Raw genomic sequence first — 144,179 nt, 5'->3', positions numbered from 1 at the left:
CTGGTTCCCATCGACAGCCTTCCTGACTTCCCCTGAAAACTCTTTCACGATGGCACCCGCGTTCTTCCCCCGGAGATTCCGGGCGGTCTTACATCTGAACGCGGAGGTTCAGGTGGCTATCACAGGGCATGTGATAGTTACCATCACTTCTGCGAGCACCCCATAGAAATGGGTAGCGTGCTTACGCCTTTAGAAGTGGAACCTAGTCGTTGAGTGCGTCTTCTCTCCAGAGGAGATCCTGAAAGCTTTCGATCACTTCAGTGCTCTCTTTCCTGCAAAATGGGTTGCAGTAGGCTGTTTTCCTTCACCCTCAAAATGATGTTGCCTCGGTGTTTAAACGACGCTCATCGTGTTGCGGAAGTGTGCAGAAGCACGTTCTGATCGTCAGGTTCCTGAGGAGAAAGGTCTTGTAAATCCTTGCGTCCCTCTTTATCCTCTTGGGCCTTGTCCCTGGTGCGACTGCACTGCAGAGACCGCCCCTGAGCCACTGCAGGCAGTGAGTTAAAAATTCTGTTATATCAGTTCTCCTGCTCGCGTGGTCTCTACTAGAGGGTAGGGACTTGCTCGCTTTTGGTCAACGTATTGTGCCTGGAGTCTGGGCTGGCTAACTCTCACAAGCTGAGACCCCGGCTCGGATTGTGCCCAAGGTTCCTACCTCTCCCGTAATAGGAGCAGGTGGTGAGCCTGCAAGCGCTGCCCTGGAGGAGGCAGATCCAGCCCTGGCTTCTCTGTCCGTTCGCTTGGACGTGTACAGAACGCAAGCCATAGACCTCAGACCAGCTCTACAAATATCTGTTGGAATTCAGCAGAGAGGGAAGGCTGTTTCCATGCAAAGTTGCACTTAGTGCTTGCCTTCATTTCGGTAAAAATCCGAGATGCAACATGTCCACTTAGGTGTTGAGCTCCTCTATGATGAGTGTAAAGTGCTCCGCCTGGGCGTTGACGATATGCTTTGCTAAACAGATTCTAGAGTTGGGGGCTGGACGACACCTAGTTGAACCGCTGCTTCCCGTGGGCTCCCTTCTCATGAAGCCAGTTTCACCGTGAGCCCGGTTCAAGTGTCGGCTTGCTGCGCCATTCCCCTCCTATGGACTGGATACGTGCGCCTTTCTACTCCAGTTGAGTTCCCTTAAAATTGAACCCTGTTGAGTTCCTCCACACCCCTCCGACGTCGGACGTGCGGAACGTCTGGTGTTAGGCCTACCACTCGTAAGCAGTGTGGAACCTGTGTTAGGCTGGGTCCATATGTTGCGGTCCCTACGGCGACCCCATATGTGTATTCTTCCACGATACGGCTCCCTGCGGCGAGCCCGTGTCTTCCCTCGGCAGAGTCTCTCTGCCGTCACTGTCAGGTGTGTCTCCCCCGTCTTAGGCTGGAGCCACCGCAGTGACATTCCATATGTTAGACTGCCCGGTTTCCGCCCAGTTCATATGTGTATTCTTTTGGATGTGGCTTCCGCAGCGTCCCTTCCTTCCAATGTACGGGGAACGCTTTCCCAGTGGTCCTGTAGGAACAGCAGTGACTTCCCTGGCCTAAGCCCTTTCCTTCCCCGCCTTAAATTTGCGGGGGCATCAGGAGGCTTTGGTTTAGGCACTGGAAGGTGGCAGTGTTAGTGGCGTGTTCAAAGGGTGATCCCATTTCAGTCGACGTCGACTACGTCTGACGTTATCGACTGAAAGGGAACGTCCTAGTTGCGTATGCAACCCACCGTTCCCTGAAGGAGGGAACGGAGGACGTAGCCCCCTTGCCACTACCGCTGGACCACCGCTGACCCCGGGTTACTCTCGGCTCCTCAGCGAAAAGCAACTAGTGCGTGCATCCACTTCCGTATTTATACCCGCGCCGCGGGGGCGGAGTGTGTGATGCAAATCACGCACGCCAAATTCCATTGGCTCGTTCAATAGTAATCGAAGATGATAGGCTCCCTAGCGTGATCCCATTTCAGTCGACGTCGACTACGTCCTCCGTTCCCTCCTTCAGGGAACGGTGGGTTGCATACGCAACCAGGACGTTCCTCCAGTGCAAGCTGGGCCTTCTGCTTCTTCTGCAGTTCCTCCAGTGCAAGCTGGGCCTTCTGTTTCTACTACAGTTCATCCAGTGCAAGCTGAGTTCTCACCTGAGACAGTTAGACGTCACCCCAGAAGATAACAAAATCAAATGTTAGGAAAAAATTCAAATCGGCCATCTTGACAGACACCAAGACAGACACCAAGACACCAAAAGGAGGCTTTGGAGAGGGAGAAAGCAAAAGTTAAGAGAAAGCCAACAAAAATTAAGAGAAAACTGACAAAAAAACACACTTGAAACAAGCCAACAAACCAAAAACGTGAAGAAAAAGCATACAGAGAAGGACAGTGACTCTGAGAAAGAAGAAGATTTCTGCATTGTATGTTTGGAGAGCTACCAATGTTGGCAGTGCAGGGCATGGACTCATGAAGCCTGCACTTATGGTGGTTCCATTTACATTTGCCACAATTGTGAGTCAGATGGGGAATTGTGAACACTTGATGCTATGAAATAATCAGTTTGTTAGTTTTATGAAATAATCAGTTTGGTGGTGTTAATCAAATTGTTACTGCAGTTGTAAACTTTAATATTTTTTGTAGCCTACTTGTGTTTTACTTTAATAAGTTAACTCGATGAACTCTGGTCTCATTTGAAAAATTATGCAGAAGTATGAGTTTTATTACATCTAAATGACTGTTGCAACTGTCCCCATATATGGGCACAGTTGCGACATTTTTCAGGGTCCATTTAAGTACAAATGACTTTCATATTATCATATGTACACATGTTGCAACAGTATGGGCAGGTAGGTTACATATATGGGTTTAGTATTCATATATTTTTTCTTTCTAATACAAACAGTCACTGAGAAACTGAAGGAAATGTAAAAAGTGTTGCAACCAACCCCCACTCTCCCCTACAGGTTTAACTGGAAGGAGGCGCTGTCGGGACGGTTGAAAAAGTTCATAATAACAGGCTATTCAACTAGCAAACACCCAATATGACTCAAGGAAGAAATGTAAGAAAATGAACTGTAAACTGATTTGTCTGTCTTCCTCAAAATAGTCTATGAGATTACGCAAAATGCGCATGGACTATAGGCTTATTGTCGCCTATTGTCTATTGGGCGACAGAACAAAAATAATTAATATGAACCTTTAACTTTAAATAAATTGCAAAATATGTTTGTAACAATATGTACATAAGTAACTTGTCAGGCATTGTTCATAAAAACAAACATTAGATGAATAGTTGCCGTTTAAACTGTTATGTTTCATCCGTCACACCCCTGTGTTTCAATCGGTCATGCGGGACGATTGAAACAAAGCACAACTACCGTACAAAGTCAATTTTTACCGAATAACACATGATACTTAGAGCACAGGTATGTGAGTTGTTGATCACAAAAAGAAAAAATCTATCCGTAACTTTAGGCTATCTTAGAAAACGACGTTTATCTGAAAAGTGTTTAAAGTGTTTTATTAATGTTAAGATGAAGAACAGCGATGTTTGATGGTGGAAACACCATCATGTGAAACATTGTGAACACCCAAATTATGTTCTGCACTTTGACGACGAAACTCCGACAAATACAGACTCCTATGAAATAAAAGGATTAGGCTTTGCCTTTTCTACCAAGCTCTATCAATAAGAATACAAAAACGCCAGGTCATGCAAGACCTTGTTGCTTTGAATTTACACATAGGCCTACTAGAATGATTTACATTGGCCCATGAAAACCTCTAGGCCTATGTGAACACAGTTGCCCAAAAAATGTGCGGGGGACCATTTTACGTTTTATTAAAAGGATTTTACGTGTGTGTGTGTGTGTGTGTGTGTGTGTGTGTGTGTGTGTGTGTGTGTGTGTGTGTGTGTGTGTGTGTGTGTGTTTATTTTATTTTTATAAGTTTTATTTATAAAGACCACACCCACGATCTTTAGAGAAAGAATTCCACATTTCTCCACGTAAATATAGCCTAACGATTGTTAGACTGATAGTTTAATAAATACCAGCAAAATATAAAAATATAGGCCTAACTATTTGATAAATAAAATGTCAACCAAACCAAAACAAATTAATTTTTAACAATTTATTTTTTGTTTTATTAAAATGCTTAAAATAACATGAGGATGGAGAAAGTAATTAGGCTAATGAATGCAATAAATTCGAGCGAAAAACATGTTATATTGGCTATAGCCTAGCTATGTGGTGTCTTTTAACAACAGCCCTCTTTATAGGCTACGTATTTAGTTTAGAAATAAACCGTAAACTTGAAGCTCAGACAAATTATGATTATTAGCCTATAGGCTATATGAAAGAGACACAGCGCAAAAAAACAAACAAAAAAAAACAGACTACAATGCAAGTATTTCTCTCCCGCTCTCTCTAGTGCGCAGGTGGGGAGGGTGAATTCTCAGTTTGAAGTCTCAGTCTTCCTCATTTCAGCGGACTATAGGCTACAGCAGCAGCGTCTGTCAGACCATCACAGCTCAGTCCCATCATTTGGTGCAATTTTAAGAAATCGTTTCACCTGCGTGGCTTTATTGCACTCCAAGTTATGCACGTGACCAAAACAATGACCTGTTGTTATTTTTGGCACTGTTCTCTGCGCTGAACGACTAAAGACCCATGAGCATCTTCTCAGGGAACGGATTGACCAGCGGAGCGCAGGACGGGATGGCATATCGCAACAGCGCGTTTAGTTGAGGGAAATGGGAAGTTTAAACGTTCGTAGACTGCGGCTACCGAATAATAAACACGCGAAGAGATGCTTTAATGGAAGTTGTAAAAGTAACATTCTGCAATTATACAATAATAGCCTCTGAATGAACTGCTCTGTTTGTGGCGGACTGTTAATTCTATACATTAAGCAGCGCTGGTTCTTCTGGCACAATGAAATCCATCTTCTACTCTCGCTTTTTCATCCTTCTTCCGTGGATCTTGATAGTGATCATCGTGATCGACATCGATACGAAGAGATTGTCTGTTCGGAACACGGCCAGCTTCTATTTGTCTCGGCTGGGAAATGTGCAGCAGCGGCAGGTTGTCAGGACGACTCGGACCAGCAGCAGCAGCACCAGCGGGAGTAACACCACATCTCCCCCGGTCATTTATGCCATCACTCCCACTTACAGCCGAGCGGTGCAGAAAGCAGAGCTCACCCGCTTGGCAAATACGTTCCGCCAGGTTCCGCAGTTCCATTGGGTCGTGGTGGAGGACTCGAACTCCCACACGGAGCTGGTTTCGCGGTTTCTTGCCCGGTCTGGGCTGCGATACACTCACCTGAACGTGTTCACCCCGCGCAGATTCAAGCGGACTGGGATGCCGCGAGCGACCGAGCAAAGGAACTTAGCGCTCGGCTGGCTCAGAGGACATTGCGCGTCCAAAGAGAAAGGAGTCGTTTTCTTCGCGGATGATGATAACACTTACAGCCTTGAGTTATTTGAAGAGGTAAATGCGACTTCTTTCTGGTCAATTTAGAGCTGCAGGAGGCTTGAAATGAAATCTGGAAAATAAGAACTAGTCTATTTGATGAGATAAGCGGTCACAATGTTAAATTGCAAACCGTGCCACATCATAGACAGATGTCTGGGGCTCTAAAGAAACCTCCGCTGGCCCACACTGGTCAAAGCCATGCATACATGACATTCTGTGTCGAGATATGGCTGGAACTAGGGGTTTGCAAGGCAGTTGCTACCACCCTGAGTAAGATTCTCGTCCTGATGTGAGGAACCATTGTAAAGAGTCATGTCTGTACAATAACTCAAATGGTGCAGGATGAGTTAGGGTTTTTTTTTCATGAAGAAGCAAATTCATATATACCCATCTTATTTCTCCCATCAAATGAGAACGATAGCATCTATAAGACCACTGGCGTTAGATGCTACAGGTATACTGTATGCACAACTCAGAGGTCTACAGTATTTGCCTTGAGAACTTGCACTGTAAAAATTAAATAAAGTTTAAACCTAAAAATTTTAAAAGCAGCAATTAACCTTAAAGCTGCAGTTAAAACAAATTGGTGCCACGGTCGAGTCAATTTAAGCTCTTTATTGTCACTGTACAAGATGATGTTTTTGCACTGTTGTTGTTGGATTGCACTTAAATGAATAGTTTAGAGAGAAATAGACTTATATTTAAAAAGTTGGCCGTTAATAAATAATGTCTCTGGAGATCTCGCATCTGTCCGCATGGAGATTCATGCGGTGTGTTTTATCATGCCATTGTTATCTATTTCTTATGAGTCTTTAAATGTGCAGTGGTTGACTCACATAAATGAAGGCGACCCAGTATACTGTGAAGCCAAGCAGAGTGCATTAACCCAGTTTGAGTGGAAGTCACAGAGAAATGACAAAGCGTTCTGAAAGCTGAGAAATAAGGATTTGTCTGTTTAGCCGGTTGTCTGTGGACGATAAACGAAGCAGATAACATGGCGACGTGATGAGAGGAGATACACTTCATTTGAGGCTCTGTCTTACACAGGTTGAGTTTTTCTAGATCTCTCACACACAATAATCTTTTTTTTTTTATGTGCACATTCTCTAAGTTTTTAATGAAGTCAGTTTAATAAAGACAATTCATATCAGGGTGTAAAGACACACCCTTTAATCGATGTCTCATGATTATCCATTTCATTTATTTGTCTGGGATATATAAAAAGGGCAAAGAGGGAAGAGGTTTCCTCCACCGCATTACACTCAGTTCTATCTACGGTAACACAAAATATTCTTCTCTCTCTTGGCTGTTGTTCAAACCCGGCACTTATAGCTCATCGTCTCATTTATCATCAATTATTCTACCAGTCTTTTACCTCTGCTTTTTCCTCCTCTTTTTGCCGTTCTCTTTTCCTCTGCCACAGGCCTTGCTGCCCTCCTTATTTCTTCAATGCTTGCTTTGTGCATCCCTCCCTCCCTCTGCCTCTTTCTCTCTCTCTCTCCATTTCTCCAGAACACAGCTGGACATGTGGATGAACACATGGAACGGCCCCTAAGGGGTAGAGCGCAGTGTCAGTATGCGGATGACCCCTGCTCTGCTCAACACAAACACATTACACAGCACAACAATGAGAGTCATTTGGCCATTTTCAACAGCTAGTGCTTCATAATGACAAATATTAACGACACCAAGGAAATGTATTCATTTAGCACATTCTGTTTCCCCCAATGAGAAATGCTACAGCTCGAGTGATTCATCCTAAGGCGACAGAAATATAAAAGAGCTGCAATACAAAGTCTCAAAATTGGCTAAAAGTACAAGCTAGTACCGAGATGTGACTGAGAAACAGTGAAACAATTGAGTTTTTTAAAATAAAGGTTTAGTTGGGACAATAGTACAGTGCGCTGATGGTCACTGATCAAGTGCTTGTAGAAAAAATTGTGTTCAGCTGCTTGAGTGGAGTGTGGAAGATCATTTTGTGTTAAAATAGCTTTATCAAACATGCAAATTCATTTTTTTTTCATTATTACATTATTATTATTTTTGGTTAGAATAATAATGCGATAAGATGAAAAGTAATTTGTCCAAAACAAAAAATGTAGCGTGATATAATCGATCACGAACCAGCCAATCAAAACAGTTCTCTCTGTTTGTGTGGCTCTCACACTCACAACGAGCTGGAACTGAAGAGCATTAAAAATAAGATCAAATAGCTTATTTTTATGTGTAATCTAATGCTTAACCAGACCAGACTGCATGCTTTTCCTTTTGAAATGTGAGGGTCATGATATCCACAACCAGTCTCTCCTCATTCATAGTTAATATACATGAAGACTGGTACTTAGAAGGATAGTCCACCCAACAATGAAAATGATGTCATCATTTACTCACCCTCATGTTGTTTCGAACCTCTATGACTGTCTTTCTTCTGTGCACACAAAAGAATATATTTCAAAGAATGTGTGTAGAAGAATGTAACCAAACTGTTTTTAATACCATTGACCTCCATTATATTTTTTGAGGAAGTCAATGGGAACCAAAACTGTTTGGTTACAAACATTCTTAAAAATACCTTATTTTAAAGGGATAGTTTACCCAAAAATGTAAATTCTGTCATCATTTACGCACCCTAATATTGTTTTAACCCTGTATGAGTTTCTGTGTTCTGTTGAACACAAAAAATAGGCTATATTTTGAAAAATTTTGGTTTCTGGTCCCCATTGATTTCGATAGTATTTTTTTTCCCTACTATGGACGTCAGAGGGGACCAGCAACTGTTTGGTTAACCATATTCTTTAAAAATATCTTATTTTGTGTTCAACAGAACAAATAAACTCATACAGGTTTGAAACAATTTGAGGGTGAGTAAATGATGACAGAATTTTCATTTTTGAATGAACTATCCATTTAATGTTCCACAGAAAAAAGAAAGTCATACAGGTTTGGAACAACATTAGAGTGTGTAAATGATGATAGAATTTCAATTTTTGCGTGGACTATCATTTTAAATCCAATGAGATTTCAATGTGTGTGCAGTGTGTTCTTTTTTTTTTAAAGTGTAACTAAACCCTAAACCAACTTTTTTTAGTTAATGATCTGTAAGAATGGAGCTTCATAAATGCTGTTCATTGATTCGAGTAACTTTTTTGACATTTGTGTATAAAGTGTTTTAATTCTACAATATATGGTGTAAAAGTCTGAGTGCTGCCCTCTTCAGGTTGAACGGTGGCTACTGCAGTTGAATTTTCCCATTGGATGTTTGGGGTGGTTCGTGACGTAAGGGTGGTTGGTGACGTAGGCAGGTTCCATAAGAGATGCGTCTCAGGTGCACGCCCCCCTGCTCCGCTGGGCTCTGCCCACTTTTCCAGCATTTTTCAAATATTGCCAGTGGGTGGAGTCAGGCTTTGACCACGGGGTTTAGGTACCCTTTAAGTTTACAAATTAGATATGTCAAAACTAGGTGCATTTGACCAAAAAGCAACACTTCTTTTTACTGCACTGGCAGTTTTTCACTAGCCTGGCTCCGCCCTCCTACGTACTTCCGCTCAATTTTCATTTTCCTTCAGTGCTAGTCTTGTAGTTCAGTAATGGCAGTGGAGAAAGATGCGTGCGAAGCCATTCGGTCCGTTGTGCCAACGCTGCCAAATATCAAGAAGTTAAAGCCGGAGTAAGAACCTCCCGACGGGGTTCGGGAAAAGTTTGATTTTCCAGCTCGCTCCGTTAGTGGTGAATGAGTTGGCTAAGGCGAACGCTAAGCATACGTCACAACCAAACGTTAGGGATTGGTTATGGCAGATCCAGAGTGACTCTGGGCAGATCCAATAGTTTTAGACTTCAATAGAGTACCCGCCTACAAGGACGTTAACGCTTGTCAATAGAGCGGTGCCAGAATCTCTGTACAAATGAAATGAAATCTACTGTGATAATCTGGTGGGACCAGGCTAGTTTTTCACTTGTTTGGAGTTTAAAGTCAGTGTAGTAAAACAAAAATGAATACAAAATGCACTTTTACATAGAATAGGCAAGAATTTCTTATTCCCTGTCCCTTCAGGAAAACACATGGGTCACAAAAACTGCCAAATACAGATGTCTTTCCATATAGCCGCCAGTAGCTTGAGAGCTCAACTCAAAGAACAGTGTATGTGACATTGCATTTGATGGCTGTGCCTGTTGCCCTTGTTGTCATCTTCAACGTGAAAGGATGCTTGGCACCTGGAGATGACATCCTCTTTGCTATTGCTATTTGCTTTGATTTTGCCTTTGAGTTGTCTTACACTTCAAGAGCAACCATTATGGAGACGAAGCCTTTGAAAAGAGGGAGGAAGACAGGCATTAGAAACACAGCTAAAGGGGCAGCAGTTTGGGCTACAAAGCTTGTCCATTGCTTAGGGCCGCCAGCCAAAGACGTGTCACCCGACTGCGTACAGCACTCACATAAATAGCACAACCATTAAATATTCAAAGACTACTCTGACCATTTGTTTGAGAAATTGCAGCAACGCTCATTCCCCCAGTGGCAAATAGTATTTTTTTTATTATTATATATGAAGGAATGAAGAAAAAAGGAGATTCTTTCAACTGTAAGATGTTTAAAATTTCACAAGGAAGATGGTATCTTGTTGGAAATGACAGTTTTAGTGTTGCCGGGTGGTTCAATCAGATGTGATCGTGTTTATGAAACTGAAGAGCAGTGTGTGCTGTCTCCAGCAAACTGCAGGTGGACGGACTTATTTATGCTGAAAATGAGCCAGGATTTTATAATAAGCCATGCTGTTCGTGGCAGTACTTTACTTGCTCCTTTAAAAATAATAATTGTCTAAGTACTCGTATGGTTATAAAGCAGGGCTGTAACCACCATAGACATTGAGCCATAGACACCCCATGGAAAATTGTACATTTTAAAAGTAAACATTTTAGGCTGAAGGCGGGCTTTACTAGTCACTGAAGATGAGTGCGAATTTCACTGTAACGCTTTAGGAAGGGTGCCTTGTAGGATGTAAGTAGCTAAACATTTATTATTTGACAAGACATTTTTTGACAGAAATGCAGGGTTCTCAAGTTGTATCAAAAGCTTGGAGTGAGATCACATTGGATTAGGGGAGGAGCCCTAATGGCGCCCCGCCCCCATCCATCCCCACCCCCCAATTTTACCCATTGTTCATAATTAACCAGCACAAATTGAAATTATAACAATTGGTAAATCTGATAAATGACAGAGCAATTCATCACATCAAATATACTCTTTAATGCTATATTTCAAAATTACAAAACATACAAAAATTACAAAAATATAACAAATTGCTCCAAACAGTTTGGAAAAACAAATCTTTTTGCTTTTTCCCTGACATCTTTGAAAATTACAAATGCAATGATTAAAGGTATTGTAGGTAGAAATCCACAAAAATACTTTTTGTCCAAAGTTGTTTAAACTGTCTTTATATATCAATGCATAATTAAAATGTAAGTACTCTGGAAAAGAAATGATAAAAATCGAGTGTCTGTAGTCCTCTCAGGACTGCAATAAACACAGCTCATTATCCCATTAACTCCCACCCCCTCTCTTCTCGGCTCCTTCCAAAGCCACGCCCCCAATACAAATGAACGCGCGATCCCGGCCGTTCGCTCAGCTGGAAGAGTCGGACGCGTTTTAGTCGAGTCATTTTAAGCCAAAATGGGGGTCAACCTTGAACAAATTGTGGTATTTATGCAAATTAGCACATATATGATTAAATTATGCACCGTTTGTCCATGTTAACAAACAATTTCAAAAAACTTGTAATACATTTTTTGTTTGTCTTGATGTAAGTAATCAACTCATGGTGATATTTAAAGGTTACAATTTTTACCCTATTCACGTGAGAAAGAGAATGAATAGGCGAATGAATAGGCTATATTTGGGTCTTTTTCGAAACTTTCCCCTAATGGGATTCTTCGGGGCTTTTTTTTTCCTTACTCAGGACATATTGAGGATACAAAATCAGTTGAGTTTGCATCTGTTGCAATTTGTTCAACCTTTTTTCATAAAATGAGTGGACTATTTACCAGCTTTACCAGATGTAGTGACATAATGTCAGAATCACAAGTAATAAAATAACTAACTTTATCAGTATGAATATAAACAATTAACATGGCTGTTAGTACTCACTATCAAGCTCGCATATCGGTACTGGTAAAGTTTAAAATATTTTACTAGCTCGTAACGGAATCAAACTCAATATAAGGCAAAGCTATAAATACCTTCATTGATACACGTTTGCCGTTACTATCAGTTACACTATGATGTAGGTGAATTTATAAGATTCATAACTTAAGATTGTTTACAGATAAACTGAGTAACATACACTCAAACACCTTCTCACAACTGCATAGCAGACCCAAGATAATATAAGACACACACACAACATATATTTTATAGCACATAAAGATACAACATAAAGACATAGGTAAACATATGTACAGCATATAACAACAAACCAAACGTGCAAAAACGGAGCAGGTAGAGTTCACGTTGAAAATAGGAACAAAGTTTAGGCAGAGGGTAAAGCTAGGTATAAAAATAGATCCCTTAAACTTTTTAACCTAAAGTTAGATTTGGCGAAATTAAACAAAACAGCTTTCAACTGCAGATAGGCCTATTGCTTATTTATCGTCTCAACCCTGGCTCACTAACAGTAACGTTATACCAAAGTTAACTGTCATAGCTAAGCCAGTACCGTTTGTTATGCTACGTAGCGTTAGGTAGCTATATTATGTAGCTACGTGTGCTAGTGATACATGCTTCATGAAAAAATAAATGCCATCAAAATGGAAACAGCAAGATTACCTTTCCAGCAGAAATAAAGCCATCATGGAGTCACTTTTCAGCCCCTTGAGATCACTCAGTTGTCGCCACCGCTGGAAAGCCACGCCGATATTGACTCTTGTATGATTTCTTTATTTATTCAAAGACTTTTTGTTCATAGCCTTTTCAAATACTTTCTTCCTTTTTTTAACTTGTTTGACTTCGCTGCCTCTATATGCAGGTAACGTTACTGAGAATTTTGACTGTTCTTTCTCTGCCATAATTGTTATTACTAGCTTCTGTGCCGCTTCAAACGGGTGCGCGCATTGCTCATGTATCAGCAGAGGTGGTATCCATGGTAGCGAGGGAGAGTGACAGTCGCCTCAGCCAATCATTTCTTTCGTCCCGAATGGAATAATGAGCTGTGTTTATTACAGTCCTGAGAGAACTACGGAAACTCGATTTTTATAATTTCTTTTCCAGAGTACTTACATTTTAATTATGCATTGATATATAAAGACAGTTTAAACAAATTTGGAAAAAGTATTTTTGGGGATTTCTACCTACAATACCTTTAATGTATGTTTTGACAGGATATAAAATATTACCCAGAGCACTCTGCTTTAATACATGTAGCCTTAATGTAACTAGAAAGACTATTAATACAGTATAATACATTAATAAAAATAAAATGAAGAAATACATCTTCATTCCTTCCCATACCCACTAACATTTCCCATAGTTTCAGATAACGTAAGCTAGCCAAGCTGAGCCAAAGCTTCTGGCCTGGTTGCAAAGTAGTTGTAGAGTTTTTAAATGCATCAATAATATTGTAAACGATGGGCTATATATTGAATGTTCAAGCCTTCCAACTTACATTCTTCATCACGACGTGTGTTTGCGCGATGTTGTTGGTTACCTAGTAACGAACGTACAGTGGCCGAGAATGTTCCGTCAACTTCCGTTTGTTCGCGCATCTACAGTCATGGTCCGAATTAATGGCACCCCTGGTAAATATGATCAAAACTGGCTGTAAAAAATAAATCTGCATCGTTTATCCTTTTGATCTTTCATTCAAAAAATTTGCAAAAATCTAACCTTTCATTGAAGTAAATGAATTGAAAGTGGGGGGGAAATCACATTATGAAATAAATGTTTTTCTCCAAAACACGTTGGCCACAAATATTGGCACTCTTTTATTAAATACTTTTTGCAATCTCCTTTAGACAAGATAAACTGCTCTGGGTCTTCTCCTGTAATGCCTGATGAGTTTAGAGAACACCTGACCAGAGATCAGAGATCATTCCTTCATACTGAATCTCTCCAGATCCTTCAGATTCCCAGATCCATGTTGGTGCTTCTTCTCTTTAGTTCACTCCACTCATCAGGTCAGGGACTGGGACGGTCTGGCAGAAGCTTAATTTTGTGCTCCGTAACAAATTTTTGTGTGGGTTTGATGTTTGTTTTGGATCGTTGTCTTGATGGAAGATCCAACCACGGCCCATTATAAGATTTCTAGCAGAAGGCATCAGGTTTTGATTTTTTATCTGTTGATATTTGATAGAATCCAAAATGCCATGTATCTGAACAAGAAGTCCAGGACCTCCAGCAGAAAAATATGTCCACAACATTAAAGATCCAGCGGTATATTAAATTGTACACATGGGGTACTCTTTATCCTTGTGTGCACCAAACCCATCTAGCGTGTTCGCTGCCAAAAAGCTCTTTTTTTAGTTTCATCTGACCACAGAAGCCTGTGCCGTTTGAAGTTCCAGTCGTGTCTGACAACTGAATTTGCTTTTTGTTTTTGGATGAGCGAGGAAGATTTTTCCTTGAAACCCTACCAAAAAACATGAGGTGATGTTTTTTGGCTTTCTGACCCCCGAGACTCAACTAATCTCTGCAATTCTCCATCTGTGATCCTTGAAGAGTTGTTGGCCACTCAAACTCTCCTCCTCACTGTGCATTAAGGCAATATAGACACACGTCCTCTTCCTGGGAGATTCATAACATCTTTAGTTGATTGGAACTTCTTAATTATTGCCCTGATGGTCAAAATGGGGATTTTCAATTCTTTAGCTATTTTCTTACAGCCACGTTCTATTTTGTAATGGTCAACAATCTTTTAATGCACATCCGAACTATATTCTTTGGTTTTACTCATTGTGATGAATGATTAAGGGGATTTGGCATTTGTTTCCCCTCATATTTAAACTCCTGTGAAACAAGAAGTCATGGCTGGACAATGGCATGTTCCTAGTCACCCTGGTGTGCTAAAAAATGTAAGTATTAATGGGAATATACTTCAGACATATCTTACTTGTAAAAAAATTATAGGGGTGCCAATAATTGTAGCCAACGTGTTTTGGAAAAAAACATTTATTTAATAACGTTATTTAATAATCCCCCCCCCCCCCCCCCCCACTTTCAATTCTTTTACCTCAATGAAAGGTTAGAATTTTGCAAATTTTTTGAATGAAAGATCAAAAGGATAAACAATGCAGATTTATTTTTTACAGCCAGTTTTGATCATATTTACCAGGGGTGCCATTAATTCTGACCATGACTGTATTTTGCCTAGTAACGAACGCAATCTGCCCGAGATACGTGCTGGCGTCAGGAACTTCACTTTGTGTGCCTGCGCCTCGTATACAACGTTATATATAAAGCTTGCATGACAACTTGGTTGGCATTGCCTTTTCAGCGTGAGAAATACACGGTGTGGCGTGTGAGCGTGCGTGAACTGGCTGAATTGCGTGTGTCTCACGGCCAATGCGTGAGACTTGAGAACCCTGGAAATGTTTAACGACCGGCAGTAACATATTAGACATGCAAATAGTTAATGCGTGCATTTTTTTAAAATAAAATATTATTTGAAAAGTTTAAATTGATTACTTCCCAAATTACAATTAGACCTAGAACTTCTTTTTTATGTATTTTCTTAAAAGGGTACAACTATGCTCTTTTACGAAGTCTTGATTTTGTTTTTGGGGTGCACTACAATATGCTTTTATGCTTGATTGTTCAAAAAAACATTAATTTTGCACATTTCTTTCATTATTACAGCCCCTCTTTCACCAGTCAGGCCCGAACGCGCCATTTATTTCGATGAAGCCTCTCCTTCCGAAATTCGAAATGTGCTATGATTGGTTAGCTTGCCCAGTGTGTTGAATTTCGAACCAATTCAAGCTTGATTCAGACTTAAGAATGTTAACAAACAAGAGTATTGTGCAGAACCGATTTCATGCACAGATTTTGCAAGCACAGATTTCAATGGACATTTCAGAGTGGTATGGGTTTTTTTTGTAATAGTAATTGTACATTTTGTAATTTTGTGATTTTAGATATCAAGTTATACACTATTTAATCATGATACTTGTCGGAATATTATGGTAATACAAACAGTGATCGATCACAAAGCCAAGGTAATTTTCCTAAGGGGTGGTGAACAGTCTTACAAAAGCGAGAGCTTACAAACACTATACAGTAAACACTAACACTTAACGTTGGATAGCAGGCTAGTGGAGTCAAACATTTTTGCCCTTTGTTTACAACATAGCAACAACATAAAACTTAAAACATAAAAATTGGAACTGGTAATAGAAAACACAACTAGAAATAATAAGACATACTTAGAAGCAGTGGCGGCGTTTCACAAAAATCTAGAGTATGGCATTCTCCTCTGTGCATGTAGAACAACTACATTCCCGAACGATAACGTTACAAGTTGTGATCCACAAACAACAGATTGTCCCGACAAAGTGGGAACCGCTCCATCATTTCAGGAGAAGCTTTTGTGCGTATAGCCTGCATTGTGGTTCTGGAAGCTGTTGTCCATAAATTGTGTAGCACACAGATAATCGTTGGGGTTTTAATGTTCAGGAACAGTGTTGAAAATATTTTTTGACATAGCGACAACATTGTCTTCTCTAATGGAGCTCAACCAGTCCTTGACCCATTTTTCTCGTATTCCTTGGGCAGGGATTATTTAAATGAGTAACATTATGACTTCACAAGATCCGAAAAAAATCCCGTTGTATTACAAAGGAGTTGTTTGTTGTAGTTCTTGAAAAGTGGATTCTGTTAAATAAAATATCTCCCTTTGGAGTGGACTTTAAGCTTTGTAACCTGATCTTGTTTATGCTCTAACAGTAACATTACAAACTAACTGAAGTTGAAAAAGCATAATAGGACCCCTTCAAATCATTTAATTATTTATTTCCTTTTAATTAAAAAGCTTTTAATTAAAAAGTGTGTTTGCAATATTATCATGTTTCCCTTCTACAGATGCGGTCAACCCGGAGAGTGTCAGTGTGGCCAGTGGGACTCGTTGGAGGCCGGAGGTACGAGCGTCCCCTGGTGAAAAAAGGGAAAGTGGTCGGCTGGTACACAGGCTGGAAAGCTGACAGGCCGTTTGCAATTGACATGGCTGGTAAGACGTCACTAAGATCGACCTACACAGGAGTAATTTTCCCCCCATAGTAAGTTATCAAAACACCGCTAGCGATTTTTTACTGATTATTATTACGACAAAACTGAATGATAACTGCAACAGTGTTATCAAACCAGGAAAAAAATGTCACATATATTTGAAAAGACCATTATGCCTGTTTTACACCACGTGCAGAAGCAGCGTATTCACAAGGCTGAATCATAAATGCAGGAGTAAGCATTCAAGATGAAACTGTTTCTGCTGTGTAACAGAACAAAAAAACAGAAAATTGATTTCTGTTTTACTGCATTTTGTATTTCCCTTTAATAATGGCAGAACATTCTAGAATGGTTATTCTAGAATGTGCAACTGAAAACAATTAAAATATTCTCCTCTCACTTTTATAGATGGTTCAGTATTATAGAATAAGCAGCCATTTTAAATTTTTTTTTTTAAACCATTTGACCAGTTCTCAGAAATGCCTCTATTGCATCAATTTCTGGATTTCAAATATTTATAGGCCCTTAACATTATCTGGCTCTTGTGACAGAGACAGATTTTTGACAATAGATTCCTCTGGTTAATTAACAGGTTTCTGGTGACTGGCACATTCTGTCATCCAGCTGGTTTTGAATTTCAGAACTAATTTGTGCAAATCACGTAAACAATTACCAGATTTCGGTTTTCCATCCTGCACATCTGAAAGCTTCCATTTAAGTTACATTTATTCATTAGACAGATGCTTTTATCCAAAGTGATTTACAGAGCATTCAGAGTATACATTTTTATCAGTATGTCGGTTATGAAACCCGTGACTCGTGGCATTGCAAGGTGAGCTACTGTGACCAATTAACCATCCATCAACCGACTTGATAAAAGTCATTTTTAAAGTTCAGAACCATTATTGTAAATGTCTTAAAAGTATTGGAGAAGCAGAACCACATTACCTAGAGCATTATGTCTTCAAGTTTCACCACAAGGTCTCTCAATTTTATTTAATGTTATTAAGATATTGAACTTCCATATCTCTGTCTATCTTCTATGAGTTCTAAAGGATATTCTGTTCACGTAATACCATGTGCTGCTGCTGATCATAACATCAGCTGTATGAGGAGCAGCTTGCCTGCTCAGATAAACAGATGGGACTTCTTTGCAGTTTGGTCGTGTTGATACTATCCAGACTGCCCCTCAGTGAAGTCGTTTCAAACAGGCATATAAAATTGCCCCAAAGCAGGCAGCAAAACGACTTCTATATAGAGAGACCATGCAAAAAGAATGTTCTAAGCTGAGGAAAAAAGCCGTGAAACACCAGAGAGTTTTCTGAAGAGGCTTTTCTCCTATATAAGACTGGAAAAACTGGAAGAGAGGGCAACTCTTTGAGAAAACAAAGGAAATTAACATTAAACTCTCTTGTGAAGTTAGCATCACCATTTGAGACGCAAGTCTCACCTCAGAATCATCCTAATTAATATCTCTTTCCCTCTTCCCCCATTCCTTCTCTCTTTCATGCTGAGATCACCAAAATTCTCCCAAAAATCTATATGGTTTAATGTGAATAATTATCATACAGTATTATACATGTTTGGTAACATTTGAAATGTCTCAGTGCGACTGGTACAAATGTCTCATTCCCAAAGAAGTAAACCATAAGGTAAACAAGTTCTTAAGAGTTTAGAGATAACTTGCACACAGAGGAGGTGTGTCTTCCATGCAAATGGCATCCTGCCCAAAAGGTGTAAACTCAGAAATCAAATTCCATTGTTAGCAAATGTTTCCACGTGCAAGACGTTTCCAAAGAAATGCAACGATTTGTAGCTCAAATTAGCCTGTGATGCGGAGTGCGGGCAAGACACTCAGGATCATGTATTTTTTAATGTCAAGTTTGCATCTTTTCTCTTTATTCCAGGGCATTTGATGTTTTTTATTTATTATCTTTGAACTGATTATGAAATTGGCATTATATATTTACCTGACATAATAAATTGTTACATTTGATTTTATTCTGACTGACTGATATTGTTTTCCCAAGTAGATTAAACAGAAACTAATATTTGGCACTAATTCAAGTGTACTTGGTTCGCAAAGACAAGAAATGAATTTCCGTTTAGGACAGCAAAAATGCACCTTGACCAACCTAAATTTGGGTGTGTCTTATCTCTGTTTTAATTTAATGTTAATTTAGATAAGTGTACCTGGGAAACAACAGCATGGCCAATCCAAAGCTATCATGAGAGAAGTAATATTGGTCGACTTATATCTGTAGAAGTGGCCATACCTGAAGTAAACGTTATTTTAAATTAAAGTGTATGCTTAACCATGGGGGCTATACCAAATTATCTTTGATTGTGTAAGTGTGAATGTGACCATCTCAAGTATATAGCCAATTACCCCTGTTTAGTGACCGAAGCTGGCGAGTTTGTGATCATGAGACCCGCGTTAAACAGAAGGCTTCAGGACCTCAAAGCGACATAGCTTCCTAATTTTAATGGGTAAAATGTAGGTAAACAGTTAAATAGAACAATCAAATGTATTGCTTAACTGTTATATAATTGACCAATAACCAATTGGCAATCTAATCTAATCTACTCTAATCTAATAATTCAAGGTCTAAAAATAGGGCTGTGCAACGATTAATCACATATAAAATAAAAGTTTGTGTTTACATAATATATGTGTTTTACTGTGTATAATTATTTTGTATATATATAAATACACACACATGCATGTATACATTTAAGAAAAATGTTATTTATAAATAAAATATTTATATATAATATAGATTATATATAAATATATATATACAGTATACACATGCAAATATTTCTTAAATATAAATATATGCATGTGTGTGTATTTATATATACAAAATAATTATAAGCAGTACACACATATATTATGTAAACACAAACTTTTATTTTGGATGCGATTAATCATTGCACAGTCCTAAAAAAAATATTTTCATGAAAAAAATAATACATGAAAATTAGAACTGTTGTCTTGGCAACTGACAGAGATAAAATTAGTAAGATAAAGTATGTATACATATTTCAAATAATATAATAGTATATACTGTAGATAATACAAAAAAAATACTGAACTGTACTTGCAGAGAAATTAGGCTCAAAGTTCATAGTATTAGATTAAGGGGTTGCCAAAAAAAATAAAAATTAATTAACAGAAAATGTTTACAGCAATAATAATAAATAAACATGATTATGAACACCAACATCCGCCCCGTCTGCTGAGACCATCAGAACCTTCAAGAAAGAGCTGAAGATACACTTTTTCCACAAGCACTTAACTAAAACAACCATAAACAAAGGCACTTGGCATAGTGTACTGCAAATATTGTTGGCTCTTCTGATAAACTGCTCATGATGTTCTTTATGTGTAAATAGCTTTGGAAAAAAACGTCTGCTAAGTGACAACATGTAAATTGGAAGTTGTGATGTCAAGCTGGTCAGGATACCCAAACAGAACAATGTTAAAAGCATCCGTGTTTACACTTTGTGGGGAAATCAGCTTTCAAATGGTATGCTAAAGAACATATTGCAACAGTAAAACAAATAAAATTACACACTATTACAAAGCATTACTGACAGGCAAATATAACACATATCCTATATTTTTAGGCAGACGAAGAAACCATTCGCTCCCTATAGTTGGCAAAAAGCCCATTTACTGTGGCTAACTTCAGCAATTTCTCTGCATTTTTAGCAAACGTGAGCTTTCAGGCAGTGCATTAAAGAGGGTGAGGTGAGAAGATGCTGACAGGTTGGAAACATCCTAATGGAGAGAGGCAGGGCTCATATGGCGCTCGAAGGAATGAATACAACGTCAGAGATAGCAGTGCGTATAGTTGAAGCAATCCCTAATTCCCCAAACTCCAGCGCTGCCGCTGGATATTATGCTGTTCATGAAACTCTAATAACAAGAGATGGTATCATCTCTTTCTCATGTGATCTCTGTTACTACCACTATTGCTCTTCTTCCAAAGCTCATATTTTTCTCCATGTTCACTCACCCATAATATCATCATCGTTGTCATCAGAGGTAATGTATTCATTGTCAGGCCCTACCTGACCGTGAGCACATCTCCCTTAACAAACACTTCACACAATGCATAAGCTTCCTCACATCGCTGGCATAGACTAAACGCATGTTGAAAATGAGCTGTTAAAGGTTTATAAATCTGCCGGCTCTACTACACGCTCCTTCCTGAACAAAAGCTGAGAACAATAAGGTTATTTAGTATTCCTGCTGTACAGCTTCTTCTGAGAGCAAACACAATAGCAGAGAAAAGGTCCTGAACCGCCTCTCTCATTGCTTTCAAGCACTGCTCTCACCTAAAGAGGAGCTCAAGTGCTTGTCTTAACATGGAAACCTTTTTAACACACAATAGCACATTTTGCACATTAGGCGGAGAAGGGCTGAAATGATTATGCATGACAAAAAGCTGCATCTGTAGTGTACACAGTGATTAAACCACAGCCTTTACACAATCTCTGTCACGGGTATAATTTGCAGAATTTTATTTTATAAATGTTTTAGAATAATTGTAATAAATATCATAAACTGATTAAGACAGCTTAATTGTGGTGGACACAATACAATTTACACACTACTAATATTTAAGAATTACACCATTAGCTTCAGTTGACGCATCTACAATACACAACCATTCATTATTTTGGGGTCAGTGAGATATTTTTTTAAAAAATGTTTTTGAAAGAAGTCTCTTATGCTCACCAAGGCTGCATTTATTTGATCAAAAATGTGATGTATATTACCACAATTTAAAATAACCATTTTATATTTGATTATATTTTAAAATGTAATTCATTTCGGTGATGGCAAAGCTGAATTTTCAGCATCATTACTCCAGACTTTAGTGTCACATGATCTTTCAGAAATTCTAATATTCTGATTTTGTACTCAAAAAACATTTATTATTATTATCATAATCCTGAAAAGTCATGGTTTCCACCAAAATATTTTTAATGGAAAGTTCAAAAGAATAGAATTTATTTGAAATACAACTCTTTTGTAACATTTTACATTCTTTTATCACTTTTGAGCACTTTAATGTCATTTCTGAATATTTTTTCCCCCAAAAAATAACAATCTCACAGACCCTAAACATGATTGAATTACATCAGTGAGTTCATGTTGTACCTTTACAGAATTTGATCCTTTTGAAAAATATGATAATGTTATGTAAATAACAGAGTTGTTAGTAACAACATAAAACTCATCTAAAAGGTGCTCTTTCCAATGTGCATTTTACAGATTGCTCTATTAGTATTTACTTATTGTCCCTTATTAATTTTAGACTGTTTCTGAATATGATTTCCATATTTAAGTACTAATGATTTCATGATTTATGCATCACATTTCCCTGGAAATTAAATTACTTGGCAGTTCTGTAAGGCAAAATAAGTTTTAAACATCAATCACTTTTCAGCTTTTCAACACTGCAGATTTGAAGGCCACCCTAATTAAAGACCTTATAAATGGCTGGTCATTAGGTCTTGGAGTTGGTTCAAAAATCAGGTTGTGAATGTTTAGGATGGGCTTTCGGTTTATGCATCACATGTAGATGGACCCCGAAGTGCTGTTGGTGCAACAGCAGAAACGTGTCCGGCTCTTCAGCTCTATCAAAGCCGCGTCCCTAGATCTCTGAGCGTAGGTTCTTACATCATTCCCCCAATACTTGTATAGGGACATCAAAAGGCAATGTAGTCATTAAAAAAAAAAGAAAAGAAAAGAAAGATCAAAAGAAAGGAGTTGGCTGGCCTTCAACTATTAATAAACCTTGACATTATGCATGTCGATCTGAGGGAGAGAAACCTTGTAACTACACAAGGACACAGCTAGCCAAGGCTTAGATGAGCATTGCAATGCTGTCGTGAGCCTGCCTCTGCGGATTTGAGGGAAACCCAGGTGGTTTTAGCTGGAATGCAGGCGTCCTAGAAAACAGCCTGTGTCCATGCAGGATAAAAAGCCCACAACAGAGGGTGATATTCCCTACAGTAAAATTTGAAAATTCCTTCTCCTGTTTTGGGGCTGAGACGGTGTCATAGAGAGAAATGGAAACAAGCGGGTGAAAAACTTATCCTGACCCACATGCGACAATGCTTCATGTTCAACCTGCTCCCATGAGAAATGCATAAGGTCGAGAGAGAGCTGAAGAGCTGTGCATTTGTGTATATAGTTTATACACAGTGAATGAGAGAGTGTGTTTGAATATATAGCGAGATTATTTGGACAATTTATTTGACATAAATTTGAAATGAACAATTTCAGGCCTTTTCCACTAAGCTTTTTGATGAGCTTCAATGAGCATCAAACCTAGACTTTCTCACTTGCAAACGAGGTATATAATACCTGGAGAAAGTTATCCGATAGTATTCCTATTCATCTCAATGGCAGTTGCACCCAAGCCGTATGTGACTAATCACTCTGAAGGCACAAGGAAATGACATCATGACCATGCTGACCACACCACACCACACCACAAGACGACACAGGAGTTCTAAACCTTTCTCAGTAATGACTATCACAAGCTGTTATGTCAAAAGCAGCAGAGAGGATACAAAAAATAATATACATTTTAATTTAAAGGTTTGATTCATAATTTGCTTGCAATTTTTACTTTGTTTATGGCAGGCTTTGCAGTGAACCTGCAGGTGATCCTGTCAAACCCACGTGCCCTGTTCAAGAGGAGAGGAGCCAAACCAGGGATGCAAGAATCAGATTTCCTCAAACAGATCACCAAGGTGGAGGACTTAGAGCCAAAGGCCCAGAACTGTACCCAAGTCAGTAGAACAACTTGCATTTGCATCCTTCACCTTTGATTATCATGCATACTAAAAAAAGTTACAGTTACAGTTTTCGATGTTCCTTTCCTTTTTTAGCTCCAGGTATCTCTTAAATTATTTTGGACAATATGACTCATCCCTACCTTCTGTATTACTTTGAAAACATAACTTTGTACGCCGGTCTATTCTTCTACCAGTGACAATAGTGAATAGCTATGTCAAGTAGCGCTTGAAGAAAAAAAAAGAAAAGAAAAAAGAAAAAAAAAACATTCCTATGTAGTTGAGTATGGTTCTAAAAGCTCCTTCATTAGTTCGTGGCCCATTATCTCAGGAGCTGAAATCCCAAGCTCAAACGTCTTTAGTTGACTCACCTTACATGTCAAAATGCTCTCTTCCTCCCTGTACCGCTCGTCACTGCTACTGCCATCATCATTATCACCCAATTACCCTAATGGTAGCCGGCCTGGGTTATTAATAGTGACTATTAGCAGGGCTGACAATTCCACTAATCACCAACACCAGCAAGAGCAGGACACATTTCCAACATCAGCCAATCAGTAATGCATCATTTTTCCAGGCGTAGCATAATGTCTGCATTGTAAACACTCCGGAGAACGCAGGTTTATTCCTGTGGTACAATGCTGTGGCGGGTGTGAGTGTGTAGATATCGTGCACGTAAACGGGACAGAAAGGCCACTGACAGTTACAAAGAAGTCCGAGGTGCTACTTGGACAAAGTGGGAGTTTAATATACTTAAATTTGTGGCTGTATTCCAATTATATGAGAATGGAATTATGGAAGTAAACAAATGAAAGTGCGTGCGCCAACAGCTATGGGTTTCTCGTGATGGGCGTGAGCGGGCGTCTTTCCAAGTGGAGCACTGCCAGCGATGTCTTTTGGAAAGGTCACATTTGTAGAAGTGTTCTTGTGGGTCCCCGACGGATGACTGTGACTGTGAAGCCGCGGGCAGGGCAATACGGCTAACTCCCAGCATGCACTTCAAAATTACAGGCAGGGAGGCTGGGAAGGATTGGGGGTGGGGTCATCTTATGTGAGTAATCGGACTGAACTGATGTGACGAGGAGGAAAGGGACAGAGGGATAAGGGAAACTGTTGAGACGGCATCATGCTATATAGAGGTAAAGAGTGTGTGAGAGATTCACAGGCTTATTTACAGAAGTCCGTGCATAGACTCGGATGAGTAGGCTACCTGAAGCCTTGAGAGAGAATAATCATTTGAGAGATTATGTTGTGGGCAGATTCAAAAGAAACACTTCTTCAACAAAAGTATTGTTTAAGAAAATGGTTTCATACAAGACCGTTCCCACAATGGACTTAAGAATAATACACCTTCATCGGCTGAACAAATGAGCTAGAATTCTTTAATTGTGCAACAGTAAGTTCCGATGTTGTGCAAGATTCTATCCCTTTTGTACAATTATAGCCAATCACTTTGGTGTATAGTAGTTATTAGTAAAGACTAAGGTTCTATACATTGTTAATGTCATGCAATAGATAACATGAACTAACAATGAACTATGCATTCAGAGCATTCATTAACCTTTGTTAATGTTAATTTTTTTCCATATACAAACACATTTTTAACATTGCAAATTGTAATTTTATAGAATAGTATAAAATTAACTGTTTTATTGTTTGTTCTTGCAAATCTGTTCTAAAGTTTGGGGTCTGTAGGATTTTTTGAATGAAGCCTCTTCTTACGAAGGCTTTATTCATTTGATCAAAAATACAGTAAAACAGCAATATTGTGTAAAATTATTAAAAATTAAAATGTTTATTTATTTATAATGTATAAAATATTTTATAATTTAAAATGTTATTTATTCCTGTGATGGCAAAGCTGTTTTTTTCAGCAGTCGTTATTCCAGTCTTCAGTGCCACATGATGCATCAAAAGTGCTGAATAAATAGATTTTTAAATAAACAAATCTGAACAAAATAACTTTTGAACAGGAGTGTACGGAGCCCCTGAAGCAGGGGGGGAGGGGGGGGGGGGGGTTAAACTCAGTTCCTGGAGGGCTACAGCCCTGCAGAGTTTAGCTTCAACCCTAACTAAACACTCCTGATCCAGCTAATCAAGTCCTTCAGGCTTATTTTAAAACTGCAGGTGTGTGTGTTGAAGCAGTTTTGGTTCACTGTGTTGTTTTAGATTTTCTAGAGCCCATGGGGACTGCTGGCTTCACACCTCCGCACTGCTGTTATATCACTGCTTTCAACCTTTGCGAACCGAGTTATAGCTATTAAATTATCAACATTAAAAATTTAAGGATTTATTACATATGAAAGCAGAAGCGCACAAGTTTAATTCTTCATGCATTACATTACTCTTATAAAAATTAGACATCTCTGTGGGCTGCAAATGTCTTCGACAGCTGCACACAAACAGAACTAATGAAGTTTAACCACCCACAAAACCAATTAGGATCCACTCCAGAAAGTTCCAAATTTAAACTAAAAACTTTTATCTATATATATATATAAAGCTCTGTCCTACAACTATACTTTGCCCGGACAATATTTATTAAGGGATCATCGGGATTAGTAGATGGCAAAGTAGAGCGTCAGACACCAACATAAGGATCACTTTTACAGAATCTACCAGAGGGATGCAACTTGATATCGGGCCAACTACTACAGCATGCTTACTTAAAATATTGTGCACTTTGGAGCAGCAACCCATATCTTGTGCCTTTGCTAAATTAGCCTTGTTATGGAAAAGAAGCCAATTTGCAGTGCCATGTGTTCTGGAACTGACGAGTCACACCTGGGTGCGGACATTCAACAACACTCATTCCCTGCACCGCATCAAACTGATAAAATCAAGACATTTAACTAATCCGAGAGATCCTGTTCCAACACCCTTCAGGCACCAATAGTTTAAAACACGCTGAGAGATCACATACACTGTGTGGGGAATGGGGAAATATGCTAGACACTCACATTTAAATGACATATTTCAAATCAGTAATGAAATCTGACATGAACTCACATTAATGTTGTTTCTTAGGCCCACCATATTGCGCATTGCACTTTCTCCCGTTCCTAATACGAGTAAAATGTCTTTAATATATATGCAATCTTTGTTTCAACACGCGTTTGATTAGTAAATTCTGAAATAACTGATTCCAACTGGTTTCTTTCAGGTCCTGGTCTGGCATACCCGGACAGAGAAGGTCAACCTGGGAAATGAAACAAAGCGGCAGCAGGATTCGGTTTTTATAGAGGTCTAGTGACACTGCACTAGGACTGTCATGACACTGGATGGAGGCTCGCCATCGCTGGCACTTTTCCGCCTTTGAACTTTAGGATACCTGCTCTGGCAGAAAAGAAATGCCAAGCTATCTCGGGTTTCTGGATTCTCAACTGACACTGTATCTATCTGCTGGAGCTTCTCACTGTGGCGTCACACTGGATTACCTGTAACGTGGTGGAGGAGAAACCATGGATAAGGGGTTTTCAAATGGCAAAAACCTGATCTTATTCCCAGTGCGGTAGTCAACAAACCACTTTCCCTTTTCCTCGGACTCTGAACGCTCTGAGAATCAGATCAACGTCTGTGAATGCAGAGGACAAGGACCGGCTGCTTGAATAATGTACAGAGAGTTTGGGTGGTGCTGAAAATAAACTGCCCATGAAAATAAAAGGAATAGTTGATAAAAAAAACTCCTTGCAAATACAGTCTAAAGCGTGAGACACCAGGGACAGAACTCTTGGATTACAACTGTCTTTATTCCAAACGACCTTCTTTAAAAGCAAAAAAAAAAAAAAAGCAAAAAAAATTTACAATAAATGCGTCTTTAGACAAAATGATCACACAATAGTTCATGGCTATTCACTGTTTAATGCACGGAAATAACAATATTTTGTCTCTGTACTAGGCACCAGAAAATGTAAACACATTATAGAAATAAACCTGGATGACATGGTGGGGATGTTTAAATTATTGCACAGCAGAGAGACCCTGTCTGAGAGGATAGAAGCTCTGCTACAGCGGCGGGACTGACGTGTTCGACTGCACGCTTTTGATCGGTCAAAACGAGATGGCTAAAACTACAATTCCTTCCACGAGCCCTTTTCTATTGACCCCCAACCCCCTTTTCCCATTAGCCATCGCAGCTGTACAGTCGTCCAGGTTTATTTATCTTTCACTCACTGTGCTTCTCTGTAACGCACACATTAAAACATCACAGTAAAGATGGAGTTTGTCATGGAGCTACACAGATGCGGTGGGGTGAGAAGCCAGAGAGAGGGGGGCGAGGGGTTTGTCTATCTCATGATTACATTACATAACATGGGTCTATACAATATCTGCTACAGGGTTCTGGGACATGGGGCTACGGAAGATAGGAAAAGGAGGGGGATGTCACAAATATGATAGCCATACCTCTGTCTTTTAAATACTATGACTCTATTTGGTAAAGATATATTAGAAGCCTGTATAATTGGTCCAGCAGCTTTCATGTAGCTGATATGTGATTTGAACCCACCCCCCCCCCACCCCCCCAAAAAAAATTCATATATATATATATATATATATATATATATATATAGAAGAAAAAAAATTTGCAAATAAGACGGTCAAAGCTGCCAGTCCCTTACACGTGATACTCTCGCTCACTTGATCAAAACACAGAGGGCAGGTTGAATCAATGCTCTCCAGAGTAGTACTAGTTGGAAAGAGAAAGGGTGGGAATGACAGTACATGAATAAAACTCAGGAAACAGGATAGATGGAGGGATGCGGTGCCCCTTGTCCTCCATCGTCCCTCATTAATTTACTTCCAGAGCTGGGTGCTGAGGGTCTGACCAGATGGGGGTGCCACCCAGCCGCCCATGGGGGCTCCAGGTGGCCCAAATGCCATTGGAGCACCGGAACCATTCAGGTTCATTCCAGACATCTGTTGGTTAATCTGAAAAGCAGAGAGAGAGAAGTGTGAAACATTTATAGATACTAAACTTGTTAGAATAATTTGCGCTGGTCCAAAACCTACAGAGGAAGCATTTTAAGGGATCATGGCTGACAGAAAACGAATAGAAAAAGGGTTTCTCCTAAAAATACATAATTTCGGCTAAATTCTTTGCCAGAATTACATGTGCCCTTTGCGGAAAAGGCAAGAATGCACTGAAATGAGTTCAAACAAAACTCCAAATTGGCCAACATAGAGAGAGAAATCATAAGCATTTAATTCACAATATTTTATTTAATATTTAATTTAAAATGTATTTAAACATTTTAATAAAAAATATTTTCTACATACACTACCATTCAAAAGTTTATTGTCAGTTTTTAAAAATGTCTTTTATGCTCACCAAGGCTGCATTTATTTGATAAAAAAAATACAGTAAAACAGTAATATTGTGAAATATTCAGTGTCACATGATCCTTCAGAAATCATTCTAATATCTGGGGCTCAAGAAACATTTCTTATTATCATCAATGTTGAAAACAGTTAAGCTGCTTAATATTTTTATGAAAAAAAGGAATATTTTTACTTTAAGTAAAAGTTAAAAGAAAAGAATTTCATATAAGTAAAAAGAATAGCATTTATTTTAAATACAAATTTGTAACAATATAAATGTCTTTACTGTCACTTTGATGCGTCCTTACTGAATAAAAGTATTTCAATTTCAAATTGGTCATTTACAAGATTACATGACTGTTAAGATGCGTCTATGAAGGTCACAAGGTTTTGAAACAGAGTTTTGTTATTAAAAGATAAAGAATTGCTTTTGGTGAAGTGACTGCAGTTCCATGAAAAGTAAAATATATATATTTTTGTAAACAATCAGATCAGATATAAGATGAGTAATTTCACCTGAGGATGGCCTTTCACTCCAAAGTTCCATTTTCCTCTTTTCAGGTTACTAAGCTGTCCTCTGATTTTTAAACTCACTCACCCCTCTAATTACTCTTCGTCTACTTCTCTCTCTTTCATTTTCTATACCTCTACCCTTTTCCCTTGACTTCCACCAGTATTCTTCCTGACTGGTCCTGTGGGGCAGCCCATCAGACACGTCTGTCTGATTTATACTCCTGTCTCTACAGCTTATAGCCAGCAGAGAGAAAAACTAATGGTTTCAAATAAGCAGTCTCCTATTTTTCATTATTAACTTGAATTCTGGGAACTAAAGTTTGTGCAATCTTTTAGTAGTCTATCAGTAGTCAAAATGGATATATAATGACATTATATTTTTCCATACTGACAGTCTAACACCACACTTAACCACTGTTAGCTGTTAGCACGCTAAAAACCTCTCGAAGACGCTGCGTTCAGTCTCTTAAATTATAGCACAGCTTTCAAAAAATATAACACTTAAAATAGTCAACCTTATTAACTGACTGGACGGTTGGTGTTTACATACAATGTTATGTTAATGTTTACCAAACTGCTTAGCCACTATTCAGCTCAGCCTGATCTGTGGAGCGAAACAGTGAAATGAGCCAATCAAAACAGAGTTCATTTGCATATAAAATACTTAAGAACTACACAGCTTGCATAAATATTGCATAAAATAGTAATGAAAAAAGAAATTACGACCGTAATTACATCATGTTTTTAGACTACACAAACGCTCCAAATATTTCTTTTTAAGAAAAAAATAAAAATCTTATTTCAAACAAATGCTGTTCTTTTGGCATGTTTTCAAATATAAGAAACTTTTCTTGGTCGCCAAATCATTATATTAGAATGATTTCTGAAAGATCACGTGACTCTGAAGACTGGAGTAATGATGCATGAAATAATTAGCATTGCCATCACAGGAAAAAAAAATACACTTTAAAATATATATAAAAAAATATGTGGCCTTGATGATCATAAGAGACTTTATAATAACATTAAAAAATCTCACCGAAGCTAAATGTTTGAATGGTAGCAGATTGAAGGGAATACATATTGATATGGTACAAAAAGGCAAAAAAAAAAGAGCCACTTTAAATACACAGAAACAGTAGCATTTGCCTTTTCCCATACAATCTTGAAATACAGACTATAACGCACATAATTCACCGGCCTCCTATTCGTGTTTAATTCCAAAGCACTAAACCCCTTCCTGAGGCGGTGAGGGAGGTTATCTATCACCGTGAACTCCTGGAGTGCTCTGATATCTCACAAGGTGACTAAACCTCTTTAGGCCATGAAGTGAATGACTAGAGTCAGATAGAGGGAAAAATATTTTAAAAAACCTTTCCAAAATACTCAGGAGGACCCACTGTGGACCTAGACTTCATTTAGCGGGACAAATTTGGCCAATCTCATAATTACACCTGCTTCCTCTGCAACACAATACCGCATACACACAGAGAAATAAGGGTCCTCTTAGAGTGAGTGTTTGTAAATACTCCAAGAGCCGTATTAAAGGGAGTGAATATCAAACGCTAATGATTCTTCTCCTCCCTGTGCACTGGCTCTCCTCAGAAAAGAGGGAGATGCTCTGTGTGCTGGGTAACAAAGAAAAACATTTCAAGTCAGATCCATCTCAGAAAAAAAACACTCCTCCCAGGAACCATGCGGCAAAATTACCCTCACTCCAAAAAACCATTAAGCACACTCATTTCTTTCCTCAGCCGGTCTCTCAAAATACAAATGTGCTGCTGAAGGCCTATAACTCAGGACACATACACTTGCATTGTGGGGAGGGATTTTAATTAAGGCTGTGTGAGTGTAAGGCACACTATATTGATTTATGATATGCAATTAACCTCTAGGAGGCCGAAATCTCGGACTCCCTCCGCTCACAGCCTCATACACAGGGGGTCATGGGCCACGGGAGGCAGGGAGATGATAGAAGATGAAAGGTCGGAGTCACTGAGCACCTCGTTTTTAATGAGCCACATGCAGATGGGAGGTGACAGCAGATTAGATGAGGATTTTAAAAACCCTTATTATGAATCTCTGATTATACGGTGAGAGTGGCCGAGAGACTGAATGTGACAACTCGCTTTTCACCTAAAATGGTTTTGAAAATCTGAAAGATCTGCTCTGAATAAAAAGGAAAGCTTTGTGATTACTGGGAGATGCATGGTGGGAATCGAATATGATGAATGGTAATAGCTTCAGATATAGATGTTCTCTCTATAAAAAGCAGACACTGATCCACTGCAGCCATTGCATCATATCAATGACTCATGGCAGATTCCCAAAAGGTTGGTAAAAAATACACCCACAGAAGAACATTATGTACCTCACCTGAGGCTCTTGAACTCCGGCATGTGACTTTAAAGTATTTAAGACATTTCTCAGGTCCCCTTTTTTCACCAACAACTTATTTTTTTGGTTCTGTTTATCTCATGATATGATTGCATTTGTCATTCTTTTGCCAGCTTTTTGAATACTCTGACAGGCTGACAGGCAAAATTGACAGGCTCTTTCCTTTTTGCAATGGAGCTAACTAGCTGTTATCTGCTTTCAACAAGATTACCACTCGACAGATCTACTGTACCAATCCAAACAAAAAGTACAACTAGTTTCATAAGGACTTCGTTTAATATTACAGCACAGTATATTCTTATAATTACTTATAATTATTTCTCGTATAATTTACAATATAAAAATAGTTTTAAATGTTTTAGATGTAAATATCTTCCTGAGTGGGCCTTCCTAAATATACTTGCCCACCACGGCTGCATTTATTTGATCAAATATACAGTACTATTGTGAATACTATTAGAATCTAAAACAACTGTTTTCTGTTTTAATGTTTTTTCAGTCACATGATCCTTCAGAAATCATTTTAATATACTGATTTACTGCTCGAGAAAAAAAATCTTATTATCAATGTTGAAAACATTATTGTTGCTTATTATTTTTTGAGGAAATCATGATACATCTTTTCTGAAGTGCAGGCCACTCCCTGAACATTTTTATTCCCCCAGAGCTGTCACAGAGACAGGTGTGATTTCATAAGACACTCAATTTCACTGTAGGGTAGGGCTTGCACAGACTAGTCGACTAGTCGAGAGATCGACTACTTCAACCACTAGTCGGTGCTTTTGGAAACAATCGACTACTCGAGCGCCCATTAACCTCTATGCCATTAACCAAAAATTAATTCAAAATGGCAAACGTCACCCATAGACACCACACATCAGATGTGTTGAAGTATTTCATCAAGGATGACAAAAATATCGTAATTTGCCAACTCTGCAAGGGGCCGTTCACATATTGCGCCTAAAAACGCTCTCCTTCATTCCACAAGCGCTCGCGCTCCCATGGCGTCAGTCGTTGTTATGCAACCATGAACTGCGCTCTCCATGATGACGAGGAAGTATCACCAAAGGATTAATGATTTCTAGCCCGCAGTGAACAGCTATGATCAGCTGTTTGGCCGAGCTTTCGATGTTGTTACGGAAATGCAAGCTTATCGGTTGGTTTTTGTCTCATGACCCGCACCACATGCTTGTCTCTTCCATTATGAGCCTCATTTGAAATAAAAAACTTGAGTGCGCAAAAGAAGCGATATGTGAACGGCCCCTAAAAGCGGAGGTTGCATCTGTAATGATAGGGAAGAACGGCTATTTATTTGGCTTTAGCTACTCTTTAACATGGAAATTAAAATATGTAATGGCATAATTATAATGTTTTGAGAGTACTTATGTAATTGTTGCATTATGAATTAATAAACATTTATTGATAAGAACTATTTCATGTCTTCTCGTTTACAGTAGCATGAACCACGAGTAGTGGAGTAACTCGAGTATTGTTTTGATAAGAAATCGACTAGCAAAAATCAGTAGTCGTGCAACCCCTACTGTAGGGACATTTTATTTGTAGTAAATTGCTTACAGCACCATAACATACCTGTGCCATATTCCACTGTCCTTGCTGACCTGGCTGCATGGCATACATGTTTTGAGGGGCCACCATGCCCTGAGGTCCCATCATGCCTGGAGCCAAGCCCATCACCCCTGGCTGTGCGTTGCCCATGAAACCGTTAGGCATTGTCATGCCAACCATCATGCCTGTATTCTGGCCCATCATCGCGCCACCCTGACCCATGACAGCTCCCATCATGGTACTGGGCGGCATGGCTCCTCCCATCCCGGGGAAAGCCTGGAAGTTCCCCTGTGGCTGCGCAGGGAACTGGATCTGAGACGGGCCCATGAACATCGCAGTCGCTGTGGGAGCAGAATTGCACAAAGGTACACAAATAAGATTTACACACAGCGCCATTTTCAATATGTTCAAAGAGACAAAAACAGAAGCAGACCAGAGGACGCGGACACACAAAGCATCACAGGCAGAGGAGAGCAATCAATATCTGTGCTAATGTGTGCAGTTTCTTGCCCTTAGCACAGAGAAAATAGATCTTTGAGACAGGAGAGTTGTGCAGGATGAAAGGGGAAATATAAAGCGTTCTGATGGTGGAGTCTTCATTTTGAGCATCTGAGGTTTGGGAAATGTCCTCTTTGAAGAGCAGGGCAGGAGAAGCAGGCAGCTTTAAACCTCGTTCAGCAGTATCAGAGTGCTGAGGCACGCAGTGCTTGAATAATTGATACTCCCATTAAAGCAGGGATCTCAAGAACCTTGCTTGCTTTCTCTTTCTCTCAAACACACACACTCCCACTGCAACATTAGAAATGGACTCTGGACGCAAAGCGCCATTTATAGATCAGCTTTTTCTCACTCAGATCGCTCATTCTCTGAGGAATAAGAAAGTGGGACTCTGGGGGGATGGATATACCTTGTGCAGGCTGTTGTGGGACGGTGCTGGAGCCATACAGGGAGAGAATGGAGTCCTTGGAGAGAGGTTTCTTGGCCGATTCCTCTGCTTTGCTGCTCCCGCTGGTTTCGCTGAACAGGTCCAGATCTCCCTGTGCTGGAGCAGAACTTCCAGTGGCCGTAGCACCTGCCACAGCCCCTCCGGCAGAGCTGGCTTGAACAACCCCAGCTGCCTTACTGGATCCGACCTGCAGAGCACAGGAGACGGTTGACTAAAAGCAATACAGACTCTCAACACCTGCTAATGCACTCTCAAAACAAAATTTCCTGATAAATCGACAAACACATTAGCTATCACACACACACGTGGATATATATGTGGGCCTTAAAATCATGAGCCAAATGAGGTATCTCTACAGACTTTCCAGTCTAAATGATCAGAAACCTGTGCCAAATCAATTGGATACAGCTCCAAACATCCACAGACGAAATACCACTAACAGAAAAGTACCAAAAAATTATCATATTCATGCTCATGTTAAGGATTGGCCATCTGCTTATTAAGTAGCTTAGGCTGGGATCAAAACTGGACTATGCTGCTGCCACAGTACCAGAAAAGGTGCGATCACATTATCAAAAATTTGTAGTCAAAAAGGTTCATTCTAAATGGTGTAGCAATGTATAAAACACAGCTCACACAGAAGTCACTTTCAAACCAAGCACATTTCTGTAGAAATCTTTCTTTCTAACGTGAAATTCTCAATCATGTGGATTCCTATTGAAATGCCAGCATTTTGCCTGCAAAAAGTTGCTGAGCAATGGTTCTTAAGGAACCAAAAGAGAGAGTTAAAAGATGGCAAATCAAATCGAAGTTGGTTAAAAATATCCATCCTGTATAAACACAGAGGAGAGAAGACACAAATACACATACACACAAAGATGAAAGAAAGGCTTCATCATCTTCAAGCAGAGAAATGACATTAATTAGACTGCAGCTGTGATGAATGAATAGCTCAGGAAGAGGAGACACAATTCACCGTTTACGTAAAGTTACAGCACACACAAATAGCAAAAGATGGAGGAGACAATCAGTAAGAGGCAGTTTGTGTTCAGTCAAAGCACCTGCATCCTTTTACTCAATTACAGTCGTGCGATGCTAGACTAGCAGCCACAAAGCTGCAGATGGTACGGCTGATGCCATAGTTACCCTCCAAAAAGCAAGTCTGTCAATATGAAACTGAGGGAAAATTCTAGGCCCAAATCATAGTTCATATGTTCAGGAAAGTCAGCATGCTGACAAGTAACTGACTGACTCTGGTGGCACATGGCTGCAGAAACTCAACAGTGGCCCAAGGTCATGTTCAGTGATGTGCAAGACCTGGGTGAGCCTTGCTGAGATTTGGCACAAGCTCCATTCCATTCCTGATTAAGAACCAGGAGGGCATCACACTATTTAAGCAGGACTGAGGTGCGCTATGCTAGCAACACACCATGCTACTGTATATATTAGCCATGCCAGATGGACTTCATGAATCCTAGTGTCTTTGTCTTTTGGCTGCAAGGGTATTTATATGCTGTTGATAAATTTAACATTACATCGAAAACAATTTTTTTTAATACAAATATACACAGTTTTGTTGCAAATACACTACCTTTTAAAAGTTTGGGTACAGAATTTTTTTAATTTTAGAAAGAAATGTATACTTTTACTCAGAAAGAAGGCATTAAACTGACAGTAAAGACATTTATAATGTTACAAAACATTTCTAATTCAAATAAATCCTATTCTTTTGAATTTTCTATTGATCAAAGAGTCCTTGGAGAGAGGTTTGTCTTGGTCAGAGAGAGAAAAAATAATATTTCAACAAAAAAATTAAGCAGCACAACTGTTTTCGAAACGTATAATAATAAGAAATGCTTCTTGAGCACAAAATCGCCATATTAGAATGATTTCTTGAGGATCATGTGACAATGAAGACTTGTAATGATTCTGAAAATTCAGCTTTGCCATCACAGGAATAAATTACATTTTAAAATCTATTAAAATAGAATATATATAACAGAACTAATAATATTTCATAATGTTACTGTTTTTATTTTGATCAAATAAATGCAGCCTTGGTGATCACAATAGACTATCTATTAACAAAAATAAGTTAAAGGAAAGAAACTGATCTGCCAAACAATTTCACAGGGTCTTTTAAGCACTAGAGCTAATTATAACATTTCACCCTCCATAGAGAGTGAAAGAGAAAAGCAGAGTGAGGGAGTGAAAAAACAGAGGGAAGAATGTGCCACATCATTTGAATTCAAATTGAGCGAAAACAAGTAGATATGTGTTTCAATCGATTTTCCCCACAAAAATCACCCCAGTCTAGTATCATTAAGTGGCAAACATGCTTACTCAGATGGCAGATATCGAACAGGCCATTCTCTGAAGTTCACTGCTGAAGAACGTGCCTGACATGAGCTCATAAATAAAACTAAACGAAAAGAGCGCTATTCAGAGACAGTCTCCCCTCTCCTGCTGTCTATCCATCAATGTCCCGGAGCTCCGGGCACGGATATGTTCCACAGTAATCAGAGACAAAAAGGCTGGGTTGGGAGGATGGGGTGGAGGTTGGCAGGGACACATGCGGACGCTCTCTTCCCATTTAGATGGGCCGACAATACACAACTCTGCGCTTAGGTATGTGGGAGGAACACTTCCAGCTGCTGCTGCGTCAGTCGCCACATCTGATAAGAACCGAGCAGAGCTGAACACGGGTGAACAGCACTGCGGCACGATAAGCCAAACACCGCCTCGCACATCTGATACGCAAACCCCTCGGCTGATTAACCTGTGAAGGCTGATGCTAACAAATGCTTGCTACAGTCTATAATGGGTTCATGATTTGATATGCATGAGAGAAAAGAGATGAGCAACAAAGAAATCACACAAACTCTTGACAGCTAGTCTCAAGACCTCAGCAACAAGCAAGAACATACATACTTGGCAGGAGTGAGCTTTTTTTCAGGCCACATTATGAAAAAGAGATGACATAAGCCCTTTTCTCTATTTGTAATACGAGTGACATTTGAAGGGATCCATCGGGGGTCCGCAGAGGGACACAGGAAATGCTATTAGAATTAAAAATAGAATGAGGAGGAGGAGGACAGGAGACCAACACTCCAGAATTCAGAGAGAGGAGCAGATATATTCTCTATGCTGTATGGATGAGCGGGAGGGACAAAACTTTTTTTTGTTCTCACATGCACACGTCTTTAGTTTGTTGTGATAGGATGCTCACATGAATGTGCATCTCAAAAGCATGCTACAAAGATTGCAATGCTTTCTCTTCTATATATCCACACAACACATTTACACTAGGGCTGTGTCACTATAATATTGTATTGATAGAATGAGCAACAGATTAATAGAACAAATGATAGATGGACAGAACAATAGAATGATAGATATAACTATACAGTATATACTATATATAGAACAATATATGGATAGAAGGATCAACAGAACGATGGATAGAACAAACGGCAGAACGTTAGATAGGTAGAGCAAACGACAGAATAATAGATATAACAAAGTACAAAACATTAGAACTAACGGCAGCACGTTAGATAGGTAGAGCAATCAACAGAACGATAAATAGATAGAACAACAGAACGATAGATAGAACAACAGATAGATAGAACATAGTTAGAACAACAGATAAATAGATAGAACAACAGAATGATAGATAGAACAACAGATAGATAGATAGAATGAACGGCAGAACATTAGATGGGTAGAAAGTATGACAGAACGATAGTTAGAATGAACGACAGAACATTAGATGGGTAAAATGACCGACAGAACATTAGAACGAACGACAGAGCGTTATATAGGTAGAGCAAACGACAGAACGATAGATAGATAGAACAACAGAATGATAGGTAGAATGAACGACAGAAGGAACTGTAGGGCTGAGCAAATATGGGCAGAACTCTTTACTGTCCTAGTACTTCAAAAAGCAATTTAAAGGTATACATGTGAATTAGTGTGATGATACATCATCCCAGTATGTTATTGCATATCTAGTGTCAGGGATTTCATCAATATGCGGATAGAGCACTCTTGGGACACTCAAGGCTCAGGATGGTTCTGTCGAGAGAGTCATTTGCACCTCAATGACACGTTTGTACCATTTGCTTCACAGGACATATGCTTTCAACTACATACTGTTTATTTACTAGTGTGTTCTAATATGTAATTATGTCATGTTTGGTCTCATCTGACTGCTTATACACTGACATGAATGGTGGTGAACTTAATAGACATATTAAAGTATCTTAATGTACAATCTAGGTACTATTGGTTAAACATGCATTGAGGAGAATATGTTAATGTTCTTCTCCCCCTCTTGATCACCACCCATTTGCCTCATCTTTTGTTTTTCAGTCGGTCAGTTTCTGTGTTGGTATTCCACTCATGTTTAACAATGCTTTGCTCAGGGTACAAGAAGGAAAGGTAACTGTTGATCTTGGAGAAAAGGCTTTAACCCTGCCACTCCCGCACACTAGTGCGTAACCTCATACTCCCAAAAGGCTTTTACAGCCTCGTTTGCACAACCGTACATTATTTGTTACAACTAAGTTTTCTATACAGTATGTTGTTCCATTCTGCTGTCTGTATGTTTAAACATGTAACTTAATAAATAACTTTGCCTGTTTTAAAGGCTTTGAGAATCTTTCCTTTTATCACTGATGATGTTGAAAGCTAAAGTGATTATAACTTTTGTTATCTTATTGTTTAGGTTAAATCCTACGTTTTCCTATCAGTTCTAAGAAAGACCTTTACCTTTAAAGAATAAGAGGTTAAAGAATAACAACAACTTTAATGGAGTCAGAAAGAATGTTAGAAGGAACGACAGAGTGTTAGATAGGTAGAACGAACGAAAAACCGTTACATGAGTAGAACGGAGGATAAAACGATAGATAGGTTGAACGAACGACAAAACGTTTGATATATAGAACAAACGACAGAACGTTAAGAGAAATAGAATGAAAGACAGAACGTTAGCACAAACGATAGAACGTCAGAACGATAAAATGGAAGATAGCAAGATAACGATAGATAAAATGATAGAACAGATCTATTGAATGGACAAAAAAAAGATAAAAATATATTTTTTTCTAATGGTCGTGAAGTAGCTTTTTCATCAATCTACTCTCCAAATCTTGTGTTTGCCGCCCTTTTGATAGCAGTCCAATTACATCACTGTATTGCATTACAACTTCTCATCCATCAACAATCAGTGTGGCACCAAAACCATGAATATTTGATCTTTCGCTCCCTCACATTAGCACAGAAACACACACGTGGTGTACAAACACAGTGAAGCCTGTATTTCACTGTGAGATTCACAGAGCACCGTGCATATTCCAGCTCTATCCACCCCCAAACACAATTCACTCGCTCACTCACTCATACCCGAGAGAGAGAGAGAGAGAGAGAGAGAGAGAGAGAGAGAGAGAGAGAGAGAGAGAGAGAGAGAGAGAGAGAGAGAGAGAGAGAGAGAGAGATTTTATGTGCAACAGAGTAGGCTTTGTCTGATTAGCAGCCCCACACAGATAATTAGCACTCTGGTGGTGCTGTGGGCTGGGCTAATCCACTTTTCCCCACAGCATCCTTCTGCCTGGGAAACCAGAAAAACCTGAGCACAAAAAAAAGAAAAGAAGAAACAAAAGAACAGAAGTGCCCCAAAATCAAAAATGTGTTAGGTTGGATTTGGTGAAGACGAAGATGTGCCAGCTCAGAGTTTGGCAGTGCCACCCTGCCAAGGTCCCACTGCAGCTCAGAGTCTGAGGATCAGTCAGCAGGAAAGAGCGGATGAGACAAGAGGCCATCTGGGGAACACAGACACACAATCAACAACATAAAGGGGAAAAAATAAACGAAGAGTTAGGGCACTTATTTCACAGCAAATATGCCGTTACCAAACATGAACAGAAAAACTATTTGCACCAAAAAATCAGAAAAACTACTCAAGCCAACTCATTTGATGCCAGATTTTCACAATTTTCTGTTGTGATTTCAGACCTTGAGATTTAAAAGTAAGCATTTAGACGAATTCTTCAAGGACAAGAATATTCCTTTAGAAAGGTTTGAGAGCATTTATGAAGTTCCCTGCCAATGTCCTTACAAAGAACAATCCCATAGCCACTGAGATGTTCTGGTTGTATTGCGTTCATGACCTCCACTGGTACAACAGACATTGTGAAGAACATTGTCCCTGCGGTACTGCTCTGGGATCAGTTAACTGTGTTAGCAGTGGTTACAGATAGAAGATGGAGAAATCTGAGCCTGCATTCGCACTCTGACCTATATGTTTCCAGTCAGCCCTCTAGTAATATATCCACTGCCTCACATTGTCGTGATCGATACTCAGCTGGTCTAGACTTCAATCACAGTGTCATTAAGTACAGGTAATATTCCCACATAAAAGCAGCATGATTTCACCTTCTGCTTCATACATTACCAAAAATACCATAAGTATTAAAGGCCACTATAACACTAACTTAACATTTCAATAGGTAAGGTCTGTGATTCTGTTGAAAATGGACATTATTTTATGGCTAGTACCTGCTAAAAAATGGCTGTATATAAGTATATATGGACCACAAAGAGATAATATTTCAGCTATATTTTCCACTGACAAATACGGCTGAGAATAAAGCCTGATGCCACTCTGCCATAACATTTAACAACTGCTTAGACACCCAAGGAAGTTCTGACTCAAGAATGCCTTTAAGAAAATGAACTGCCCTGGAAAAGCAAGAACATGCATACATGCACACACTGTATATGTGCAAAAAGCAAGACCAATTAAGGCTAGCTTACCACATCTGGTATAGAAAAAAAATTATACACTTGACGCTTTACTGTCCCTGAATCCTAAAATATGCATAAGTGTTCTTTAAATATCCTAACAATTTGCATTTGGTCACAAGCGACAGCCTCACCTTTTCCTGAGACTTGTGAGCAGATTGGTTATGTTTTAAAGCTCTCTGGCTTTAATGTAGAGCTGGTAACATGCATACATTTCCATTGTGCAGGACTGGAGCATGAAATAACTTAATCCTCCATCGTTACGGTTCCTCGAGCAGTCCTAGCAAGCTTCTTTGAGAACCAACCATTCATGCACACGTCTGTAATGTTTTCTATGACCTTGGGATAGTGACATATAGTGATGGATTCTAAAGGTTTCATGAGTAGGACAGACAAGGGACCAAGAGATGCTGGTTAGCATGGCCCCATTAGTACCTGCTAGTAGATGACCTGACATAACCATCTGGCAAAAAGCATTTTTCCCATGCTAATGGACAGCTTTCTTCAGGCACATTGGACCTCCTTTTACCCTTTGACTTGCAGAAGTGGGTGTGTTGCTCTAATCAGATGCAGTGGACGAAGGCATATAGAAGTACATGTTGATTAGATTAACAACAGGAATAAACAGGACCAAAGTGGGACCATGTACAGCACAGATTCTGCCATCGGTGGCAGTAATAGCTCTCAACCAAGATGATACGTCTGCCAGCGAGTCACTTCACAGACAGCAGACTTTAAAATACAAGAACAGATATGTTAAAGTATACTGCAAAAAAAAAGAAAAGAAAAAAATTGTATACCCAGCCACCCAGCAGCACACCGGCCACCTCGGAGCCTTTTCTCTTTGTAGAGGCGTACAAACTAGTCCTACTGAGAGACCATCTGTGCTTAAAACATGCACACGAAACACTGAGACTGCCTACGCTGGAGCTCACTAGTGTGAGTAGATAGAGTATACATACATTCATGTGCTCCGAGGTACTCAATGTGGTTTTCCACCTTGCTGTATGCATGCAGCGCTGAATGCACGGCAGGCCCATATGTTGAACGTGAGGGCACACGGAGCTCAAAAGAACATGAGCGGATCAATATGTGCACTCTTAAAGGGACGGCGGCGGCTTTATCTGAAGAGTTGTGCCTCTTAAAACAGCTGAATGATTCATTAGTGAGTCAGCACGCTATACATCCTGTGCACCAGATTCTGGGGTGAGAAAACAGTGCAAGAAAACAGCTGATAGAAGGTACTAAGCAAAATGACTAAAGTAAAGCAAAACTTTCTGCAATAACATGACTTAGTCTAGTAGACTGCATCAATGAAAGAGGTTTAGAGAATTCAAATAACCCTGTAATGCATAAAAATCCAAATTATAAGAGCATAATAAGCAGCTAAATACTAAGAGGGTCATTTGCAAGATGTGGAAGTGGAAGTGTGATTTTTGGGTCAAATCATGTCACGGTAGAGACATATGGTACCCTATTAGTTAACAGCATATACAGTACACTGTAAAAATGATAAAAATCTATTTTTATAATAATTTATAATTATTGCAGTAAGTTTAACAAGAAAACACTATTAGTCTTTCTACTTATGTGTTACTTGCCATTTCTTTGTAGATGTTATTGAATTTTACTAACAATTTCTGAGTGAAAACTCTTTCGAAGTAAATCCTACAACTTTTTCAGTTTTCTTTATCAGTATCTGTCAAAATTGGATATTAAATTGAACATGGTCATTTGCACCATTTTTAGATGGCCATTTCCATCATCTAACACTCAATTAAAGTTAATCTTAAACCAAATCTCAAAAAGACTATAATTTTTTTATACTGTACATTATAAAGTAGTGAAGCCTTAAAAAAAAAAATAGTATGTAATCTTAAAACGGGCCATTTTATTATCAGTTATTGGGCATAACTACCATAATTACCGGTATTTGCTAGTAGTTTTATATCTCTAGCTCATGGTACACAAATGACATAGCAATCCCGCATCAAAAGTCACATGTAAACACCTCAGTTTGACAAACTCCAAACAACAGTGACAAACATCATGTGTTTAATATGCAAACAGTGAATAATCATGATGCAAACAAGCAGGGATGTTTAGCCTCCACGACACTCACAAAATGTTGATGTTGATATCCTCACAGCTCTTGTGTGCGCAGACAGCTTGATTAGGGAGCTGCAGAGAAACAGGCTGGTCAGATGTCAATAACGGGGAGGGATTTCTTGCTAACGGAGCATCATGGGATACCAAAACTGGCTAGCAGTTGTGTAACGCAATCACACAGAAGCTGAAGGGGGGGTTGGGGGTCCTGCGGAGGACACTGCGTGTGTATGTCTCTGGGGGTGATATAAAAGCTGGCAGTAGATGAGATGTGAAAAGAGGAAGTGTGAGGACAGATTAACATGCACCGGCTGGAGTCACACTGAAGGAATGGAGAATACAGAAGCCTGGTGGTTTCTCATCAAAGGCTCCAACAGTCTCTCAAGCTCTCATCTTCCTCTCCCCTTAGGCTTAAGAAGAACTGGGAGTGCCTTGATTCAGGCCCTAATGCCAATCAATCAGAAATCTCCTGCCTGTCGGCTGCTTGTTTCCACGTGCTGTCGCTTGGTATCGGGGCAAGGAAAAAGAAAATTCAACATGCATTCCCTCATCGTCTCTCAATCATTTCCCACTCTCCACTTTTCTTCTTTTCCAAACAGTGACGTCTGCAGTGTACCAATTGCCTGCTTATCGGTCTCATTATTGTCGTGTTATTCTGGGTGTTAAACTAATTTCCATTTTTGTGCACACTCCACAAAAGGAATGAAAGAAAAAAAGAGGTGCGTGAGGGTCAAAACATAATACCCTGTCAGTGTTGGAGATGTGTGATGCACAAAACCAAATTGCTCATAATAATAAACATTGTAGGAAGAGCCAATAGGGTTGCAGTATTGATGAATGCCGGTTTCTATTTCTGATGTGCTACAGCAGGGCTATTCAATTAGCTTCATTCGAGGGCCGGATTATTAAATCAAAAAGTTGAGGTGGGCCGATGGGTTTAGCTTATTTATTGAAACATAACAGTATCAATAATTAAGCTAAAGTAAACATAAAAGTATTGTAGGCTATTTACTTGGAAATGTGGTAGCCAACAGTATGCAGATTTATCCGACCATAATAAATAACTTATTTACAGCTATGTACAAATATATGAATTATACAAGATCATATATTCTATTGGTTAGAATTATTTTATTAATAATTATTATAGGCTTAAATTAAAATATTCTGACAGTGAGACTTCGTAACCATAGGTAAAACCATGCATGGCTACTCACTCACTACCACTGTATAAAAAATGCCTAAACAGGTAAAAACTATACACACAATTAATTATATATTTCTCTAGCCCCCTAATAAATCTAATGCAATATAAATGACTATAACATAGTATTCAATATAAATATTCCACATTTCTCCCCAAACCATGGTAAATTACTACAGTACATTCATGGTAAATGTGTGTAAGGGTGGTGATTAGGGATTTAGTCTTCTAACTTCATTCATGGTACAATGTTTCTGCTATTTACCTCATCAGTCGTGTTGGGAATGTTGAGGCTGTTTCATCATATTTAAAACTAGATAAATCATTGAGCGATTTGTGGTTTGTAACAGAGAGATGTGTCAGATTGAAACGCTTCTCACTGGATGTCGCAGCAATCTTTAATAATAGTGTCCGGGACCGGGAGTAAACGCAACTCCTTTGAGCTTGCGTTCCGTTATCCACTGGGCCGTGCTGCGTAGTTCAAAGTAAACTAGTGAAACAACTGAAAACAGCGCTATTTGTTCTTACTGACCGAGAAACAGCTTCAGATGATTCAGTGACAGAACGGTCCGAACGAATCCGAATCGTTTCAGACCGTTATGCAAGCGCGTTTGGCCAATTCATGGAAAGGAAATAATCGAACCAAATGATTAAACCAGGAATGATTGATATCGCTGGTTCAGTCGACAGAAATACGGGACACACACATAATAACTGCTGAAATATTCGGACTGAAAAAAGTTTTTCTCAGGTCAATCGAAACGCTCATGGTACACACACAGTGCGTATAGCTACAGCTGCAGGCGCCACTGCGGTCTCGCGCATATCTAACCAAATTTAGCCGCACCGCCAGGAAAAGAAGAGGAGGGAGGTTGGGGTGGCCTCTGGCCATATGGAGATGATTGGCGGGCCGGACCTGGCCCGCGGGCTGCCAATTGAATAGCCCGGTGCTACAGAGTTACTTAAGTAACTATTTTATACATCTTTTATTATTTACAAACATCATACGAATGAATGTGAATGTGTGAATGGTGGTTTGTGTTGGGGTAATAGAGCAGTGTTTATTTATATACTATTGTAGTATGTTAAAACAGTATTTTGAATTATTATTATTTTTTTTACAATTCATCTTAATTTTGGTATAAGTTTTTACAATTTTGCTTTTGTCATTTGTATTAGTGTTTTTAATATTTCTATTTAGCTTTAACTTATTTATAGTTTTAGTAACTTTAGTTGCAACATTTCTAATTAAAATTTTTTATCTGATGTTTATACTTTATATCATTTACCATGCATATAAATTAATGAATTTTTTTAAATTAATGAAAAGTTCAGTTTTAGGTCAACGTGACATCAAATTTGACTTTTTTTTTTGAATAATGCAGTATTCATCATAAATTATTCATCCATAAACACCATTATTATTATTTTACATCTATGTCCCCTAGTAATCTTTAATGCTGACTTTAACAATAAAAACACTGATATGGAGATGAGGTCAGGCTTCTCTTTGCACTTCCTGCAGGAGTTCTTGTTTCCAAAAATTACTGTTTGGGGAGAAACAAATCCTCATTCATACACAAGCAATCCAATTTCTATAAGTGACATCTTCAGATATGCGAAATGCCTCCAAATCCTTTAAAGAGCTAGTGTGCGGCTCTTTCAGACACATCTTCCACACAAAGACTCTAAAAGACACAACAAACAGAAATCAAGGCATAATGCTGCCATCCTCCCTCATCAGACACCCGCCGCCGCTCGATTCATCTGGAGAATAAGAGCAGAAATTGACAGCATGCTGTTGAGACCGAAGGCTTTGTGAAAGTCTGAGCATTCGCTTACTATTCTCAAATGATCTATCTTTAGCTCCTTTTTATCCTTTATTAGTATCCCATGAGAATGCATGTATGAATGTGCATTGTGTAGGAAGGGCTGATTTCTGCTTGGCCAAAGAAGAGCAGGAGGCCAAGGAGTCCCAAGTCAGTCCAGCGGCTCTACACACAGAGGGGAAATAGCTTTTTGTCAAGCCACCTTTCTGACTTAAGCACAGCTTCAGGCTTCCGAGATCAAAAACAAGAAAAACGTTCTCAAGCCGTTCCGAAAATGACGGCCAAAACCAGTGTGAAAGGAGAAAGGGAATAGACCTTAGTCAGGGTAGACACCATATTGAATTTAACAGATGAAAACGAGGCTAGCATATGCTCTATAAAGCTCATAGATCCTATGTATTTTTCAGCTGAACAATCGGTATGTTGTTAAACCACAGTACAATCCATTGAACACAGTGTACTTTTATCACTAAAAGCCTCGCTTTTTATTCCTGTCCAAAATTAAATATGGCGCAACCCTGACTAAGGGAGAAAAAGAGAAAGGACAACGTGGGATAGGTGAGAGTGGATCTCAGGGGTGAAGATGACCTTCCACAAAGACAAACTGCTATTCATGCTGGGATCCTCCAGCGTCCTGATTGGCTATAAGTGTGTTAATCAGTGGTTCTCAGTGTTTTTCAGGATCCTTATCGCCCTCCATCAAACAAAAAATTAACTACTTGTTCTGTGTTTTATTATTAAAGGGGTCATATAATGCCATTTTCATACAAGTTAATTTGATTCTTTAGGGTCTAAATGAAAAGTTTGTAATATACTTTAATTAAAAATTTTCGTTAGTATTGTAAGAAAACACTAATTTTACCTGGTCAAAAACAGCTCTGTTTTCAGCACGCCATTTCAGTGCATATGCCTTGTAATGATAATGAGCTTCGCTCACTCCGCCCCTCTGTTCTGCGGGCGTTCATAACAGTGTTATGACCACACCGCACGTGGAGTGTTTCCTTGACAACAGTTGAGGGTATAGGAAAAAAATGGCAGCGGGAGTCTCTGAGAAGGACACATCTGTGCAACCGTATCAGTTTGAACCGGAGTCGGAACAAGATGACGGCCCGAAGATGTTCGACAATTAAGGCTCGAACATGACGTTCCTGAATGGTTGGTTATTATATTGTTACTTTGATCTATCTTTGTGTACTGGCAGGGTAGAGTAACTTAGTGAGATGAACGAACGCTATGTGTTTACTGATGTAAGATATACGTACTCAGTTTGTAATAACACAATAATCATAACGCGTTTTTCATTATAAACGTGGGATTATGAATTATATTGAGAACGTCGTACATAGAAAACATGCCGGTATGTACCCTGAGTGTAAACCTTAGCTGCATTCATCATGAAACGATTTGCAAAGAGTAATATAAAGGTTAATAAAATTTTACACTTTTACTTTTTCTGGAGGTTCAGCAGGGAGACATGAATAGTTGGTAACGATTCTTTTTTCAGGAGCAGCTTCTTATCAAAATCAGCTTTATAAGTTACTTCCTTCGTTAATAAAGCAGTCTGGTGAGAAAAGATTTGCGAATCGTGCAAACATGAAAGCATTGACGTTGCTCGTGGGGAATATTCCCTTCGAAAACAAAACTCAGCCACTGCGTCTTCAGCGGTTCGGATTTAGAAACATCAAAATTACTGCTGTGTTCGTTATTACACCCAAGAACAGAACACCACAATCGCTTGGACGCCATTCTGCTCCAGCGTATCAACAATGACGGACTATGATGACTGACAGCTCACTCAGGGCAGGGATCTGTTGAAACGCTGCTGTCAATCAAAAATCGTGGGATGGGCGTCCGATTTAGTGACGTCACAAAATCGAACGGCTCAATTTGGGGCAGGGGAAAACATATAAGGAGATTAAAACAAAAACACTGGATAGATTTTTATCATTATATGATGGTTATGTACAGGCACTGCCAACACACATTTCAGTACAATAAACTTGAAAAAGTGCATGTACCATTATATGACCCCTTTAACATATCATTGAAAAAGCATGGCCCATACTGGACAAATGGCTAGCTGTAAAATTCGACAATTATTTCTAAAAAAAAAATTAAAAAAATTAAACACTGAAAAGTTTTAATTGCAACAAGTGAATTCAGGCACATTAAAATGTATATTCATTCAGTGGTATTTTCTGTGCAAAAGACTACATTTACTTTGAAACAATAAGGAACAGACATATTGTTCATCTCGGACATGCATTTACCAACTTTTTTCTCTCTCTCTCTTCTCAACATGATTTTCTTTTTTTCCCCCACTCTCTTCTCTTGACATTATTAAACATCTCTCCTCTTCACTCTCCTCAGTGAAGGGCTGTAATAAATGCTAATATCCCTCATTATTCATGCTGTATCCTTTGGCCAGGAAGACCTTGCAAATCAATTCTGTCAGCCGCAACTAGACAGGCAAAATGTAATCATGTTGTTTGCAGAGAAAATTAAAACAATTGGGTTTGACCTTTTCTTTGTCTCTCTTAGTCAGTTGATTTTAGACTGAATGAAGGCAGGCAGAAACAGATGCATGTTTATAACCCAGGAAAAGAGCTTCATTTTTTTTTAAATTGTACCTCCTTTCACTTACATGAGGCGTGCTGGTCAATAAAGGTCTGATTGACCAGACCTTCATAGACCAGCAGCTTTAGCCACCTAATGCCATGACAAATTACCAAATACACCGAAAGAGTTGACATAGCACAGACGATTAATTTTGTATTTAATATCATGATTCAAGGTTCAAATTTATATGAATATAACATAAATTAATATTTTAGGTGCTGGTCACAATTTATTTTTTAAAACATTGTAAAGAAACATTTGCATTTAATTTGAGGCTATTTAAATAGTTCCACATTGTGGCAAAATAATTTGTCACAATGTAAAACTAAAAAATGATGTACACTACCATTCAAAAGTTTGAGGTTGGTAAACCTTTTTTTTTATTGTTTTTTGAAATAAGTCTCTTGTACTGACCAAGGCTGCAATCATTTGATAAAAAATACATTAAAAACAGACATATTGTAATATTACAATTTAAAAATTACTTTAATTTAAAATGTAATTTATTCCTGTGATGGCAAAGCTGAATTTTCATCAGTCATTATTCCAGTCTTCAGTGTCACATGATCCTTCAGAAATTATTTTAATATGCTGATTTAATGTTAAAGAAACATTTCTTATCATTATCAATGCTGAAAACAGTTGTACTGCTAACTATATTTGTGTTTTTTACAGGATTCTGGGATGAATAAAAAGTTCAAAAGAATAACTTTATTTTAAACATAAATGTGTCACCTTTGATCAAGTTAACGCATCCTTGCTGAATAACAGTATATTTCCTTAAAAAAACTTTTGAATGGTAGTGGAATTTCTCTAATACCGTTGGTATATTATAATTTAAAAAAGGACATATCAGCCAATGCTTGTCAACTAACCAGCACTGAGAAAATAGTGTGACCGACATGACAACCGGAAATAGCAGGTGTCTTGAGTTTCAGTGCACACACGCACGCAATTGCCAATTGATGTTTACATTAGTGGACTCATCTACCTGGTTTGTGTTGGTGTTTGAGGGCAGAGGGTTGGATACCATTGGTCCAAAGATGTCCAAGTCATCACTGATTGGAGCTGCACTGCTTGTTCCTGTCCCACTGCTGACAGAGCTAGCTGTGGGTGCATCTGAATGAGAGAGAAACCAAAATGTCATTACATACAAGGGAAAAGTGTATGCTGCATTACACAGAGTAACAGTCACTGTGGATTTTTAATTGGTTTCACACCAAAGTTGGAGAAATACACATACAGTGGCCACAAAGCCACATAAATATGAACATATGTGATTGTATTAAAAAACTCTGCCAAAGACCACTAAAAAGAACACTTTAAGGACTTTTTTTTTTAAGGCAACCCCATTATTTTTATTCATCCACTGGTCAATTTTAAGATTTTGGGCTATTTTGCTTCCATAACATGTCCTTCTTTCAGACTATTATACTTTATCTGTTCGCGTCTGTAGTTTTCAAGTACGATATGCATCTTTAAAGGCCGTTTCCTCAAAGTCAGTAATCTCCACTTCAGTAACACTTACAAGAACAATGTGCCAATTTTATTCCTATCTATATTCTGAACGTTTTTACAGTGGGGTTTGTTCATATATTATTCACCTGATTCATACATTTTATTCTTAAAACATGGTTATTTTCTTTCAGGCTATTGTCAGTATTTTCTGACTTGGAGAGATAAAAATAGATATACAAATTCCCCTGTGTAAAAATCTGTAACTCTAATGTCACCAAAATGAAACAAGAAAACCTGGCTTTATCCAATTCAGATTTCTGTTCTGGACATTTATGAAAATTAGTGCATATTTAAAACATAAAACAATCATCTTAATGCACTGTGAATAATCAACAAGTATGGTGAGACCTATAAATTAAACTTTTTTTTTTTACCCTATTCACATGTTGTGTCTTGCCTAAAATGATAAAACACTATATTCTGTTCAAAATGAAGCCGAAGTATTTAGACACTCTCTGGTAGTCAAATTTAATGCAGTCCATAGTTTATGTGATTATTCAGCTAAGACACCTGTTTGGCAGGGACCAATACAGTAGATTATCAGAAATTGCAAAAATCTCTAAGAAATTAACTTTCATATGTTTGCGAATTTAAGTGTCCAAAAACTTTTTGGGGACACTGTATTTATCTTCTCTGAGCCACTGGAGTCAGATGTCAGAGACGCGGCAGCTGTAAAGACTCTTTACATAACAATTCAGACGCATGTGTAACGCACTGACTGAGCAGTGATGACCAATGCAAGGCTAAACCTGCTTGCATGAGTCTTTGTCTCTGTAGAGAGAAATAAGTGTTCATCTGGTAGCAGCCCCCACCGCCTGCTCAGCTTGCTTTTCCCATTCCCGCTACCTATCGACTTCATCCAAGAAAGCAGGAAATCTAATCACACTCCGCACACGCCTCCGCCAACGCTGGAGAAAAAGCGCCAGCCTGCCGCTCACACGCACTCTCTCATTCCATTAAAGTCAAAGACTCCATCAGAGCCCAGCCTGTGTTCACATGTTACAGTGCGCAGAGTCAGGAGCTGCTGCCATCGCTTTATGACTGATAAAATCCATGAAAATAAAAGAGCTCAAAGTAATATAACTGGAGGGAATAGCAATGGGTGTGGGGAAGAGGAGAGATGCAATGCTTGATGAGCTGGTGGTGTGACTGGAAGGAGAAAGGAAAGAGGAAATTATAGAACCTACGTATAGAGATGTGCAAAAGAGCGCAGCAGCTGGAAAGCACTGGACTCCATTTCAAAGACCTTTATGTGTGGAGTCTAAATCCATCTGGTTGTGGGTCGCAGGTCTATTCTCGTCATGAACAGCGGGAAATATAATGCTAGATGCAAATAATAAAAAAACAACTAAACATGCAGTGTTAATATAAAGAGTGAACAGGCTGTGCGTCCAAACAACCTACAGTATTTTGGCACAAACTCTTTAACTTGGTAGAATGTAGGCAATCTAGGCAGATGCCAACATGGAAGAGGCTGAACGACATGCCTTTTTCGACTAACAGTTTTGTAATGTCAAAGTTGCAATGTAATGAAAGTAGTTGCATCTTTTTATTCTAACATGCATCTGACTATAACGGATTATCGGAAATATAAAAGTATGGCGGAGACGTGATTCTATCCATCGGTTGTTGATTGGATGAAGGCAGGTCTGAATGTGAACTTGCAATTGGTAAGAAATTGGCAGGATCTATGCAGATGAAATGATTGTCTGACATATGAAACCAGAGAAAAGTCTGTAATTTCAGATCAAGTTATGGCATTTTGAATAAAAATTACACAATTCAAAAACTATTTAAAAAGGCAACATTTGCAAGGATGAATTGATCAAAATAAGATAAATAACATATTATGTAGCCTGCATTTATTTAATCAAAAATACAGAAAAAACTGTAATATTGTGAAATAATATTATAATTTAAATAATGGCTTATATTTGAAAATACATCAAAATGTAATTTATTTCTGTGGTGCACAGCTAAATTTTCATCAGCCATTACTCCAATCTTCAGTGTCACATGATGAATCGTAATATGTATCGTATCGTGAGGCCCTTGCCATTACCCAGTGTTAAATTATATTATAGAGCTGAAATAAAATTTACACTTGGTATTACCACAAATGTTTATTGCAACAACAAGGTTCAACAAATTTTGTGTTCCACATTTGGAGAAAGAAATGCATGTGAACAATTGCAAATGCAAATACTCCGCCAAAACTGCGTTTTAAACTTTAACTTTGAACTAGGCATGGCTTAAAATTTGTGATGAAACAGACAAAGTGAGATCTTTTCTTCCATACTGTGACAAACATTTCAGTGAAATGGATTATCGGAAAAGAAAAAAACGCAGAATGGGACTTCTATCCATCAATTGTTGAATGTGCGTTGGCAGTCAATGGAGAGAAAGGGGCAGGGTATGAGCAAGCTAAATGATTGGAGCAATCAAAACCAAAGAGAAGTCTGTAGTTTAAACGGAAGATCTATTTATAACATTTTGATAAAACATTTTGGTAAAAAAAGTACAAATGAAACATGAATGATGAAATGATCCACAATGTTGTTGAAAAACAATACAGGTGCTCACTTAAAATTACAATAAGCATTCCTTTCAAAATGCATCATACTTTTGTGATGAGAAAAATATATGCAGTCATGAATAATTCCCTTAATAAAATCCAGGCGTTAATACCAGCTGTAAAAAATTTAATTAAGCCTAGATGCAAATATGCATATAATGCAAGTAATTTGATAAATGATTTATCAACAGCCCTAAAGAAAAAACATTGATGGAAAGAGAGATAGATATTTCGCTAGTCTGAACAGTGCTGGAGCCTGTTGCTGGTATGGAAGAGTGTGAAGAGATGCTGAGGCCTTGAGCAAAAACACATCAATAAGATGCATGTCTCAATCTCAACACCATCATCTCCAGCCTCTCTTCATCATCACTGACCCCTACTGCCCCCCAGCTGAAGACGTTCATCTAAACTCTGTAACCTCCTTGCCTCAGACACACACATTTGTGGAAATTTATATATTCTCACCAACTCTCTGTCTCTCTCACTCATCATAACGGACAACTTGGTAGCAGACCGAGATTGAGAGAGTGAGAAATATTGAATGAGAGGGAGAGAAAGTGATAAATACACAAGACCGAGCGACAAAGGAAAGCTCCAGGGCAGCAAAGAGAAACTTTCATTTCCCAGAAAGTAATATAACATCAATTGTGTTTGGTCATCTCAAGGGCTCGAGTTGCCGGCCTGATCAATACCGCCAGGACTAAACTAGCAGTGTGCTTCCCTGAACCTTCATCTAGACAGTAATAGCAGTCAGTGTGTCCATCTATCCGAGCCTTAACACACCATTTAAAAAAAAAAAATATGTCGCTTTAGTGTACAGCAACACATTGTCTTGGAACCATTCTTCCAGTACTCGCTTAACTAGGAAAAACAGGCCAAAAGGCCATTTTAAATGTTACAAGATACTATTTTGTGTAAACAAATGAAAAATTAAACACTTAAAAACTAAGAACAATCATTTGAAATGCTTTAAGAACTCTTTAGGACTGATTTGTGTGTAAAATCCTGCATACTTAGACACACGTTAGGTGCGAAAAGTAGCGCTTCCATTCCGCCACTTCCCTCCCATTGAAATATTTTGCCTTAACATGACCTTGAAGTCTCTTTTTCTTCCAGCCTATCTTAGATGTATCCGATTCTCTGATCTCCAATGAGATGAGTAATCAATTATTCATGTCTTACCAAGGCCTAACAGGTCGATGGCCGGCTCTGCACTCTTCTTAGGACTGAGTCTGGAATCTGTCAGGTTGTCCTCTCTTTTCTGGGATGGAAAAAAAAAGAGATAAGAAAGAGTGTTATTGAGAAGCTTTTCTTGAATTACAATTCCGAACACAAGCATCAGCGTAACAGGCCACCAGTTTTTGTTCTGATTCTAATGTTGTTCTTCACCAAAAAACAGCCTTTAGATGCCATGTATACACAGCTTCCGTGTTTTATCTTTGCTAGTCGGCACTCGACGGCTCTGAACATCCTGCGCAGCAAATTGTGTGAATAGATAATGCAATGCCGTGCCGAAATAGCTTGCTCGCTCTATTTGTTTGTGCCCGGCTGCACCTCACAGGTGCTAACTGACCATACCAATTTTGAGATGCAGTTCAAAGGCCCTCTTGAGGCCTGTGATTTGTGACGGACAGAAAGAAGCATCACGGGCTGAGAAGCCAAGCCTAATCCGGCCAGAACGGCCGATCGATGGGCGCTGGGTTTAAGCCTGGATCAAAGCCAGACAGAGGCCTTTTAAAACATCATTCTACACAAAAACACTCACATATATACAAAAACACACAAGTAAACTCACGAGGACAGCACTGTTGCGCTTTTCTTCAGGGGGAGGCAAAAGACCAGGGACACGAAAGGTAACAAGAGGGCAAAACACAAACTGAACCAGACTGCACTGTCAAATCTGAATAAAACCACCAGTGTCTGGCATCTGCCTTATTAGCACAATAAAAGAAAATGACACATGCAAATTTGTCTAGATGCGTCTCTTAATGTCATCATTGCGCAATTTTTCTTGGCAAAAGATTGGATTTGAGTGATTGAAAAACTGGACAGAACTGGCACAAGCACTCTGATGAGCATCTAAAGGCTCGGGTTTGTGGTGAAGTGTCAAGCCCTGTGCATTATGGGTAGGGGATTAAATGGGAAAAATAATTTTTTTTACTTCTCTACAGTTAGCTTGAGGCTCTGGTCCATTCAAGTGTGAGGTAAAAAAAAGAAAAAAAAAGATAGTTGCCTACTAGAAAAACAAAAAAGGTTTTACTAATTCCAAAGCAGTCAAATGCAGTTTCTGATGAGAAATTACATTGATCATTCATAATTTCACAAGCCCCATAATAAAAAAATTAAAAAAACTATCAGGAGGATGTTTTATACATCAATGGGCCCTAAGCTCTAGAGAAAAGGTTGGAAATTGAATTAAATTGAATTGAATCTTAATCTTTTAGTGATGAAAAGCCTCTCCAGCCTTGCATGTCAGCTTTTGTGTACAGAGCCAAGTCTTTGACTTGTGACCTTATTTATTGTAGTACACAGAAGCAGACACACACATTGGCAGGAAGGTGAGCTACAGCTGCCCTTCGCAAATAAAAAGATGCACAACTTTTATTCGTCCCTATGATTGAAATCCGTAATCTTAAAATGGATGGGTTTGGTTGAATTATGTATGAATTGGGGGGCTTAGGTGCTCTACAATTTGTTGACTTTGACACACGCACACTTTGAAGATGAAATCCTTCAAAAAAGTATTTGTGCTTCAGATGATGCAAACACGACAGCATGAGACAAACAAACAATAAACACATTCACAAGACAAATAAACTGAAATACAAAAGGCATATGGCACACAATCACACCTCGTGCTACAGGGATACTCAGCAAGGCCACACAGTAAGGGTCACACTTAATTTCATTTAACCTATATTATTGAGGTGAGCAGACCAAAAAGAGTGTCTGAATTTAACCCCAAAAAAGATTCAAATTAAGAGTGAAAAAATTGACTACAAGGTTATTATTAACTAAAGCTATTTTGCTCTAAGCCCTAAAACTACTAACTGGAAACATACAAAATAAATTGAACCTAATTAAGTCATATATTAAGCACAAAACAAAATAGCTAAAAATGGAACTACAATTAAAATGAAAAATATATAAATATAAAGATTAAAATAACACTGATGACCAATTTGAAGAGTAGTGTATAATTTTTTGCTTTTTCTCCATGCCATGTTTTCATTTATACACACCTAATCTATACTCCTCGCTTTCTCTTACGGTACTCCTCCACACCTCTTTCAATGCATTTCATCCTCTCTCAGCCCTTCCTGCCTCCATCACTCTCTCGAAAGCCGTTGAGTGAACGGGTGTGAAATTGCTTGAACTGTAGCGTTGTGTCTCTGGGGTCTCTCCAATCAAGGTCATTTCTAATTCATGAATACTTCCCTTTGATGGAAGAATAATTCCATTTGGGTCACATTCCCTCACACTCGATGCGCCCGCGCCCATGCAAACAGGATCAGAGGGAGATGCTCATGTGTGTTCAGGCGGTATGAACAGGGCCACTCATACTACACTTCATTCTGGACTGATGCAAACGCTGAACGCACTCGGGTGGGCGCTCACAACTTCACGCATTCGAGATATGAATATCGGAGAGGGAGATACGAGTATTCGTATTGATTAATGGACCGTTATTTTATTTTTCTAGGTGTTCAAAGACCAAGAAATTATGTAGTATTTGTAAGGAGGCAGACAAGTGTAATCTGTGGGTTAAAAAAAAACAAAAAAACATTTTCCATAACCATAGTTTCTGCCATAATACCAGTTACTACAGTTATTGTTTCTACAATACAACTTTAAAAGGAAACCATTATTAGTTTACAGTAGTTATAAATATAGACTACTAACAGACTTAGCTATTATCAATAACTATTAATAGAAACTATGGTTTAAAAGGTACAAAGGGACGCAACAAAATGGACAAGACACAAAACAACAAAGCACAACATACTATAAACAAACACAAAATACCTAAATAGCGTTTTAGTTTCTGTGAAATAAAAAATAAAAAATATTAAGTGACAAACTTTAGATTACAAATGAATAGACCGTTTGTAATATACAGTTTTAAAATAAAATAAAATGTGAGGAGAAGAAGGGGATCTGGCATCTTGAGGAGAAACAGAAGAGTTTTTCTTAATAAAGAGTTCTGCTCTACTTCTCCAGCCCAGAAATAATGATACTGGAAGCTCTCTGCTGAAAGTACAGTGTGTGCTTGAGCTTATGAGTGGGCACATGCCACTTCCTGTAGCACAGTTCCTTTACACACTCACAGTCTGCGACAAAGGCCTCACTCCACAGAAGCCAGAGCGGAGGTATTAATTATTTGTGAAACAGAAAGACAGGCGAGAAGTGCTTTGAAGGCTTGTTAGACCAGTTCCCATTGGCACTACTAACAAATAAAAAGATTGCCAACTAATACAATGCGAACCTATTTAATATTTTACAATAATTAGTGCCAAACTTCTAATCTGACCGACCAAGCAGTGTTGTGGGCTTTAGTCACCAAACACTAAAGGTGGATGTAATAAATTAAACCCATGTTACAGAACATGATAAGCAGTCAAACTCATTCAGTTTCCAGTAATTAAAGCAGCACAAACTGCAGCCAGTGGTTAATGGAAGCGTGGCAACATCTGCCAGCGGATGCACAGAATGAAGAGACGGAGACCTGTGCCGTAGGGGGAGAGAGCAGGACTCGGTTATCATTTAATATGCTTATCTTTAATTATAGTTCATCATTGTGCTTATCAGGGATCTAAACTGGGGTGGCCTAAGGAGTCTTCAGCTCGTAATCAGCACAGGCACTTACACCACTGATTACTTTATTCCAATTCCACTTTAATCAGCTGTTAATCCACACGCTCTCTCTCTCTCTCTCTCTCTCTCTCTGTCCACACTTCCTGCAGCACAAGGGTAACATTGCAGCAGTAGCTCCAAAAGGACGAATGACAGACTGATCATCAGGCCCAGACTGAACCTGGGGAGATTTTTTGCACTCTGCACAGATTTCTCAGAACAGATGTTTAAAAAAAAAAGAGAGAAGAAAAAAAGAGAGAAAAAAAGAGAGATGTTTTAAACAGCTGAGTGCAGTACACTCTTATTAGGAGCACAAAGGACTGCACAATTTTTACACTAAAAATCAACAAATAGTAAAATAAGTTTTTTTGCTGTTTGTATTTGATCAAAATATATATAATATATATGAATTCAAATTAACATTTCAAACAACATTTTTGTCAACTGATTTTAAAGCCGTTTAAGGCAAACTAAAAGAGTCTTTCAGCTCAATGATACTATGATTTAAATATTTGATTACATTTTTCTTCTTTTTAAAAATACTGTCAGTCCATTGTTCATATTTTTCAGGGTTATTTTGTTTGCAAATTCAAAGGATTTAATTGCAATTGTAAATTCAATTCAATTGCAAACCATTCAAAAGTTTAGTCTCACTTGTTTTTTTTTTACAACCCCAAATCAAGAAAAGTTGGGACATTTTGTAGAATGCTATAAAATCAAGAATCTGTGATTTGTTAATTCTATTTAAACTTTTTTTAACGGACAAAAGTACAAAGAAAAGTTTTCCAATGTTTTCACTGACCAACATAATTGTATTTTGTAAATATGAACAAATTGATTTTGATGGCTGCAACACACCCTAAAAAAGTTGGGACAGAGGCATGTTTACCACTGTTTCACTTCACTTTTCCTTTTAATTACACTTTTTAATCATTTGGGAGTTGAGGATACTAATTGTTGGAGTTTTGCTAGTGGAATATTTGCCCAATCTTGTCTGATACAAGACAGCCACTCAACAGTCTGTGGTCATCGTTGCCTGATTCTCCTTTTCATGATGGGTCATACATTTTCCATAAGAGACAGATCTGGACAGCAGTAAACAGGCAGGCACATCCCTTCTATGGTGCAGAGTGTCTAGAAACCACTCAGTTTTAGCATGTGCAGAATGAGGCCTGGCATTGTCTTGCTTCCCAGGAAAGATGTCATCTTGATGGCAGTTTATGTCTCTGTACAATCCAAATATATGCCTCCATGTCAATGGTACCTTCACAATAATGCAAGTTACCCATACCGTTTGCAATTAGAGGGCTGCATTGGGATTGAGTCCCGCCGGGTCCCGCGGGACCCAACGCAAATCTCGCGGGAGCGGGCGGTTTGAACTTTGCTGCGGGCGGGAATGGGCGGGAAAAAAAAACCCCTGCGGGATCGGGAGGTTGCCTAACGACATGATGGAGATGTCAATGATGTGGAAAAGAACCTCAAACTGGGTATTTACAGCACAAAACCTGAGCAAGGCAAGTCTGACATTTACTATTCATCTTCCTGATCAGTGCATCAGAATATATGCAGGCCAGGGAAACGAAACCAACAAACCCATGAATCTCTTTAATAATAACAATACAAATACGCGTTTTTTTCCTGCGGGACGGGAGAAGACACAAAGTCAGTGCATCTCTATTATTGTGCGGGAATAAATTCTCCGAGTTTTGCGGGAGCGGGCGGGAGTGGACATACATATTGCGGGAGTGTAACACATACGTTGCGGGAGCGGGCGGTAATGGTCAGAAATTCGGCGGGCGCGGGCGGGAGCGGGATGAAGAAAACAGTCCCGCGCAGGACTCTATTTGCAATGATGCACCTCAATACCAGCACAGATCTTTTGCTTTTGCACCTGTCGCTGGTGAAAGTCTGGTTGGTCCCTTTCGTCTTTGGGACTGAGAACTCTGTGTCCATTTTCTCCAAAAAACAAGCTGAAACATGGACTCATCTGACCACAGCAGACATTTCCACTTCCTTCTAGACCATCTGAGATGAGCTCAGGCCCAGAGAACTCACCGGCACCTCCACATAGAACTGATGTAAAGCTTTCTCCTTGCGTAACAGAGATTCAAGTGGCATTTCTTGATGCAGCGTCAGACTGTGTTCCTTGAAAACTGTTTTCCAAATTACTCCTGAGCACATGTGTCTGTATTTAACGGATTACCATGATGGTATCTTGTGCAATGCCATCTGAGGGCTCAAAGGTCACGCACATTCAACAGAGGTCTACTGCCTTACCTAACACAGACTGAGATTTCTCTGGATTCCCTGAATCTGGTGACAATATTATGTATGGAAGATGATAAAAGACAAATTCTTTGCAATCTTGCATTGAGAAATGTGATTTTTTAGTTGTTTGACAATTCTCTCAAGATATTTGGCACAAAGTGATGAGCCACGACCCATCTTTGCTTAAAAAGACTGAGAAGGACTTTTACACCCAAACATGATACCCTCAACTATTACCAATTCACCTGCTCATTGTGGACTGTTTCAAAAGAGTTGGATAATCTAATTTGGATAATCTTTTCACTTTTATTTTGTCTCTGTCCCAACTTTTTTGGGGTGTGTTGCAGCCATCAAAATCAAAATTTGTTCATATTTACAAAATACAATTATGTTGATCAGTGAAAACATTGGAAAACTTTCCTTTGTACTTTTGTCAGTTAAAAAAAGTTTAAATAGAATGAACAAATCACAGATTCTTGATTTTATTGCATTTTACAAAATGTCCCAACTTTTCTTGATTTTGGGTTGTAAAATAGCTATTAACACGTTTATTCAGCAAGTATGCAATAAATTGATAAAAAGTGCCGAAGACATTTATAATGTTAATAATTTTAAGTTCTTTTGAACTATTCAAAGAATCCTGAAAAAAAGTGTCATGAGTTCCACAAAAATATTTAACAAAGGAAAGGAAAGGTTTGAGCACCAAATCTTCATATTAGAATGATTTCTGAAGGATCATGTGACACTGAAGACTGGAGTAATGACTGCGTTCATTGACGAAATTAACACTGGCTGAAAGCATATTAAGACTGGCCAAAATATTTAATAAACAAATATGTAAAAGGCATGAAATGTGTAGAATTATATGAATGCATTACAATTCAGCATAAATCCACGGGCCTGCTGATGGCCTAAAGCGATGAAGAGTTGATGATGAAGGGAAAGAGATGAAAAGAGCTTGTTTATGTGCTGCAAGCCCATGCAATGTATTGCATATGTATGGATGCGTGTGTGTGTGTTTTCAAACATTTCACAGTAAACATGGCCACTGTAATCTGTATTATGCGTGTGCTGGTTAGTGGGCATTTTCCAGTCGTAAGCCTTTGTTAGCATTAGATGGGATGGACAGGCATGAAAATTCAACAGATAAACAATAGATGTGAGGGAAGAGAGAGGGAACGCTGGTGCGAGGGCTCACTTCTGTGAATGATTCACTGCAGGGGGTTCAGGACCAAGCTTCTGGCCCATCACAAACTGTCAACACACATCACACTGAGGAGACTCCAGTGCACTGATACTTCCACGCCTGCCTGCTTGCATACACACACATGCAGTGTTCTTCCCTAGACACTGCTTTAGTGAAGGCTACGGAAACCAACTTTGCGGGTTCAAAATCCTCAGTTGCCAGACAGATTTTTTTTTTATGGTGGCTGCACTTAATTCATTTGACAGCGTAGCAGGAAAAGGAAGGTGGTAGCGAAAAAGGAATGGAGCACAATCATTCTACAGCAGATCTTGCATGAATTATACATTTTCTGTAATTTACTGAAGTTTAAAACCATTGACAGACAATTAAATATGCTTTCAGCCATTATAAATATAAATATATTACATATAAAACCAAGTTGTACATATACAACTAAGTTATCAAGTCTATTGCATTTCCCTATTTTTTATTTTTAAATCCCACAGTAAAGGTAGCTAATAGGGGTTAGAACTGAAGAAAATGGACAAATAACTTGTGCCCCTACAAAAATAGCAGCCCGATCTCATGAAAGTGTGTATCTATACTACGAATGTTATTTCTCATGGCATTTATACGGCAAAATTTGTTTTTGCGTGCATTTCATACGCAGTTTTCGCGTGCATATGATACGCACTTTATGACGTGTAATACACACGCACTCCCCACCCCTAATCCTAACCAAGGGGTTTATGCATGCAAAAAACATTTTTGGCGTATAAATGGCACGAGAAACATCATTTGTTGTATATATACTTTCATGAGATTGTGCTGAAAAATAGATACGAGTGTGGATTTGGGCAGAGAAATTATATATTCCTAGTGTAATTCATGAAATACTGTTCAAAAAATCTGGTGGCCAGATAGCAGAACTACAGTAACTTCTGTCTTTATTTTAAGAACAAAATATAAAGCAAAAAGAAACCAAAAATCTGCAACACTGCACTTGGTAATGCTAAAAGAGCTCCTGCCATAAAAGTTATTGTAATATTAACACTCTTGTAAAAAAAACTGACATCTAAATAAGCTGAATAAGACTGTTTTGTCTTGTTTTCCAGTAAAGATTCTTGTAACAAGATTTTACTTAAGCAACACATAACATAAGATATTGAGTTTTCAAAAAATATATCTTTAAGAAGTGTATTTTGACTTGTTTTTAACTTTCTTATACTTCAAATTAGTGCAAAAAATCTAGCAGTACAGTTACAAATAGATACTATTTTAAATGTTCGTATAGGGTATACCAAGAAGACATGCCATACATCTATATAATTTTCAGGAAAATGAAAATAAAAACAGAGCTTGACGGAAAATTACAACCCAGTTTGTCAAAGTGATGGATCATTATTTGCAGCGCATCCTCTGAATCGCAGGTGTGTGTGTGTGTGTGTGTGTGTATCACGGCCCTCCTGATGTGTGATCTCATTCTCTAAAGGTTGCCTGCACCCTCATCTTCCCAGAAACCCCCCCTGTCCTCACTCTCTCCCTCACCTTTTATCTTGACATCACTCTGGCCTGTATATCAGCTAATGTGAATTCTGAGTTGATGGGCTGAGGTGTTGAGGTTAATGATGATGCCCTCACTGCAGTATATATGAAGCTCAGCGAGGGCTGTCTGAACCCCCAGAGCCACTTCACTCGCACCTCAAGCCTCAAGTCAATACGGTGGTTAGGCCTCAATTTCGGTAAGGACACGCACATACTCACAGGGTGGGAGTTACAGTCTCTCCACTCCAGGCTTCTAACCACACAGTCATTTTCACGCCTACTGGATCCTCACGCTTTCCAAATTGTTTTTGCAAAGGTCAACTGCAATGTTCAGCTTGCAGGGTCTGACTGTGTAAATGGGGAAGACAGGGGAGGAGGAAGACCAACCCTTCGGCCACATATGAGAAAAGATGGTTGAAGTGGTGCTCTGAAAACAGTTTCTCTTTCTCCTTTGTGTTTTTTACTCCCACTCCCACACAATAAAACAATGCCACAGAGAATCAAAGCTTCCATAACCTCCAAGCATGTTCATTAATAATAAAAGAAATGTGAATCATCGGGCAGCAAATTACACTTTTACAGCGTCATATACAACCTGAATCTAAAGTCGTGTAATGCACAGCTGCACAGAGAAGTCTCAAACTCGTAGAGGTGTCCAAATAAACAGTGAGAAATGCATAAACTGAGTTTAATAGCAATTCTAAAGGTGAAGTGTGTGATTTTGTGCCACCAGAAGCACCAAACAGAACTGTAAAGAAATTGTGTTTATTTCCTACTCTCCTACCACTAAGGATAGATAAAAATTTTGGTCACGCTTTACATTAGGTGTCCTTACTTATTATGTTCATATTGTATTGCAAAACATTTTTGCAGGTATTGAGGCAGGTAAGGTTTGGCACAGGTTTGGAGGTATGAGTAGGTTTAAGGTTTGATGTTAGGAGTTAGGGCTAAACAGTGGAATTACATAAATGAATAACAGCTGTAATTATATGCAGGTATTTTTTTATTTTTAGATTCACATAAACACATTTGACGAAAGCAATGCGAGTATCAGGTGGTAACTCAACCTCACAGTGAAAGCCCTTGTTTGTTTTTAGTTGTCTATGGACCTAATAAATGTACTATTATTGAAATGTTATTGAAAAATAAAACATTTTGAAAAAAAAAATGTATATTCTTTTTTTGAATAAATGAAATGAAAAATTGGCTCAAAATATAGAACATACTTTTTATAATGTTCGTGAAGATCTCATCTGCAGCACCTGCTCAGACAGTATGTGAATATGGATAGACCTTTGGACACTATTGATGAATCTTCAGCACAAGAGTCCCATTTACAGACAAATGAGTTTTGCGATCTTTTGGAGGAGTTAAAGCAGCACAATGCAGTTTTTTTAGCTTGACTGAACAGCTTCGGAGTTATTGGAATGGTTATATGAGTCTTTTCGGGTTTAATGGTGGTCGTCTCGCCCCCCCCCGGTGCCTGTGAGTGGAAAAACCGCACTTGTATCTTTGGGCCGGCGGACCGCCGTCAGGAAGTATCGCGTGATTTCAGCTCTCGCGATGTAAAGAATTGCTTTACGGCACTGCACACATTACACGCATATACACCCCCATCCAGGATCCGGCTAGCTTTAATAACAACTATCGTCCCATGGCAAAGCCGGCATATAAGAAGCAGAAAGCTAGAAAAGCATGGTCGGAGGAACAGAGAAAGAGGAAACGGCAGACTGACCGAGCGAGGAGTCAGACACGAGTAAACATCGGACCTGCGTTTTCAGAATGGCGAAAAAAAACGAAGAAAGCGCGGTCAGACGAGTCTAGTAAAAGGTAACGAGAATCTGACAGGGTGAGGAACCGGACAAGAGTCCCACTCAGTCAGGCTTTCATTGTTAAAGTTGATTCCTGCGATTATCATAAGAACAGTTGTCAATATCTCACATAATTATCAGGACACAAATAAGCCTACATGTTGTAAATAGTGTAAATGAGCGCAATTTGCAAACTATTATGATAAATTGCAATAATCATGTCTAACAACATCATAACGGACATTGTTACTAAATAATGCGAAGTACATGATACACTTTATTGGTGTCATCTGGCATTTAGGCTCAGGTAAGCCTAACGCGGTAGGCTACTTTATTATTATGAAGTGCAGAGGCCGTGAGTGCAGATATTCTCTGCGTGAGTTACGAGAGTAACGTTAAATACAAGTACTCTACAGCGACTCTAGGGATCGCTGTTTGACAAAAACAGAAATCCAGCATAGTGCCGCTTTAAAAAAAAACAAGCACAACGAATGCATAACAACTCACAAAAAAATTAATAAATCAATATCAAGTTATTTTGTTATCCAGTGGTGAATCAGAATGAAAACAAATAGAATGAATCGAACAGAGGTTGGGAATCAGAAACCCTTTTTGGGAAGTCAACATACAAATGACTTATATTAGTCTCTGCACACTGAACAAGGACAGGAGAAAGCATTTCAACATTAAAAAAAAAATACACCGTTCAAATTTTATTTATGCAAAAAACCTAAACATTCTTGGCACAAATTTCACATCAGGCCATGGGTCAGGAGAGGAAGAGATTTCATCAGGCATAGCCGGTGTTAAGGGAGCTGACCCTATTCTGGGGTCTGCTGCGACGCAGACAGGCAGGCCACAGGCCCAGAGTTGAATGCAAAACACATTTAAGGACGCCGTCAGACTTGGTAAATGATGGCTTATTAAAAGAGAGAAATGGTGGGAGATAGTGGTAGGAGGGGGTGAGATAGACGGTGAAACAATTAAAAGAAAAAAAGGCTCTTAGAAGTTCCTCGTTTGCTTTCAGAAGAGGTGTTACATCTACTCGCCACTTTCAGGTGCATTTTTTGATGCACTTCCCTCTGACTGGCTCTCCAAAACTCATTTGCTCTTGGCACTTCAAAGCAATCTGCTTTTTGCGCATAAGGCACCGTTAATAGATTTGAATTGCGAGTTTTATTTTGTTCTAATAAAAATACAACTAATCTCACTTTGCATAAAGTAATTGGATTTGCCGTTTTCACAGGTCTCGGTTCATGACACTCAGAAGGGGGTCTTTTCCGACAAAATCAAGAATCGTAACTACTAACTACAGCAAGCAGCTTTTATGTTTGTGTTCAGATGTATTCAAATATGGCCGTGCAACATCCTAGTCAGGTTTCTGAGATCTTATCTTTCTCTTGCAGCCTCACACAAACAGATGCATAAAGGCAACAGCCACCATCACCCGACCATCCGCAGGCAATAAACTTTTAATTAAGACTTTTCATAAATGCTTATCTTTATCATGAAGAACTCCATTGGGCTTGAGAAATCCTAGCCCTCATTTCCACAACCGAACGCCTAAAAGCTACCGCAGATCTAATTATGATTCCCACCAAGTGCCTTCATGCTTTCGTTACTCTAAAACTTCGCTAATATTCCGCCTCCAGTGGAAGGTTTAGAAACGAGGCATCAAACCCACCAGGCCAAAATGTTCTTTTATGACATCTTTGTGCTTCGTTTCTGCAACTGACACCTTTAATGAATGTGGTGACTGTTTAAGTGGACACTATTGGATTTTTTGAGAGTGTGTGTAAAGTTTCAAATGAATGCAACACAAATGCATCATACAAAAACACATTTTATACCGAGTAAGCCGCGTGGGCTCCCTTGATGCCGACATTCGGCGGGAAACGTCTCTGCTAATTCACCGCTCTCCCGCTGCTCCAAATTCAGGCAATATTGATCAAACTCCCTGCGGCACTGCTATCGATCGTCTGTTTGCAGGTGTGTGTGTGTGCATGTGATTGCGCGTGGTGTGAAACTAAACTGGGTCCCTGCAGGGTGACTGAGCGGATGGTGGGGGAGGGAGATGTCTAGTTAAGGTGAAGAGTGTTGTTTGTCAGAGGACGCTGCTCATTTAGGGCGCCCTTCACTCTCCCGCTCTCGTACACGTGGCTCCTGTCGCATTAAGGTTGCCAGCGGTGGGGGCTGGAGGCAGAAGTGTTGTTGAAAGGCGGAGACGGAGATAAAGGTGGTGCTGGGGGAAAGAGTATGCCAGTGTGATAGTTAAAATGGCACCTATTATGCAAAATTCACTTTTACATGGCGTTTGAACATAAATGTGTGTTGGCAGTGTGTGTACACAACCACCCTTTAATGATAAAAATCCATAAATCATAAGCACTGTCTCAGAACAAGCAGTTCTCAGATTTGGGGCAATGTGACATACACAAGCCCCTCCCACAACTGTTGACTGACACTGCAGTTTTAGCATAGACCCGCCCTGAGTGAGCTGTACACGGTCCGCCATTGTTTCGACGCCGGAGCAACTGCAGACAAGAATGTCTTCTAAAGTGATTGAGGTGTTTTGTTGTTGGATGTAATAATGAACATCATAGCTATCTTTATTTACTCTCATTGTTATTCGAGGATGGATCTGTACCAACTGTTCGTGATTACAGTCTCCGGAGCGATAGGCCTAATGTTACTGATCACCGCAGAAATGAATGTGAGAGCACACACTTTATGACAGCTCATCGAGTCGTTTTATATAAAGTTTATATTTATAAACTTATTATAGCTCTTACAGTGATTTTCTGGAGTAAAACTAATGCTTCATCTTTTATGTGATGTACAATAAACTTCATTATAACTCTCATATTTTTGTCCATCATTCGGACGGGGTCCACTACAGCAGGCTTGTATTAATATTGGATAAAAGCAGATGACAAATACATTATAACCGTAATTAAACTAAACTATACCTGTTCTATCTCCATACAGCATATATTCTCTGACTCTGTAGGGATTATTGTCCGACTCAAAGTCGAAATGTTCACTGCTACTGAGAGTTTGTTTTGACGATATTATTCCGTGATATGAGATTGTCCTGACAGATCGCGAGCCCGTGAGGCTTCACCCTCTGTGCCGGCAGTAGCTGCTCATTTGCATTTAAAGGGATACACACTAAAGCGGCGCGTTTTTCTGAGCTCCAAAAAGTGGCAATTTAAACATGCTGTAAAAAATTATCTGTTGGGTATTTCGAGCTAAAACTTCATACACACACTCTGGGCACATCAGAGACTTATTTTACATCTTGTGATATCCCTTTAAAAGGGATAGTTCACCCAAAGAGATTTTTCTTCTTGTAAGAGTTTTTTCTTCTTCAGTGGAACACAAAATAATATATTTTGAAAGTCAAACAACACTGGACCCCACTGACTTTCATTCTATGGACAAAAATAACTGTTTTTTTTTTCTTTTATTTTTTTTTACTTTTGTTACAAAAGTGAAAAAAATTCATACAAGTTTGGAACGATATGAAAGTACATAAATTATATTAAGAATTTACATTTCTCAATTTTATTGGGTGAACTATCCTTTTAAGAACAAAATGTCAATTTATGCACAGACACACAAGAAACCCACTTAACTAAGCTATCAATTTCCTCACACTTAAACTTTCTAACAAAATACTATTTTTATAGTAATTGTTACAACTATAAACCTGTGCAAAATCTTGTATTGTGCTAGAGGCAATAGTTCAGATAAAACCACCCCTAAAGCTATATTCACAATGTCAATCCAAATCCGATTATTTGTGTCTCCGATTGGAATCTGATCTAAAATTATTGACTGTGCATATTGTGTATCGCAACTGTTCAGATATGATGTGTGTCCATGCCGCTTTTTCATTTTCCAGAATATCTGTATTTGTTTCTACGGCTATGACATTGAGTTGGTAGCCAAAAGCCCCAACAACAACAACCAGGGGTGTGCAACATGGACGGGTAAGCAATACAGATGTTGTCTTATTTACAACTGACAATGTAGCCGCCATGCTGAACTGCTATGTCTTCTGAGGCAGTGGCAAATTTGTAGGAGGCTGGTGTGTGTGGCTTTATTCTAAGCTGTCGTCTCCGCTATTTTCAAAACATGCCTCTGTTATATTGTCATTTTCTGCTCGTCCGGCGCTATGCAACAACACAATCTTGTTTCTGCAGCGACTTACAGCATGTTTCCTATAACAACGCCTGATATTTACGTTTTACGCGGCGTAAGAAAGTGGCAAACCACAGGAAATCCAATCAGAGCAGTCAGACTGTAATGGATTTCCAGGAATGCAAAGTGATTTTTTGCCATTCACACGTGGTAAATCTGATCAGATTTCAATTGAAAATGCACAAAAATCGAATTTTGGAAAGTAAAAACCAAATTAGATTTAGCTTTAGATTTTGGTCCGACGGTCTCTATAAATGGGGAGCTCTTGGCCAGAAAAAGCTGCAAATAGACCCCGGAAGACTCGGACACAAATGCATGGATTCTCAGAGTGGGTGAACAAAACGAGTTCTGTTCACAGAAACTATATATTGAATATAAGACTAATGTGATTTTCAAATTCAGTACAAGGTTTAAACAAAAACAGCCAACATGGTTTAAAACCAATCAAGAAAATGAAGACAGGACTTTCATAGCCTCATATCTAAGCTGTGGTATGGGTGTTATCTTGAGTTCTGTGTCATCATGTGCTCCTCTGATTTATGCTCCTGCAATATGCAGCGCACTGCACAGGCTGACAAGCTATGATCTATGCATTTACTGGCTCACACATAGCTTGTTGACTAATACGTATATACGTAATTCTAATACGTTGTCCTCTCCAAGTCACACAGTTGCCGCAGCCTCACAATAACACACACACAAGGGATGTAAAGTACTACAGCAGTGGTTCCTGCAAATGTTTTATGTCTCTCTTATTTGACACACTCATTTCAACTCTTATTTGACACACTCATTTCAACTCTTAACTAATGAGCTGATGAGTTAAATCAGGTGTGTTTGATTAGGGAATTCTTAGGGGCTGTTTACACGACCCCGTTTTCAACTAAAAACGGAAAACTTAAGAATTGTAGCCGTTATTTACCTGAGAGTGACATTTTGGGGGCCTGAAAGCTCGCACCTTTGAAAAGTGGTTTCAATGTGTTTTTGAAAAAGATACCATTAGTGTCTCCGTATAAACTACAAAAATGCACATTTGTGAAAACTGTGACGTCATGCGTATTACGTGTTCAGTCTATAGAAGCTAGGGCTGGGCGACATAAAAAATATATTGATATATTTTTAAATGCAATCGCATATATCGATATATAGTTTAAATATGCGCTGCTCCAAGCAAGCTGCTGACCCGGAGCTCTCTGCACTGCGCGCTGCAGAAGCCCCAGCCGCAAGCCAGACAACCCGAAACAGTGTTTCCGTTAACTTACATTCATTCTGCCGTGGTGGTCCGCCACACCAAAAATCATCCCGCCATGGCTGCAGCTTCTCAGTGAAGTCCGATATTGTGCACATTATAATGTTTTTGTTAAGCCCCAATAAACGCATACAAAAAATTGTAAAGCAACAACATTTTCGTGCACTATATTCCAGGACTTCTAAAGTCATTCGATTGCATAATGTGAGGTAAAAATTTATATTTAAGTCCTTAAGTTAAAGTTAATGGAAACTCATCTCTCCTCAGTCATTCTCCATTCAGCATTCAAACAGCGCATCGCGTTCGGTTACGACAGTAACATGACGACACTCTCTTCAAGATCAATGTTCCCACTATTATACTTTATTTGTAGATAAATGTCTACGGTTTGCATAAAATGACTTTATCTTGCTGGAGTATATTTCGCTTTCTAAATCATATTCCTTTCTCCCGGTTGTCTATTATATTACAGCACTGGAGTAGAGAGAACTATTAATTGTTCTTCATGCGCACTGTAACTGAAATTTAAAACTGTTAAAAGAAAAGGCTCAGTAAACTGTTGCATATATATAATATACTAAGCATCAAATATCTCTTCACTTTGTGCTTACATTTTTAAATGTGAAGCGCTGCATGTGACTCCGCGTTGCTTCAAGTGCATCATTTTGCGCACGGAATGCGCATAATCGATTTGCCGCTCTAAATTGGAGCCTTTCATATTATAATACTTAGGCGAGGTTGAAACACCTAGGACAAGGGGCGTGGCCCATGGGAATATCACTGCCACCACAGCTGGAAAAAATCCTAGAGGAAACACTAAAGCTCCAGCTCGAAACAAAGCTCTTATGAAGCTCTTACAAACAGCATTTATGTTTACATTTTATTTTTATTTGAACACTTGAGCACTTAATTATGAACCAGGTGAAGAAACCCTTTATTTTTTATTCATTTGATTTTGCACCTGTTCACTGAAATAGCCGGTTTCAATAAAACTATGCTACTTGTGACGTCATATTTGGCTTTCACTTTGACTGAACATTTGCTCTCAGTTTGCGGAAAAAATATCGGGATATATATCGTATATCAATATTCAGCCTAAATATATCGGGATATGACTTTTGGTCCATATCGCCCAGCCCTAATAGAAGCATAGTGTTTCTTTACAAAGTGACATCAACTACTGGCCTGGCATGCATAATACAGCATTTTTAACCATTTTCTGTGTGAGTTAGGATCGTTTTAACAACGTTGTCGCCTGTATACGCAACAACAACAAAAACACGAAGGAAAAACTTTACAGTTTTTAGTACATCTCTGTTGTGTAAAAGTGCACTAAAATGTGCAGTGCTGGGGGTACAGCAGGAGCAGGATTGTGAACCACTGTACAGTAATCAATATTTTTGGGGGAATTTTACTATTGCTATAACTGAATACTTCAATTTGCATCAAATTACAACAACAAGGATATATATGCTGTCTATATACACATACACATATTAGGCTTGCTGTGATAGTCAGTGTTACACAGTGTTCAGCCACACACTGGTTAAATTCGATTGCCCATTTCGCTTGGCTGTGTGCAGCTGTGCACAGCTGTGCACAGCTTCTTTTGTAACAGCGCGCGCGGCGCCACAACCGAGGATGAACGACTTCAAGCCGAATCTGCCCCGAGCATGTATGTCTCACCGCACCGGCACCCAGTTTGCGCGTCTAAATTGCAAAGTTTTTTTTTGTTAAGGGTTTGTTTACTGTGTGTGATTCATTTATTGGAAAGCACATTCACTTCTTGTTGTCTTCGTTTCAGTCTCCCACGTGTGGTGGCGAGCTGTACCGCAAAAAATAAATAAATAATGTGTCGACGCAAAAATATGGCGTCGACGTAATTTTGACGTCGAAGCGTCGACACGCCGCTACAGCACTACTTAGACGTGCCATATTCTATCTAGAGACTAAAGGTGCTGTAAGCAATGATAGATGCTAAGCTACACTTCTCTCAATAATCTCACTCTCCAAAGACATGTCAGCAAACCAGAATGCTTATTACAGACTTAAAAGCCAATTGCCTTCAACAGCACCTGGTTTCTATGTGCCACTAAAAGTACTTGTAACATTTAAATGTATCGCAAATATCTTTGCATATACACTTAAAGCACAAAGAGGGTCTTGTGAGGGTTACGATACATTAATGCATGCATAAATTAAATACATTAATGCATGCGTATATGCGTGTGCGTCCTTTGACTCCGGAGAAAAAAACATCTTAACAAAAGCAGCACTCACTCTGCAAGTCTCGAGTGTGCCAACTTACAGCACCACAGCAAATCACTGCATTTTCCACCTCCTGCAGGGCGACTCTCTCCTCCATCTCTGTTCATTTCACTCAATATAAAATTCACCTCGCCATCTCCAGTGCCTCCGTAAATCTTTTTTTTCTAATCTGTTTATTGTCTAATGACATTCCTATCTCCTTTATACATTTAAAATAAAGACTTTCTCTCACTTTCTCCTTCTTAGATTGGCTGTCCAAATCAGAGGACATTATTCCACTACACATCAGGGTCTGAACTGCTCTCCATACAGTCCAGCATCTGAGGCACACCTCCATCATAGTGGAAACTTCCTCTACCATGGCACGAACTGATTAGCTGAGGTCTCGTGCACACAAACACGCTTGCATCTATACAAAATCTGGAATGAATTCTACAGACATTCTACTTCTGTGTAGAGAAATCAATCTAGATCAAAAACACAAAAACCTGCTGAACTGCTCATAAACAGTCATAATAAACACCAGAGACTGTTGAAACAGTGATTTGCTTATTAGGTAGGCAGCTATGCATAATAAGATGACATCACATAACACATGCATCCTTCAAGAAAAGGCATTACATTTAAAGCAATTTTTTCTGAAAATCGGACAAAAAGAGAAGTACAAGACAGTGTACTTAACAGCTTTAATGAGGGAAAGAACTACAATCCTAAAAATCATTGTGAATGACAATCAAATTAAAAACAATGGAGAAATAAAACTTAAGGATGATATAAATATAAATGATATATTTTACATTCACACACACACACACACACAAACACACATTCATTAAAAAAACAATTCATCATTGTTTGTGGTTAGCTCAGGAATTAAGGACTGGAATCAACAACATTAACTGAAATTAATAAATACTTTGAAAGTTATGTTAATTATGTTCATTAATATATGTAACTAATGTTAAAAGTGGAACCCAATTGTAAAGTGTTACCAAAATATTTATAACATTTAAGTAGTTTGAGATTCTACATATTTAAGTAGTTTTGCAATTTGTTTGTTTCATTTCTGACTGGTGAAGACTTCTTTGACAGAGTCATTGGTAATGCTGTTTTTTTGCTGTCAATGCTGTCAAGATTTGTTAAACAATAATTTAAAAAATTAAACTGAAATAATGCAGGCTGATGGCTTCAACATAAGCATTTACTATCGATTATCAACCTCAGATATTCACAGTAGGTCTGTCTTTAATGCAAGTTATCATTAAAATGCTTCCCTATGGAGAAAATGAATGGGACTTTTACTTCCGGATATTTATCTTGTTTGGGGGATGTTGCGATAATTTTCCTGCACAACTAAAAGATAGTGATTACATTTTTTTTTCCATTGAACAAGAAATAGAGAGACACTGAATGAGAAGTGGGGAGAGAGACTCCAGAATAATGGAGGTTCATTGTGGGAGAAAAAAACTCAATCTGAGCTTAGTCGGTCTGATCTGAGGTCAGTCGTGCTCTATAAATAACAGACGACAGACGGCCAAGCATTGGGCACAGCACAGGTGTGGAGGAGGGCCTGGAGGAACAGAAGCTGTGTGTGTGTGTGTGTGTGTGTGTGTGTGTGTGTGTGTGTGTGTGTGTGTGTGTGTGTGTGTGTGTGTGTGTGTGTGTGTGTGTGTGTGTGTGTGTGTGTGTGTGTGTGTGTGTCTTTACAACTGAACATTTATTATGAGTCAGAGAACTCCAAGTCTAAAGTCAACATGAATTTGCAACATGCAACCTATTTCTACTTCCAAGATTGGACATATTTTATATTAGGGCAGCACAATTAATCGAAATACAAGTGAAATCGCAACATGGCTTTGTGCAATTATAAAATCGAAAGGCTGTGATTTAATCGAATAAATTAAATATCTGTTTCAAAATGAAAGCGTAGCAGTGTCATGATTTCCACATTTGCAGCTCACGATCAGTGTCTCAGGGCGGCTCAGTTCGTTGCTCCACACTCATCTCTGCATCTGCTCTAAGTTTGGGTCGCTTAAAACATGTATTTGGGAACGTAACATGCACCAACCATCTTTTCAAACTTTTAATGCGGAACGCTTATCCACCTTATTCCTGACGAGCTTACTGCGTTTTGAATTATGGGCGGCACTTCCGGTTTGGGGAACTTCCATTCAAAAAGACTGAAACAAATCATTTCAAATCATAAGGTTGCCCTACAAACAAAGCTGATCCGTCAGTTTGACTTAATGAGCTATCAGTTTTCTTTCATGTTTTATCTAAGAATAACATGAGAATAACGTAACACTTGGTATTTTAACGTGACGTGTTATAACAAGAATATCTATAGTAAGAGCTCTGCATTCTTTTCCTCATGATTATTTTCTTTTTTCCTTTTGAATTCCGCTGTAATAGTATTACAAAGGTCTACTAATACTGCACATTTGTGGTCTGTTCTCCCGATTTAATTTACGATGTATACCATTAATAATTCACTGGAATCCTCCCCCTTTCAAGGTTTGGTTTCACAGGTAAATACAATTTATTACCTTAAATTTAAAAAAAAAAACATTTTTCTGCCTAAATTATGCAGCTCTACAAGCAAGAAAAGCAAACCCCGAGCTTAAATAAAAATAATAAATTTTCAATAAAAAAAAAAAAAAATATATATATATATATATCACACTCTCAATTCTATTTTTTCCATAAACCGTGCAGCCGGAAAACGGGACATTATCCATTAGGAATAGATTTATCATGAAAGAGGCGTTTAGTGTTTATTGTCGTGTTGGGGCTGCTAGGTGGTGGCGTCAGCTGAAATGACAAGTCATTGATTTAATATGCACAAATGATTTTATAAATGGAGTCCGTTTAGATTTCATGTTGACTTTCAAAGACTGTGTGCATGTGGTCTGGGAGGCAGAAATCCCTCAGCGCCCATCTTTGATACAACCACTGGTGAAGTCACAGATCCATAGTATCTTTTGTAGCTATTTTATACTGCACGATTTGGGGAAAATGTCATATTGTGATTGTTGAGGTCAATATTGCGATAGCGATATAATAAACAAATGGTTTCATAGAGTCAACTTGCTTGGTTCTCAAGGAAAATGCACACACAGATTAGTAATAATGCTGAAATGTGCATTTTCCCAACTCAAACTAGCAACAACAACTAAAAGCACAGTGTTTTCAAAATATAAAAATATATAATAATATTTTTTACCAAATTAAATAATAACATCTTTGCATTACTTCAAACTTGTTATTGTCTCAATAGTACAATAGTATAAAATAAATAAAACAATATAAATAAGAACATTTGTATGCTCATGAAAATAAGATATTTTGAACATTCTGTCCAGACAAACAGGGATATTTAAGCAGGATGTAATATGCTTTGTCTCAACTCAGTCTGGATCATTTCCTGAAATCCCCATTGCGTTATGGAGTCCGTGATTTCTTTATATCTCTGTGAAGACTTCATATGACTTTTCACTTACATTTTTATAGGTTTATATTAGTTTATATATTGTATAATGTAACAATTTCACAGCTAATCTCCAAATTAATGTAGAGACAACAATGTACAATGTAGTTGTATATTTTAGCGGTCTCTTGTCTTGTCGCGCATGAATGGTTTAAAAGCATTTGCAAGAATAAGAACTGGATCATATAATGTAACACTAGCCAAAGGATGTCAAAAATTAATGGATGCTGCGTTAATTGCGTTAACAGCCCTAATTTTATATTTATTTCAAATAAAATCGCAGCATTTTGCATCATATAATCGCATAGGCATGACAACGCGATTGCGATATGATTAATTGTGCAGCACTACTGCACATACACCAGAAACATACAAGAACACTTCCTCTGACACACACACACGCGCACACACACACACGCACGCCTTTAGGCAGAGTGGAGAGTGAATCCTGCAATCCCATTCCCTGCATGAGCAGCCCAGTGAGAATCTCTTGTGTTCTCTCTCTCTCTCTCTCTCTCTCTCTCTCTCTCTCTCTCTCTCTCTCTCTCACACACACACACACACACGCTCAGTCTCGCACCAACCGTCAGTCTCCCGCCCTGCACCACCTTTTTCGTCTTTTATCTCCTCTTCCTCTCCTCCGTCTCCCCCTTCCCTTCAACACCACCTCTCTCCCATCTCCCTCGACACTTTTCTCTCTCCCTTTCTCATTTCCTTTCCTTTTGTTCTGTCTTCCTCTCTCTCTATCTCCATCTCTCCCAAACCTCGTTTCTCTCTCCATCTCCCTTCATCACCTCTCCCTTCTCAATCTTTTCTGTATCCCCAAAACAGAAACCCATCTCCCTGTGTGTGAGGTATAAGCACAGGCCCAAGGTCATTGTTAGCCTAGATTAGGCAGGAAAAGCAGGGAGGAACGGCCATTATCATTTCACCGACTTTCTTATTCTTTGGTGTCCTCAGGCTGGAGAGTGAATCAGCATCTACAGTCCCAACACAGACTATGAGTGGGAAATGAAGATAGAGGAGAGAGACAAGTGAGGTTGTGCCGAGGTGGTTTTAGACAGAATGACTCAACATTCTGATGAGGTAACATTGAAGCGAGACCACCTCATGAAGAATACATTTAAATTTACTCTACTCTAGTTCTCTGTTCGGCTGGGATTCGGCCGTAGGCAGTCATTACAACAGCACGACTGCAAATGTGATATTGCTTTTATGGAACAGTTCAATAAACGAGTAATTACCATCAAGTAACTTACATTTCAGACTAAATTGGCTGGTTTCTATATTTTGTTTCTGTTAAAAAGAAAAAGAAAAATTACATAAAAAAACTTTTGTATGATTTAAGATACATGGGAGTTTAGAAGTGACAGTCTATCTCAGTTTCTCTCAACTTGGAAAATGTACATTCCTAGCATAAATTTTGCAGGATTCTGTCAGACACTGTTTATGTTTTTCAGCATTTCATAATGAGCAGAACGAAAACAAAAAAAAGGGAAACCAAATAAAATTTTACAGGAACATAAACAAAAACAAAATCAAACTATCTGAACGGAAACACTTAATCGAAATTTCCATTAACTGGTTAATAACATTATTTTATTGTTCTGTTTAAGATTTTAATTTGCCAGTCTTTAATTTAAATAGTACGGCCTATGCAAATGTGATGTTGACACATCCAACCTGAGTGAAATGCCCACGATCGGCTGTCAAGTCGTCCTATGTAAGTAGTAGGGATGGGACGGTATGAAAATTTCATATCACGATTATAGTGACCGAAATTATCATGATTATCAATATTATCACGGTTTTGTTAAAACAAGATGAAAGTGTTAAAAAAGAACTGATGCTCACACTGAAAACATTTCAACAAGTTTTATATTTGAGAATCAACAAACAACAAAATAAAACGAGCAGCTCTATGCACTTTTTAAAGTAAGATTCTATTCTGTGGCATTTCCTTCCTTATAATGACCGTCGTCAATAGCAACGCATTATAACTCAGCGCACATCCATGTATCACAACGGACGCGCATTCCCATTTCATTCAGATACAATTGTCATCTTGCGTCTCTGTTTTTCATTGTATTGGAAATGAAATCAGAGTTGATTTATTGTTTACAGAATTTGATCATTTGATGTCCCCGTAATTATGTGGTAAAAAAAATCGTGGTTATAATGTATATTATTGTGTTACAATGAATATACATTATTATCTCTTAATAGTCTTGTTTGAACTTGTTTGTTCGTCTTTGGCTAAAACCCACTTGCTGCAAACTTTTCTTCGCGGATGCTTCAAGTTTATGTCAAGTGAGTGAGATTAAATATTTCAACTCAAAACAACATTTTGTGCCCAATTATTTCCCAGACGTAGTTTTAGTATTGAGATCAAAGTTAACTTGCCTTGCGTTCACTACAACAGTGTGTGAAGGTCACACAGGACGGCTCGGCAGATTTGAAGTGTTTACCACTACCACAGCGACTTTTTTTGAGCATGTTCAGCAGACAGAGTGACCATTCTCGATTAAGTTTCCCTCAGGATTTTTGTAAATGCCAAAATACGACCACACCTCAGATTTGGTCCTCTCAAAAGGCTGTAAAATCTCCCGAACACGGTCACTGCCTTCCGCCATTCCTTCTCGAAAAACAAACAAACAAACAAAAAAACAACATTGCACGCTGCGTCAGACTGTTGCTGGCTGGACAGGATTTATAGTGAGTTATTAAAAAATTCGCGATAATCAAATACGGTTTTAATGATAATTTAATTATAAACGATATTACTAACCGTCAGTACATTTTATCATGGTTTATAGTGAAACCGGTAATCGTCCCATCCCTAGTAGCAAGGCAGTGTGCTGGCATTAGATGTTGGATTGCAGGAATTTATCCGATGATATGTTACCATGGTGTTTTGAAACCAGTGAAAAAAGCAGGTTAGTGTAGAACCGCTAACATTCAGAGAAAAAAAAATGCAGGCATATTTTTTAAATGACACCATGTTGTCAAAGTTATTATTGTGACTATATATGGTCAGACACTTGAGTTTGTCGTTATATTGTTAACATGAATAGTTGAATAAAGTCGTTATTTTTGATTTTAAGGTTGAGCCACTTGGACTATTTTAACAATGTCTTTACTAACTTTCTGGGCCGGAAGATGCAATTACCTAGCAGCCAAAGAAGGAGTGAGACGGCTCTCAGATCTCATCAAAAATATCTTAATTTGCGTTCCGAAGATGAACGAAAGTCTTACGGGGTTGGAACAACATGAGGGTGAGTAAATACTGACAGAATTTTCATTTTTGGATAAACTAACCCTTTAAGTTATCAACTTACAGGTTACAAAGGTTATTGTAGCTATGAGGGCGCTCAGTTTTTACTGTGGTTTAATATTTGGCAAAAAGCTTGTGTTATAAAGAAGTGTTACACACAGGCTAAATACCAGACTAAGACATGCGTCTCCGCTCCTCAAATACATAAAGCATTAGCCTTCACACACATCATGTTTTGAATAAAGAAAACGCTGTACTTATTCAAATAACCAGTTTTTTTATTTACCCGGGCACTGCAAACAAGCAGAGACGGTCCCCAAAATGTGTGCAGCACTTTATTCACAATTGAGGTGGTTGGAGCTTCTGTATGAGGTTTTACTCACAGTTTGAGGATCCACTGAAGTTATGATGTTTAGTCACAAGCTCTTAGTAAAAAGTTACATTCATACTCTGGCAAAATAAATAAATAAATAAAATAACGTTATTAACAGGTATTTATTTCTAATCAAAATGTTTTAAGAGCGATAATGTTACAGAAGAATGAACAGAAACGTTAAAAACGTTTTGTTTGATTTTGTTGCGCTCCATCTACCTTTTACCAATGCAAAAATGCATCCTGTGAGAACCGATAAAACTCGAGCCCAAGAGGACTAGAGAATCTTTTCAAGGAGGGATAAAGTAATTTTCATTTATATCTTTGTTAGTTATTTAACTTGTTCAGTTAAAAATAAAAATATATATAGTTATTTTTAACATTTCATGTTTTTATTTTAAATTCATCAAAAGTGACAGTAAAGACTTTTAAATGGTTAAAAATGTTCCATATCAATAAACATTGTTCTTTTCAGCTTACCACAAAACAACTAACAATTAAAAAAAACAATTAACTGTTTTCAACATTGATGATAATAAGAAATGCACAAAATCAGTGGAGTAAAAGACTGGAGTAACGGCTGCTAAAAATACTGCTTTGCATCACAGGAATACATTACATTTTAAAATGTATTCAAAGAGAAAAATCGGTATTTTAAATTGTAATACGATTCCACAATATTCCTGTTATAAGCCTTTAAAATTCTCACGACCCCAAACTTTTTAATGGTAGTGAAGTGTACATGAAGAAGGAGAGCAAGAGAGAATGGAGATGTGCATCACAATGGTTAGTGCCAGGCCTTGAGCTTTAAATATCTCATCTGCATTAATTATGCATTTTACCTCACAAAGACTACAAAGGAAAAATATCACCTGCTGGCACTACACATAAATACGAAACACTCATGCAGCCTTGTACTAATGAGATGCATGTGTGTGTCTTCATTAAATGCAGCGATCAGGGTCATAGCTCTTACAGAAAAGCAACTATTCAATTAAACGCATGCATACTGCTAACAGCAGGTCCAGCTCTATTAGCATGTAAAAGACCCTGAACTTCTTGATCTATGAAATCTCACCTGTTCACTTGCAATCTTAATGCGTCTATGACACAAGTATGCTACTTGTATCTCCTTTGGCACCTCCATAACAGTCTCCTGGCAGTGTGCTGTGTATCTTTGTTGGCTTGGTGTTGCCCACCAAAAGAAATATAAAATATATATATTTCATATAATATATAATATAAATGCATAAAATTACTGTTTTTACTGCATTTTTGAATCAATATATGCAGCCTTGGTGAGCATAAGAGGCTTCTTTCAAAAACTTTTTTTTTAATCCAACCCCAAATTTTGAAAGTCAGTAAACATAAATGCATAAAATCTTTATACTAAGATACTCCTCTTACTCATTTGCTCATTTCTGCCAAAATGTTTCCTGTTTGTACAGACTGCACACACATAGGCTACTAGCCTGCCCAAAGAATTTCAATTTCGGTACATCATTAAATACAAGTTTAAATGATTAAAAAAACTTTAATCAAAAATGTTTTAATGTTTTAGGGAAACTAGGCTAGATGGTACATTTTAACATTCTGAATTTATCATCATTCATAATTTATTATTTTTTCCCAAAACAGAGTGTCTTGATTTCTAGTTGCCCTTTATTGCAGGGTTGAAAACAATGTTGCATGATCAAAATCTATCTGAGCACTCTTTAGGAACAATCAGCAACGACAACGACGTGGTTTAAAGCGATTGGCTTTTTCGATTGAAGCGCGGGACTTCCAGACAGTCAGCTTGAAACATAACAAACCTCACTCAGCTTAGATTAGACAAGCGGTTCTCAACAATGGAGCCTCCGCAAACTTTCAATGGAGCTGACTTAAAAGTATTTAAATTCAATTTCTGGAATGAACTGTGGTTAATTTCTACATTCTGTTTCTGTTAATAAAAAAAAATAAAAAAAATAAAAACAAGCAACTTTGTCAAAATTTTTGCAGATATACTGGAAATATCTTAGCCTATATGGGGGATGGGTTGTCTTTGAATATTGTGTTGGACAACAGGGTCAAAAATGTTGAAAACCACGGGGTTAGAGGTGCATTATGGAGCAGGGGCACTGAAAACTTCATCAATCTTAAGGCTGGGAAGGGCCTCTGTCTCCCCAGCAGTCGACTGCACATCTGGATGTGCTATATTCTACACGAGGTCGAGTAAATGAATGTATGGTCGAGTAATATGGAAATTCCTCCTCTCCAACTGCTCATAGTCCCCTGACAGCAGACTGTCACAAGAACAGCAGGGGGATGGAAAGATCTGAGCAAGAAATGCATGCACACACTCAAAAAGGACAAACACGAGTGTGATTAATATGTGGAGCTTTCCACATACACACACTTATTCCAATGTCTCACAAATGCCGAGCATGATTCTCAGGTGAACAGATGGCTTCCTATTTCATACAATAACAGACAAAAATCCCAGAATCCTACACACAAACAAAGAAAACTACACATGCATGTGTACCAAACAATAACAGCAGCATTTTCAGATCGGCAAACCCTGCATGTTTCCTTGATAATTTATTCATTGCTCAAATGGGAAAAAAGCTTCATTTCCAAAGGGAAAAGAACGGAGGATGAGCGAGCGAGAAAGCAAGACAGGTGTTTGAAGGAAGTGAGACACTTTTCAACTCGATGAGCAACACAGACCCAAAAAAACATATACAGGAACATGTTGCGGCACCACATGTGGAATCACACATGGTGTTTGGCGTTGTGTGGGCACTAACCCTGGAGAGAAATCAGATGCTAGCATAGCCTAATGTGCCAATGAGAGAAAGGGGAAATGATGTTGAGCATAGCAATAGTGGATGTTTTATTATTATATCTATGAAATGTTTACAAATTCTGGACATTTTCGAATAAAGACTGAGGTGTGTAAATGCAGAGATAATTTGTGCAGTTACCTTGCCTACTGGCCTTGAAAAGCACATGGGATAAAACACGCTCGAAAGAGAGAGAGAGCTAGCAGGGGGATCGGTCAAGGTTTCTGATTGCATTCAGGGAGAGTCACGGCAAATGAAAACAATTGTGGCGCGGCTGCCTTCATTAGCGCAGGGAGAGAGCTTTTCATACTAATTCCACTTAAACCCTAATGACCATCTCACTGAGTTTTAATGAGAGACGGTCGGGCAGGACGAGATGCTCGGGCAGTCGCTGCCCTCTGGAAACAGTCTACTGGGGTCACTGGAAAAACAATTCGCAATCTACTAAACTCAAAGCACAAGCCAACTAGCTGCGGTTACGTTCAGACCTTCCAGGATCTCGAAAATTCTGGAAAAAGCTGCAGGAGGAGAATTAAATAAAATAAGAGAGTGATTTTATAAATGTTTATTCTTCCATAAAATACAATAAAATACAAAAAGATAAGGAACTGGGATTTTTGGTTGTTAAAAGTGCTATACACAATATTAGCCATTCTGGAACTTTTCACCAACTACTGAATTAGAGACAACCTCTCTTCCCAAACCTGCCCTACAAAAATTTGAGAGCACTGTATTTGCGAGCACTGTAATAAAGATGGAGAGAAGCAGCATGTCATCTCTGTGACATATACAATGGTAGCAAAATAGTGTTTTCACATTACAACCTAACAACTGCTTATGAAGCTCAATATGGTACTTAACTTAAATGATTCGCTTCAGCTACGATGATCTCAACTTATAGCTCAGCAAATATGGAACATCCAAAATGATCGACAGGAAGAAACTGTCTTAGTTTGGACGGATGGATGGATGAACGAAAGATTGATAGATGGATGGATACTAACAATAAAAAATTAAGTTATATAAACAAATATATTAAAAATGGTATTACTTGACAACTAGGCGCGCGGCAAACACGCTCATAACTGTGCGTTCACACCGCCACCAGCGAGAGCGTCAAACTGGGCGGAAGTCTTGGACGGTGATAGCCATAGACCGTAAAAGAAATGGACACAGCGACCCCCTTGATTTCAACGGAGAAAACTGAAGCCCATTAGAAGCACTCACTTCCTGATGGCGGAGCGACTGCGCAGGCTCAAACTGAGCTTGATGACAGTCTGACAGTTGTAAATCTTCTAGTAGCTGTGCCAAGACAAATCTGAATGACCTAATTCCTCAAAAACGTTGTTGAAATATTTTGTCCCGTTGCTTTTATGGACTCTCTATCTATGGGCTTCTCCCTTGACTTTATGGCTCCTTGTCCCCCCGATTGCCTCATAGACAGTAAAAGATTGCCTGACAGCTTCTCCTCCTGTCTATACGGTAATTTCTCTATTGTGCGACAAAGTCGAGTTGTTATGACACAATCGTTAGCCTATTTTTACAAAAGCGGCTTCTACGGGGCCATAACGTAAGATACAAAGTAATGGAGCCTTTAATAGATTGTCATGTTTCTTAAGAAATAAATAATGGACAAATTAAGTCTTTGGACGTGTCAGATGTAAAGTTATTCGCTGTCAAAGTGACACCAAAATAAATGGGAGTCAACGGAATGCTAACAGAAGGTGATGGTCTACTACAATGGCTGCCCCCAGGGAGGCTTCAGTTTCCGTATGATGGATTACCCCCTTGGTGAGAGTGGCGAGGAGAATCAGGTCAACTTTATGGTAATTAGCTATGACACGGTTCGGCGGCAACCGGCTGCAACCAATCGAAATGTAGAAGTGCTCCGTTTGACAGGATTCCAGAGAACGCAGTCCTGTCAACTTTGGATCCGACCACATTAGTTCCGAAGCAAAATAGAGGAGAGGTTGATCATTTGAATTTGAAGAAGGTGCGCAACACTATTTATAGGCAAGATTTTCACGCTAGAACACTTGTTTTTCAGCAGAATTGCAAATTAGAATAGCACTTAACCATGAACACAAAAGCCACACCACACAAATGGCTTTTAATTGGTTTATTCTGTTAGCAAACATGTCACTATAATTGTTAAGTTATTTCCATCGATCAATTTTCTGCAAAAATAACGATCGACATGCTTGTTTGCTTTGCGACCCCTTTAAATAACATTTTAAAAAAGACCAAGCATTCGATCTAAGTCAGAGCATCAGAGCGTCCACGAATCTTTCCACAACGTTTTTGCCGCTCTTGCCGGTGGCGGTGTGAACGCACGGTAATAAAAGCGACGTGGCGTGGCACGCTCATTTTTCCAGGCGCTCCTCTGTTCATGGTTGTCAGATGCCGCAGGAGAGCAAGCGCTTGTGGAAAGAATTTGCACGCGGAAAAAACGCGTTATGTGAATGGCCTCTAAAGTGGTATCAGGTGCAGTTGTATCGGGGTAGTTTTACAAGTACGAGTACATGAGCACAGTATCGGACCGACACCAGGCAACTTACTGGTATCAGTATCGGTGCATCCCTGTGATTAATATCAGTCCGTCAGAAAAGCAGTTCTAGGCTTAACTCTTAGCAGGTTTAAAAAGCCCTTTTAAAATTAAATATGAATGCAGCTTTGGATTAAATAGAAGTACAGTCAAGTCAAATAAAACACGTTTTATCTCCTGTATAGTTTGGTAACACTACAATAAGATACCATTCATTAACATAACTTAATGCGTTATCTAATATCAACACATTGATTGAACAATATATATTTACAACATTAATTAATGTTTGTGAATGTTATTTAATACAAACACTTGATTGTTCACATTTGTTCACTTTATTTATTGTGCATTAAATAATATTAACAGATAAAACTTTTGATTTTAAAAATGTATAGGTACATTTTTAAATTAACCCCAAGGAGAACAGTATATAACTATTGTTTATAGTTAGGTCGTTTTATCTAATCTTAATGTACATTTTTTTAACACAAGATGCACAGTTTCAATCTTTGTAACCGTGATATACACTTTAATATATGTACATTTAATCTAAATTAAGCTTTGGCACCGAAATTGGTACCAAGAAACATGGATTTTTTACTGGTATTGGTAAAGAATACTGATATTTTGTTACCGTGACAACACTATCACAGTTTTAAAAAGAAATTGTGATGCATGATGTTTTTGTGGAAACGGATACATTTTGAGGTTCTTTGATGAATAGAAATCTAAAAAGAAAAGCATTTATTTTAAATATAAATCTTTTGTTACAATTTAAAGGTCTTTAATGTCAATTCAGATCAATTTCATTTATTCACAAAAAAATCTTAAATGACCCAAAACTTCTGAACAGAATTATCTCTATAAATCAAATCCAGGTAGGCATTTTAACCAAATAAATATTTTTTTATTGCAAACTTACAAAAGGATTATTTGCTGATTCTCGTTTTTAAAAAAAGGAAGTGGATGCTACAAACACTAAGATTAATAGCAAATGAACACTAAATTAACAGGCTGTTTATTTGTTGCCAGCGATACTGAGGTTGGTACCAAAGGCTGGTATCGTACCAAGGCCAAAGAATCAATCCAACCCTACAGCAGACAGATGGAGCAATAGCTACAGCCAACTGAATTTACTTGGTTATACATCATCTCAGCCTGACAAACACAAACATCTCTGAATGTTTTTATGCAGCTAAACAAACCATCATACATAACGAAAGACGTTCACCTTTCTCTCGTGCCGACAGAATGTTGTCTCAAGGCTGTAGTGACTTTAAGTGGCAGACTCGCTATAAATCCCTCCATTGTTTCACACATGAAGCCAGACTGCCATTTTAATCAGTTTACATTGACCTGGGGTCAGTGCTGGTTTCTCTCTCTGGTTTTTCCCTTTTCATTCTCCCTAAAACACACAGTGCTCTGGCGATCTCAACATGTGACTCACAGACTATGGATCAGGAGAGGTCATGCTGGGGGGCATGACAAAAGCGACAGTCTCTCTGTCTCACACACACACACACACACACACAGTTGTGGAGGTTCAGGAGAGGCTATGAATATCATTGTAAGGTCCTCGCTTGGATGATTTGAACATAAGCCAGCAACCACCTTTGATGGCAAAGGAAATATGTATGGAGATTAACTCACAACGACAGACAAATGAAGGATTTCGAGGGGGGAAATATGCATCAGATGCCACAAGGCACCCCTGTTCCCCGCAGGAGCGCTTTAAGAGACGTGCATGGCATCTCATTCAGCCATTCAGGGATGACCAAATTAAGGTTTGATAGATAGCTAGCTGTGGAATGATGTTTGCACTCAACAGAGAAAAAACGGAGGCTGCAGACTTGTCTTACTCTTAAAGGTGCAGTGTGTCATTTCTGAGCCGACACTCACACACACATATCTGTGCATTAAACTATTGAATGCACGACGTGGAGGCAAAGAACCGCCCGATGCAAAGCGCAAAACCATGGTCATTTGCCAGCATTGACAATTTAAAGCTGTTATTGATGTTTGCAGCGCAATATTTAACCGAAGGGGAAAATTGACGGTTATTTTCGTCAGTTACATCTCGTTAGATCTAACATTCTGCCCGCTTTGAATCAGACACAGATATAAAGTAATGCGGTAAGATTACATTTGAATGAAAAAAAACATCAAATCTGGCCCTGTTTCTGTTTTCAAACAGATTTTCCAGACACAAGCTAAACCTGCAAAGGTTTATTATTATTATTGAAAACACAACAAATAGAAAAACACAACTAATCTTTGCAGGTTCCCTATTAGCATTGGGTTTAAATCCAAAATATTGCCAAATAGGTGCTTTTATATTTTGCTTTGAAACCAAATCTTCCGCCATCGTCTTGTCAGTCAGCTCACTCTCGTGATAAATGAAATCTGACTCCTGCTGCTGATCTGTGCAGCGAATCTCTTTCAGCTCACACTGCATTGAGCAGACCAGTACAGTTTTTAATTGTAGAGTCTGTTCTCAAACTGAACTAAATTATTATTTTTTTTACTATAAAACAATCAAAACACCCGTAACAGACTATCGCAGCAAGTCTAAACATGAAATATTAAAAATATTAAAAAGCCAATTAAAAAAATAACACAGACATTCTATTAACCCTAACCTTCAGTTCCTTACGGCCACGGTGTCGATTTAATATTGATACAGTATGAACCTCTGGTACCTTGGTTTCAAAGACAAAGTTAATCTCAATCCAGTCTGACAGCAGACAGAGGGGCATTTACTACAGCAAACTGAATGTAGTTTGTTCTATATTAGTGCACTGGTTTTGCGTGTGGAGGTTCACACATGAGCTGTCACGTATGGCCACAGGCACCAGCCCCAAAGGCACAACGGTGCTGAACTGCCCTGTCAGGATCTTTCCCTCCATTCCTTCATCTTTCACACTTTTGCCTTCATCTCATCTCATCCCTCTCCCTCTGGGAACGGGGCGAGACCGCTCTAGAACAGGAGGTGCCCCTGCAGTGTTAACTCAGTCTCTCTTAATGCTTAGTCGTCTATCCAGGAGTTACAAAGACAGTGAATATTCTCGACTCAGTGGAGCAGAAAGCGGAGAGATTGCAGCTGGACTTCCAAAGGCCACTGCATTTTTCAATCTTCTCCACTGTGACCCACAATTCAAACAACATACCACCACACATAGTTGAGACAGATGGCAAGAAAGTACGATAGTGGACTAGAGGGTTGTGAGCCAAAAAAGTTGCAGGTTGGTTCTGAAGCATGCAAATCTTGAATGCAAATAACAAAATGCAACTAATCATATAATGGTGCACAGCTAGGGGGACAGCAAAATATACAACAAATACAGGATTGTTCATCCTGTATTTTGGTGCAAATTATCTGTCACTTTGTAATACAGCAAATCATAATAAAATAAACTGCCCAGTGTTTGTTAAACTGACGGAAAAAAACACTTGTATTTACACAATGGTCAATTATGACTTTATTTCTGACTTTAAATTCTGATATGACCAGCAGTACCTGGTCTTCGTTGGAGTTATAAGCTATAAGTTATAAGGGAGGTTATAAGTTATAAGGGAGGAAAGAAGTACGAACCAATGAAGCATTACAAATGACAATCTAATAATAGCTCACAGTTGGTCTGTCTACAAAGGTCAATAAGTTATCATTAAAATCAATTCACCTATGGAGAAAATGAAAAGGACTTTTACTTATGGAACCTGACTGTTGCATTCTAAGACACTTCACTGTTGTCTAAGACCAGTGTTGTATCCATACAAATTACTAATTACTACTTTAAAATTGTAATTTGATTACATTACTGATTACTGCATGTAAAAAGTAATCAGATTACTAATTACTTTACTTTCAAGTTACTTTGAAAACCTATTAAAACTACAAGAATACACTACAAAGTGAAACTCAGTTCTTTCCGTAATTTAATATTGCAGAATACAGACATCCCAAGTCTTCTGGAAGATCCGGGAGTCTCCCGCATGTTGATAGCGGCTCCCTGATGCCCGCAAATTAGTTAAAATCTCCCGGAATCTAGAGTGAGCGGAAAGAGCGTGCATGCGAGACAGAAGAGAGGGCTGTTTCTCAATGTGTTCTTGTGGACTTGTGAAACGTCATCAGTCGCTGCCTAAGTACTGTTCCAATTCAAAGTTCACATCTAGCCAAGTCCAGTTCAAGACCCCTGATGTGTTCCTGATCCGCCCCTTTTACCCAGGATGCATCGAGAGGTGACTTTAACTTTGTAGCCTATTAGAGAGCTGACTTATGTTTGACTGAACTGTTTGCTTTATTTCTAATTGTACAGCTTCTAATACCTTTTAGGCTACTTATACTTTTATAATGGATATTATTGAGCATTAAAACTGATATTTAACAAAAAAAGACAGGGTTGTGTAATTTTATTTTATATATTTTAAAATATATAGAATATTTTTTATATTTATTTTACTATACATTCTCTTCACTGTATGAACATGTATAATAAAATAAAATGACAAGCCTGTCTCTGTTAAATGTCAGTTTTAATGATCAATAACGTTTAATATTTTTAAAATGAAAACAAAAAGAAGCAGGGTTGTGTTTTATATATCGTATTCTTATAAATATATGCAGTGGTGTGCAGTTTACGATTTTTTTAAATGAAAAGAGGCAGAGTTGTTTTTTATAACATATTTTGTTTTATTGTTGACGAAAAGAGGCAGAGTTGTACTCTATACCATATTTCGTTTTATTGTTGCCTGAAATATAGCTACATAAAGAGATAACCGGAGTAGCCAGAGCGAGTTGAGTGACGCGATCAAGAACGCCGCGGTTCCGTTTGCAGAATAACCGGACTCGCGCCCTCTTCGGGAGTTCGTTCTCCTGAGTCAAACTTGGCAAGTCTGAACTACCAAGGACGCAAGTCCGAAGTTTGCGTAGGCTACTTCTATTGAGAAACGGCCAGACTGTGCTCCAAACCGTGTAGTGCTGCGTGTGTGTGTGTGCCTCATGAAGCGCGTTCTCCGGCAATTCATTAAAGCGCATGATGACGCAGCCAGCCAAACGTGATTAGAAATGCATTTTACTAAATATTTTTTTCTTAACAATACATTTGTAATGCAAGCTACTTTTTATTGACATCAGTAACTGTAATCAAATTACATAAATTTAAAATGTAATGAGTTACATTACTGCGTTACCACGAAAAGTAATTAGAATACAGTAAGGCGTTACTTTGTAACAAGTTATACCCAACTCTGTCAAAGACACAAAACCCTGTTGGAAAAGTTGCAACCACACAAAATAGCCTAAAACTGCTATACTGTGTAAAAAATACTTTTTGTTCAATACAGCTGCCCCTTAAAAAAACTGAATTATAAATATGAAATCAGCATGATTACACAGTCTTTTCTTAAGGGTGCTTTAACACTGTTTAGTTCGAAACGGGGCACAGTTCCCATGAAAAATGGTTAAAATTGACGCTGTCATGAGGACCAGGAGCACACCGGGGTACAGAATCAAAGATTACCTGTAGGTCTGAGTTCAGTTGTACTGGAACTGTGGCATGATTTGACAATGTAGAGCTGCACGATTAATCGTTAAAAGATTGCAATCTCGATTCAAACACCTACGCAATCTCATCTCAAATTCAATAGAGCAAAGATACAAATAAATTAAACAGTGCTTTCCAGATTTTTCAGGTATCTAACAGTAGTTTTTAGGTACATAAATTGAATAAAGTAATCCATGGTTCGTACAGATACTGTAAAATGAAATTTTGAAATTTTTTGACTTTCAAAGACTATAAGCACTACTTTTTGGGGTTTTCAAGGACTACAATGAGAGATCTTACTTATCAAATAATATCTTTATTATCTTTCAAATTCTTAAAAGGTAAAAAGATAAATAAAAATATAATAATAAAGTGCAGCACATGCAAAGACTGTGGCAATTGAAAGGATACTATGACAAAGATATCACTTTCCTTATTCAAACTGATTTTTTTATCATGAATATATGATTGACCTGAAGATTGAAAGCTGTATCATATACTTGGATATTTATGAGCAATATCACGCTCATAGCCATGCAAAATGTCTTTATATCTATATAAGTTTATGTTTTAAAGGGTTTTCCAAGAAATACATTTCAAAAAGTCAAATTCAAGTACTTCAAGCACTTTAAGCACCTTGTACGAACCCTGGTAATCAAATGTAAAATAACATTGATTATCATTATTAAAGTTATAAAAACTATTCAATTAAGAGCAGTGAGTCTTTTGTTGTTTGATTAACACTGAAAACACGGACAGTAATATTAGGCTGCTGTCACTTTAATACAATGCATGGATTCAGTACACTGATACTGTACACATCACATGCGTTGTCTTTCTCGACTGTTTACGTTCACTTAAGACATAACCAACTGTTTGCTGGTATACTTGCCAAGACAGGCATGTTGACATCATTTGTGTGTGAATTTGTCCATTCAAGCGCAAGACTTGAAAAAGTCTATCAATACTTTGCACGCTGTCTGACACAAGGCGTTCCCTGTGCATGCTTCGGATGACTGCACACACAAATCTTCTCACAGCACGCAAGCCGAGTTCTTCTTTGCAACTTCTTGAGCTTGAATGTTTAAATTGGCAAGGCTTAAATACAAATTTTGTTTAGACTGGTCATATTAGAACATACGGCCCTCGCATTGAACAGAGTTCAGGGGGCCTTACTCTGTCTGTCTGTTTTATGCGTTACTATTTTCATGAACAATATTATAGATGTGTCGTCAGATTTAAGATGATCCTTCGGTGGAGAACGTTACGGTTCGAATTTTTACTGGGATCAATCGCGCTCAGACTCAGACCGCAGCAATCGTGACCAGGTAGAAAGCACCCTAAGACAACAGTTAACTAGCCATTCAGACAACCTATCATCTAGTTTAGCATACTCCTAGTCGAGAGCCACTTGTGCAGGACAACAGAGCATGAACGATAAAGCACAATTTATATTTCTGCGTCGAACTCACGCCGTAGCTATGTAGTAGGCTGTGTGTGCACACGTACCCTTCGGAGTACCCTGATGTGCACCTCTAAAAAAATGTAACCGCAGAAAATCTACACAGACTGCAAGCACTGTAATTGGTCTGCTAGAACCGCTCCATCTGCATGTGTAACTGCGCGTCAACGCGGACAATGACGCAGAGGTATAAATGAAAATCAACGCGTTGCCTACAGCATTAGAGGCTCTGGCGTAGGTCCGACGCAGAAGTATAAATCAGCCTTAAGGAGCCAGCCTCGCACTACCGCCTGTCAATCAAGTACCACCATTGTGCTCTCTGACTGCTAGATGACAATAACACACATTCCCAAAAGCCTCTCATACTCTTTTTTTCCCTCTCACACTCACCTGACAATTTCTTATTCCTTTTCTACCTGCGTTTGTTTTCTGTGTTACAATCCCAGATGACCCCAAACTGCGCTTCAGGGGAGGGGAAGGTGTGTGTGACTGCGAGTGGTTATGAAGTGCAGCCCGAAGGAAAGCAAGGAGCACGGAGTGAGAGGATCATTACACAAGTACAAATGTAAGATGCCTGTTCATGTTTTTTTTCTTGTGCTGCAGAGTTGTGAATGTGCACTGTCGACTAGACGAAATGGCTATTTCAGCACATCTATGAAGTGTTTGCTTGTTTGCTCAACATTCTCTGCAGTACAGAGAGAAGTAGTCAAGCCTGCAATATCTGTTACTCTACGTGTCCACTGGCGCAGAAGAAACCCGCTCGATACCGCTCAAAGCACTAGAGATCAGACACTCGGGGGTTTGTCTGTAAAATGAACAGCAGTGTGGTCGTTTCCGTGCAGGCAATTGCATTCAATACATTTTCGATGAAGTCATCGTGTATATATATGTGAAAGAATATAGCTTCAAAAATGCAAACTTAATTTCTGAATGCCAAAAGTATCCATGTGGTGGCAATTTAATACATTTTTCGATTACGCTTTTCTTTTGACAATAATAATTTAGTATGCATTATAAACAATAATGCATCATATATACAGTACACACACAGCACTGGTCAAAACTTTGGGGTCAATAAGATTTCTTTTTTGTTTAAAAATGTAATGAAGCAAGGACACTTTAAATTATGAAAATTAACCGTTGAAATTTATATTACCGTTTCCACAAAATATTAAGCAGCATAATGGTTTTCAACATTGATAATAAGAATTGTTTCTTCAGAACCAAACAGCATATTAGAATGATTTCCGAAGGATCATGTGACACTGAAGACTGGAGCAATAATGAAATTTCGACTTTGCCATCATTTAAATAAAATACATTTTTAAATATTATAATGATATTTAACAAGTTTTACTGCATTTTAGATCAAATAAAATACAGTCTTGGTGAGCAGAACAGAGTTCTTTCAAAAACTTTTTTTTTTTTAAAACCTTCTCGACTCCAACATTTTTATTTGTAGTTTGAACTGTGTGTAAACATAAGTGTATAATAAATATATAATTATATTATATTTATATTTTTCTTTAAAATTACAAAATTTTATGCTGAATAAAATAATTTTGATCAATCTCATGATTTTCAATCAGTCTTTACAAAGCAGTCAAATGGTTAAAGGTCAAATTTAGTAAATGTAAAAAAAATTCTACAAACCCCCTGGGATCTATTTAATATCAATGTTACACACTTTTCTCAACTCAACCTCATTCTTGCCACAAAGAGAACATGCAAACTAAAATTGAATAAACAATATCAATATGTCAATGTGATTTCATCACCAGAAACGTCACTGTCTACATCACTTTATTCACATTAAGTTTCTCAGCTATTTCCCATTCACACCACCTTAAATCCACAATCCCCCACATGAGGTTTTTAACTACAATGAACCCAGAGATTCCAGTGAACTAATTTCCTGCAAAGAGACTGTGACTATGAATATGTAAGACAAATTAAACTCAAGTCCCCAGAGTGTTTGATCTCACATGAGATGGGACTGTGATCTTCCTTATGGTCACTGTACACAGTCCTACTCATGTGTGATTCTCAAAATCAATTTTTCCAAAAATGCAAGCATTGGAAATCAAGAAAACCAGAGAATCAAATCATTCATATTTGTAAAGCATTTTCCTACGGTGAGCATATTTAAGAAGCCCAGGAGTATCAGGTACCTGCTTTTCAAACAGAACGACTTAACATGATTCAAAAACACAGCTCTCATTAAAAAGGTAATGGCTCCAGTCTATTTGGTCAGTAATGAGGTTAATTACCTTCTCAAAAACCGCTGGCTTGTTCCCTTTATCTGTGTCCTTTTCCCTCTTCTTCTCCTCCTTTTTCTTCTCTCTCTCTTTCTGTGTCAGAATGAGGAACAGAAAATATAATGCGTCAGGATAAACTGCACTCAGAGACAGGACATAGACACTAACACATCGCACGCACGCACGCACGCACGCACGCACGCACGCACGCACGCACGCACACATTGAACATGGAGAAAATTTTGATTTGATTAAACCCTAAGTCTGAGGTGACTTTAGGGCACAAGGCATACCGTTTAGCCTTTAGGCCTGTACTTTGACAGCTTAAATATGGCTACCAAAGCTTAAAACACACACATGCAATACATTTAGTTTTCTACAACTATGGGTAAATCACAGAAAAACTTTGTTAGCATGAAGACAACATGACAACATGAACTTTTGACAGATATTACATTCACAGTGTAATTTTCACCACATCTCAATTTATGTACGGCTTCTGATCATATTTTTGGGGTGGAAGAGTATGCATACTAGGCGTGCTATACAAAAGGGGGGCTTTGAGTTTGAAATTTGTCCCGAACCCGGCATAGTCCCCCCAATATTCCTGGCTGGGACAGAAACCAGCCGAGAGTGAGGAGTTGGGGTGGTAGAGGGATGCTGGAAAACTGTTGTAAGATGCCTATATCAGCCAGGTTGGACATACTATTATTGCAATCGGACCAAATGCAATGATTGGATGAAAACATTTTGGTCCTGAGACATCCACAGAAGACATTTGTAATAAGTGTTTAAGAAAAGCATTGCCTGCCCTACATTTAATATAAAGCACATCCTACTTTACGAAAGACACGTTACATGATTTTACTGATTTGCAAATTAAGTTTGGGCTTTTAAGTAGGAACGAAAGTACACAGCTAGAAAAAAAGTAATGGTAATTTTGAAATTGAATGGAAGATTTTTTTTTTTGGTTAAGGCTAATTTAGAGTTAGCATTTTATGTATTTCTTAAATAGATTAAATATAATTTTACAACCTCAATTTTTCTTTTCTTTTTTTTCATAGACCGATTCATTCTTTTTTCTCTTTACCGACACCATTTTGTCCTCGGCAACCAAGTGCACGAACTCCTAGCAAAATTAGTTGCCAAGATGGAAATGATTCCACAACAACTGAGAACAGTCATAATTGTTGAAAATTGATATAAATACTTTTAACAAAATTGATAATATAAACAAAGTCAAATAAACAAATCATTTAAATAGTTGTTAAAAGCTCAGTGAGCTTTTAACAAAGTGCACCGCTTAAAACTCCCAACACTATGGCGAAGCCAAACAATTCCATCATAAAGGTTTGGCCTTCATATTGAGCCATCAGCCCTCCTTTTCTCTCAGCGCAAATCAATTGCTGCTGCAAAAACGCTGAGCGAGAAACTGGTTCAGGTGTGGGAGTTAAGGATCAGAGTGGGTTTTCTGCAGTCGTGGTGGTGTGTCTGACTGGCACTATGATTACCAGCAGAAGGAACAAATGGAGAACAGGCCTAAAGGAGAGGTGCGGATTGGCCGTTTGAAGCTCTTTATGGGCCCATTGATTATTTTATTTCCCCTCTGCATGCTGCCAGAGTTGTGCTATCGATTCTTTCCACAGCAGAGCACAGAGCATCTGACTACACACACACACTCAAATACAACCACAGCACTTTTTAACAATGGATGTGAACCCATCACTGTGATTTCTATATGTTCTTTCATCTTCCTCTTTGTTTGGTTTAAATTATCGTTCTTACAGGCTGTTATATAATCTGTTGCTAACTTGTCAATAGTCAGACAGTTCTGGTTGAGCAATTACATCCGCTTTACATGCTCCATTTAACAAATAGATTATTTATTGGAAATTGTAGCAGTAGGAAATTAAATTGTACAGGTATATATGATTTTATTATTTTTTCTTAGATATTACAATATTAATTTATACAATAATGACAATAATAGTTATTATAATTTTATAATAATTGTTATAGTTTACATATAATATATATTATTTAGAAGAAGAAGAATGGCCACCAACATATTTTGGTGCTTCTATGCTGTTGCCAAACTATCTAAACCAAACATGCTGGCTGACCAACTTGACCAGCTAAGATGTGCTAGTCTAGCACTAACCAACATAAACCAGGCTGAGCATGGGCATGGGATTGCATAACACATTATATTATAGAACATTGATTCAGTGATTGATTAACAGCACAAAAAGGGCTGTCCCAATTCACATACTACTTTGTTGGTGAAAGTGCATTCTGAGTATGTAGTAAAGATAGTTTTGTGATGAAATATCACCTTTAAAAAACTGCATCTAGATACAGCATATCAAAGAGGCCAGTAACCAATAGGTCTTAGTTCAACATCGATTTTTCTAGTTCGTTTTCTTCCAGCTAAAAGCTAAATATGTCAAGTTAGTGCATATAGATAGATTCAAAGCTAACTGACAGGGACTTTGTTTTTATTTTTTATGGAAGTACATTAAAAAAATTAGCAGAAAAAGTACTAAATTTGGGCATGTTTGGCATTTTTTCAACATAACATAATTTGTAATGTAATAATTCTAAACTTGCAAACTATTTCGGATGGAAAGTATGCGAATTGGGAAGCAGGCAGAATGCAGAGCACAAGCACAGAACCAATATCAGTGATCTGCACAGCACAGAGAAGCACAAGAATACAGTACCTCCAGTTTACTTTTCTCAGCTGCTTGCGAAGGAGGCGATACTGAGGGCAAAGCAGCATCAGAGGACTTCGGCAGGAGCAGAGGAGAAAGAAAGAGGACGAGAGGGTAAAAGAAAGCAATTGAAAGAGAGAGAGTGTGATAAAGAGGGGATGTGGAATAAAAAGAGCGGAGAGAGAAAAATCTGAATTAATAGGCTGCAGCAATCACTATACAGTGAATAATTATTCAGCCTGTGGGAGACTTGGAAAAGCAAAATTTATTTACTGATACACACACACACACACACACACACGTTATACTGCCAAAATTTTACAACTCGGTAGAACTTCTGTGTAAGTAAAAATATTTAAACATCATTAAAACAACAGTCACGCAAAAAGCAAAACTGCTTAAGATATTAAGAGTTGTTTTCAGAGAATATATCTTGAGAATTAAGTTTGTTTCCCCACTGGCATTATTTTCACATGTAACGGCAATAAGATTTATGCTTAAAAAGCAAAAAAAAAAAAAAAAAAAAAAAACTATTTGCCAAAGGGCTAAGAACTTAGTTCTCGATATATTTAACGTATGCAGTTTTACTTCAAGTGAATTTACCTTGTTTTAAGGATGTTTAGATATTTTAACTAGAAAACAAGACAAAAAATTCTGCATTTAAATAGGTTGCAATAATGTAGAAATTAGGAAAAGGATCCACGTATCTTGATCAAGTTGCATAAGCAGTCACATCGATCATCAAGGACAAATTGTTGGTTAAAAATAGCCCAGACTTTTCCAGATGTTCCAACAGACTCCATAAATGAGTCCTTCTGCCGAATCTGCAGTCAGTCTGTCAATCTGCATGGCCAAGACTGCCTCAAATTATTATATGCCTCAATTAACTCACAAGTGTAGCCACTGCAAATAACTGCATCAATCAGACAAATGATGTTTGAAAAGTCTGCTCATATACGTTTACATATAGGTATCAAAAGCTCAGCCAAGTTCAATAATGTGGATTTCTAATTTCAGTTTCATTAAGAATTGTATTGTCTGGGGTAGATGAGCATCGATTGTAATATGACAAAATACCCAAAGTGGTTCAATTACAGATTGTATTATAGAACTGCATGGACTTATATTTCAATTTTATTTTGAAAAGAACAGAGTGCAATTTGAACAGGGATATGAAACATTTAAAATCTCATTGACACTGTTTAGTTATGAAAGCAAAAATAACAAAAAGGCATAGCAGCTGATGTTCAACAAGGTGAGTGAGAACTGCAAGCCAGAAAGTGATGCCTTTTGACTTATAATTAAGTCATGTCTGACTCTTTAGCGTCACATCGATTGCAATAGCAGGTGTGAATTCCTGAAGTCTGAATACTGAAGGCTGAAAATACAGTTAATCTCTAATTATGCACAAACAAAAATTATGTAATCAAATGGTAAAAAAAATCTACTTTAAACTTATTTAAAAAAATATGATTTCTGTCACAGCAGCGAATTGACCACCACACAGAATATGAAGAATACCAAAAGCTTTGGGATACCAACACACTAAGCAAAATATTGTCAAATTATTGTTAGTGATAAAATCCCTGATAATATTGAGATATAATTAGTCAATATCACACACCTCTACTCTCAACATGAATATTAATCCCTCTTTTTATGAACTTGCACTGTATGTATATAAACAATTTAACCTGCACAGCGACGTGGGTCAAATATGTAGAAATACAGGTTTGAGTCAACTGCCAAAAACAAAGAATGTGAAGTCAAACCCCCCAAAAAATAAAATCTCCCTCGTGTTCATGTTTTCTTAATACAAAACGCTTTTTTCGTAATTTTGGTAAAAGATCACCTGTTATAATATCTTCCAAGTATCGAATGATACTGATCAAGCTCTTGACACACACTTTCTTTTTCTTGTCTTCTCCCTTTTCCCTCACTGTGCCCCCTTTCATTCGCTCAGGGTAGTTTGTTTAGGGTAGTTGTTTCATTTAATCAGGGGCAGATATATGGCCCAGCCCCTTCAGAGTCCCACAAAGCCTCTTTCTCTTGGGGGAAATATGGATGGGTCAGGGCCAAGGTTTTTACTCCAATTCCTACCAGACAGAGGGAGGGAAAAAAGGAAGAGGGTGAAGTGGAAGAGTATTGATGGGAAGTCTGATTATTTTCTGCGAACTGGTTCTTTCATACAATTCGCTTCAATGTACTGGTTCAAAAAATCGAATCACTGATTTATTGCCGTAATCATGCAATGACATTTAAATAATAATATACGCAATTCTATTATTAAAGCACCCAATAATGATGTGAAACGCGGATGTTTTACATGTCTAAAGTTGTAAAGTGAATAAACTAGCCTTAATCAACGTTTTACATGAACCATGAGAAACCATAGAAAACTACATTTAATTTCGCCCCTTCATTCTAGTCAATTGCTCGGTTAATGCATGCTCGTATCAGCACCTAATCGTTTTTTGCAGACATGTCGGAGTCCGAACTGTTTCATCGTCAGTTCAGTGTACTGGTGATTCGAGAACTACTATAACCATCAACCAACTCTTGACTCAAAAGAGTGAGAACTGGGAACTGCTGTTTACTCAAGAAGAACTACCGCCGTCGGATCACTGTTATATTTCCAAACGTTTCATTTGTTATACTTTATGCTTTTCTGCAAAAGACATCACAAACATACATTTTGCCCCTGTTATGAAACCTTCAGCAGACATTTCTCAGTCGGATATGTCCGAAAGAATGAGTTAAGAAAAAAATAAAGCATTATAGGATCATAGTTCTGGATATTTGGATTATTTTGAGTCTGTGCGACTAGTAAGCAGGCCTAAAAGTAAATTTTGACTGAGTAAACTGCAGATCTGTTGTGACTTGAGCCGCAAACCGTTTCAGGCGGTTCAGTCCAATTTGGTTCGACCAGTTTACTAAACAAACATCACTAATATGGAAAAAAGCATGGGTGAGAAAATTAAAATCAAAACTCACCGTGCTCTCCTAGCTGATTAGGTGCTGAGACCTATATATCAGTACAAAAATGCAAAAAAGGTCTGCACTCTAAGAATACTTTATTTGTTACAAAGAGGAGATAAAGATCACGTTTTGGCTCTTTGCTTTCTTCAGTATTTTTTTTTTATGCTGGAAATGTTTTCGTATTTTTATGCTTAAGCATTTTTATGAGAAAACGTTTGAATTAAACAGAAAATAAATGCCAGAAGTTATGGTTATTTATTGGTAAGGTTACCTATTGGTAAGGGTTAATCACCTAATCAGAAAACAATTGGTATTGGGGGTGGGGGTATATAGAACTACTAAAAAGAAAAAAGAAATATGATAGGTTAATTGACAGGAAAAAATTATTGTAGTTGCATCCTTAATATTGAAGGTTTCAAAGTTAACAGACCGGTAAATCCAATTTTGATTTCATGAGGTCTTCAAAATGTTATCAAATCACTTTTAGGTTTTATTGATGCACAATTTAAACATAGCAAAAATAGTAATTGTGTAGCAATTTTTTTTGTACCATGTTTGGCTTGTTTAAGCTCAACAGACAGCATTTCTGGCATAATGTTGATTACAAACATTTTAAACATTAGTCAGTTTCTTAAAAGTAAATCCACGTGTTTTAAACAATGTATTAACATGATCTTGGTGTTAAAAAATTGTTTACTGAACATGTCTGCGAAACATTAAAATCAAATTTAACGACTTGCCATGACAATGTTACACCATAAACCTGAGAATTACTATAAAAAAGTGATTTAAACTACTTTACAGCTAAATTAATACATACGTTTTAACACAAAAAGAATGCATATTTAACATAAAAATTAAAAAGTGTTTTTTATTAAATTATAAGCTTCACCCACGGGGTGGGAGGGAAAAAACGCGTGTTTTCCTGTTCATTGTCAAAATCAATAAATAAATAAAAAAAATAAAAAAAATAAAAATAATAAGCTTCACATTTCTGCCATAACATCATTCTAGGTGCTTCACAATAACCTAATTTTTTTTATTTATATGGTATTCAACATAATGCCACAAATGTTGTCGGTTGAGTTTTAACTTGTATTAAACCCGGAATATTCCTATGAAGCAAGTGACGTTGGCGAGGGAGTTTTCAGGAAGAGGAAGGGACAAGAAGACGGATGACTTTCCCTTTGTCCCAGTATGGAAGTAGTGCTGTCAGCAGCATGCGTCCACAGACCCCAAGCTGAACAAGTAGGTCCATTACAGCGCGAGTTAGCACAGAACTGTCCGGACCGGTTCATTACCTGCTGATGGATGCCCCTCATAATCTGCTTTTGTTGGGTTAGCTTCACCACTATGCTCCACAGCAGCATGGGCCCATATTCATTAGAGAGACATTAAATAATACCACACAATACTCTTCCTCTTCTCCCCCAATCCCTTTAATACAGCATGCCCGTCTGGGGAAATAAGTCCAGAATGGGAAGCAGGAGGAGATGAAGAGAGAAGGTCAATAAGCAGAGACAGCAATCAGCCTGGAGTGTGAAGAGAGAACCCATCTCCATCTACATGCAGCCGAAGGCGTAAAGACTCCCATCCTCTCAAAGAAGTAACAGCATCGATGTGCGGTCCAAAGGTCTCCAGCTTTCTAGCTGGGGAGTAATAGAAGGAGCGAACAGCTAAATGCCCCATAATGCAGTGCAAACGACCAAGCAGGCCAGGTCACTTGGGGCTGAATAAGGCTTAGACGACTGCAGTGAGAAAAGAGACAGTAAGAAGTATGAGAATTGTCCAATGGCTGGGTGCGGATGGCTGAAGCTATTATTAGTTACGCTCTGATATCTCACTCACACATTCACGCTCACACAGACAGTTCTGTGGCGTAGGGAAAGTTACATATACCATAGCAGAGCTGAGCCTGTGATGTTCATATTCCTGTCGTCTTTTATATATTCTATTCTTGAAATTAAAAAAGGCCCACTGAGATTCTTCATTTTGTGCATTTTCCATGGCTTCGTAAACACTTTGATCAAAATAATGAAAAAAGCATGCAAAAAAAAACATCTTTTGAAAACATCAAAACAAAACAAGGAAGGGCAGGACGCTTAATATCCTGGGACATTTATTTTCTGAGGTTCCGCTTCGCTGTTGGCTTCACACACACAATCATTTAAATGGTGCGAATCAGCAGGGAGGGAACATGACTTCAGCACGCTGACTGGAGATAAGGCTTTCAATAAGACACATTTATTCCCCATCTACTGCCACAGAAGAACACACAGAACTTTCATTACTGCCACAAGACAGGAAGACAAGGAGAAGGAAAGCGAGGGATGGTCCGTTAGACTCTCTTGAGCTGTTTTAGTAATTGAAGCAAGGAAAGGCTGCAATATTGCATTTCTCTCCGCCTGGGCTGGAAGCAAGCAACTATTGATTTTTCTTTTTTTGACTTAGCTGCTCATAAGATGCCTCCATCTCAGGCTTAGAGTCAGAGTCACATGATGAGACTTAAAAGACATCACTGGGGCAAGTTGTTACCAAAATCCATGTTTCCACTGTCGGGCCAGTGCGAACCAGGGCTTTAAACAGGCCGTGCCGGGCTAAAAGCCCAGGGCCTGGAGCACCGAGCCGAAAACACACTGCGTTTCCACTGTAGGGCCAGAAGCTCCACAGCGCTTACGAAAACACGCCCGTAACACCGTCATACTGACCCATCATTTCACCAACAAATGGAAGTTTTATCAGAAAAATAATCAGAAAGAAATCACTGGAAACTAGAGAACGTACTCGGCTATGTACGTAACCTCGGTTCTCTCTAGAAGAGGGAACGAGTATTGCGTAAGTTGCTTATGCTACGGGTAAAGTCATCTTTTCTCGAGATATGAAGCCAAAAAATTATCCTTAATTTTGTATTTATTTTCAACGCAGTGCAGCAGCTAGCAGACCTAGAGCAGGCTGTCTAGCGTGCTCATTGACTGCTCTGCGACTACTGCAGCAGCCTACCACTAAGCCTGGCGTGACGTCGCGCCCTCTACGCGCCACAGCCCGCCAGAATGGGTGTGGCTTAGCGTATAAAAGTACGGCTCGGAGGCTGCTTCTCTGGTTTTCATCGACTGAAGCGAAAGTCGCTCATGGCGCCAGCACGGCAGGTTACGCAATGCTCGTTCCCTCTTCTAGAGAGAACCGAGGTTACGTACGTAACAGAGTACGTTCTTTTACTAGATGTTCTTACGAGAGGTAGCTTACGCTACGGGAACCCTTTGTCAACGCCGTGCGCTCCAAGCATCCACTTCATGAGTCCCAGGGTGTCCCGGGGAACATAGATAAGTGGGAATCAGGCGGCCAGCAACGTGGGCCAGCACATGTACATAAGCACCCATGGGGAATACAGAGCGGCATTGCCAGTCTATATAAAGCATATCAACCCATATAGTGCAGCTCAACCAGGAGAGCCAAGTTACGTGAGAGTAGTCCGTGCACGATCAGATCTGGGCAGAACATACTGTACATCCCACTCATACTGACAGAAGTCTAGCCTGCAAGGCAGGAACTTCCAGGTAATAAAACCTAACAAATGTGGACAGGGAGGCCCAGCCCGCCACCTCACAAATGTCATGAATGGAAATCCCGCTGGATCAAGCCCACGACGAGGCCACGCCTCTAGTGGAATGAGCCTTGATGCCCAAAGGGCATTGCAGACCTTTAGCTGCGTAAGCATTTGCTATAGCGTCCACTATCCATCTGGATAGACTCTGTTTCGAGGTGGCGAGACCCTTGGTGCGCCCACCAAATGAAACAAAGAGCTGCTCCGAGCGTGGTGGTCTCGTATGAACGGGAGAAAGTGCTTCAGCGCGTTCTCGACCGCTATCATCTCCAGACAGTTTATGTGTAGGCATTTCTCTCGGTCTGACCACAGGCCAAAGACCGGTCTGCCCTCGAAGAGAGTGCCCCAACCTAAGTTGGTGGCGTCCGTCGAGATAGCGCAGATCACATGGCGGTCTCCGGCGCTGAGCGGTCTCGTGCTCTTTTAGAAGGCGGCAAAGGATACTGTCGCCAGATAGCGCAGCAGGCACAGATGGCTGAAGGCAGCGAAGTCGACCGGCTTCTTCAGGCGCTGTCAAGGCGCTGGATTCAACAGCGGCGGCTTCTCTCAGGATCCAGTGATACGAAGAGCTTCGCTGAAGAGATGGAAAATCAGAGAAGCAGCCTCCGAGCCATACTTTTTTGACGTCACCCCAGGCTCAGTGGTAGGCTGCTGCAGTAGCCGCAGAGGAGCCAATGAGCACGCTAGACAGCCTGCTCTAGGTCTGCTAGTTGCTGAACTGCGTTGACAATAAATACAAAATTAAGTATAATTTTTTGGCTTTGTATCTCGAGAAAAGATGACTTTACCTGTAGCGTAAACTTGCGTAAGCAAATTACGCAATACGAGATAACCTCTCGTAAGAGAACTACCGTATTGCTTTCTGTTTTGAATCTTTATTTACTATCATTCCGTGTTGTTTATATTGCTAATTATATCTTACTCATCACCACACATTAATCTGACATTGCTAGCTTCTATCTAACTCGTTATCACTAGCACGACACGCTAGTAATTTCGCTAGCCTGCACAACACGCTAGTAACTCGCCAGCCTGTTAACGCGCCATCCGTGCCTGACATGATTATTTATTTTTATTTATTTTCTCGCGTGGTCGTGCGCCTAGACACGACCACTTCAGGGATGTGTTGTGTCAACAGACCTTGTCTCAACTAGACTCTCCCCTGTGAAGGCCTCATCGACACAACAGCCATCAGCCATCCTCAACAAACTCGTCCCCATACGGGCGTGATGACTCCGATCTTTAACCAGATGAACTACATAATATAATGTTCCGATCCAGTCTGACTTCTGGCCTGTAATGCTGCCTGAATCATAATCATACACTGTTCGTTTATTGGCCAGAGGAGAGCTGGCCCCCCGACTGAGCCTGGTTTCTCCCAAGATTTTTTTCTCCATTCTGTCACCTGATGGGAGTATTGGTTCCTTGCCACCGTCGCCTTTTTCGCCTTTGTCACCATTGGCTTTTGGTTTGCATAGTTGGGGACATTTAATTTTATATTTAACAATATTATTACAACATTATTTTCCTGTTATCTCTGTAAAGCTGCTTTGAAACTATCTGTATTGTAAAAAGCACTATATAAATAAAGGTGACTTGACTAGCGTGATGGCAAAACAAACATGATAAAAGAAACCATTTTGCTGCATTTTTGTTGTTTACTTGAATACTAAAAACCCAGGAATTGATGTTTTACCAAAGGTTTACAATAAAAAGTGATACATTGATCATATTGAATTAATTTGTGTCAAAATTGCACATTAGTCACACAGAAATAAAGTGGTTTACCATTTGATTTCAAAAAAGAAAGGAGGACAGACTTACTTATTCAGTCACATCCGTTTCTGTTTATTTGGTAGCCTAGTTACAGGACATATTTACATCACATTTAGAAAGAATGGTCATTTCTACAAATTTGCCACCAAAAATATGACCTTAAGGAGCTTTAGCACTCTCTCTCAGTTGGCTACAGTTAGCCTATATTTTCATTCAGAGAAACAGAGGAAGCTCCCATAAAAAAGTTGCTTTATTTTATGATAGTTCGGTATAAGGCGTAGGATACTGACAGATAAAATAAAAACATGATTGTGATAGCCTTTATGATTTGTCTGATTTCTTCAAGCGTTCATATATACTGTACCATGTTTACTATGCCTCTGTTTGTACCACTCCTCTAGCCCGAGTTGGCCAGCTTTAGACCAAGGTATCCGGCGGGCCAGAAAACCCTGGCCGTTGGCCCCGAGGAAGCCCTGAAGAGGCCCGATCAAACGCGACTGGCCCTGGCATGCACTAGCACGCCCACATTTGACCCGACAGTGGAAATGTGGCTAAAGAGTAATGAAAACCAGCACCAGAGCTGAAGCAAAAAAATACCACTCAAAAGTAAAAAAATTACTATTATATTACATTATATAAATATTTCTATTTTCTTTTTTTAAAAACTGTTATTTTGAACTATTCTCTTCAAAAATCAAAGTATCAATGCTTTCCACAACAATATTTAGCATCACATCTATTTTTTTTACATTGATAATAATAATATTTCTGAAGTATCATGTGACACTGAAGACTGGAGTAATGATGTTGAAAATTCAGCTTTGCCATCACAGGCAAACGTACATCACATTTTAAAATAAACCAACAGAGAACCTTTATTTTAAATTATAATAACATTTCACAGTACTATTCTTTTTACTGTATTTTTAATCAAAATAAATGCAGCCTTGATAAGCATAAGAGACTTCTTTCTCAACCATTACTAAACTTTAGAATAGTAACGCAAGTGATAAATCAACTAGTATAACATAACCTAGCTTCTGACAGCATTAAAGGCTCAATTTATATGACATGGAAGAAAACAGCACTGACAATTGTTAATATCTTCTATTGTGTTTAAAGAAAGTCTGTCATATTGGTTTGGAATGAAATAAAGGTGAGTAAATAACGACAGAATCTTAAGCTTTGTTAAATAGTGTTGCTTAAACGTTTACTTTCTAGCCTAGGCAGGTTAAATGGTGACAGGTAAATAACGTGCATGATTCGGAGTGGCTTCAGTTACACCCTCTTGTCAAAGCCGGAACTTGTGCTTATAAACCAGGATTCTGATGAAGTAAATTGAATTAGTACACTATTGTGTAAGCTGATCTTCAAATAAAGATCTTCTGCATTAGCAATGACATGTGGGAAAACTGGTGGGATAGGACCCAGAAAATTGTAGTTTACAAAATTAGAAAATGTTGCCATGGTTTTTATCTACTATTCATATTATTTTTAATTTTGTTTAAGCTACATTTCAATTAACAAAAACAATTTCATAGTTTTAACAACACAAACCAACATTTTTAAACATTAATACATTTTAAACATACAAAGAGCAAAGAAGTCTTGTGCATTAATATCAAATAACAGTCCCTAACTTCACAAAACTGTTCTCACTAAGCTTCTCATTCTCTTTTCTCTCTCACTCTCACACACACACACACACACACACACACACACACAACACACACACACACACACACACACACACACACACACACACACACACACACACACACACACACACACACACACACACACACACACACACACACACACACACACACACACACACACACACACACTAAGCAAAATGCCTTAAACTGATAACGAGTTGTTTTTAATAACTTATTTGCATTTAAAAGCCATTGGCAGAGTGGGTGAACGAGGACGACCTGGAATCAGTCTTTCAGGCAGTGCCTCAACTTTACAGTGTGGCGCACAACACGCCACTATTTTATATTTTAGTATTGAATTTTAATTCATCTAACTGTTTTTTCTTCTCTCATCCTTTCTCTGACACAGACTGATGCTGCTTGTATTGTATACATGTCTGGTTTATGACTCCTCAATCAGTGGCTGCCCACCATCGCATTGACCTCTGCTGAAATCTGATTGGCTGTCTGATTCTGCAGGCAGCGGCTTTAATTGGCTGGTTCAGACGGGCCTGTCCGAGAGAGGCAGAATTCTTCTTGGGTAGGCTTAAGTAAAAAGAGAACTGTAATTGGACAGGGCAGCCTTGCAGAGTTTGATCGAAAAGCTTTCACGCTGCAACCATGTTTCAGTCTCTCCTGATCCAAAGCAATCAGAAAAGGCCAAAAGGAGGCTGTTTGTTTAGATTGCTTAGGCTCCTCAAGCATTATCATGAGACTGAAGTCCTGCACAGCACACTAAGGATGGTCAATTACTATTCTTTGTGGCGTTCTTAAAGATTTGGTCAACACAGACTAAGAACAGAGAGGAAATCACAGACAGTAATTTAACACGAGTGAGAGTGCTTTAATTGGCTGCCGGCTCCTGTCAATCAATTTCCAGCGCGTAAAGCGCAGCTGCAACCCACCAGGCTGTGTAATGTGAATTTGAGGCCTCAATGATCAGGACAACTGGCCACTAAAATCAGGCCTTCAGTACATAAAATATACAATAAACTTAGAGTAAACTATAGTGCTGGCTCACTATATACAATGTTACGATTTAATATGGTGCAGTGCATCACAATATAAGAATCACAACTTTGCTAAATGCATGAGAGCAACCAAACCTGCAAGATCAGTTTCAAAATTTGTCGCACAGTTCGCTTCACTTCAGTCCAGTCCAGTACAATGCCTCAGAGAACTGCCACTATTTATATGAACTGGTTCGTCAAACCTTAAACTGAAGGATGTGATATAAATTCACACATGGATAAAGATTAAATAAATAAATACAAAATAGAGAAAATAAATACATGAAATAAAAATAAATAAATAAATAGCAGGTTTAGACCTGCTTCTTTATTACTTAAACTATAGGAAGTGATATGAATTCACACATACATTTTTTTTTTTAACAAAAATAAAAATAAGGATATATCAATTCAATAATTCAGGTGGAAAAACAATTATTATACATGATTGATTTGCCACAGACCTAGTAAAAAACTATTTTAAGGTGACATAACTTTGCTGAGGATTTAAAAAATAATGTGGTCATGAAACTGAAGAAAAAACATTGCAGTGCAGCGTGTGCACGCATGCACACGCACACACACACACACACACACATTTGATAGCAACAATGGATGAGTGCATGTTGATACTCACAATGGCTCCATTGACAGCGTTTTTATCGTAGTACTTCTTCCTCTCGTACTTGTCCCTGATGAAGAACTCCACAGCTCTGAAACATTGCTAAGGAAAATTCAAGCCTTATAACTAACAAATCATTTTAAACATCACAGTATTTAAACAAGCCTGGCTTGCATTCACTCTGTAACCCGTGAGAGGTCGTGACAAACATCAAGAAACATGATGTTGAAGACCCCATGAAATTGTTTGTCTCAAATTTTTCATCTGATTGGTGGGATATACTTCATCATACCTAATTTTTATTTGTCCTCAAAGTAAACAAACAGACTGAAAGCCACAAAACTTCCTTTTTGATGTGGTTTTAAAATCTCAGGTATGGCAAATCTCAGTTTGGCTAATGTTTAATAGGCATCTTGCACAGCTACAATGTAACTCCTGCAGTAAAGATTCTGGCCCTCTCAGACTGGCTGTTATCTCTCCGCATCATTAAAGACACCAGAGCACCAACACCTCACCTGGACCACAAGCTCAATACAACTATTTGAGAAATCAAAACACACGCTCTCCGAATCTCACCCTTTGTTAACAGTGAATTTATACAGCGACAGGTAAATGCTAAGAAGACCGGTTCATGCAGCTTTATTGGATTTACACTCTCATGAATCCCTTATCACAATACAATAATGCATCTGATGAAATATGGATCAGGGTGAAGCAGCAGGTAGCAGGAAGAAAAATAATGCAAGAAAGAAAAAAACAGGAGTGAGTGACAAAAGCCTTGTGAAAACCTTCAGTACAAAAGATCAGCGGTTCTCAACCTGCTGGCCCAGGAAGAATTTTAAGTGGTACACTGAGTGACAACAAAAATAATAATAAAAAATAAAAACAACAACAATAAAAAAGAGCTAAAATACACAAACTTTCAAAAGCTTGGAGTCAAAAAGTTTGATCACCAAATCTACATTTATTTAATAAATAAAATAGTGTTGTTAGCATCATTTTTAGCATCATTACTTGAGTGTTCACTTCAGTTTCACATGATTCTTCAGAAATCATTCTAAAATGCGACTTTGGTGGTCAATAAAATTTCTTATTATCATCAATGTTGAAAACAGTTGTGCTGATTCATATTTTTGTGAATTCAGTGATGTGTTTTTTTTTTGGATTCTATGATGAAAGATCAAAAGAACAGAATTTATTTTAAATAAATATTTTATAACATAGCAAACATATTTACTGTCACTTCTGATCAATTTAATGATTCCTTGAATAAAAGTTCATTTCTTTAAAATTTCTGACCCCAAAATTTTGAACAGTACAGTAATTATAAGTGCCAAAAGCACCAACACAGAATAAGCCATCTGATTAATCAACACATAACATTTTTTGGTTCTCACTGAAAACAAAAAACATCCCAAAACAAAATTACGATGAGGAATAGATTCAATGTTTAAGATACAGCAATCCTCCATCCATCAAAACTTTACTAGCGAAACGCTGGTTTGCAAAGCACACACTGGCATTAATAATTCACTGAAAACGAGTATATGAGTAGCATGGTATAGCATACAAATTATTTTAACGCGTTAAGGAGCTTGAATTAATCGCATACATTAAAATGTTAACATTGACAGCCCTAATATATATAAATATACAGCAGTACTGCTTTAATTAACATGCAGACAGCTTGCTATGCTAGAGCTGTTAGCCAGTTTTACCACATAAAACCATCTTGGAAAAGTTTCAAGCATCTTTACATAAATACCATTTAAAGCACATAACTTTAAAGCGAGTGGAGACACTTGCATTCAGCTCCATTCTGTTGCGCTCCATCTACTGTTTTTGAATGAACATAGCATAACATATGTTCCTGGAGATCTACCTTCCTGCAAAGTTCAGCTCAAACCCTAATCAAACACACCTGAACCAGCTAATTAAAATCCTCAGGAACACTTAATAATGCAGGGCTTCCTTAAAATGCAAGAGATGCTTTGTTGCATCACGCTGAGATAGAACATGATGCAAACGTTACAGAGAGAACCCGGGAGGAAAGATGATGCATAAAAAAATAGTGCTGGCATAAATAGGAGAAAGAAAAATGAGTTATATGCAGTTAAAAATACACACGTGAAAAATGAGAAAGAAACAAAGAATCCACAAGCAAGAAAGAACTTCAAATTTCCTCTCTCTGCTGATCTGACGTTTACATTAACACAACCAACTTTTCCATTAGAGAGAGAAGCGTTGATGAGTGGGAAGTGAGAGAGGGCGAGAGAGAGTTAGACACCCCCACACTGGAGCAGAAAACATCCGCATTTCCATCTGAAAAAAACACCTGTGATAAAGCAAATTCCATCAAAGCCAGTTTGTGGAGGAAGCTCACCTCTGCTGTCTAGATTAATCCATTTTGACGGTTAAGAATATTGTACCTCATCGGTCAGCATACAAATGAAGCCATTTCCACAGCCACACCAAATGCAGGAGAGCTGATAACGGGCCACGGATGCCAGGGAAATTCAATTAGAGTTTCTGAAGGCGCCAATGAGGAGAATATGGAATTATCCTGGCCGCCACACACACCCAATTAGACTGATGGTGTGAAATAGGACGGAGGAGGATACCCGAGGCAAGAGAGATGAGGCGGAGGAATGAGAGACATGAAGAGTCTTCCTATCAGGCCTCAGAGATGAGGAAGTTCCTGTTCAGTTCTGCTGTGTGTGAATGTGCTGAAAACAGCAGCTGTTTTCTCTGGATCTCTGGAGCCAGAGGTGTGAAGTCGCACAGGCTTTGCCTGCCAAACTCTCACACATCCACCAATATTAGAACAGGAATTCCCAACTGTGTTATATATATATATATATATATATATATATATATATATATATATATATATTCATGATATTTGTATACTTTGTGACAGAACTGAACTGGCAAATGAAATTTATAAATCAACATGCTTCACCCATTTATTCTGAAACTCTTCATATAATTGTGCAATTATTAATACACTACTGTTCACAGGTTTGGAGTCAGTAAGTCTATGCATTTATTTTATCAAAAATACAGTAAAAAACATTTTGTGAAATATTAAAATGTAAAATAACTATTCGCTGTTTTAATATATTTTCAAATGTAATTTATTCCTGTGATGGCAAAACTGATGTTTCAGCATCATTACTCCAATCTTCAGTGTCATATAATCCATCAGAAATCATTATAAAAATGCTGATTTGGTGCTAAAGAGACATTTCTTATCATTATCAATGTTGAAGACAATTGTGCCTCTAAATATTTTGTTGAAACTGATCAATGGTTTTCAAGATTATTTGATGAATAGAAAGTTCAAAAGAACAACCTTTCTTTGAAATGGTAAGGATATTTATAATGTCATCAAATATTTCTGTCCCTTTTGACCAATGTAATGCACCCTTGCTAAAAAAAAAAAAAAAACATCTTAAATGACCCAAAACTTTTTAAACATAGATGTCCAAAAATCATGGTAACGTGCAAACAATCAGTGCAGTTCCATGACAGTGCTTTTTCCCCCTTACAGTACCAATTACGTGCATTCTTATTCATAAAAAAACCCACAACATCATATAAAGTAAAGTTTGCCTTTATCCAAGTTTGAACAACCTGTAATGCAAAAGTTCATCACCTAACTAAATGTCTCAAAAAACATAATGGTATCGAATGTGAAAGACAAAAAAAAAGAGCTCTTAAGCTACAAGAAGAATATTCATGCATGCATATTCATGGTGGAAAATATGTAGTATTTTCGGGAGAAGAAGACCGAGACTATCTTTGGAAAGTTAAAAATAAGAACTGCCTTCAAGCCATAGTTATAGAAATGTTCAAAAATCACTGGTGTGTCCCTGAGTTGCCTAACCAAATACTATGAGTAGTGGTGATAAGAACGATTAGTATTACACGAAATTCAAATGTAACATCACTTCAATTGCAAGCTTAAGAACTGTGAGCAATAATTTGTGGAAATACTCCAAAAAAAGTATTTGGCAATCAAACATTGAATACTGTATCTTCATTTATCAATTTTGCAAGACATTCCAATATGTAGAACTACCTTTAAAACAGTAAATTACACTGATGTACAATTACATAGTACATACATACTCTAAACCCTTCTCTGACAAGAGAAAAGTTGCTAATGCTGGCTACAGAATCTGATAGTTTGTTTGAATTTGGCAGTGGCAAGAAAAGAGTAGGACGCGACACCACAAACTCTGCATAAACTCACAAATAAACAGTTCTTTGCATATTACAAATCTGCAATTTGTCTTTTCTAGAGCCAAGAAAAGGGATTTTTCACTTTAATCATATCAATTCTCTCCAGACGATCAACAAAGCATCTGTACAACAACAACCTCGGATTAGAAAGTTGATGCTGACTTTTACCAACTGACTAGCAAAGGCCATTAGAGCATATTGCAACAAGAATCACACAAACAAACACAGACAGATAGACTCAAGGATACTGGTCAGTTTGCGGCCGTCTGAAGAGTTCTGGGAGATGAGCTTCATACAGCTGTCTTGCCTTGGTGTTGCCCATGCTCTGCACACTCTAAACAGAGAAAGAGAGACAACAAAGAAATAACAGGTGAAAATACATATAAACCAACCAAGTACTTTGCTTTATGAAAAACATTGCAAATCATATTTTAGTTCAGCTGAAAATGATTGAGAAATTAATTCAATTATACTAATTATATTATTTATACTGCTTAGATCCCTAAAAAGACATAAATCAATCTCTCTCTTTCAGTGTCAGAGTACTGAAATGACCTCTGGATAAAGAGTGACCTCAGTCATCCCTTGAAGGGATGGAATTTGATTGGTTGATATGCACAATCGCCGGGGCAACAGGAGTGATGGTGCAAAATATCTGTACCGTGATTCATGCCACAAATCCCAATTTCTAATAAAGTTCCTAATAACTTCCTAATAAAGCAAAATGATAAAACACATGAACTTTCACCTGAAACAGGCTTAAAATAAAACTCTGGTTACAAACTCAGCCATCTGTGCGAGTTCATGGCCTTGATTTTTAATTAACCGTGTAATCCTGTACTCAACCACTGTTCGAACATATACAAATTACACGTAATTGCATTATCAGTTCAATGTCACGTACGTCTAAGTCTGTCAGAGACAAATTATTATGAGAATGATGGATCAGAGTGAAGGAAGAGGAAATGCTGAAAAACAGACAAGTAATTACCCATCAAGAATTAATTATCCATCCAGATGTCAATTAATATGCAAAGGGGAGATGCAAGACTCCCTTTTGGTTGCTTAAAATCTCATAAATCTTTCAAGCCACACTGCTCTTTACAGCACAACACACAGAGACCTCCAAATACAGTTACACACATATATCTGTGATTTGAATGATGTTTTTTTGCACCTGAAATAGCAGTGTGTTATGGAGACATCACTCACACTACAATAGACGGCCTAATAACTTCAGGAAGTGCTCTACAAGGATTTTTATGCTGGCTTGATCAAGCGAGTAGTAGGCTTGCTACAGTAGTCGTTTACACACGGTGTTCGGTTGCACACTGTGTAACAGAGTACAAGTGATATCAATGATGTCAAATTTAAAAGATCATCCTTCCCACCCCCAGTGTTATCGGTAATACTGGTGTTGTTGCAAGTTTATATAAGAGGTGTGAAAATGTCTGTAGTACAGACTTTCATTGGCCCCAACACAAATATGACAAACATATTTTTCAAACACATTTTATATGCTATTTAAAGAGGTTTGCAGATTTGATTAGAACCTCATGTGTGCTAGCCAACTAATTACAAATATTACTTTGGCAAAAGGTCAATATAGTTGCAACCCTAGTAAAATGTTTCCATTTGCAAGCCAAAAAATCATGTACACAACAAATTCAAATTTTTGGGGTGATTAAGAGTTTTTATTTTTTTAATAAATCAATATTTTTATTCAGCAAGGATGCATTAAATTGATTAAACATGATAATGAAGTATTTATATTGCTCAAATAAATGCCGTTTGCTCAAAATTGATAATAAGAAATGTTTCTTGAACACAAAATCAGCATATTAGAATGATTTCTGAAGAATCATGTAACACTGAAGACAGGGATAATGTCTTCTGAAAATCCAGCTTTGCAATAAGAGAAATAAATTGCATTTTAAAATATATTAAAATAGAAAACGGTTATCTTTAAATGTAACTATATTTCACAATATTACTGTTTTTACTGTGTTGAACAAATAAATGCAGCCTTAGTGAGCATAAGAAAAACATGAAAAATCTTACTGACCCCAAAATTTTGAGTGGTAGTGTGTGATCAATGAATGTGAGACATTGTTTAAAAAAAAAAAAATAATAATAATTTGAGAGGTGGGTTATCAACAGGCCTGAAACATCTCATTCAGGCCTACAAAGAAAGAAAAGACAACTAACACAGTGTTACACTAAAATACTCATACTTGTATCTGCTCGGGGGTCCATTGGTCCAAGTTGACTGATTTGACGCGTGATATATGCACTCCCAGATTCCGGTGTATTCCAGCACAGCGGATACAAATAAACACACCAAGATTCCAAGAGGCCCATCGAGGTCCTGTGGGGAAAGAGAGCGAAAACAGGCAGATTTTAGACCTGCAGTAAAGCACTTCCCATTATCTGAAACAGATAACACCATCATAACAGGCAGTGAAGAAACAGCAGTTTAAAATAAATCTTCTGAGTCATGGTGCCGCCTCAAGCTCCGCCGCGTAATTCTGCCTTGCCACAGCATCGAAGAAGCGCCATTGTTTTGTGATGCTGAAAACCATATCTAAACAATGAAATTTTGCAGTTGTGATAATAAAATTTGATCCAAGCGCCAGATGAATGCAGCAGGTAGCCCACCTGAATCAAAAGTCAATAGCCACAGGTACCGGAATAAAAGGGTGAAACTACATTGTGAGACTCCTGATCTCATCAGCAACAGAAAAAAAACGGAGAAGAAAAATGGGAATTGTGCTACAATACAGACTGTATGTGATTATCTTAAGCCCGGTGTGTAATATTCAGCTCTCAGAAGTGACTATAATAGCACGGGGGTGGAAGGAAGTGCTCTGACTGTAGATGATATCAAAGGCAGAGATGGAGATGGAGGTTATGCATCTTTTAGGGATGTACATGTACGCCAAACCCAATTCCCATAACATTTAAATGGAAATTTTTTAACTGACTAATCTAAGAAACCCCCAGAAGACAGTCTATATAAGCGATCCATTTGAAATAACCTACTTAATCTATGAATCAAACAGTCAACTCCCATACTGAATACAGCTGAAAGAGATTATGATCATTGTATTTTAAACGATGTTTTCCAGCAATGATACATTTAAGATTATATTACGGGGCTGTTGAATGTTTGAATCTGATTGGTTGACGAACGTTCTAAGGTGTGCAATTCTTTTCAGGGAAACGCACTGCTAAAGTAGTTTCAAGCAGGTCTTGACCATATTCATTTTAGGGCTGGTCCGAATACCATTTTTTGAGCTTCGGTAGTAATGAACATCGAATATTCGAAGCTTCGGAATCTCTATAGCCTATGTCTGTCTGTCCGTTGCATTTTGATTATTTCGAGAACCGTTCATCCAAACGACTTCACAAGGGAGTGCAGTGTCATATTTGGTGCAATATAGATAGACAGGCGAGAGGCGACACGTTCAGAATTAATAAACCTTTAATAAACTACAGAACAGCGCTAGCTGGATGCGCGCGCGCATCACGCGAGCAGAGCTTATATGCTCTGAGAATGGACACTGCACTAGTGATATAAAACACACACAGGTCTGTTAACTTAAGCAATATTTTCAATAAGGTAGTCTAATATTTTTCTTACTAGCAAATTACTGACAAAGTAGGGTAGATTTAAATAAAGAAGCGGCGCGCCTCACGCATGCAGGGGCTCCGAGAACGGACACTGCGCTAGTGATATAACACACACACACACACACACACACACACACACACACACACACACACACACAGGTCTTTTAACTTAAGCAATATTTTTAATAAGGTAGTCTAATATTTTTCTCACTAACAAATTACTGACAAAGTAGGGTAGTAGATTTAAATAAAGAAACGGCGCGCCTCACGCATGCAGGGCATATATGCTCCGAGAACGGACACTGCGCTAGTGATATAAAACACACACACACACACGTCTTTTAGCTTAAGCAATATTTTTAATAAGGTAGTCTTATAATATTTTTCTCACTGACAAAGTAGGGTAGATTTAAATAAAAAACGAAATTTAAATAAATAAAAACGAAATTTAAATAAATAAAAACGAAATTTAAATAAATAAAAACAAAATTTAAATAAAAAAAACGAAAAATAAACGTGACGTCCCAGTAAAATCTCAAAGTCTCCTATATTTAGCTGTAGATTAATTTAGATTGATAAGGGTAAAAAGGATAATACATTTTGTTTCTATTATTCTATGTTCCACAATGTCAAAGCAACGCAGCTTAACCCAAAAATACAAGCTCATGCATGCACTTCTGTCTATACAAACTCCGCTGTTCTGCGCTCTAGTCAGAGAATACTCCCGTTGCAGGAACACATAGTAGTCCAAGAAGAAGCAAATATATTTATTAAGTAGATATAACGAAGTTATATGTTAAGTATTATATTTCACCAGATTTTATAGTGTAAAACATATTCAAGCGCGAATGAGAACCGTTTCAAGAGGGATGCCAGGTGTGCAAAAAAAAAAAAAAAAAAGAATATTCGAATGTCACATTTTCAAATCGAATACCAACACACCGAACGAATATTCGAATATCCGGGTCCAGCCCTAATTAATTTAACCCTTTCACTTCGCCAAATGATTTCATTTTCAAAAGGTCCTTACAGACTACAACAAAATAATCAATAGTACACAATAGGATAAAAACATCGAATTATTATGTTTTTTTTGCCACAAAAGTAAGTTTTATTAAATGTACGAAAAGCACTCTCTTTCTCCCGCTTTCTCTCCCACTCATACACACATACAATACGGACACACACTCGCACAGAAACGTTGTCAACGCTGCTCTGACGATTTTATCAGTAAAACAGTTTAGCAACTGAAAAGCGACATGACATCTCACACTCAGGTAATCTCTCTAATAACTGCATTAGTCTGAAATCAATGGCTCAAGCCTCCATTACTAGCCAAAAAATTTCATTTTAGAATTAGCAACGGAGGCATGGGATAAGATGGTCCTAAATACAAGAGCGTTTTAAGGACAAAAACATCTGAACAATATCTTGAGATGTGGTAACCTTAGTATAAGCCGAATAATTGACTCTGGTCTGTTCAATTATTAGAAAATAATGCACATCCATGGAGTAACAGCAACTCCTCTTCGTGTCATTACCACCTCGTGTGCATTATTTTCTAATAATTCAACTCCCTGTCATCAACTTTTCCTTACATATTCTATTCTGTTGAATAGACGCCCAGGCGACCCCCAGACTATGCTCCTGTAAGGAGTACAGTCTGGGAACAGGAAAAAACCCCTCAGCAACATTAGCACATAAACAGTACAATCTACAACATGAACAAGACATTGCAGCACGAGTGGGGAGTGGGGGATGGAGTTAGTCCAGCCCAAGCAAGCAGCCGTCCGGTCCTGCAGCCATTATGGCGCTGGTCACAGACCCGCCTGTCAGACTGGGGGTACGAAGCGGCGGCGAAGGCGGGGGATGGGGTGTGGGGGGGATGCATATTTGTGTATATGTAAATAGAAATATAAAGTAAAACATAAATGTGAAGAAAAAAAAAGTAAACTACTAGTATTTGCAACGTCGAAACTCACGGCATCGTTTAGTCGACTAGTCTCGCACTTCCCTAGTATTTTTCAGCTCTGTTCGAGAAACTGAGCTCAAGTAGTCAATAGCGTTTGTGTGAGAAGTTGCGAGGAGAAGTGGATGGATTGGGGGGTGCGGGAACACTGGAGCGGTCCTGACAGCTCTTTGCTGGTGGGTTGGTGTTGGTGAGAACACTGCTCCTGACGGGCTATAAATCACAGGGTTTGCTGGGAAATGGATTTCTGTGGTTCACCCGCCCTCTTTGGCTTTATCTACACCTGTCAGCCATCTTAGGACACATCCAATTCGCTTCCTTCGTCTCACGTGCTCTCGCAGTACGGAGCCGTATCCGTGGTAGCGGGGAGGGAGGATTGGGGGGGGGATCTGTATTCTGCCCGCATGATGCCTGGCATGCTTTTGCATGCCCATCATGCAACAGTAGAGTAAACCACTGACCCCAGCAGTGCCACCCTCACAGCTCCTGAATGAAAAAAAAGCACTCACACAACTACAGCCATTAGAATAACAAACAATGCCGCACTGTTTCTTCACTTTTAAGCGTGTTCATAATTCATCCTGCATGATTGCTCAGGATATTAATGGCTATCTTGCTTCTGTTCTGTGCTCAGATGACAAAAGGGGACGGGTGACACGTGAACAGGCTGATAAGATTCCCCCAACACACTGGAAAAACTCCGGTAACTGCGGTAATGAGAGAGAGCGGGTTTCCAGTCTCTTATCTCTCACCCACCCCAAACTACCATCCGGCTGGTTGCACCAGCCCCGTCTGCCACCCTCCCAGATTTATTAGCCCAATAAAAGGCTGCAAGATTGTGTCTCACACCGCTGCTGCATAACTCACCCACAATTAAAGAGGGTTAATTTGTCATTGAGTAGAGCCCGGTACAGTGAAGGGTGCAATGCCCCTGCAGAGGGGAAGTGCTAGAGGAACTCTCTCCACACCCTCCCTGCTGGACTAAAACGCTGCAGTGGGGGCTGGATATACTTATTATTCAGAAGGTGTGGGGACCCTGAAATGAATTTACGTAATTTATCCATGATTCTTACAAATACTTTTGTGTTTCTTTGTGAGGAAACATCACAAAGAGTTTTTCGAGCAGAAGAATTGAGAATAACTAAAACAAATTATACTGACTACAGAAATTCCCATGCCTTTTAAGATTTTAATAATTTATGAATTTTCCAGAAGTTCCCTGATTTTCCAGGTGTTCCTTCCAGGTGTGTAAGAACCACTGATCTATATAGATCAGTCATGAGAACCCTGCATCCGGCTTCAAAAGAAAACAACAGTTCAAATAAAAAAAATAAAAAAAAGGAAGGGCACATTTAAACATACTAGAGCTGCACAATTAAATAAAAAAATTTAAAAAATACCTTTTGCGATCTCAATTTAAACCCAAACAATCTTATTCCTAAATGACAGCGACTCGGCCATGTCTATTAAACCTGAGACAAAATCACAGAGTGGAACATTCAAATTTGTGTTGCCGCTAAACCAGAGAGAGCAGATAGGCTATGAAACAGCTTCTTTTAAACCACACAGTATCGTTACTTATTTCTGTGTTACAAATGTGTTCAAATATCACAGAAACACTGGGATAAAGGTTTGTAGTTGGAATATAAACACTGTTATCTACGGAAGTGATCAAAATCATTCACCTTTTGAAAGTAAATTGGCGTTTCAAAAAACAATTGTATCGATAACAAGTGACTGTTAAACAAATGTTTTTTAATGAGTCATTGAATCGTTTATTCAAACCATTTTTTTTAAATAATTCATTCAAATGAATTAAACATTTTAAATAGACTGCAGCAATTAACATTTTGTCTGAACCTCAAGTAAATTACGTTAAGTTGTTTAGTTGTGTTTATAGTGGAAGAATCATGATCTCTATTTATTTATTTTAATTTCTCAATTTATCCAGAATAGTGCAGTTCTAAACACACAAATACATTTATTTTCAATATGCCTGCAGTGATACGCTGAAATATTTAGAAATATTTAATCAGATAACTTCCCCACAACAAAAATCTGATCAAAAAGGATTACAGGCAAAATATTTAATTAGCATAATAATGCCAGTGTAAACAGTAATCTGTCTCGGCTGCGCACTTGTGATTGGCTTATCCGAGATGTAGGAGGGGGCCAGAAATAGCAATAACAAAATATCATAAGTAATTTAATATCATGGTAATATCAAATATTACAATACTTTATTATGATTAAAATAATTAATTTAATATTTAATGTTTTAGAGAATTAAATTAAATTAAGTTGAATATTAAAATAAAACAAAATAATAAAATAAATGTAATGCAAGGATTAATTAAATATTTTACAAGTCAAAGATATTTATTTGTAAGATTCAACATATCAAATGAATGAACAAGTCTGGCATCAACAGCTGCCTGGCACTGTGTAGCAGTGCAATACATTATAAATAGGATTATTGGATGAGCAACATTCAAAATGATAAAATAACCAATATACACAAACCTACAGTATGACAGCACATCACTTGAATTGCTGCTACATTGCTGGCAACCATAAACAATCTACACTGTCTTTCTCTTCATCACAAAAAACGAAGTAGATATGTCAAAATGAAATTATTCTAATTAAAATAAATGAAGCTGTGTGCGCCTGTCTGCAACAACTTGCAGTGTAGACTGGAGCTTTAACATAACATCTACCATTGCGTTGTGTATAACCTACTGTCAAGTCACAGAGCCCTACTGAGATGGATGTTAATGCCAGGTGTAAACAAGGACTCAGAGAACCAGCCAAGAGTAAAGGTCAGATAACTAACTACTGTCTGTCACAGCCCTGCAGACAGACATGTCTACATAACAGGAAGTGTTGCGATTGAGAGGAAGTGGCAGAGGCTGCAACCAAGACATGTCATGACCTATTACCCTACCTAAGCTCTCCCATTCTGAGGGAATTGATGACGGCCTCTAGTGTCCAAAAGGGGGAATTTCTGGGGAATTTTTGTGACATGCCCGCATGATCCTTCTACTTCCTCTCATTTTCATCTTCCCCAGTCCATTCATTATCTCCACAGCTAGTTGCAGCAAATGTAGAGCGGTGCGGGCGAGTCCCTCAGTCAACATACATTGGCTAATAATTCACCATTCCCCTCTATGAAATGGGAACCGGATGCTGTGAACAAGGCTGCACTAGAAGGATGTGAGAGAGAAACTGTTCTCAGTAAGACTGTGGTGTGCTATATTTAGACCTGAGGAGAACATGCAAAGGACGCTTTCAACAGCTGGGTAGTGAGATAACATTTTTGGGGAGCCTATAAACACAGGACACCCTAAGTGTGCAAGGCAGCCCTTCCCTGAAAACTCAATTAAAAGGCAGGCCACATAAATTATTCAGTGTCTAAACAATATCCAGAGCAGGGCTCCCTGGGACTTGTAGGTACAGTGGGAGATTTACAGTTGCCTCTGCAGTTCCCAGGTCTCTGCCCACTTCATTGAGGAGTCACCCCAGATTTATAAGCCTGTAGCTCATTTGCTTGCGTAGAACACACATGAACAATGGAACATGGCCGATATAAGATGTGTGAATCACACAAACTCTTTGTCCCTCACACATGTCATCTGTGCCTTTCTAGCACCTGTCTCACTGAAAATTGATTGGCTGCATCATTTCGTCAATGTCACCTCAAGGCTACAAGAAAGCATTTGTCAAAATAAACAATAGTCCTTTCTGCCCTCCTCCTTTCACTTCTGGGGGCATGGGTAACTGTGGCGACGAGAGCCCCTCTCGCTCTTTTCACTTCCTTCCTAAACCCCTCCATCAGCTCTGCCAAAGAGGGAGGAGAGAGAGACAGAGGGAAAAAAGAAAGAGGGAAGAAGAAAATACAGGAGAAGAGAGTGCCACTGTACTTCACCCAGAAACCTCAAAGAACTGGAGGACCCTCCAGTTACGCTCGGGTAACACTTCAAAAGGCTGGTGCTGATTGTCCTAGTCTGGTCCTGGCACAGGGGCCAGTTGCTGTGTTTCAGGATCCCACATCATAGCTGCCCTTCTCAACATCTGACTTGCTTTTAACAGCTGAATAGGATGCAAAACCTTTAACGAATACTTATGAATGGCTGTGGACAAGAGGGGTATTTCAGCTGGCTATGAGAGTCTTTTGGCGCTGATTATAGCAGCCATGGTAGCATCTTGTTACCAAAGCACATTCCTTGTGTGTGAAAGCACTACTTGGCAATAAAGTGATTCTGATTCTGATTCTGCCTGCAGTTTAAAACTAATATATCCGTTCAAAAGTTGGGGGTCGGTAAGATTTTTTATGTTTTTGAAAGAAGTCTCCTATGCTCACCACGGCTGCATATATTTCACAATATTACTATTTTAATACATTTAAAAATGTCAAATGTTCCTCTGATGGCAAAGCTGAATTTCTCATCTTCAGTGAATATTATCAATATTAATCAATATTGTATATATATATATATATATATATATATATACACACACACACACATACACACAGAGTACTCAAATTCATAAAAATATATTGTCATATATATATAAATGTTGCCAATAAACCTGATTTGCAACGAGGTTTGAATAATTTCGAACTGTATACATACAGTAATACACACATTTTCACAAATGACATCAGAAACAAAGGTCCAACAATGTGTGTATTCTGGTAACCCAAAACACAAACAGTCTCAGTGCAGTTCCACAAAATAATATGCATGTGTCTTTAAAAAGATCTCGCACTGCTTTCTTTAACAGTGCATGACAGTGTTGATGATGTTTATATAATAGACTGTGTTTGTGTTCATGCCTCACTTGGTCTGTAAGGGCAAGCCACGCTTGTACAGTGCATCTGTGCGCATCTCTAAGTAAGTCACTGAGAGCAGTGACTGCTGAGTATAGGTCACTGCACAAAGCATGCTGGGAATGTGACGGTGGGATCCTAGTAAAAAAAAAACAAAATAAAAAAACAGGAAGTGAGGCAGCAGAAGTTTCCTGCAGTGCCACTCAGCCTAGTGAATCGGCACAGCAGTCCATCAGACACACACCTTGATGTAGGCATGGACACACACACACACACACACTTTTGTACTGCATAAGGTCACCTATTGAGCCTTTTAAAATTGCTGCTGCCATTTTCTTAAAAGCCTCCATTTTTCTCTCATTAGAAAAAAGTGACGGAGGAAAACCACATCGCACAGATCTCAACCTGCACTTTTTTCAACACCAAATAACAGGCTGTAAATGTGCATGTGTGTACTTATTATCATAACTGAAGGAGAAACTATGTCTGGTTATGCAATAGAGTGGAGTGAGAGGGGGATATGCGGCTCTGCCCCTTCCATCACAGTTGTGCCCATTAGTGTTGGTGCTAGCTGTACGGACCCCCAGCTGTTTGCCGTAGTGAGCACACTTCATGCAATCTGAAGGGCCTTTCACACCAAACGGTAGACGAAAAAGCTAAACGAATTGCAGGCGAATGGTCTATTCACACCAGGAGTGAAAGCATATAGTGCTGTACGAAAAGCACATTCACGCTGGTTCAACAGATACCATAATGCACCTGTAATGCAGCTGGTCTATTAGAAGCACAGGATGCAGAAGAAGCAAATTCATTGGCCAAGTTCAATAATAAAAATAAAAATATTGAAACACAGATGTGATGTTTAGCTAAAGTCATTAGCAGTTTTTGTAAAATGTAAATCAGAGATTCACCATAAAGTACTGGCTGATAGCAATAAGCCAATAATTATATTCAGTTTAAGGCTGATGACAGAAATTCAGTTTTATTAAAATACATTAAAAGTAAAACAAATTTGTTTTTTAAATGCTACAAGTGACCTCAGGCATTATAACATCTACAATCTGAAAATGAAATTAGCTAAAGATTACATTTAAGAATATTAATAAATTATTATTAGTTTTAAAGTTTATGGGAACATTAGATGACTGATACATGATACATTTTAAATCGCAAAACACAGAAATAACATTTTTTTGTAAAGAAATTTATAGTTTTATTCAGCTAGGACACAGTAGGACAGTAAACACTTTTAGGCTACATTGTCATATCAAAATTCTATTTTAATAAATGTATTTTTGCATTTCAACTTTGTTGAAGTTTTATTAATAAATTGAATAAAACTTCAACAAAGAATCCTGAAAATATATATATTACAGTACCTGTTTTGTGCATGTGTGCATGTATATAAATATAAAATGTTGGTGCAGCAAGCGTTAAAGGGTTAGTTCACGCAAAAATGAAAATTATGTCATTAATGACTCCCCCTCATGTCGTTCCAAGCCCGTAAGACCTCGGTTCATCTTCGGAACACAGTTTAAGACATTTTAGATTGAAAATCTATGTATGGTATACGTTCCTTGTCCAGAAAGGCAATAAAGACATCATCAAAGTAGTCCATGTGACCTCAGTGGGTTAGTTAGAATTTTTTGAAGCATCGAAAATACATTTTGTTCCAAAAATAACAAAAACGACGACTTTATTCAGCATTGTATTGTCTTCCGGTTCTGTTGTCAATTCGCGTTCATGAGTCCGCTGACGTAAGACGAGCTGACGTGTTATCTGGTGCGCCCGAGCTTCATTTAGAGTCTGAGGGAGACGCACGCTGTAAACAAATCAATCTTCACAAACATGTCTAAGGATTTCGACAAAGGGGAAGACTTGCATTTTTTTTAACCAGACATATTTATTTGAACCCGAATACACGGACGCACCAGATACACGTCAGCAGCGTCTTACGTCAGCAGCGTCACTGGCCTTGTGAACGCGGATTGACAACAGAACCGGAAGAGAGTACAATGCTGAATGAAGTCGTCGTTTTTGTTATTTTTGGAACAAAATGTATTTTCGATGCTTCAAAAAATTCTAACTAACCCACTGAGGTCACATGGACTACTTTGATGATGTCTTTATTTCCTTTCTGGACAAGGACAGTATATCGTCCATACATTTTCAATGGAGGGACAAAAAGCTCTCGGACTGAATCTAAAATATCTTAAACTGTGTTCCGAAGATGAACGGAGGTCTTACGGGCTTGGAACGACATGAGGTTGAGTCATTAATGACATCATTTTCATTTTTGGGTGAACTAACCCTTTAAGCTTTAATATTAAAACTTTATTTTGGATTTATTGATAGTACTGGGCTCAGTTCACATGGGTCGAGTTCTTTCTTTGTACTGTGTGTGTAGATTGACTGTACTCGTCCTCCACCACCGAAGACCATTTTTGACCCAGAAAAAAACCCTGCTGGTCTGAACAGCTTCATAGGAATACATTTTTTCTTTTCAAACTGTTGTTAGTGCTAAACATTTGCATTTGGTGCAAAAGGGCATAAAAAAGACAGAAGCATGCAAAAGGGGTCGTCCTAGAATCATGCATCATCCTGAGCATCTTTCAGCACTGCACAGAATGGTAACAAAACTAATTGGTGTTGATGGGAGTCAAGAAATGTAGTGTAACCGTGACGGCGAGATTACGCTGTGCTGCGCCTGGGAGTGTTTTCAGATCCTTCCTACCCATGTAACCCCAAAAACACCCACACACGAGGAAATAAACTCAAAAACCAAGTGTGAAACAGAAGCGCACGGCAAGCATATTTAAATACCAACCGTAACAGCAGCAAGCGACCCACAGAGCAAAGAGGATTTATCTGAAAACTAACCGTAAGACGAAAACGCTGACTACATATACACTATAGCTTCCCCTGTGAACTACATGAAAGATTGAGAGTAAAATCCTGAAGTAGACTGAATGTAATAAATGTACCCGTGAACACAGGGCTTCACACAAACCAAATTACAACCTGTCAGATTCTCAGCTGGTGCTTCCAAAAAAAATGCACCAAGGAGATTGATCAGCCGGCCCTAAGATCAACAGAGAAGGGTCAGAAATGAGAGAGCGAGCAGGGCAGCTGGGAAAGGTGATTCAGGATCAGGTCTTTTCTGAGACGGATGTGAATATAAAGAACTATAAGGATACAGAGATGGAAAGCGCACCATGGCCCGAAAAAAGAGCCAGTAAGGACTCCACTGCACTGCTTTAACTATAGTGTATCCTCACAGCTCCCCCTGCAGGGAAATAATAACTAAGAGATGTTCTTCAAAAGGTGACAAAAGCCACCAAAATGATAAATTGAAATAAGAAGCTTGTGAAAACTGACTAATTGGTTCAAATCAAGCTCTTAAAAGGATAGTTCACCCATAAAAGAAAGTTCTGCCATCATGTACTAACCATCAAATTGTTCCAAACCTGTATGACTTTCTTATGTGGAACATAAGACATTTTCCGGATGTTGCCCACATACACATTGAAAAGACAAGTGTAAACGCACTTCTGATCGGAATGTTATCGAGGACGTTCGGAGGTAGTCGAGGACGTATTGTGATCGGATCTAAGTGTAATGTAAATGCAATCCAGCCATCGTGTTTGCATGCACAGATGGATGTCATAAATCCCTGTCCAGTCTCCCCGCGAGGCTGTCAGAAAATAATGGCCATACGCAGGTTTAGACAAGAAATTAAACTTATTTGAACCTTACAATAAACATCAATCTTTAAAACGGTTTATTTAGACTTACATACTATGCTTGTCAGTTTTCATTTTAATTGTGCAACATTATCTGAACGAGGAGATCACCTGTACAATCACAGTCAGTCATGAGATCTTAATGAAGAGCTGCACGCTGCTTTGCCAGAGGAATCATTGGAATCTGAATTTTTTAATGTTTTAAATTTTGAATGTTTTTATTGTTTCAGTATGTTTATCAATCTACCATTTCTGTCACTATAGTGATTGCACGCTATAACCTTAAACCCAGATGATCGATGATGTGACTTGTTTAACATGATCAACCCAGTTATTTTTGTATGATCAACTCTGGAAGTAGGCCCATTCCTTCCTTCAAAAAAATAAATTTGATCTAAGACTGGAGATTGCACAGGAAAGTAAAGTGAGTGAGTGAAAGCAATTGGTACATTGTTTAATTGGTATCATCTTTACTCTTAATCTGGTGTCGTGCCACAGACCTAATTTAAATGTTATGCAGGAAACAGAAATCCGATCGGTTATCCAGATACAGAGGCTACTTAATGTGAACAAATGTAAATGTGCCGTGTCCTGATTGGCTAATGATCCGATCTGCTTGAAACAATAAGACTATTGGCTGGGGACGTGCCCGAAACAGAATACCAAGTTCGGAAAGGAAATTACACATTCTAAATGGCCCTAAAAGGACATGGTGATGTAAAAATTAAGATATAGGAGGAAAAAATATATTTAAATGCTTATGCATTCTATCGCAATTATATAGTTGGGTAATTTAATTGTACATAATTTGCTGGTATCAGGGAGCTGCTATTTGTGTGGTATTGAAATCGCTTTTGAATGCGCGCTCGCTTTTGAGTTTGCGATCGCACGTGCTCTGTATCTAGGTAGCGGAGGTACTGACCACACATTTTACAAGATATATTTGTCAATGACGCTCCGGATCTGTTGCGCACCAAATCCTCTGCCATTGTCCTGTCAGTCATCTCTCCTTACTATCTTCATGTGTTAAGTGAAATCTGATGTAGCCTACTGTAATGTAACAGAGTACCGTATCAAGCCTAACCATGTCTCTCTAGGGGCTTTTCCATTTTCCATGCCTTTCCGAAATTCGAATTTAGGCTTTGGACACATCCCTGCTTTTAGTGTACATTTAAACAAAGCCACAGTAGCTTCTATTTCCCCATATTGATCAGCTTTTGTCACAAAAGGCTTCGAACAATGCTGCAAAGCATTTTGGGAGGAACACGAGTCACACTGAGAACAGTATGAGCATTGCAGCCCTGCTGTGCCACTCCATATGTACTTTACTGCTCAAAGTGTCCCAGACAGCCATAGAAGCACATGATACTGTTATGACGCGGTGCACACTAGGGATGCTAATGATTAATCGAAGATCGATTAATTGACGATAATAATTGAATCAATAAAACGTATCAATAGTCGATTAAGCAAGGTCATCATTAGAGTACGTAATTTTGAGGTGCGCGTGGCTCATGAGCAAAACACGTGCAGTAGACAAACAAGGAAATTGAAACGAGCGTGCCGGAGTTATGTATTCTAAATATATTATTGTCTTTAAGCCATGCAATGGATTAGGTAGGCTAGCTGTTTATTTTGAAACATAATTAATTATTGATTATCTATCTTCACTGCATTTATATTTATAACAAAATGAAATAAATAAATAAAACTCTTTTTGTTAACATTTTATTAAACATTAATATGTGGTTTAGACAATAATGTGCATATTTAGTCTGATTATCTTCACAGTACTGAAATATGACAAAACATAACCCAGTCTCTTTTTGTTGACTGTCAGTTTTAATGATCAATAATAGCCATTATAAAAGTATAAGTAAAAGGTATAAGAAGCTATTCAATAAGAAATAAAGCAAACAATTCAGTCAAACGTAAAAAAGTCAGCCCTCAAGGAGGCTACAATGGTAAAGTTAAATAGCCTAAATATATAAACTTATGAAACTTAACTCTGCCCTCAGCCAAAACGATTCGCCAGGGAACAAATTATTGATTCATGAGACCAAAGATTGCCCGTTAGATACACGAGACGAATTATATCTCATGTTTAACCACTACAGAGACATCATTGCCAGCAACAAACGTCAGAAGAATAAGCCAAGGTAATTTTCTCCTCTAAAAGCGCTTGCTGATTGATGCATTCTGGGATACCTGGGTGTCTCAAGTCCGCACAAGTCACCTCTCGATGCATCCTCGATAAAAGGGACGGATCAAGAACACACCCAGGGATTTGAACGGTTCTTGGCTAGATGTGAACTTTGAATTGGAACAGAACTTGGACGGCGACTGATGACGTTTGAAGTCCACAAGAACACAAGTACAGACAAGAACGCATATTGAAAAACGGCCCCAGTTTCCATTAGTTGAACTTTGAAATGACGTTGGAAAACACCACGTCATGATTGTGCGACACGATATGATCATGTACTGTTTACATGTGCTTCAGTGGCGCTTTTTCAGAAACAAATATGCTTGTTGTATTCTGCTAGTTGAGACCTTTTGAATGATAAATGACAAGTCTATCTGTTATGTACGATGATTTTACAGTTCACATTTTCATCTAAAGCATTTATCTTTTCAGGCTATGAAAAAAGCACTACTAATTTGTCAGCAAAGTTAAAAGCACTAGTTAAGTGATAATGGTCATATCCCTATATTCACTGTAACTTAGTACTCCCCCTCGCTTCGGATTTAAGAGGTTAAGGTTATCGATTAATTGATGAATTGATCGTTAATTTAAACAATCCATTATGGGAATTTATGTAAATTGACATCCCCATTGCACACGATCATTAACGATGACTGACAATTTACATAGAACATGCCGCTCACGGATTGTTGCCGAAGACAAAAACAAGAGAAGGAATAAAGCGATCTTTGAGAAACAACAGTAAAAGCTCTGATTTTTCAGACCAAAAATCAAAACAAACTAAGCAGACGCATACACACACACACAAAAATTGCCAAAACCTTCATCTTCACAGATACAAGCTCAAAAGCGCAGACGCCACTGAAGACACTCTACAAAGCCCCCCAAATAAATTAAGACTTCAATTAAAGATTAAAGCCAGTCAGAGATCCTGAGAGAACTCCTTCATTAGAGAAAAAAAAGGCCCTGTTCAAAGAGAAGCTCCGCTCTGTCAGTCTTCCGAGGCAAGAGAACACACACATACACACACGGCATCTCAAAACTGGCAGTGGAGTCCAACTGAGTGACAGTAGAACTCGGCCTCACAGAGGGAAGAGTAGTAGAGCATGAAATTAGAGCCCTGTATTCCAGCCTACAGGAGAAAGACGTCTGACAGAGACTGGGAGAAAAGGTGTGCGTCTGCTATCTCTGACAGGTGAGGGAAGGAAAGGCAGAGCATTTGGGAGAGGGGGGGGGGGGGGTAAGGTCTCAGCACAGTGGTTGTTCTGTCAGGTGGAAAGGAGAGGAAACACTTTGAGTGAACATGAGGGGAAGGCAGACTCACTGTGACCTCTGTGAAAATCCATAATCGTATCCACACAGCTCATGATATTGTGTTAAAATCAGGTTTTGGAGAATGTGACCTGCAGCCAAGAAACCTACGTCATTTAGGCTAATTTTAAACAGAACTGAAATGAACCGATTGACTCCAGCTTTAGGTGGTGTTGTGCTGCCCCCTGCTGGTGAGCGGCACTGGAGATTAGTACAATCTGAGGACTACTACTCTCAATATCTGCTCATACAGTGAGGGGAAAATTGGGAAGAATGTGTGCATTAAGGTCCCATATTGTACAACTTTCTGAAGGATTATTTTAGGTTTTGATGTCCTTAAGAATATATATATATTTGCGGTATAAGTACCAAAAAACCATCTCAATATATTTTTACAGCTCCTTTCTCAGGAGCTCTGCCAAGAACAGGTCGATTTTGGACTGTCTGCTTAATATTCATGAGTCTATATTCTGATTGGCCTGTTGTTTTCTGAGTGACGCACAGCCAGGCCAACAACCACAGGTAACTAGGGTCATGTATGCTGTAGCTTGCTGTGGCTTGGAGATGCTCACAAGTAAGGTAAATTAAACACCTGTAATGATGGGGATAAATTATTATTTGTTATTAAAGCATAAACATTCACAAACCACTGTTAATTTAACATAAAAGCAAGCATAGGCTACTATGTGCATGGTTTGGCATGACAGAATTAGCACAAAGTGCACTCCCTTAATTCCTAAAAAGCTGATATCTCAGTTCAGCGCGATCTCACAAAGCTCCGTTATTGTCAATGAAGCTGACTGCACAATAAATCTTTTATAATGCCAACACTTCGTTTGTTATAATCAGAGGATTTGCCAGCATGCAGAATTCAGCAATGAACAAAAACTCAGTTTTGATTGGTGAGTGGATACTATTTTAAATGCATCTCATTGGCCATTGCATTCAAGAAATCAACACATATGTCTGTGATTGGCTACATTGCTCAACGCTGCAAACATTGTTATAAATAAATAGAAACTCGTTCTGGCCTGTACATCGTTTTTACTTAGTTCTGACATCACATTTTTACGGAAGTCACAACAGCACAGCTACTTTATGCAGGCTGTGTGGATTTGTTTTACATACAGCACACAGTGAAAACGACATGACTATGACACAGTGGGCAACTGGATATAGCACAGCACATTTTAAAATGAAGGATTTAAAGTTTTTCGATCGCGTCTTCTGTGAAGCTTATCTTCTGTTCACATTTACTCGCTTCGCACGGACCGTCACTCGCAGGAACACGTTTATGCAGGCTACAAATGCACACTTCACAAGAAATCACAGGTGGATTCGATTAAATCAGCAAGGTTTGTGAAATTAAATGTTTATTAGATATTCAGAGATTTGTTTAAACGATGTAGATGCGCATTTGCTGAATGTTGACGGTAAATGAGAAAGTACGTTATTTTAGCCTGATTATTTGCCTTTTCGGTTACAAATAATATAAAAGCAAACGCATTACTCTTTTGCATTCCATTTTCTTTGATTACCAGTTCTGTAGCCACCGGTTCGGTCTAACAAAGTATTAGATATGACTGACAGAGAGACAGAGAATGTGAGTGAGCGCTGTGTGATCTGATTCAGGCGCTGCCGTTCTCTTCTCAGGTGCTGGTGTTCTCAGCGCCGCCCGTCAAAATAAAAGTCTGTAGCGCCGTCAAAATAAAAGTTCCGCTTCCAACACATCGGCCAATCAGAAAAACTTATCGGCCGAGGCGATATATCGGTCGACCACTAATGGTCAGTTTTGAAACTTATATGGTAGTTACATAGGCCCTAGACCTCTGTTATCAAGAAAAAAAGCCAGGAAATTTCATTTTTGACAATATGGGACCTTTAAAAGGTATGGAAATGTTTGCGCTAAAGGCTGTATGTTTGGAAAAATGCATTCTAGTTTTCAACACTACTCTTCCAAAGTGTGGAGTAGGGAAGTTTTTTTTAATGGTTTTGAAATAAGTATTATGATCTTTCACTAGTGCTGCATTTATTTGACAAAAACTACAGCAAAAATACTGTAAAATATATTTTTAATGGTTTTCAATTTACGCATTTTTTTTCTATTTTAAAATGTGATTTATTACTGTGATGGCAAAGCTGAATTTTCAGCAAGTATTACTTCGGTCTTCAGGGTCACATGATCCTTCAGAAATCATTCTTATATGCTGATTTGGTGCTCAAACTTACACCTACAAATGTACACAAATATAGTCTAATTTTTATCAACAAAATCTCCCCCCAAAAACGTTGCCTCTTTCCCCCCAATAAAACACACCCCTAGACAACACACGGCTAACTTTCATGCTTAGTTTTGCCTACTACCTTTGTTTTCACATACTAAAAAACATATAGTGTATACTGTGCAGTAGTACGCAAGTGTTTCATTTGGAACACAGCCTCATGCTCTTTATGAGATCAAGGCCCAGCGAGCACTGCTTAAATTAATCACTGCCAGAGAGACAAAAGGCTAAATTTCCATTGTTATTCAGTTAAGACTGTAGCAACAGGGTTTCATCCACAGAGCGGGGAGAACTAAGCCAAAACATCACCAATGAACATAAATCTAGTCAACAGTTTAACCACATACTTATGCTGTGAGGCAAACAAACTAATGTCTCTCTTGCACCACCTGCTGACAAACTAAAGGAAAGTACTTAAACACGCTGAGCGTTATTCACATACACAATTATATTTCCAGTGCACTTAAAGACACTATCAATTTAATGAGAGGAAGAGCAGACTGGCTTCTAAGCCCTTTAATATATTCAACTATTCATAATTTACCATCACCCTATAAGTAACTATTAAGTAACTTCAGTATCTGAATGAAGAGACTCTCAACAACACCAAAGACTGAAAGTTTAACAATTGACCTGGCCCTGACACAATTGGTCACCAGCAACACTCTCGGAACACTTTTCCGAAGTCTCGGAAGTCACAGGCTCCACAGTGACATCCGGATTGACAGCCCAACTTGATCCAGGCTTTGAGTGGAATGGAATCTGTCTGAAAAGCATTCTGAAGCAGCACAACAGCTGCTCTAACTGAAACCACTCCAGCTGGTGGAGCCGTAAAACAGCAGGCTAAAATTTGGGCAAAATGAAGCACTGGATGAGACGCATGTGCAAGTCACTAAATTGATTGTAGCTTTTATTGAATTATTCTTTAAACAACACCTGATTAGAGGTAACAATGAAACCGACAAATAAAGTCCAAAATAAGAAGCCTCATTTCTAAATGTCATGTTACACTCAGTACATTTAACAAACCCGCTATGACAGTCAACCAAAAAAATTCTGTCATTCTCTACTCTTCTAAACTCTGTGACTTTATCTTCTGCAGAACATAAAAGAAGATATTTTGAAATATATTAACAGAACCTCCATTGTAATGTTTGTCCATGAAATGGAAGAAAACAGGAACCAAAACTGATTGTAACCAACATTTTCAAAATATATTTTATGTTCTGCAAAAAAAAAGAAAGAAAGTCACACAGTTTTGGAATCACTTTATTTTCTCTTTTTTCGGTGAACTTCCCCTTTAAGTCTGCAAAAAATCCACAGCTCACTGTCGAAGTACTTATTAAATTAGACAAAATATTTAATAAATATTTAAGGAGCAGTTTTATCAAATATTTGTGTCAAATAAAATTTGTTCAGCTACCAATACATTTTCGATATTTAAATATATTCCCTGAAATTCAACAGATTTCTTTTTACACTCAGCTTTCACAGTCAAAACTGTAAAAATATGCAGATTCCAAAACCCTGGAAAATAAAAGATTCAACGGATCAAAAGTCTAAAGGCACTTCATGCTTTAGTCAGTCTGTAATTACTCTGGTCATAATTCATATGCAAATGACATCATCTCTTTTCCATTTCTTGCAAAAGCATGTTCAGCCTGAGCGTGTTCGCCAGAAGTGGAGAATCCAGCCCAAAGGAAAGAAAGTTGCTGCTATAGCAGGCATTTCTAGAAATGCACCAACAGCGATAGTGATCATGCACATCATTCTTGACAGAGAGGAAAAGACTCAGCATTGTTTCATGTAGCAGGGGAAATGTTCCTTCCGATGTGTGTAGGAATGCTGGTCAGATATTGCCTACATTGAGGGGGTTGTTTAAACATACTACATTAATATAAACCGGTATTAGGGCTGTCAATCAATTAAAAACTAATCAAATTACATTACATGATTTTCCAATTAAATACATATCAGCATTCGCTGATACTACTGTTCAAAGGTTTGAGGTAGGAAGATTTTGTAATTTTTTTTGAAAAAAGTCTAATATGCTCATTAAGGCTGCATTTATTTGATCAAATATACATGTTATATTGTAAACCATTATTACAGTTTAAAATAAATGTTTACTATATTCAAATGTCATTTATTCCTGTGATGCAAAGCTGAATTTTAAGCACCATCACTCCAGTCTTTGGTCACACAATCCTTCAGAAATCATTTTAATATGCTGATTTGCCTCCCAAAAAACATTCATTATTATTATCAATTACTACGTTTACATGCAGCCAATAACCCGTTCAAAACTGGGATATTAGCAATAACCCGGTCACGCACGGCCATGTAAACACCGGCAAAAAACCGAATATGCTCATATCCCGGATTTTAAAAACCCTGATATGATACCTGGGGTACCCCTTTCCTAACCCGAATTTGTGTCATGTAAACGCGTATCGGCATATCCCAATAGTGATTTGTGTTCTGCGCATGTTCGATTCGCAAGGAATCTTGGTCTTTTGAGTAGAGGAACTTCTCGGTGCATAAAAAAACCCGTGTGCAGTATACCGGAAGTAAACATGGCGAGACGCAGCACAGCACTTTTGGAGCCAGGTCAGTACCAGCAGCAAAGGCGATCGCTATCTGCCCCAAACTATTCATTATCCGCGTGCTGCTGCTGTTGTTGTTGTCTTTGGATACAGGAAGAAGAAGAATCGGAAATGACGCATATTGTGTCTTAAGGTTGTCCGTACGTCCAGACGCTAACCCTGCGGGTTATTCCTAATGTTTCAGAAACCCGAATAGTGACCTTAACCCGACCATAACCCGAATATTGGCTGCATGTAAACGTAGTCAATGTTAAAACCAGTTGTGTTGCTTAATATTTGTATTTTATATTTTCTAAACAGGATTCTTTTGAAACGGTATAAATGTCTTTAATGTAACTTTATCAATTTAATGTTTTCTTGCTGAAAAAAAAAGTTAATTAAAAAAAGTACTGACCACAAACTTGTAGTGTTAATTGTTTGTTTTCTTTTCATATTAATTAACATAAGCCTAGGCCTATGTCTACGCTTCACAGCAACCTATTTTTGAATCAAGTTGTGGTACCGTCTGTGGTATTTTAGGGGCCAGCTGACATTTTCGGATGCCTCTCAGACCCCTGGATTCTGTTCAATTTTTTTGTGCTCTCGAGGTTTTTTTGAACCAAGAACACAAGCTGTGTGAATGACACCTTACCAGGAGCAGTAGTACAGAATGAGTACAGGCCTAAGTGTTGTTTGGTGAGTCGCGTTACCTGTAGTAGCAGCTGGGACTAATTTCGATGGGCAAAAACATGAAGGTGGGATGTCAAAGCTTATATTCACAAATAGCCATAATAAGTCCATATGTGATTAACTGCATTTTTATAAATCAAAATTAATCACATTCAGTTGACAGCCCTAATATTTTTACTCAGGTTTTTCACATACGCTCTCTCTTAATCAAAACATAACTTCTGGAAAATATATAAATGATCAAAACACACAAAGATGCTGACACAGGCTTTCAGCAGTTCTTATCTCTGTGAGCGACAGTGTGAAAGAGCACACAGGAGGAAGTACCAGAGCACATTTCCTGTCTGTCCATGTGGCGTGTGTGCAGAGGAAGTAAAAGATGGGGAGACTATCAAATAGACACTTCTCTCAAAACTCTCCAGTTGCCAAATACAATGCAAAACCAATACAGCACACACATATACACCTCTATCAGCACTTAAAGCAAGAAGGACACACACACACTTCAGTACTCTCTGGTGTCTTCTGTCTTGAGGCCTGCAGTTATGATTGAATCATTACTCATTACTACTGCCCACAGGCATTCCCAGAATCTGTGCCCACAGAGTTTCACAAAAAAAGCTCATGTGAGCCCACTCACTGCTTGCTAGTTGATGGCTATAGCTAAATAGATATAATGTGTATACATTTATTTTCCATTGGCTCATTCGACTTCAACAATCTGTGTGTTTTGATGCATCTAACCACAATAAAATGACTGATAATGAATGCTAAAATACGCCATGTCTATATGACACAGACTAATCACGTCACCCATAGAGTGGTGCAGGTGTGACGTCATTTTGTAGGCCAAAACCAGCGTGATGCTAACTGCAGATTGGCCTACAAAGTGACGACATACCTGCACCTCTATATATCTGCACAGAATACTTATTGTGTACAAAAAACAAACAAAAATAACGACTTTATTCAACAATTTCTTCTCGTCTGTGCCAGTGTCCTACGCAGATCACGTTGTAATAACAGTGCAGCGCTCCTGGGTTCTACGTCAGAACGTCGGCTCATTATTGAGCAATGAAGTAAAAGACATGTAAAAGATTGACACAGGCGAGAAGAAAAGACACATGGACCATTTTAACGATGTCTTTACTACCTTTCTGGGCCTTGAAAGTGGTAATTAAATTGCTGTTTAATGGAGGGGTCAGAGAGCTCTCCGATTTCATCAAAAATATCTTAATTCTTGTTCTGAAGATGAACAAAGGTCTGGAGGAGGAGGACGAGGAGGAAGAGGAAGATTGTATAAATATTTAAACATGTAAAATGTAATTACTAATTTGTTGTCATACTACCAACTATAAAGAAAAAACCTTTATACCTTCTGACAGATTGAGCAGCCAATAAAGATTATAAACCATGACCTCAATAACAGCAGTATTCGCCCCCCACACTGTAGGTGACCTACCGAAAAATAGAGGCTGTTCTTATCGCCACACAACAGGCATGTCCCATGAGTCTCTGTGTGTGGCTCAGAGGTGCCCCAAGCTCCAAAAGACGGGTATATCTAACGCTCTGCAGCTGGGGCAAACCGATTTCGATTTTCAAGTGTAAATAAGCAAACACAGAAATGCAAAAAAAACAAAACAAAGACTGCAAGCGTGTGCGTATGACACTCAGGCTAACACACAAAGCAAATATGACCCTAAACATAGGGTCATCATTCTCCAGTGATGTTCTGCATGTCGGTGACAGCAGGCAGAGAGAGAGCAGCACCGCACAAAATAAATAAAAGCCTCTGGACACACTGTGCCCAGCCATGTCTGACCAATCCCTACTATTCTGTCACATCTAATCACATCCATCGGCTAGAACCAGCAGCTCCTGCAGTGCCACACTCACAACATTTACTGCACTCCATATCTTTCCTCTCCTACTTTACTTGACAGAGCAGAAGTTCATGGCAGTCTCTCAATTCTACATTCATGTGGAGTCAAAGTTACGATGGCACAAACATATGGAAAAAAGCTGCAATGTTTACGTTCACTTGAGACATAAATGTCTGTTTGCGAGAATATTTTGACATCTTTGTGTGTATTTGTCCATTCAAGTGCAAAAAGATGTGTAAGAAAAAGAATGCAGTTCAGTATCGCTCAATATTCGGTATGAGAGGCGGCTTTCTGTGCGCACATTTTGAAAAACAGCACGCGGGACTTGAATGGTTTAAAGTCATATTAAAATGCACACAAAGGAATCTATCATTTTATTTTTAGAACAAATATTCAACTCCTAAGCTTAAGTATCCGATTCCAGAATTGGAATAGATTTTTGATTCCCAACCCTACACACCCCTCCCTTCATTGCTCCGGCCCAAAATGTACAAAACCGCCGTGCAAGAGTGGGTGTATCTTTATCATAGCTGTAGCGAAAGCAAAATAATGCTTTGCAAAAAATAAAGTGAAGATGATGAAATAATGACAAGGAAAACAAAAAATTAACATAGAATACATGAGAGTATATAAAAGCACGAGTTGGTTGTTAGTCGCCAGCAGCACACCAGCTTCAGACAAACAATAACACTCAAAAGTGTCCTGTTACTATAGCTAACATTACAACTGTGTGGTTCTGTGAAACATAGCAAAACTAATAGTACTACTCACGTATGGAGCAGGAACGACACAACCTCAACATCCGTTTTCAGGCCTTCCTGCTTATGTCTCTCCAGCACTGTAAAGCTTTTCTAATATTAAAGTGGGTTCTAAAGCTCTTGCCTAATCGAAATCCTTCTTTTCCAGTGATATTTTTCTGATCTTTTCTCTTTTGTAATGTCTCTCAGCCATCTCTCTTTCTACAGTCTTTCTTCAAATCTCACTCTTGCTCACTCTCTCCTCCCTCATCATGTGTACACGCCCCTTACTGCTGATTGGCGACAAGTGTGCTGTGGTGCTCTTCTTTCAACAGCATTTCTCAGAAATCGCTTAATAAACCTTAAAGTGGCCTCTGTCGAGTGAACCAACATGAAACATTATTGACAACCCATTATACTGCCCTAATGTCCAACATTTCTGAATGAAACCATATTCAACAAGTCAAAAAAATTACTTGGGAGTTGATTTTACCAATAGGCAGTTAAATAGGCTAGGCTATATGTTGAAAATAGGGCATTTCATAACAATGCAAATCTCAATAGCCTGCATGTCAGCCAAGCAGGAAAGTTAATTCAGAGGTGGAGCCTCTGAGGGAGTAACTACATTTTGGTCCAAACTTTAAATGGGCTAGTTTTTGATTTCATGCTGACTTTAACACTCTCTCAAGGCTGTCATTCATAAGCAAATGAAGCTACAAAACTCCACCCATCCGCACTAGAATTGTGTAAGAGAGAGGCAGAAAGAGGCCAGGTAATATGAGTAGTGAGGTGTGGCTGCACTTAAGACACAGGAGAGCTCAGAGTGGATGAAACTGGTCTGGTTAAGACGAAAGCTGAGAGGGGAGCTTGAGAAGCTGCTGGCCTGCGACATCACCGCAGAGCCGAAGACTGCCTCCTGCCTATATATTCTCATATGCTCTGTATGGAGATAATAGACCTTAATGTAAAGGCAGAAGAGGGTTTAAAACAGAACAGACAATGGAAATGGAAAAGATGGTCATCCAGTGTTTTGTTGATGGACTATGATGAACCCTAGAACATTGAGAACCTTTACTTCACATTCCACCCAAGATGTACTCTTTCCAATGGGACATTGTTTAGGTCTGAAAAATAGAACTGAATTTGTGGCAGTCCACCTATAAGCTTGTATCAGGATTTGTTGGTAAGATTGTAGCTAGCAAATATAGCAATGTCACTGCCAATGTACGGCCACAATTACAAAAAAGCAAGGAAATGAGAGGAAATGAGAATGAATTTTGTTCTCAATGTTTAGCTCCATGTTACAAATACAACTGCACACAGACGCAGCTACACCAAAGTGACAGTAAATGACCTGCTTGCAACTTTGTGACAATGTTTATTATACAATGACGTATAGACCAATTTCGAGCCGACGTCACAGTTAAGTCACGCCGCTAGCTGGAGGCAAAACAAAGGGAAAACTGCAGGCGGCCAATAAAAACCAGCACAGATTCGGCTACATAAGGACCTTAAATTGTTATTATTATTATTAAATGTCATCTTGTTGTGTTGTAGGGTCAATGAAAAATGAATATGCTGTATCTGGAATTTTTATTTCTAGAAAATATTCACATTGTTAAAATTGCACCGTAGTGTCACTCTTTACATTGTCATCTTCTTGGTGCTGGCTAGGCAGAACTGCAGATCGTACCACACAAGTCTTGTACATGACCATTCATCACATAGTTCTAGGCATCTAAAGATGTATATGCCCTCAGTTTCTCTATCGGATAGGTGTAGAAGTCAGGTCACTGAACCGGAGGTAGCCTAGCGTTAACGTTAATCCTGTCAGATTGTCCATCATTGAGTGAGCGTGTAACGGCTATGGGTCGGACAATCTGGTTCCGTCCGTTAAAATTAACTTTTGCAAATAACAATCGCGGTCCTGGACAGTGCACATTAAGATAAAATCGGATTTTCTCTAGTCAATGTTAAAAAACAACCTAACAAAACTTGCATACTAACGTTAGGTAAGCGGCCAGAGGGATCGTTCTGCCACCACCTAAGCTCCGCCCACAAAAAAACGTCACCATGTTTACCAACTGAAAAGGGGTCTATTAAAGCCATGATAAAAAGGAAATAGCAACCAATAATTTCTTATGTATTCTGAAGCACATCCAAGTGCAATGGATTATTGAAAAGAAAAACAAAATAAGTTGGGACTCGGTTCTGTGTGGGTTGTTGATTGGATTTTAAGAGGAATAAATTATTAGACGTCATTTTCACTGGAATATCGAGTTATGACATTAAGATTGAACAATATGAGGTCAAAACATTTTAAAATCATGAAACATGCACAAATAAATTGTTCACAATAAGATATATGACATGTAGTTACAAAATAGATAATAGGAAAATAGGTTATAGGCCTAATATGAAATTAGAAAATCATTTCATTTCATGACGAGTTTAAAAGCGGACCATTATTTTAGTCTTCTTCAACATGCTTCACACATTAAATTTGGCATGAAACGGAAGTTGCAATAGTCTTTTCTTCCCTATTGTGACGTATTTCCGAGTGCAACGACTTCTCGAACAAGAAAAAAATGGCATTAAAATATGATTTTATTGTTGAGGTTATCGTAAAAGTTGTTTTGATTAAAGATTAGGAGGGCACATGAATGTGCAACATTCTCCAACATTCCCAAAGAAAACAACTTGACTTTATGGTATTAAAGTATAATAACAACAAAGCAACAGAAACTGTACTGATACATTAATGACTATTTTAAAGGTGGGGTAAGCGATATTTGAAAAACGCTGTTTGGAAGTTAGTCGGACCGACACACGAACAAACAACAACAAACGTGAGTAGCCAATCAGCATTAGGGGGCATATGATGGTGGAGGAAAGAGAACAAGCAAGAAGGAGATTTGAAGAAAGACTGCAGAAATAGAGATGAGACAATACAAAAGAGAAAAGCTCCTATCAATGAAAAACGAAGTTATGATCAGGAAAGAGCTTTAGGACCCAAGTTAATATTAGAAAAGCTTTCCAGGGAAGGCCTGAATAGACACGGAGGTTGGTTTGATTCCGTTCCACGTGCGAGTAACACTGGTTTTGAGTGTCATTGTTTGTCTAAAGCTGCTGTGCTGTTGGCAACGAACAACAACCTCTTGTTAGTATTTACTATTGTGAACTGAATATTCATTTTTTGTGCTTCCTTGTCATTCGTTCATCATCTGCATTTTATTTTTCGTGAAGCATTATATTGTTTTGCTTCTGCTATGATAAACGGACAACCACTCTTGGATTGCATGCGAAATGGAGGCCAGCAAGTGAGAGTCACGCTGACGACTGCTAGTTAGTGCACTTGCCTTGCATGCTGGCGATCAGGTTCCGAGACCGACTCGGAGCCGGGCGGTTAGGATTGGAGGGTGAGTTTTGGAGGCGGACTAATGAAGAGAGGGGTGTGTTTATTTGGGTTGATTTCAACAATGTCCAAAGGCGTTTTTGAAATATCGCTTACCCCACCTTTAAGTGAACACAACTAAACAAAAACACAGTGAGACCACCCAATTCAACAGCTATTATGGTCATGGTTACAATCCAAAGAAAGATATTGATATGACCAAGAACAAAAAACTGCTTTCACTTCAATTGTGCTTAATTGTCAAGTATCACTTTTGGCTCCATAGTCCCTGTGGACACATAATAGGGTAGTATGCACTGTACTAAGGTGAACCATTATGAAACAGGTGGATATGTGGAACAGTGATCATCTGTGCCATCATCATCAAAGCCGGTACACATAGATAGGTTAATCTCTCCTATATAGCACCACCTGAATATGAAACGTCAGGCTGACAGTATCAGAGCTTCTCATTAGTTCAACTCCAGGCTGGTTTTCCATTCATGCATTAGTAATGGTTTTGGTCAAAGACGCATGGCTGAATAGTGATTCGCCGGATATAAGCACAATGAGCCGTCAGGGTCTGGGCATCATTCAATTCATATGCGATAGGCTATGCTGTCAAAATAGGCAGCTTTTGACACACAGATATGGCCTTTTTTCCGGGTGACTCAGGACCGTGAAGCATGAGAAACCTGTACAACGAGACTCCTGCCGCGTACAGGTGATCAAAACATCAAACGCAAGTTATAAGGAATACTGGATTTTTTTTTTTTTTTAGATCATCTCACCTTTGGCTTCGCAGTCGGCGCAGTACTTGTTATCATCCTCTCTCAGCATTTTGGACAGAATGGCCTGATGCTGCTCGTTCAGTTTCTGAGCCTTTTCCCTCTCCGATCGAGTCGTCATCTCGGATCGTTTTCTGTCAACGTCTCTAAATAAAATCACCGGTCTTTCCCCTGATTCACTCTGTTCACTTGGATCGTTATAAATGGAAGACCATCCCCTGTGAAACGAAACTATGATGGGCTGATGGCAACAGAGCGGCGACTGGGTAGTGACTGAGCGGCGGAATATGGCCGATTGGAGGAACTGACCGGAAGCGGAAACTGAGTACAGTGGGGTGATTAAAATAGCTTTAGAATACAGTGAACAGGGAACCGGGAGACCATTTAATCAAATTTAAGTGAAATATTATTTTTATGTAATTTTAAAACTCAAACCTTTGCTTTGTGAAATCCAAATCTTGAGGCCACTGTAACTTTTGCGTCATTGGTGACGTAGGTGTTTTAGGAAGGTTGGGCTCTGACAGCCAGTTTGATGTGAAAGGTGGAGTTATGATTTTGTGTAAATCATTGCTAAGGTAACGTAATATGTTGTAATTTGTTTAAAACCTGATGAATAGACTATCGTTTACTTCGGCAAAAGCTAATAACTGGGTAACATTATAAGTTTGCAACCCTGTATGCAAAAGCATGTCTAATTTTAAACCCTGACAGAAGCTTAATAAATAATAATACAACTATTACGAATTAAACCTTAAACACTACATTCTGAAATCATGCCAATTTCTAACAACAAATTTTGACAAATAAAACGTTAAAACTTTAAATAAACATAACAATTACCTAGGAAAAAAAACTTTTGAATAAAAAGTATTACATTTTAATTATTACATTTGGACACAATGTGTTCACTTTCTCTCTCTCTCACACACACACACACACACACACACACACACACACGTATATTTGTGGCAATAGTCAATACATTATATGGGTCAAAAATTATCGATTTTTCTTTAATGCCAAAAATCATTAGGATATTAAGTAAACATCAATTAAAGTTCCATGAAGATATTTTGTAAATGTCCTATCCTAAATACATAAAACATTTATTTGTTTGAGTGAATGCAGCACAATCGCGAACATAAATGGACAACTTTAAAGGCGATTTTCTCAATGTTTCTGTTCTGTTCAAATGTTTGTTTGTTTTTTTGCACCCTCAGATTCCAGATTTTCAAAAAGTTGTATCTTGGCCAAATATTGTCCTATCCTAACAAACCATGCATCAATGCAAAGCTTATTTATTCAGCTTTCATGATGTATAAATCTCAATTTCAAAAAATGTGCCCATGTGACTGGCTTTGTGGTGCAGGGTCACATCCATTCATTATATATATATATATATATATATATATATATATATATATATATATATATGGGGTG

The 144,179-nt window shown here is 38.5% G+C and overlaps 2 protein-coding genes across 3 annotated transcripts; one reads left to right on the top strand and one right to left on the bottom strand.

Annotated features, from left to right (window-relative positions):
* The first annotated feature begins 4,437 nt into the window (after positions 1–4,437).
* Positions 4,438–27,424, top strand: b3gat2 (beta-1,3-glucuronyltransferase 2 (glucuronosyltransferase S)). Its single transcript, XM_077236935.1, has 4 exons — positions 4,438–5,459; positions 16,513–16,657; positions 23,327–23,475; positions 26,642–27,424. Exons 1-4 carry the CDS (start codon positions 4,902–4,904, stop codon positions 26,726–26,728), a joined length of 939 nt encoding a protein of 312 aa, XP_077093050.1. The 5' UTR covers positions 4,438–4,901; the 3' UTR covers positions 26,729–27,424.
* An 800-nt stretch (positions 27,425–28,224) lies between these two features.
* smap1 (small ArfGAP 1) lies at positions 28,225–143,233 on the bottom strand. 2 transcript variants are annotated; one of them, XM_077236933.1, is made up of 11 exons: positions 142,743–143,233; positions 114,919–115,052; positions 112,933–113,018; positions 108,452–108,527; positions 96,761–96,826; positions 94,050–94,130; positions 54,060–54,138; positions 49,776–49,903; positions 34,181–34,406; positions 33,298–33,614; positions 28,225–28,407 (listed from the first exon to the last, which is right to left on the bottom strand). In XM_077236933.1, the coding sequence occupies exons 1-11, from the start codon at positions 142,858–142,860 to the stop codon at positions 28,273–28,275; spliced, it is 1,446 nt and encodes a 481-aa protein (XP_077093048.1). In that variant the 5' UTR covers positions 142,861–143,233; the 3' UTR covers positions 28,225–28,272. The 2 variants fall into 2 exon arrangements, with proteins under 2 accessions (XP_077093048.1, XP_077093049.1); XM_077236934.1 differs by lacking the exon at positions 96,761–96,826.
* Between the last annotated feature and the right edge of the window lie 946 nt (positions 143,234–144,179).

This window comes from Siphateles boraxobius, unplaced genomic scaffold, assembly GCF_051911475.1.
Source record: "Siphateles boraxobius isolate OS27281-9 unplaced genomic scaffold, OSU_SipBor_1 20, whole genome shotgun sequence".
Classification (NCBI taxonomy): domain Eukaryota; kingdom Metazoa; phylum Chordata; class Actinopteri; order Cypriniformes; family Leuciscidae; genus Siphateles; species Siphateles boraxobius.
The sequence above is the reverse complement of the archived record's forward strand: the minus strand, read 5'-3'. Positions and strand labels throughout refer to the sequence as shown.

What these genes read in the sequence shown, in the direction of transcription:
- b3gat2 (XM_077236935.1), top strand. Translation starts at nt 4,902, where the DNA reads ATGAAATCCATCTTCTACTCTCGCTTTTTCATCCTTCTTCCGTGGATC. An exon ending in GCCTTGAGTTATTTGAAGAG is followed by an intron (nt 5,460 to 16,512) that starts GTAAATGCGACT and finishes TCCCTTCTACAG; the next exon opens with ATGCGGTCAACCCGGAGAGT. An exon ending in GTTTGCAATTGACATGGCTG is followed by an intron (nt 16,658 to 23,326) that starts GTAAGACGTCAC and finishes TGTTTATGGCAG; the next exon opens with GCTTTGCAGTGAACCTGCAG.
- smap1 (XM_077236933.1), bottom strand. Translation starts at nt 142,860, where the DNA reads ATGACGACTCGATCGGAGAGGGAAAAGGCTCAGAAACTGAACGAGCAG. An exon ending in GGACCCCCGAGCAGATACAA is followed by an intron (nt 113,019 to 114,918) that starts GTATGAGTATTT and finishes TTCTCTGTTTAG; the next exon opens with AGTGTGCAGAGCATGGGCAA. An exon ending in CAAACACCAACACAAACCAG is followed by an intron (nt 34,407 to 49,775) that starts GTAGATGAGTCC and finishes TGTGCTCTGCAG; the next exon opens with GTCGGATCCAGTAAGGCAGC.